Source organism: Schistocerca piceifrons, chromosome 3 (genome assembly GCF_021461385.2).
Source record: "Schistocerca piceifrons isolate TAMUIC-IGC-003096 chromosome 3, iqSchPice1.1, whole genome shotgun sequence".
NCBI classification, from domain to species: domain Eukaryota; kingdom Metazoa; phylum Arthropoda; class Insecta; order Orthoptera; family Acrididae; genus Schistocerca; species Schistocerca piceifrons.
The window spans coordinates 101217889-101362067 of NC_060140.1; the positions used below are offsets into that span (position 1 = coordinate 101217889).

General features: G+C 43.4%; 1 protein-coding gene across 1 annotated transcript; it reads right to left on the reverse strand.

Moving 5' to 3' along the window:
- Window positions 1–3182: 3182 nt before the first annotated feature.
- On the reverse strand, window positions 3183–115081 carry LOC124788422. The gene is made up of 3 exons (XM_047255689.1): window positions 114686–115081; window positions 113622–114507; window positions 3183–3355 (listed from the first exon to the last, which is right to left on the reverse strand). Exons 1-3 carry the CDS (start codon window positions 115079–115081, stop codon window positions 3183–3185), a joined length of 1455 nt encoding a protein of 484 aa, XP_047111645.1.
- Between the last annotated feature and the right edge of the window lie 29098 nt (window positions 115082–144179).

The window sequence follows — 144179 nt, forward strand, 5'->3', positions numbered from 1 at the left end:
TAGACACGTAAAGCTTATCGATTTTTTCGGAATTGTCAGTGTAGTGCACCTTACTACTTTCACATTATGTTTTTTTTTTTTTGCCTACTAAATGTTTACGAAGTCTGAAGTAAATCTGTTATCCTAACGTCATGGCCTTCCCTTGTGAGTGTTACTTGCTGTAAGGTATCGCATTTGTGGCGGCGCGAATTTATTTTTAAAGGGGCTTCATTTCATGTGTTACGTCAGGCATGTACCATTACTAAGAGCCCATAGTTTCATTTATTGCCCTGTTAGGTGTTTATATTGTGGTGGTCAATCCACCCTAATCAGGCAATTGCTGTTGAGTGGGAGAGCCGGGTCACACAAGCAACATTCACAGTTTACAACAACAACACTTTTATTAAACTTTTCTTTAGGATATAAAATTTCATCTTTAAAGTTTTTGGTGATAAGGTAAGTTAGCAAAGAATCCTTACAAGCACGGGCAAGCGCCCTATTCAAACAACAACATTAATCTTTAAACAGGCATTAAGTGATTCGCAAGTTAATTAAATTCTGAACACAGTAAAGCTCGCAAAAGGAGACTACAATAATGAGATAAAGTTTAACCAATCATGGATATCACAGATTTTTAAAAAAATAAAATACAAACAGATACACCCCTTCGGGACAGATTTTCAAAACAGTTGACGTCACATAGGCACAGGCAAATTCAAGTAGCAGAAAGGTTGGGGGGGGGGGGGGCACTGGACCCAGACCAGAGGCGGCTAGACTCAGAACCCACAGAAAGTGGGCGAGCTGGACAGTGTGCTGCACACAGTACACTATAGCACACTGGAAAAAAAGATCAAAGATCTTAGAGCCGGTGTTACTACACAATTTCAGAAGAAGGGGGAGGGGGGGGGGGAGAAAACGGCGGCAAACATTGATTCCTCAGAATGAGATTTTCACTCTGCAGCGGAGTGTGCGCTGATATGAAACTTCCTGGCAGATAAAAACTGTGTGCCCGACCGAGACTCGAACTCGGGACCTTTGCCTTTCGCGGGCAAGTGCTCTTTCAGGAGTGCTAGTTCTGCAAGTTTCGCAGGAGAGCTTCTGTAAAGTTTGGAGGGTGGGAGACGAGGTACTGGAAGAAGTAAAGCTGTGAGTACCGGGCGTGAGTCGTGCTTTGGTAGCTCAGTTGGTAGAGCACTTGCCCGCGAAAGTCAAAGGTCCCGGGTTCGAGTCTCGGTCGGGCACACAGTTTTAATCTGCCAGGAAGTTTCATTGATTCCTCAGATGTAAAATAACTACGATGTGTAAAATAATAGCCTATTTCACGAGCATTGAAATAAAATTGTCAAGGGTCAATCAATAACTAATACCCTTGACGTAACCTTAAAGGACGACGGCAAACAGCATAATACCAAGTCAGCTTAGAAATTTAAACTACACTAGTAGGTTAACATATGCTCACTGAAACTGGGGAGCTCATTTAAATTACCCCTTAACTGGGTACTGATAAACTTATACAGTCAAGGAAGTCTACCATTTCACAGGTTACGAGTGAACAAGTAATGCATTTAGATAACACAGGATGTACAGATTCAGTGTTAAGCCTGTACTTTGAACCAACTATAACAACGTCCACACAGCTCAGTGTGCCAGGAGAAATATTACAGTTTCACCATACTGGCTTATGCCCTCCGTCTCTCCGAGCAGCAATGGTAGCAATTAATACACCTCGCTTACTCGGACTGTATCGCATCACAAAGTCCAGATAAACCAAATCTCTTATGAAATCCTTTACAGATCCAAACCAGGGCCGCACCGATTCGGGTAATGTGGCCGAGTCCAGTTCTCACACAACAAGCCAGGTTCGGTCTTCCAAACGTGCCAAACACACCACAACCTCTGCGTCGTGCCCCGGCCTGCTCAAGCACGCTCCCCCTGATTCTCCAGCGCCGCGCGGCTCTCCGGCTGTCCCTCTCTAGCGCCACACGCCCGTCGCGGCCAAAAGCCACGTCAAACGGCCGAGCCCAAAGATCACACGGTGCTGACCCGATCGATCAATCGAAACGACCCGGCATGGCTCATGCATTACCATGTTTTTTTTAATATTTTGTAAGGGTTCTACATGCTGAGGGAATTAGATTAGGAAATGAGGCACTTAAAGTAGTAAAGGAGTTTTGCTTTTTGGGTGGCAAAATAACTGATGATGGTCGAAGTAGAGAGGATATAAAATGTAGACTGGCAATGGCAAGGAAAGCGTTTCTCAAGAAGAGAAATTTGTTAACATCGAGTATAGATTTAAGTGTCAGGAAATCGTTTCTGAAAGTATTTGTATGGAGTGTAGCCATGTATGGAAGTGAGACATGGACGATAAATAGTTTGGACAAGAAGAGAATAGAAGCTTTTGAAATGTGGTGCTACAGAAGAATGCTGAAGATTAGGTGGGTAGATCACATAACTAATGAGGAGGTATTGAATAGGATTGGGGAGAAGAGAAGTTTGTGGCACAACTTGTCTAGAAGAAGGGATCGGTTGGCTGGATATGCTCTGAGGCATTTAGGGATCACTAGTTTAGTATTGGAGGGCAGCATGGAGGGTAAAAATCGTAGAGGGATACCAAGAGATGAATACATTAAGCAGATCCAGAAGGATGTAGGTTGCGGTAGGTACTGGGAGATGAAGAAGCTTGCACAGGATAGAGTAGCATAGAGAGCTGCATCAAACCAGTCTCAGGACTGAAGAGCACAACAGCAACAACAAGGGTTCGACCTGTTAATCTTAATTATTAACGTTTAGACATGTCAGATTCTACGACTCCCTTGTTAATTCTTTCTTTTCCAGTGAACACCCTGTTACACAATAATTTAATTGAGTCGAACTCTTGAGTTGGCGTATAACAAGGTCGTAGTTAAATTATCGTAACAGTGTACACAGTGTGGAAACGAAAGGGAGACGCTGAGGTAATGAAGGAGCTGGTGCTGGCAAAGCCCAAATTTCAAGTCGCCTCACAAACTATTCCCGGAAATTTCACGGACAGACACAGCGCAGCGCTGTCGCCCTGTCCTTTCAACGAAAAAGACAGAGAGAGAGGAAGAGAGAGAGAGAGAGATGGAGAGAGAGAGAGAGAGAGAGAGAGAGAGAGAGAGAGCAGGTCACGCGTACCGAAACCGGAGGCAGCAGGACTAGAGCCACAATTACGGACGACGACGTCACGTGCAGCGCACGTGCTGCCCGCGGGCGGCAGAGGCGCCGGCGCCTTTTTGCAGGCGTCGCGACGCCCGCCTCTCCTCTCGACGCGTCGTCGCCTCGCCTCGCCTCGCCTCGCCTCGCCTCGGCGCCGGAGACAAACTGCGCGCGCGACCGCCCCCGCCTATCTCGTAATCTGTTTAATTGAGACCGTTTAGCAGCCGGCTACGGCGACGACTTGCGCCGCTGCACTGCGAGCGCGAATTAATATCCCAGCTTCCCCCCCCCCCTCCAAACTCCCCCCCCCCACAACCTAACCCGCCACTCTCCCTCTCCCTCCCCCCCCCCCCTCCCACCACTTCGCCGCCTTCCGCTTCCTCACTGTGCAACACCCGCTCCGTTTGTAAATTATTACCAGCCGTAAATTATTTTCCGTAGCAGCCTTACGCGTGGCCGCGCCGGACCAGTAACGGGATTATTCACTAACTGCATTATGCGCAAAACAAGCTGGCGAGCCGTTGACTCTGCGCTCACACATCGCCGGGAATACGTCGCTCGAGCGCGCCGCTTGCGCTTCCAATACCGAGATCGGGGATAACAGAATCGAGGGGGAACTGGCCTCCGCTCGCTCCGAGGATGGCTTTGAAATATACTGCGTTATCAAATAACAGTGAATGGATTCTTTTTTCATCGTGGCATAATATATCAAATACGCTGTTCTCGTTTCCCTGTCGAAATGGATATTTTAAGAGATAATGGAATCTGAATACGATAGAATCAAACAAAGCAGTCCATTTACTTTTTTCCTACTACAGCCACAACTTAAAAGCACAGGGAAAGCTTGATACCTTCTATGAAGACAGACTGCGTCCCTGGCACGAAATTGCCGGCTGTGGTGGCCGAGCGGTTCTAGGCGCTACGGTCGCAGGTTCGAATCCTGCCTCGGGCATGGATGTGTGTGATGTCCTTAGGTTACTTAGGTTTCAGTAGTTCTAAGTTCTAGGGGACTTATGAGCTCAGCAGTTGAGTCCCATAGCGCTCAGAGCCAAATGAACCATTTTTTTGGCACGAAATTGCACTTGGAGAATGTAACATGTGGAGTTCCACAAGGATCGGTGGCAGAGCCACTCTTGTTCTTAAACTACTTAAATGGTTTACTGTTGGCAGAAGTCTGCTAATCATCGTTCCAAACTCAGTCTTATCAGATTTAACTTAGATGATAACAGACTCATATTTGGCGATTTCGAACAAACGATAATGACCTGTTGTTACGGGAGTGGTCAAACATGAAACGAGGCACATCGCGTAAACTTTACCTGAGTACCGCCGCGCGGTGTTAGCCGTGCGGTCTTGGGCGCTGCAGTCATGGACTGTGCGGCTGGTCCCGGCGGTGGTTCGAGTCCTCCCCCGGGCATGGGTGTGTGTGTTTGTCCTTAAGATAATTTAGGTTAAGTAGCGTGTAAGCTTAGGGACTAATGACCTTAGCAGTTAAGCCCCATAATATTTCACACACATTCGAACATTTTTAGAACCTGAGTACCATTTGGAACGAAAGTTAAAGTGGAATCAACACATGTGAATTATCAACTGGCTAAAACCGTCACCTGGTCATCTAGTTCCAGTTGCACCTCGCCCATCTAACAGCTTGCACGGAAACAAATTTGATTTTCAGTATTTCACATAATAATTGACAGAAATCAGAAATTTAAAACGTTGCCATAACCTGAGGAAATCTGATATAACTTGCGGCAACAGTGCGGTAAGTGCAGGGTTATTCAAATTGACATAGACACTTTCGAGTAATTTTAAGAAATGTTTATACTCAGGTAAGAGATTATTTCTGCTCCAAAGGTTACCGATTTCGAGCTGACACGCCCTCTATCTTGCCACACACCTTGCTGTTAATCGTAATTATTCACATAGTACGGAGCCAAAAGACACAAATTGCTTTTGTACAGCAGAGTATACAGCGTGCAACAAGTACCGTCACTGAACTTAGCCTATGTATGAAAAAAAATAATGAAAATCATGTAGTGAAGAGTTGTAGACATACCATCCCGTGACAGCATACTTCGAATAAGCAAGTTGTTAGAATCAACTTATTAACAAGTATACGCCTACATTAAAGGTTTATAATAAAACTGACAAACTGCAGGGACGGATTCCTGGCTGGAAATGAAATGGAGGAAAAAAAAGTTCGTATGAACATGTGTCTGGAAATGCAACGTTGCCACGGTAGATGGCGTTGACGAATGACAGGTCCTCTACGTGCCGTGTGGTTCTTGTGTTTTGCACGCTGTGTGATGCCGTTGAGGTCACTTTGAACATCGGCTGTGACGTGGATGCGATGCAAATCTGCACTGTTCTCTAGGACTATTTTCACTCGTCAGCGGAGTGAGCGCTGATATGAAACTTCCTGGCAGATTAAAACTGTGTGCCGGACCGAGACTCGAACTCTGGACCCCTGTCTGTGAAAGGCAAAGGTCCGAGTCTTGGTCCGGCACACAGTTTTAATCTGTCAGGAAGTTTCACGATTTGAAATCTTTGCACGGGCACCGACCGCTTCCGGACACATGTTCGTAGGACCTCCCTTCCTTCATTTCCCGTCAGGAATCCATCCATGCAGTTTATCGGTTTTATTAGTGTTCAACGTGTATAGAAAGAGCGACCCAAAAATGTTGTTTTGTTTTCGTGGTCACCAACTACATGACTGCCAGATTAACGGAAAGAAAGCATTTTGCGTCGTTCATGCCGTAATAGAAAGAGGACAGTAGTAATAGCATTTGTCAGCTGGATAGTGCTCCACTGCAGCTCCACGACGATGCTCGTGAATTCTTGCATACTGAGCTGCTAAGACAGTGGATCGTTTGCGAATCAGCAGTAAATCTCCAGCTGCTGGTATGGCCCCACATACTGCGGATCTGATAGAGTGTGTTTCTTTACCGGAGGAATTACATCAAAGACACTGTTTTCACTCCGCCACGTCCCACAACATCGCTCACTTGAGAGGACGCATGACGGCAGCTGTGACTGACATCGATTCGGGCTCTTTAGGTAGGTAATGGACTATAGGTCTGATATGTGCCGTGTGAGTAACGGTACATACACTGGATGTTTGCGAACATAGCACAAAGAACTCCTTGAGGTTATGTTTCCATACATACATATAGGCTATTACATGAATACAAACAATTTTTACAAACAATGAGTCATTTTGAATCAACCTGTTTTACGGTTGCAAACTGTGTACACGTCTTGAGGTAGTTTAACTCACTGTGCACAAATTACCCGTATTGTATTCACACAGTATTTGAGAATGAGAGCACCTAACTACTTGCTACAAATTTTACACGTGATTCACAATCTCTCTTAAAACTTTTTCTCGTGGAAACCACCCACAAAACAAAGAAAGCAAATTAGTTTATCGCTTTCTACATTTTCCTCGATCACAGTAAATCAACATCAGGCAAGACGTTTTAATTTATTACTTCTTTACTACTAATTGTATTCGCAACAGCCGGCCGCGGTGGCCGTGCGGTTCTGGCGCTGCAGTCCGGAACCGCGGGACTGCTACGGTCGCAGGTTCGAATCCTGCCTCGGGCATGGGTGTATGTGATGTCCTTAGGTTCGTTAGGTTTAAGTAGTTCTAAGTTCTAGGGGACTTATGACCTAAGATGTTGAGTCCCATAGTGCTCAGAGCCATTTGAACCATTTTTTATTCGCAACACGTTTTTCAGACAGTGTCCACACACACCACTGAATGTACCAGCAAAGTTATATCTTTGTACATCATAAAGTTTAGAAGATATGGCGTCATGAACATGACATTCACGAAAACCTACGATGCCTTCAACCGTAAAGGTTTAAAGATTGAGAATGCTTAACCTCAAATATTTAACACGTCAACTCATTTGTAAGGAAATGAGACGTTTAGAGCTGTTTTACACATGAGAGCTTAATTTTTTATAGAACTGGTGGTGGGGATGAACCTGTAATAAGAAGCTAATCAAGACGCTCAGTCCAGCACATACTGCACTGAAATGCATCTTTCATTGTGTTACCCTAACGGTAGTAACGTTGTATTACCTTATATATTCTCACTTGCTGTTCTGCTATGGAACTGTATCCTACAGCGTTAAATCTAAAGTAAACAAAATGCTTATTCGGAGAGGCGAGCAGTAAGCAGATTGTGTAAACTAAATAACTGTGGATCTTGAAAAAGACTTTTTAGGGATGTTGGCATGCTTACTGTAACTGTATACGAACAAACAACCTATCATATTACCTGGTAATAGCCTTCACACTATCAGCCCAGGCGTTGCATCCAATTGCCACAATTTTAAAAAAATCACAACCAAGGTTGACAACTAAGACGGCCAGATTAAAAACAAAAGGTCCTGTATGACATAGTGCAAGAGGCTGATTAGGAAACGCTACCAATTCAAAAGAAATTAGAAACATAACTCATTAGTCACTCTCTTTACAAACTATCTGAACACCAAATTTCAAGGACTGGAAAGTTCCGTTAGCTTCATGGAAAGTAACAACGTTCGTTGTATATCTGCGTGACAAGTGGTAATGTGTGGCAAACAGGATATACATAACAAGTATGTTTTTCATGACTGATTAGTGCATATAATGAGGCTTAATACATAATACAGGGTGACAATTATTGAACTATATAAAAAAACGTAAATTAGTTATAAACTAGGGCGTGCACACGCTTTATTCAACAAGTAAACGTCACTAAAGATATTCAAATTTATGTTATGACATGTTCGAAATATCCATCATTGGCGATGACATGGTGCAGACGAATAGTTAAATTCCGCATGACCCGCTGAAGCGTCGGAACATCGATGCTGTCGATGACTTCCTGAGTGGCTGTTTTCTGCTTAGCAATGGTTTTGGGATTACTGCTGTATACCTTGTCCTTCATATAAGCCCACAAAAAGGAGTCGCTTGCGTTCAGATCCGGAGAATATGGCGGCCTATTCGAGGCCCATGCCAGTGGCCTCTGGGTACGTTGTATGAACTCTCCGTTACCAGTGGGCATCAATCACTTCATGCGTAAATAAAATAGAAACTTTGTAAATGATTGATGTTTACAGCTTGTGAACAACCATTTTACTGAAGGAAAAACGGAAGCTTAGAGATTAACGTCCCGTCGACATCGAGGTCGTTAGAGATGGGGCACAAACTTGGAATGTTTCAAAGAGAGGGAAGGAAATTGGTAATACTCTTTCAAAGCAACTATCCCGGCATTCGCCTGGAGTGGTATAGGGAAATAACGGAGAATCTAAATCTAGATGGCCGGGCCCTGATTTAAATAGTCCTACTCCAGAATGCGAGTCTGATGTGCTAACTATTGCAACACCTTGATCGATTATTTTACTGAAAACAAATTTACATTTGTGTAGTTAAGCTGACATAAACATAAATAGGTGAAATTTTCATAAAGTAGATCGCATATATGTTTACTTTGGTGATATTTACGTGTGAACTTATATAAAGCAGTTTGAATATTTTGTTGAATGTCTGTGTAAATGATTAAAATATTTGGTGTACATTTAGGTAGATTGTCTCTGTTGTTGTCGTTTGCACCTGGCGGGAAAACTAGTTGCGAAAAGAGTCTGGGGTTAGTCAGTGTAAGCTGTCGGATTTGTCGGAGTTTTGCAGCTGATGTGGGCAGTTAAAATTTATGTGAAATTTGTATTATTAATCATGACTAGTCATTTGAGAAATTAAAAATACTGAAGATATAGTGAAGGAACTACATTTCTTTGTAGTTAGTAAACCACTGAACTTAACATACCTGAAAACAGTACCGTTTCTTCAGATAAGCAACACCTACGGACGTGGTCATATCCATGAGAAGAGACAAAATGACAAAAATTCGTACAGTGAATAAGTCGTTGGATAGACATTTTAGACAGAGAAATGTTTGCAGGAGGCAGAAACTTTTTTCGCAGTAACAGATTCCTTTCTAATTGGCTTGATTAAATTTAGGTGGAATAAACGTGAACAACATTAGGCAGTTTACTGACATTTAATTTTTAACACATTTGACGGACTGAGTATCCACGATTTGCGTTCTTTGTGTTAATGACTACATTTAACTCGTTCCACACTCTTAAGGGTCATCATTGATGGAGTCTACGGAAGATGACTCTACGAATTTCAAGATGTTCGAAATTCTGAGAGAAGTAGGGATAAGTATGGAGAGAGACATGTAACATGCAATATGTACAAGAGCCAGGAAGTAATAATAAGAGTGGACAACTAAGAACGAAGTGCTCAGATTAAGAGGGATGTAAGACAGGGATGTAGTCTTTCGTCCCTACTGTTCTATCCGTACATCGAGGAAGCAACGATGGAAATAAAAGAAAAGTTCAGGAGTGGAATAAAAATTCTAGGTGAAACGATATCCGGTGCGCTGATGACATTGCTACTCTCAGTGAAAGTGAAGCAGAATTACATGAACTGCTGAAAGAAATGAACAGTCCAATGAGTCTGGGGTTAGTCAGTGTAAGCTGTCGGATTTGTCAGAGTTTTGCAGCCGATGTAGCCAGTTAAAATTTATGTGAAATTTGTATTATTAATCATGACTAGTCATTTGAGAAATTAAAAATACGGAAGATATAGTGAAGGAACTACATTTCTTTGTAGTTAGTAAACCACTAAACTTAACATACATGAAAACAGTACCGTTTCTTCACATAAGCAACACCTACGGACGTGGTCATATCCATGAGAAGAGACAAAATGACAAAAATTCGTACAGTGAATAAGTCGTTGGATAGACATTTTAGACAGAGAAATGTTTGCAGGAGGCAGAAACATTTTTCGCAGTGACAGATTCCTTTCTAATTGGCTTGATTAAATTTAGGTGGAATAAACATGAACAACATTAGGCAATTTACTGACATTTAATTTTTAACACATTTGACGGACTGAGTATCCACGATTTGCGTTCTTTGTGTTAATGACTACATTTAACTCGTTCCACACTCTTAAGGGTCATCATTGATGGAGTCTACGGAAGGTGACTCTATGAATTTATAGGTAGACAATTTCTTCTCTTCAGCTGTATTTGACGGTGTTAGTTATACAGCGTAAGGGAAAGAGGCATGCATGCAGCAACTGATGTGGACGCCTGTAGCTGCCAGTATGCAAGAAAACCTGACAGGTTACTTGCGTCAGAACAGTCAGGTACCTGCCACGGAATACCTCAAGTACTGGCGCACGAGTTTCGGGAGTCTATACCCCGGGTTCGAATGAGGCTGTACGGGTTTAGGAATCTAGACAGGTTCGTGAATCCTGTGACGGCGCTTAAGGATGGAGCTAGTTTCACATAAGTGGTAAAAGAGCTGTAACCAATAAATACAAGTTAAAGAAAATAAAATAAAAATACAGGACAAATGAGAGTAGGAATCGTTCTCTGGAGGTTCCGTGCAAATTTTGTTATGTATATATGGGATGGTAATAATAATAATTTCGTGTGGCTCAATGGTGTGGTGCATGTCTTTTTATTGGACACCGGAAGCTTGCAAGCCCGTAACATATCCCAGTTATCCAACTGGGGACGGGAGCCCATAGTTTGAAGTACGAGGTAATGCGCTGCATTTTTTTCTCAGCCGGAAACAATGCTACGAATGCGAAACGTTGCGTATGTGTTATCTGAAGCCTCCTGAGTGAGCGAGCGCTGACAGATAGCCTAGCTGAAGACAGTTTCAAAGTGGCGTCTGTAGGTGATGCACGTTACAAGCAACGTACCGTTACTGAATTTCTCACAGCAAAGAAAGAAAATGTGGGCAATATTCACAAACGCTTGTGCAAAGTCTATAGAGCTTCTGCTGTCGACAGAAGTACAGTTAGTAGCTGGGCACGGAGGGTGAGGTCATCAGAAGGCGGTTCGCCGGAGCTCCACGATTTGCAGCGGTCGGGGAGACCATCCACGGCTGTCACACCTGGCAGCCCTGACATAGACCCTTCGGACTTCCACTTGCTTGGGCCATTGAAGGATGCCATTCGTGGAAGAAATTTTTAGGACGATCAGGAGGTGGTTCACACAGTGAACCATTGGTTCCGCCACCATGACAAGGATTGGTACAGACAGGGCATACACGCCCTTGTTTCGCTCTGGAGGAAGGCCATACAACGGGATGAAAATTAGGTGGAAAAATAGGGTGTGTAGCTAAAACACCATTCTTTCATGTGTGTAATTCTCATTATGTTACATACAGAATTGTTGAAGAAAAAAATGCCGTGCATTACTCATTACTTTGTGGGCAACCCTCGTAGAATCCAAACTACGGTTTCTTTCCAGCGAGTTCTCACATCTTTGAGATGTGAACGCTAGGTTAAAGCGAAGACTAAAAAATGTTCGTTCCTGTGACCGAACAATTTGCAGGGACCTGCTCTATTAATAGACCACAAGGTCCGACATCTATGGAGATGGTCCATCCATAGGTTCTGATGAGTGAATTTGCAAGTGTAAAAATATATGAGATAATGGCCGTATCTTTGACTGCATTGACTTACAAGCTTAAATTTTTCGCCAAGTGGCTTAGACCCTAGTATGTGACATATATTTGAACTTGGTGCCTGTACCCGTTCATGAGAGAAAAGGGGCTTAACAGTCGCAAAGAGACACACGCAGACAGACAACAGTGATCATATACTGTGAAATCGGGGATTTCCAGGATCAGGGAAATGAAATGGAAGGACGAGGGACGAGGCCCCTTTAATTACTCGTTCATGAGAGAAAAGGGGCTTAACAGTCGCACAGAGACACACCCACACAGACAGACAACAAAGTGATCATATAATGTGAAATCGAGGATTTCCAGGATCAGGGAAATGATATGGAACAACGAGGCCTCTTTAATTAACAAAATTTACCCTTGAACAAAGACAATATTTATTTTTATATACTTTCTCTGATAACAAGTTTCTTTTGAAAAACAGGTAGAAGAATTGAAGTTAATTTGCCATTATGGGAGTTCAGAGTAAGACAGCCGTTAAATTACAATAATAATAATCTCAAACAAATTCAAGAAATAAGACCTCAACAATATTGGTATTTTCAAAATTTTGAAATTAAACACGCAAAACCAGAGAGGCCATCGAAATGCTTAAAAGACCCTAAGAACATGAATAGAGAGGATGGACTCAGGCTTGCTCCATCTTCGCTGCCAGCAATCAGAGACCAACGGACTGCTTTGTAAACCCGAGGCGCGAGCACTACCGGCGAGTAACTGCCGCCGCGCGGCCGACGTCCAGCAGCTGGTAAACAGCAGCCAACTTCTCATTCGACGGTGACCACTCATCATTCCACATAACACGAGAGCCAATAGACAACAGAGGTTACGCTCTCCCTCCATCGCAATAACCTATTAAAATAAATTTCCCTCTCCTTCTTCCGTAAGTGACCAATAAAACGATGTATCTTTTTAAAATTATGACGTAACGGCATACGCAGTGAACAGTAACAACAAAATATCAGGGACACTGCATAGTTACAACGCACCAGTAGACCCAGAAGAAGACCGGTGCAACCGTGGGCGAAACGTTGGTTTTTCTCCTGCAGCAGTACTTTTATACATTACGACGCGGTACCACACCCAGAAAACTTTTATGTTGACAGTTCCAGATATATTTCTTGAAGCGAATTCAACTCCAAGATATTAGAGGGGACTTCAAAAGATAAATATTAACAAAGATAACACAGCAATTAGCCAAAGGCTTACAGCAAAAAATTTACGAGAATACAATATGCTTTAAACATTAAAGAGAAAATTTCCTGTGGGAAGCCAGTTAATCAAAGGGCTCCTGGCTGACAACAAAGATTTGTTTACAGTGCCAGTCACATAACATAAGACACTGAGCTTGAGCACAGCCAGCCAGGACGTGCAACTGTAACCTAATAGGAAGCCGCGCATGGAAATGCTAGAGAGCGGTGCACAGGCCGCAAGTAAAAGCCAGGCCCACGGGGCAAAAAGCCACCGACGCGGAACACTCCCCCAGCAACTTAGTAAATGCTGATAACAATCAAGGGAAATAAGTGTCTGACTAGATTACATTACGAATAAAATTGAGAATAGTGAACTGCAGAAAGGGAGCTGTTATTTCCTTGAAGAAAAAGAGACTGGTGAGCCGTAATGTAACGCCGTCGCCCTCCGTTTCTGGTGGTGGCGCCGCTGTGGCAATGGCAGCTTTGGTATCTCCCTCTGGTGGGAAAGGGGAAAGGTTGCCTGTTCACGTGCATTAAGGCGCGCTATGAGCTCGCCAGAATGTCTGGGTCAGTCTCTCGTCCCCAGCTTGCTAGTCTGTCTCTCGTCCGCATTTGTGAGGCAGTTAGTGTCTGTTGTCGTCCGGAGTGCTAGTATGTCTTTCGTTTGGATCAACCATTAAAGCCCGCAAAATGAGAGTCTTTCCACTCCGCCAGTAAGAGAACTCAGCGAGTGGTCGCCCAGTCGGGGCTTAGTTCCTGCATCTGAGTCTGCGCGTTAGGCCGCCAGTCTGTTCGAGTTTGCTCAGGCAATGGTCATTGGCGGTTGGATCGATCGGTTGGTCGGTCGCGCACTGAGACACATGATGACTTGTCCGTCTGGAGCGTCGGCGCATGTGAGTTCGCCACGTGAGCCCAGTGGGCCGCGCCGTATATCGAGAGGTAGTGGCTTCGCGGTCGTCACGAGAGCAACAGGAGTCAAACCACGATATCAGTCTGGCCGGTGCGAGCTGCGACACCGTGAGACAGGAGATCGGCGCACCTTCTTGCGTCCGTTGAAGCGGCTGGCAGCGGACGGTTCGGGAGAGTGATTTGGGGGTGTTGCGCCAGGTCTTCTCGAGAAATCGCAGTATATTAGATGTTTGGTGATATGTTGTTTCATTTACTCTTGTTAAATTCTACTTGCTTTCTTGGTGAAGTCACCAGCCGTTTCGCTTTGGGGTCGTCCCACCATTTTTCTCCGTTTGCCCACCCGCGGGAAAGTGGTTGTTTATAAATTTGGTGGTCCGTTTTTCCCTTGTGGAGTAGGGGCGGGTTAGAGCAACCTGCGGTTCGGGTTGTTCGGTAATCTCCCTACCAATCTACCGTACGTTAGTAGCTGCCTCTGTCATGTTTGTCGGATTTGGTGTGTTAACGAAGTTATTGCTTGGAGTGTAGCAGCCTAATACCTGAAATATGTTTTGAGCTTTGGAAACTTTGATATTATTGCCTATGATCTTGAGAGGCGGTATCTGCGTACTGTAGAGCATCTTAACTATTGTTTGGCCAACCTTGTAGAATTTGATATAAGATTGCATTTCATGGGCTTTTATTTAAATGACCGTTTTAGTATTTAAAGTTGCCACCCTTTCACCGTAAGTCTTTTCTTAGAAGTTAAAATCAAGTTGCACCTTCGGCGGCAAGGTTAATATTTTAATTTTTTGTGTTTTGTACCATTTGCATCCCTCCTACGGGGGGTGCATAGTTTGTGTGCTTGTGTAAATTGTTATAACTCTTAAAGTTATCTGGTGTGTTGCAGATTTGCACCAGTGTAGTCTTTCAGAGGCTGTTGTGAGCGGTCGTAACTACGGCCGTGTCAGAAGGGAGCGGCAAGGTTCTCTGCCCGAAAGCTCATACAGTCAAAACTTCTTACTGCATCTGAATAAATTGTAACTTGATAAAGCTTTTTACATTGTTGACTGGAATACTCTCTTTCAAATTCTAAAGGTGGCAGGGATAAAATACAGGGAGCGAAAGGCTATTTACAATTTGTACAGAAACCAGTTGGCAGTTATAAGAGTCGAGGGACATGAAAGGGAAGCAGTGGTTGGGAAGGGAGTAAGACAGGGTTGTAGCCACTCCCCGATGCTATTCAATCTGTATATTGAGCAAGCAGTAAAGGAAATAAAAGAAAAATTCGGAGTAGTTATTAAAATCCATGGAGAAGAAATAAAAGCTTTGAGATTCGCCGATGACATTGTAATTCTGTCAGAGACAGCAAAGGACTTGGAAGAGCAGTTGAACGGAATGGATGGTGTCTTGAAGGGAGGATATAAGATGAACATCAACAAAAGCAAAACGAGGATAATGGAATGTAGTCGAATTAAGTCGGGTGATGTTGAGGGTATTAGATTAGGAAATGAGACACTTTTAGTAGTAAAGGAGTTTTGCTATTTGGGGAGCAAAATAACTGATGATGGTCGAAGTAGAGAGGATATAAAATGTAGACTGGCAATGGCAACGAAAGCGTTTCTCAAGAAGAGAAATTTGTTAACATCGAGTATAGATTTAAGTGTCAGGAAGTCGTTTCTAAAAGTATTTTTATGGAGTGTAGCCATGTATGGAAGTGAAACATGGACGGTAAATAGTTTGGACAAGAAGAGAATAGAAGCTTTCGAAATGTGGTGCTACAGAAGAATGCTGAAGATTAGATGGGTAGACCACATAACTAATGAGGAAGTATTGAATAGGATTGGGGAGAAGAAAAGTTTGTGGCACAACTTGACCAGAAGAAGGGATCGGTTGGTAGGACATGTTCTGAGGCATCAAGGATCACCAATTTAGTATTGGAGGGCAGCGTGGAGGGTAAAAATCGTAGGGGGAGACCAAGAGATGAATACACTATGCAGATTCAGAAGGATGTAGGTTGCAGTAGGTACTGGGATATGAAGAAGCTTGCACAGGATAGAGTAGCATGGAGAGCTGCATCAAACCAGTCTCAGGACTGAAGACCACAACAACAACAACAACATTTAGAGGATGCCTTCTGATAATAATTTTAAATCTCTTTCTTTTAAAAAATGCTTTTAGGCACTATTAAAGTGAATAAAATTCCAATTTGTTAAAAGAAATTTGCTTATGATTTCATCAGTTACTCCCTGGCAACTACTTCCATGCTTACATAGTGTGATTAAATGTGTTAATGTTCTTGATGAATAGCTAGTAAATAAAATAAATTTCTTAAGAACATTCTTTGGAAATTAATCACGGTTCAACTGGTACACCTGCCTGATATCGTGTAGGGTTCCCGCGAGCACGCAGGAGTCCGCAACACGACGTGGCATGGATTCGACTAATGTCTGAAGTAGTGCTGCAGATAATCGACACCATGAATCCTGCAGGTTTGTCCATAAATCCGTGAGAGTAAGAGGAGTTAGTGATCTTTTCTGAACAGCACTTCGAAACGCATCCCAGATATGCTCAGTAACGGTCATGTCTGTGTAGTTTGGTGGCCAGAGGAAGAGTTTAAACTCAGAAGAGTTTTTCTGAAGCCACTATGTAGTAATTCTAGACGTGTGGGGTGTCGCACTGTCCTGCTGGAATTGCCCAAGTCCGTCGGAATGCGCAATGGAAATGAATGTATGCAGGTGATCAGACAGGATGCTCCTGTACGTGTCACCTGTCAGAGTCGTATCTAGACATATCAGGGGTCCCATATCACTCCAACTGCACATGTTCCACACCGTTACAGAACCTCCACCAGCCTGTTCAGCCCCAGCTGACATGCAGGGTCCATGGATTTTTGAGGTTGTCACCATACCCGTACACGACCACCCGCCGATATAACTTGAAACGATACCCGTCCGACCAGACAACAGGCATCCCGTCATCAACAGTCCAGTGTCGGTGTTGGGCCCAGGCGAGGCGTAAAGCTTTGTGTCATGCAGACATCAAGGGTACACGAGTGGGCCTTCAGCTCCGAAAGCCCATATCAATGATGTTCCGTTGAATGCTTCACACGCTGACTCTTGCTGATGGCCCAGAACTGAAATCTGCAGCAGTTTGCGGAAGGGTTGCACTTACGTCACGTTGAACGATTCTCTTCAGTCGTCGTTGGTCCCGGTCTTGCAGGATCTTTTTCCGGCCTCAGGGACGTCGGAGATTTGATGATTTGCGGGATTCCTGATATTCACAGGACACTCGTGAAATGGTCGTACGGAAAAAATTCCACTTCATCGCTACCTCGGAGATGCTGTGTCTCATAGTTCGTGCGCCGACTATAACATCACATTCAAACTGACTTAAATCTCGATAACCTGTCATTGTAGCAGCATTAACCGATCTGACAACTGTGCCACACACTTGTTCTTTTATATAGGCGTTGCCGACAGCAGCGCCGTTTTCTGCCTGTTTGTATATCTCTGTTCTTGAAAAGGCATTGCCTATAACCGTTTCTTTGGAAGAGACGGTTATTTAGCTCTAAACGAGATGTACAGAATTACTCTGAAGAATAAATCTCCGGACAGTTTTGCAGGATCCGTCGTATATGACTGTTATCTACTATATCTATCTTTGTATTAGCCTATCGTGAATTCCCTCAAATCTAGTTACTTTAGAAACATATCTTCCAAAGTCCTGCATTATGTTATGGGCAATTCATATGAGGACACAAGGCAGTAGTTTGGGAAAGTCCGGGCAGGAAGTTCCACATTATTTTCATGTTTGGGTTCTGAATGCAAAAAGTCTGATTAACTTTAAAAGCGGTTGTAAATTATGTAAAGCAGTGGCTAAATTTAGTCACGTTTAATATGTGACAGTCAAACATCAATTAAATGAATTAACAGCCGATATCATGCTGTAACAACAACAACACTGTACTATTGTACATATAATAGTTTTTTTCTTCTGATTTTCGATAAATTAGTGTAATCGATGTTCCGATTTCATTTCTTTTTTTTTTTTTTTTGTTTCATGCCATTATGTTAAAGAAACTGTAAACAATTTTCAATGTGAATATTAATGTTTATGTAAAATTTCAAGCAATATTGTAATAGAATTGAAGTGTAACAAACATTGAATCTATTGTAACATGTTTAAAATTGTAACTGTGCATCTGGTCCATACGTAGGCAATTTATTAGGATATGTAGAATGCAAAACCTCTGGTGAATACCCTGTCTGTAAGGGAGCGGTAAAAGGTGGATGGCAGGCGAGCGCGGAAAAAATGCACATGGGCACTGCACGGCATAACGGGCTCAGCAGTAGTAGTCGGAGTTGGGCATTGGTCTGAGCAACACGTTCTGGATCGAGGAGGCTCTCCTGGAAGACGTGGTTTCATTGAGCCTCGGATATGCCGTTCCGACGCCTATACAGCATGGCAAAATTCCATAGGCACTAAATGGAAAAGTATTGCGACGCTAAGAAGAAGTAAAGTGCCGATACGTCAAGAGTCATTGCTGTGGTTGTATGTGTGCTCTGTGCCTCGCCATATCGCCGCCCGCCAACTGCCGCATCGATACGAACAGGTTGAATCTTTTAGTACTGTATTCGTGTGGATCAGTGTTACTTTTGTTCCATACTGTTCATTAACAACTTAAATTTTACCAGAACTGTCCTATCATTTAATTATCCTCACAACTAACCTAGCCAGGGTCCTTTCCAAATGTTGTGCAATCCGAGTGTCCCGAAATGAAGAATTAAAGTTTATGTTAATAATAATTACCTGCAGACCTAGCTATGTTAGAATGATGTTTAAAGAATTTTTTTTGTTAATGAACTAATAGACGAATAACAAAGGTCTGACAAAATTGGAAGATAATTTTGATATTGATTTAGTAATGAAGCTTAATTATTTCGAGGCAGATAAATGAGCAGGAAATAAGACAAAAAGAGTAGTAAATCATATATTGGAAATCTTGAGGGCATAATGATTTCAGAAATTAATTGTTTTAATACAGTGATCATAACAGTTTCAGGCCCCCCCCCCTTTTTTATTCATTTGCATTCTGAAGTGTTCTAAACTGATTTGACCAGCAAAGTCAAAGCCAAAATAGAAACCAAAATTTATCAGTGTTTTACCTTTATCATAATTGGCATTGTGTGTGTGTTTCGAAAGTGCTATTTCTAGGGTAACCTATGCCCGATTTTAATCAGATCAATAGACAGTACGAAGTTTTGTAGTAAACATTATAGTGTAATGTTATGTATTTATGGTTTATCCATATTAGTACAGAAAGTGAAATTATCAGTTCAGTAGATTTTCTGGTTCTAAAATTTACCATATTATGCTGTGTTACTACGTGTTGTTTTGCTTGAACGTACATCAACTTGTACGCGGAAGAAACTCAGTTAATGCCTAATTAGGCTGGCGACCGTATTATTAACAAATTGGTAGCATCTTCTGTGTTGTTTCTTGTCCGTCCTGACGTGTAGTTGCATTTCGGACTTGCTTGACGTATTATTGTTATTACAGAGTGGGTGTAAGTCTGATTTGCCTCCATTCAGGTATACGCCGTCAATTTCTATACAAAAATCCTTTCTCATAAGGTGAAGCCCGTCAACTTACCATAGTACAGGCTTTAAGGAGTATCGTGTGCCCCGAAAGCGCAGCGTTACAATGCAAGCCAAGTATATAAATTAAAATGATTCGAAGTAAGCAATTATTGATATGTTCATAATGTTAATGAAACGGCAGTAGTAACATATGTGTTTGGAGCTGCCTTGAGAACAATCAGATGTATGTTGCTATCTTGTTTTACCAGTCTCCGTAACGCTGTAAATCATAATTGAAAGTGATCAGCTGCAAAGAAGTGGCTATTTCACATAACGCTTAATATTGCACTAAATCTTTTCAATACATTTCTTTTTATACTTTATGAACCAGATGGTTTTAAGTAAGTTTGCTTCTGTAAAATTTTCTTCCATTGATTAGTTAGAATTATTGGGCCTCTAATCTGAAGTTGCGCAAAATTTATCATTCTTTCTGATATTCTATGGAAATTTTCTTTTGAGACATGACGTGGAAAAATGTGGGAAGTTCGGATCCTGGTATATTTACATCTAAGAAAGTCTGGAGTTTATTTTGTAGTCTGGCATATTTACATCTAAGAAAGTCTGGAATTTATTTTGTAAACTGCGACGAGTACCTTTTTACAACTGTTTGGTTTAACAATCTAGTCTCCATTACTGTTCATTCATTAATGTATGGTTCTGAAAGTATTAAGACTACGAGGTACTTGATAATATTGGCCAGTATTCACATAACAGTGTTTGTTAACATCTGCAACTGTTTATGTGTATGTATGGGTTAATAATTCTACACGATGAAAACTGAAAACTAGATCCGTCTTCCGTAGTGTGTGTTTCTGTAATAAAACAATGGCATTGTCATAGTTGGATACAATCGTATCATTGTCTATAATAAGCGCACTTGAGTGGGGGCTACTAAGATTGTGTTCTTAGTGCTATAATTTTGAGAAGTGTAAGCAGCATCTTAAGTCAGCAGTTTCATTCCATAACGGAAAAAGATAACTACTGTGGTAAATAAAGTGCAGTCCATAAAGATGAGCCAGGCTACATATGTTATAACAGTATAAGGATTCCGAACTACCATGTCAAAACTTCGAGGATGATTTCCTCGCAAACAATAATACGCCTATGTAATTCTTTTCTCCAGTCACTTAAATTGTAAGTTTGGAGACTTATTCAAACTGGTCTTTGTAAAATGAAAGCATCAATAATTTTTTTGAGTGTGCTGGTTTGCCAATTATTAAAAGGAAACGTAACAGATGTAATAGTCTTCTCGTTGACTGTTGTCATTGCTGCGACCCATCAACTCGTCTCTGAATTCTGGTTACATGATGCGTGATGTCCATCCATCCAGTCCTGAATGTTGTTTTAGTCCTCAGTTCTTCTAGGTGCTTCCTTTGATGTCCTCTATCAACATTCTTCTTGGTTTTCCTTTACGTCTTTGATCTTCTGTTCTTCGATTCATTACGGCTTTTTCTATCTACTCTCCAGCTCCCATGACATGCCCAAAGTACCTTAATTTCATCTGCAGTTTTGGTTTACAAAGATATTTTTGTTTTATTTTTCCAGGGCTCTCTATTTTTCTCTTCCTGAGTCCAGTAAATCCTCAGGATCGATCTCCACACCAACATTTGAAAAGACTCGAACCATTTTTTGTTTATCGTTCACAACTCACATCCCTACAAAATTATGCGAAAGATTTTTAAGGTGTCACCCATTTTTATTTTGGTCAATACCGACAGTTCCCTTTGGTTCAGCAACTTCCTTCATTTAATGGTAGTGTCCAAATTACACCCTTCTCTTTAATTCTTCAGTTCAGGAGTTTGCTATCGTATATCCTAAAAATATATAAGTATTTATCTCGTGCTTCCTCAATGCTTTCTCCATCCGTCACCAGTTCGTCAATCCATCATGTCTTGTTGCACAAGATTTTTTCTTCAAATATAACTTCATATCGACTTTTTATCTTTCTTTTCGTATTTCTTCCAGCACCCTTTAATGTCCTTGTCTAAAAGATCGTGTTAAGTATGCTGGTTCTGTAATTCCCATCAAAAGCCTGTAATAAATCGTTTAGTTATAAAAAAAGTAACCCAGATCGCTGTCACGCACCTGTGCGACGGTGTTAGAAGCGGAATAGCTGATTCGAAAACGACTGCATTGTTGTTTGGAATGCTTCTGTGGAGACTTTCAGACTTGACGTCTCCTGTAGGTGTTATCCGAATGTTGAGGCTTATGTCAGAAAAAAGACTGAAGCGGGACTATCCTTCTACGGATAACGATGAAAGAACAACCAGCACAATTCGAGATTTGTTCGCATTGCTACCAGTAAGAGGGTTTTACATGTGTCCTCAGATAAGTTAGGGAGAGGTACGCTTGTTGCAACATGGAAAAAACCAAAGCCTTCTTTTTCGAAGAAGAATAAGCACTGCCCCACCAGGTTCTGTATAAGTGGCTTGTCTCCTTAATGACCAATTAGGCACTTGAAAGCAGTTAGCTGGTAACGCTGTATACAGGACCCAATTCTTGGGGCGCGATGTCCGTCTATCGCCACTAATTGGATTCACTCCTTAAAATGGCATCGCTAGCCACCATATGTTGTAATAGCGTTGCAAGGAGCGTCCAGCTCAAATAGCAAAGCACTTAAAAAAAGACTGCTTTCAACTAATACCTACCAATCGTCGCACAGAACTCTAGAACTGAAATACAGCGCCAAGATTCGCAACCGACTTGGAACTTTGCATTGTTCCTGACCACAAAAGCTTTTCCCTTTATTCGCATTTCGTAAAAAGAGCTATTTTGCGTAGTCAACAGCAGCGTTGACAGCTAAAATCATGTATGATATGTGGCCGCCATGAAACAAAGTTCGGTGTGGAACATCCAAGGATGTATCTATGATTTCTGTACCAAATCAGTTTGCTAGTTTTTATAATAACTATAGTAACCATGCAAGCTCACACTAAAATTTCTGCCTGTTTTATCTTATATTTCACATTTAATTAACAAATATTTGCACTAGTATGAAAAAGTAAGTGTTCAACCGAAAACGAAACATGCTTTAGTTTGGGTTCTGCAGAAATGTACAGACACTCGATCCTGTGCTGACCTTACAAGACGAGTTGAAGAAAGCCAATCTTACTTTTATAGCATTCGTAGATTCTGGGGAACTTTTCACAGTGTTAATTGGTTTATACTATTTGAAATTCTGAAGGTAACAGGGATAAAATACATAGAGCGAAAGGTTAACTTGTACGGAGACTAGACTGCAGTATTAGTCGAACGACATGGAAAAGAAGCAGTAATTCTGAGGCGAGTGAGACAGGATTGTAGGGTATCTCCAACGCTGAACAAGCAATAAAGGAAACCAAAAAGACCGTTGGAAAGTAAATTACAATTTCAGGAAGCATTACTAAAATCTTTGAGATTTGTTGACTACCTTGTAATTCTGCCAGAGACGGCAAAGGACTTGGAAGAACGGTTGAAACAGATGGATGATGTCCTGAAAACAGATTGAGAGACGAACGTCAACAAAATTAAAACGACGGTAATGGAACGAAGTCGAATTAAGTGTTGAGGGCACTACATTAGGAAATGACATGTTAAAGGTATTAGAGGTCTTTTGGTGTTCGGGAAGTAAAATAACTGATGATGGCCGAAGCCGAAAGTCTATGGAATGCAGACTGACGACAGCACGAAAAACATTTCAGAAAGAGAGGAATTCCTCAGTGTCAAACACAAGTTTACGTGTTACGAAATCTTTTCTATAGGTATTTGTTTGGAGTGTAGCCTTGTACGGAACTGAAACGTGGACGATAAACAATTCTGACAAGATTATAATAGAAGCTTTTAAAATGTGGTCCGGCAGAAGATTGCTGAAGATTAAATGGGTAGATCGAATAACTTATGGAGAGGTACTCATACGAATAGGCGACAAAAGAAACTTGAAGGTATCGGTTTATACATGTCGTGTAATGACCCTCTCAAGAATGCCACGTGCCGTGACGAGCGCATGGGTGGAAACAAAGGAGGAGTCTAGAAGTAATTAATGGATACGAAATCAGGTGACAGATTCAAGACCTTTTCATAGGGAAAAAACCGCTACTGTATTCATGATTTGCGTATCAGTTTTATTTCGACTTGTATAAAAATTTAGCCAGGAATTAAAGTGTAAAAATATTTACATCAAGGAAATAAACTTTATAATAATGATTCTCCGAAGGCAATGGAAATCAGTGCGTTATAGACACATAACGCGTATCAACAGGAAATGTGGCCTGTAAATGAAAAAATGTGTCATGATGACCTCTCCATTGGCAAAAGATTCCTGAATAGTCCACCATTCGGGTCGCCGGGAAGGGACTGCCAAGGGAGAGGTAACAATGAGAAAAAGATCAAATAACCAACGAAAGAATAACGTTCTACGAGTCGGCGTGTGGATTGTCAGAAGCTTGAATGTGATAGGGAGCTAGAAAAAGTGAAAAGGGAAATGCACAGGCTCAACCTAGATATAGTAGGAGTCCGTGTAGTGAAATGAAAAAAAGACAAGGATTTCTGGTCCGATGAATATAGGGTAATATCAACAGCAGCAGAAAATGGTATAATGGGAGTAGGATTCATTTTGAATGGGAAGGTAGGGCAGAGAGTGTGTTACTGTGAACAGTTCAATGACAGGGTTGTTCTTATCAGAATCGACAGCAAACCAACACCGACAACGATACTCAAAACTTCCGGGCTCGTAGATTGAGGTCGATGTATAAAACTCTCCCCTGACGTTTCGTCTTCGACTGCGGGAGACATCCTCCCAGGTAAAGCGGCGGGCCTGTCAGTCCAGAAGTTTTAAGTGAAGACAATACCGGCCGTGAGAGCCTACATTGTATGACCAACGACGATAGTTCAAGTATAATTGACGACGTTGCAAGCTGAAGAGGTAGAGGAAGTATATAAGGATACTGCAAGGGTAATACAATACGCAAAGGGAGATGAAAATTTAATAGTCATGGGGGACTATAAAGCAGTTCTAGGGGAAGGAGTAGAAGAAAGGGTTACAGGAGACAAGGAACGAGATAGAAGAAAGACTAATTAGTTCAGTAATACATTTCAGCTAATAATAGCGAATACGCTGTTCAGGAATCACAAGAGGAGTAAGTATTCTTGGAAAGGGCCACGTGATACGGAAAGATTTCAGATAGATTACATCGTGGTCAGACAGAGATTCCAAAATCAGATTCTGGATTTTAAAGTATACCCGGGAGCAGATATAGACTCAGGTCAAAATGTAGTGGTGATGAAGAGTAGATTGAAGTTTAAGAGACTAGTTTGGAAGAATCATACGCAAAGAAGTGGAATACGGAAGTACTAAGGAATACCCTTGAAGTTCTCTAATGCTACAGATACAGCAATAAGGAATAGCTCAGTAGGCAGTATGGTAGAAGAGGAATGGACATCCTCAAAAAGGCAAATCATAAAAGCTGGAAAGAAAAACATAGCTACAAAAAAGGTAACGCATAGAAACAATGGATAACAGAAGAAATAATTCAGTTTATCGATGAAAGCAGGAAGTACAAAAATGTCTGGGGGAATTTAGGAGTACAGAAATACATATGGCTTAGTAATGAAATAAATAGCAAGTGCAGGGGAGCTAAGACGAAATGACTGCATCAAAAATGTGAAGAAATAGAGAATGAAATGATTGTCGGAATGACTGACTCAGCATATACGAAAGTCAAAATAACCTTCGGTTAAATTAAAAGCAATGGTGGAAACATTATTAGTGCAACGGGTACTCCACTGTTTAATGCAGGGAAGAGAGCGGGTAGGTGGAAAGAGTACATTGAAGGCCTCTATAAGGTGGAAGATTTGTCTGATGTGACACAAGAAGAAACAAGAGTCGATTTAGAAGAAACAGCGAATCCAGTATTATAATTATAATTGAAAAGAGCTTTGGAGGACTTAAGAACAAATAAGGCAGAAGGGACAGATAACATTCTATCAGAACTTCTAAAATCGTTTGGAGGAAGTGGCAACAAAACGACTATTCACATTCGTGTGTGGAATGTATGAGTCTGGCGACATACCATCTGACTGTAGGAAAAATATCATCCACACAATTCCGAAGGCTGCAAGAGTTGAGAAGTGCGACAAATATCGAACAATCAGCTGAACATCCAATACATCCAAATTACTGACAAGGATAATACACAGAAGAATGGAAAACAAAACTGAGGACGTGTTACATGACGATCATTTCGACTTTAGGAAATCCAAAGACACCAGAGAGACAATTTTGGCGTTGCGGTTGATAATGGAAGTAAGACCAAAGAAAAATTAAGGCATTTTCATAAGATTTGTTGACCTGGAAAAATCATTCAACAATGTAAAATGGTGCAAGATGTTCGAAATTCTGAGAGAAGTAGGGATAAGTATGGAGAGAGACATGTAACATGCAATATGTACAAGTGCCAGGAAGTAATAATAATTGTGCTCAGATTAAGAGGGATGTAAGACAGGGATGTAGTCTTTCGTCCCTACTGTTCTATCCGTATATCGAGGAAGCAACGATGGAAATAAAAGAAAAGTTCAGGAGTGGAATAAAAATTCTAGGTGAAACGATATCAGTGATACGGTGCGCTGATGACGTTGCTACTCTCAGTGAAAGTGTGGCAGAATTACATGAACTGCTGAAAGAAATGAACAGTCCAATGAGTACAGAATATGGATTGAGAGTAAATCGAAGAAAGACGAAAATAATGAAAAGTAGCAGAGATGTGAACAGCGAGACAACATCAGGGTCGATGGTCACAAAGTAGATGAAGTTAAGGAATTCTGCTGCTTAGGCAACAAAATAACCAATGACGGACGGAGCAAGGAGGACATCGAAAGCAGACTAGCACCGGCAACAAGGGCATTCCTGGGCAAGATAAATCTATTAGTATCAAACATTGGCCATAATTTGATTAAGAAACTTTCGAGAATGTACGCCTGGAGCACATCTTTATATGTTAGTGAAACATAGAATGTGGGAAAACCAGAACAGAAGAGAAGGGGCGTAGTCCACATCTTCCCCGCGGCCTGATACTGGGGAGAATATTAATACGAGATCTCTGTGATCTGATTATGTCGGCCGCTAGCATAGTACGTGATGTGCATAATTCATATTACTTGATAGTTCCAATATAAGCCAATAAATGGCAACTCTATTCTAATTTTAGATTTTCATGAGTGGCAACTACGTCAGGATGTGTTCATGCAAAACAGTGGTAAGTGCCTAAAACTTGGCTCCTATTTTAGGAACGTGTTCGCTGAGCGTGTTTGGAAAATGTTTTGCAGGAACAATTCGTACAAATCCAAGGATATTATGGTTAACTGCGACTTAGATAAAGCTCCTAAATATTTTTCCCATTTCATTCTGTGATTGGTACAGCACCCAATGTGTGTGATATGAAGAAACAAGCAGTCTTGGTTGCACCGTTTAAATTTTTTATTACTTCCCATTGACGCGTTTCACCCTTATTTTGGCATCTTCGGCTAGGCCTACGGAATTTAATAGCAGTGTCGTGACCTCATTTTGTATTTCTTTCGTTGGCCAGTCCGAAGCTGTCTAAATAAAGGTGAAAAGCGTCATTGGAACGTAATGAAAAAAGTTAACACTACAACCAAGACTGCCTATTCATACTCCTTAATACTTTCCTGTACTCAAGTGCGCTCCAGAAGTTCTTGTTAATCATGTAAATGTTAATTATCATTTAAGCAAGTAAATAATGTTTACCTATGCCCTTTAATATAGTTCACGTGTGGTGGAAGAAATGTTAACGGACATCCTTCACACTGTATACGAATTGTAGTGAGGCGACAATATAATTAATTTTATATAGTGCTGAATAATAGATCAATTTTCATGGTTTATTATTTCAGAAATTGGCAGTGCAAAACTTAGTGTCAACTGAAACGCTTCAGACCTTTTAAATTATAATTTTTGAGGGGTTTCACTGCAGTTGTTTCGTTAACTCACCCAGTAAATAAACAGTTGTAAGTCAATGTTAAGTATACCCAGCTTTCAGGTAAACAGTTTTAAGCACACACCGGTATATTTCGAAGAACAAAATTTTGGATAGAATTTACGATATTAAAAAGGTGTCGATACTCTCAAAATATTTGAAAACAGTGACTTATTTGAACAAAATTTCGCAACGGATGTACATGAAACATCTCGTTTCTGAGACTTTATTGAAACTTCACTGCGCCATTTCCCAAAATAACATCTTGTTGCTTTCCTTAAATAGTTTGTGTTTGATAAATAAAGTAGACTGATTGAGAAAGCAGGCTTTCTCGGCGATGAAGCTTTGCTGGGTAATCTAGCGAGTAACGACGTCGTCTTCTAACAAACTTCCTTAACGCCCCCCTCAGATGAAGTGTTGCAAGAGGCCGCTGCTACTCGGCTGATAACACGAGAAAATTTCATCGGAAAAACTGTGGGCTGAACTTTTATAGCACGATGAATCCTGAATAAGAGCATTATGTGGAAATCAATCGAAGGCTGCAAACAAGGAAGAAAGATACCATATGTACAATTCAAATTTGAAATTTCTTACCCTCGTAGATGATCGGGGCAGCAAATAATAATATTTGATAGCACTTACACACGTAGTTCTATATACCGAAAACTAGTTCTATATTTACACTCCGCAAACCATCTCTCGGTGAATGGCTGAGGGTACTTCAAGCACCTTCGTAGATTATTCCATAATTCCAGTCGTGAATTTTGGGCGGGAATATCGACTGTCTGTCGATATCTGAGCACATTACAACAGTATGTAATGAGAGACTACCTCCAAAAAACTACGTCTGCCATATTTTTTTGGGTACAACTCAGGACGTATTGTCACATTTTTTGGGTAAAACTCAGGACAAAATTTTGAAATTACTTGAAGGTCTAACCAGTTTATTGAAACATTAAATTTTATTTATTCAGTCCTGTTTTGCATTAGACTTGATTCTTTCGGAAGTGGTTTGTTTATTTTAATTGCATCATAAAATTCACAACAAGAAAGTTCTGAACTGATTTTAACATTCAGCAGACGTGTAACACCTGATACCGAAAGTCTATCACTTTCTGCATACCAAATGTTCCCCATAATTAAAGAAAAAGACACTCTCTCAACCGCAGCAGATGTCCCCGGCAAAGACATCGCAAACTCAGTCGTTTTAGAAATATTGCAACTAGAAATACCACCTTCTGAAACAACATAAAAATTGCTGTTATGTTTGCTGAAGCAGTAGAACTTATAGCGCTCCTATGCTTACCTGTTTACACATGGGACTTTAATATCACCCTTAATGGGCAACAAAAAATTAGTGCCGAGAGTGCAATAAACGCGTTCATTGATACTGTCGCTATACACTTTCACAAATTCCTGTCACCGTGAACACACACGTTATTTTGCCCATTGCTAAACAATCAGACAAGAAATGATTAGAGATAAAATTACCAAAAACGTTGAGGCAAGTTACTGCACATATGTCAACGACACAAACGCGTTGTCCTTGCAGTCTTGTTGTTAAAAGTTGTGGGGTAGAGTTGTTAGTTACGCATCCCCGTCGACGTCAGTAAGTGCTGTAAATGCTCCACGATCGGCTGAGAGGAATGACCTCAACAAAACGTTTAAACGCGGATATCGAACATATAGGTCTAAAATTAAAACAAAATCCTCGCCAGTCATAAAATTCTCAAAGCCCGGACATTTTTGCAACCCCGGAGAGCACTAAAACACGAGAACAGTCCGGGCTGAACCCACACGTATGGTAAACCTTAAAATAACGGGTGTACCAATAAAAATGAACAGCGTAATTTTTGAATGGAAGAAATAAGTTATTTTAATGCTGAAACCGTTCTGTATCAGTACACAGGGCATTGATTACTTCGATTCCAAACTGCTATCACTATTTAATATATTACATCGATAGGAATTACAGAGAATGTAACAAAAAAAATTCTAAATATAGTTCGTTGCGCAAGTGCAGCAAATTGGAAGCCGGCGCATGCTACAGTAGTTCTGGAATTGTAGAGACACAAATATATATATTTTTTTCACGTCTCATTTTTAGCGATGGGGCAGCTGTTCACCTAAGGGTCACAGTTGATTGGCACTAAACTCGAAATCGCAGTACAGAAAAGACTGTAACATCTCGTATGCTTTCCGGCTTCCATCGTCTGTAGTAATTACAATAATAAAGTTATTAGTAAATGTCAAGTAATAATCCAGCGATTAACCTCGGCCTGAGATAACGTTAGCCACAGATGACGTAGAGTGCACATCGCCGCCTACCTCATTAATTTTTATGAATTTCTCGTTTCCGTAGAGCAATTACCAAATATCAGTCTCGAGTCACCTGTCTTGATTAACAGTGTGCAGAAAGCGACTATATAAGGAGAGCTCTCCTTTAGCAGAAACTACACGTCAATGAATGTCGGTATATTTTTTGCGAGTGTACAGAAGAAAATATAAATAGAGGCATGCTTAAAATATTATTCTTATTTGATGAATAGAGCTAATGTGTTCGAAACTGTGGCCCCAGATCCAGAGCACCTTCTACAGTGAAATAATTGTTTTATAAGATACTCTTCACAAGTGCAGTCTTATCTCTTCAATAGAGCACGAACCACAGTTACATTATATTAAGAAGTGCGATTTTATAACCCTTTATGAGCAACGTTAGCATGGCTCACCGAAAGTTAACGTTTTGTCCGGTGTCGCTACAAAAATTTTACGACCCATTTATTTTCAATGGGCCAACTTGGCTGGTTGGTTGATTTGGTAGAGGAGAACGAACAGCGAGGTCATCGTCCCATCATGTGTAAGTTGTAAGATTCCGAAATCGTATGTGCAACGTCGTACAACTATATCCAGTTCAAAAATAAATTAATATTAAAAGTTTATTTGATTAATAGCATCACTTTAAAGAAAATGTTTAACTCTTGCAAGTGGGCCTTGTTAGGAGACCTTGTTCCTAATATAGCCCGTAACCACATCTTGTTTATATTAACATTCTGGGGCATGTAAATGACTGGAAAACCGTTTGAATACACTACAAGAGTTGTAATGTAATTTTATTTTAGAAACAAGTGGAATAAGATGATGCATATACTTTTATAATTGTTTTTACAAACGCTTCATACAGAACTGTTGATACTTACTGCTTATTAACTCTTCAGATTATTGAATTTAATAAGCAATCAAAATTGTTCTGACAGCAGTAAGTTACCTTATCGTAACAGGAACAGTAATTCTAATCATTAGATTTTCAATGAACACATAAATAATGATTCTTGAAGCTGGTTTGGCTCATTGTGATCGTTTTTTACAGGTTCGGCACGGGAAATTTCGCACTTTGTCTTTTGGTGTCAACCCTACACGATCTTCATGTGCATATTTCATACTTTTTGCAATGTCTCTTGCCGAATATCCTGTCTTCACAACACACATGACAAAACCAGCCAACCTGTTGCAAAGCTTTCTTAGAAGCAGAGCTGCTGCTTGCTTCAACCGAGTCTTTATTTTTGCATTTTTTCTTCTGAATATTCCTTACTGACAGTGAATTTTTTTGCAACGTGTATCTTTCTTAGACCCAGTACTTTCGTTGGTACCATTTTTCTTTTGATTCTCCGTGAACATACGACTTGCGCCTTGTAATTTAATGCCTTCTTCCGTGGTGTTTGGTTTCTTTCTTCGGCTTTGGGGTTTGAAATATTTCCTTCAAAGAACAATCGAGATATTCAGGTGAGTCACTGTCTTCGAGACTGAAGTCACTTGAACTATCATTTACTGAATATTCCTCACTCTCTTATGAAATTGAATCAATGGACTGGCGTCTCTTTTGTCGGGAAGCCTTTGTGACTGATTGTGTCTCTGGCGGTTTCCCTGTTCAAGGGCCATTGTCATGTCCTCTTCTGGGCCAGGACGCTCTGATAGACCAGAGGGAGCAAATGCAGTGTCTGGAATAGCTTCTGGGTCAAAAGGACAAATCCCTGTTGCAGGGAACCCAGAAATGACATTTACTGGGGATGCCGCTTTTGGCCACTCCTTGCTGAAGATTTTTCCAAACACACGTCTGTTCATTGCTCTGTTTTCTTCCTTTTCATGTGTAGACCATTACAGCTGAACTTCGTCATCACAGTAAGACCCAAGCGGCTTGAATACTGATTTATCCGTGGGTTGCAGCTCGTGTGTTGTGTTGTTGGGCAAGCAGTAAAATTTGATATTGTGCTCTTCAGCAACGTCGCATATTTCAGGGTCCAAATGTGACGATGCTCCATCAAATACCAAAATAAAATCTTTTTCAGGCTTGTATTTGGCAAAATGATGTAGCTATTTGATGAATGTCGCAGTATTCATTGAGCCCTTATCTGTCATTTCTACTGCTGTCCCAGGTGGCAAAGAGTCTTCCAATTCTGGCTTGCGTCGCGTCGCTCTTCCTTGAAAAGAATCATGGGGGGAATAACATGTCCAATTGCATTCCCACATGAGACAATGGTAACATTTTCCTCATCTTTTGGGGCAACAAAGAGCAAGCGTTTCTCGCCTTTCTTCGCTAATACTTCAGGAGACTTGTGAAATGAGAGGCAATCCAAACCGTTTTCCTGGGGGGGGGGGGGGGGGGATGAGCTGACTTTTCTATATCATCTCATTCGACATCAGAACATCAGACCGGTCGACGTGCGTTTATCGCGCCTCTCAAGACAGAGGACGGCAGTGTTCTGACGGTACAGGAGGACATATTGAATGCTCCAGATTAATTTCTCTGTTGGGCTGTACGAGGTAATCGTTCCTGTCGATACGTCATCCTGTTTGTTTCGATTGTGGATCGTAGACCTACCAGTGCTCATAACACTGCGTTTTTAGGAACTTTTCAGTGTGATGATGTCTATGACCTTATTGTCAGATCGCCTTCACGCAAGTCGCCAGCATTGTCTGCTTAATGAGTGCATGTTCGACCTTCGCTCTGTACTATGTTTGCATCGCTTTTGAAGGATTTGTTGAGACGAGCGCTTGTGCCAGACCCGTTTGAAGTTGGCAAAATTATGTTCACTCTTAAAAGTTCTGATCAGGCAGCAACTGATAAATTTCGCCCGATTACCTTAATAAATTTTGATTACAAGACTGGTGAAGACCGCGAATGGCAGGCTCTCTACGTTGGTGGAGAAAGTTGCTGCCGATCGTCAAAGAACTATTCTGACCCCGGTACTGAATGTGCAGCGTAATATCGGTGGCCGCTGTTACTTCTGTTCCTGATGCTCTGGTATTTTTGGATTTTGCCAAAGTGTTTAACAGGGTCAGCCATGACTTCCCGTTGCAGGTACTGGAAGCTGTTGGATTCGCAATTGAACCGCACAGGATGTTGTATAATTTGTTTACGGTTATCCATGAGTCGGTTGCTGCCAATGGCAAACTGACATCCCATATTACCATTCGTAGCCGGCCGTTGTGGACGAGCGGTTCTAGGCGCGTCAGTCCGGATCCGCGCTGCTGCTACGGTCGTAATGCCTCGGGCATGGATGCGTGCGCTGTCCTTAGGTTAGTTAGGGTTAAGTAGTTGTAAGTCTAAGGGACTGATGACCTCAGATGTTAAGTCTCATAGTGCTCAGAGCCATTTTTTTAACATTCGTAGAGGTTTTCCTCTGGGAAGTCCACTTTTAATGTCACTGTTTTTATCAGTTAAACCCCTTCTTCGAAGAATATCCAAGGATGGATACTCTTGCGCGAGACTATCTTGATGCGCGCATACACGTATGATGCGTTCTCTCGCTGAGATACCATTGCTGAAGGCTAAGCTGGACGTCTTTTACCTTGTATCTGGCATCCGCATCAACGATGACAGGTGTCGATTGATGAAACTGCGAGGTTTCGATAATGCTGGGCGACGGTGGTCGATAGACATGTATCTTTGGCAGTCACAGTTGACCGTTCTCCATTCCAGATGGCTACACGTAATTGGAAGTTGGTTGATGAGAAGATACAGGGAGCAATCGTGGAACATGAACGACGTTCCGTTAACCTGCTTTAGGAAGTTCTGATCCTGATACCTGCGTCTTGTGTAAAGCATGTTGCATCCCTCACACCTTTCCCCTTCCCGATGACGGCTAGGAAACTAATCCCGCTGTCTGATTGTTTTTTTTTATGGAAGTATCATATTTTTCGATTACGATACGAAGTGGTTGCGCAAACGCGTTCTCTCGGGTGTTTGGGCTTTCCCGATATTCAAAGGAAAGCGTCTGTGTTACTTGTTCGGCACACCATGCTCACTATCTCTCACGCAATCCACACATTCACGTCTCGGTTATTTTACTGTTTGTGACCGCGCAGTCTTGATCCGCCTGTCGATGCTGGTCGAATGAATTTCCAGTCAAAACGTGCCCGTGAATTTTATGTTTCTGTCATTTATTTGCTGGCTGATATTCGGCAGAGGCAGCATTTCAGTACCACATTTTGGTTAAGACCCGAGAGAGGGATTGACCGTGTGGCGCTGATTGAACGGGATTCACGCAAACTTCTTGAATGATAGTGTGGTTTCATCTTAGCCTTCATCTTCGTCATAGTGGCGATTGTGCCCTCGTGATGTCAAGTGGTACACAATCTGTTATCCGCCAATGAGCGCCTGTTTTGTATTGGACTCAGTATCACGGATCAGTGTAGTCGCTGTCCTACCACAACGTAGATTTACCTGTCATGACCACGAAACGAACTACCACTGGCTTAGAAACCAATTGGCGTTTCTAATTCGATCCGTTGAGACTTTTCGGTTGATATCCTGTAGCGTCCAGACTCATCTACTTTCCGACAGCAAAGTCGAATACCATCGCATGGTATGTTCACACTGCAGATGGAGGGGGCATAGGGACCCACTCGCCTTCCACCAATATATGGCCACTGCATACTGGAAGTGTTTGCGCCTTCCACGGTATAGCGACTTACTCGCCAATATGTTCAACCTTGAAGTTCGTCGTCAATGTATTGCTTGAGTTAACCGATCGTGGTATTCTCGTCTTGATCCCATTCAGGAATATTGTTACGCATATAAATTATAGAGTGCAGCTATCAGTCGTCCTTTTTAGATTTTATTATGCAAATCCGGATTTCTGCTAGTAACTAGCCGTTCCCAATGCGCTATTTTTTATTCTCAGTGCATGTAAGTCACTGTTGTTCGGGCGTCAGTCACAGTTCTTTGAATTTTTTATTCTCAATACATGTAAGTCCCTGTTGTTCGGGCGTCGGACAGAGTTCTTTGAATGAGAATAAAAAATAGCGCATTGAGAATGGCTAGTTAGTAGCCGAAATCCGGATTTGCATAATAAAATCTAAAAAGGACGACTGATTGCTTCACTCTATAATTTATAAATCACATACAGTCGCCGAGTGCATCCATTTTGCGAATGGAAGGTAACCTGATATTGTTACGCAGTTTATTTTTGTGCCCTTGTTTGCCTCGTTTTTCTTCCTTAATTAATAAATAGAAAATAAGTAAAAAATTATTACAGGCAACGACTAGAAGAGAATTTTTTTTCTTTTTCAAGTCGCGGAATCAAATATATTAAGAAACTAAAAAGCTAAAAATAAATATAAAAATTAATAAAATCCAGTACTATGTGAAGGACCAGCACAGTGACAGGCGAGGGTAGGGGGGGTGGGAGGGGGGGGGACGCCGGCAAGTATTTTCTGAATTATGAAAAAAGGAGGTAGCATAAAAAAGTGGTAAACCACGTGCCTGAAAATCAAAACGTCGCGGAGTCGAATCTCGGTCGAACCTAGTCTTCATCTCTCAACGATTTGAGGGCTTACCAGAAAGAAGTGGTTCGTTTCCACGTTCAACCATCAGTCCTTTTCCCACAAGTGGATAATTGGAGTAGGTCAGGAAAAGTTACAGAAGTGGCGAACAAAAGGAAGGCTTGCACTAAACCATGGGGCCACTTGTAATAATAATTATTATCATTTGTATGTACGTAATAACGTTCCTAGGTAAACCTTACAGTGTGGGTCCTTCTCACACTTGCATACCTTTTTTTTCTGCTGAATGTACTTTCTGTGTTCCATTTTGTAGTTGTACATGCCCAACAAATAATCTCTGTTTCTTTACAATCCCCTCTTCAATAAAAAAGCTTTGATTCTTTAAATTTACTCTTCGCATCTTTCTTACTTAGCATAAATTTCTGTCGACTCCTGTTCGCAACCCATACTTCCACTTTCCTTCTTACATTTGAGGTCACACAATCACTAGTATCGCGAGAGCAGGTACTGCCTGCAGGGGAACAGTGACTGTTGGAACTAAGTTTGTAGGACAGCCAGAAGTCGCAATCAGTATTTTTTATAAACCAGATTCGCCAAATTACACAAGAACATGGTCGGAAACTGTGGAAGTTAAAGTTCAAAGTAGTTGGTAGAGTCGGTAACTAAGTTTTTAAATCACTATAAGCGCAGCATCATTGGAGCCAGGTTACTCCTGAGGACCATCGGATACTGCTTCACTGTCTTACATACAAATTCCCCCCCCCCCCCCCCCCCCCCCCCCCCGAGGCTATTAGGACATGTTTCTTGGCTGTATCTGTAACAAACCGATCGTCCACTGTCAACGGGTTGCTCGATTTTGTGAAACTCGTCGCACAGTATCATCACGGTCCAAGGAGGAATTATAGTCTTGTGTTGATATACCACGGCAGCTGTGAAGGAGGAGAGCGATGATTCATAACTACCTCCAGAGTTTCAGAAAACGACTGCTTCAAAATTACAAAGCATGGAGGAAAATGACACTTATCAGTGGAGGGGGGCATCTCTCCAGCTTTCGATTCGTAAAATGGGTCGTGGGCAGGCGTATCAGTACATGTGGATGAACCGTCCACTCTGTGTTGTTGCATGATATTAATTCATCACTGCAGACAAGCAACGTAATGACCAGATTTTCAAAGCAGGCTACTGCCATTCCTCTGCTAGCAATTCATGTTAGCGACTTCAAAAAATTACAGTTGCAAACGGTGCCCGTATTGACCATCTGTAATGTGAGTTAAAGATGTGGATATGTTTTCTCTATTACTTGATGTTATTGCGTAGTCTGAAATCCCAGAGCTACTTATAACTAACCCAGTAGTTTCTGAACAGTGCGACAGGACTCCTTAAATTTTTGTCGAGTGTTGTGATATTTATCTTTTTGGATTAGAGCACACCGTCATCTTCAACATAAATCAAAATCATGGTATCTCAAAATCAGAAGATTATGATTTAGTATTAGTTTCTAAATGTATCTGGCGTTCTCCATTGATCGGCCAGAAATTATCATAGTGCGTACGTTATCCTTTCTACTACTACACACCTTAAAAAAGGTTCTCATCACCTCGGTTCCGAAACTTCCGCAACCTGTACAGAAAATTAGAATAGAGATCAATATAAACATCATTTCCGCCGTTTTTATTGCTAGTGAAAACTACACATTGCGTTTTGTACCACCATGCAGCGAGACCTCCAGAGGTGGTGGTCCAGATTGCTGTACACACTAGTACCTTTAATACCCAGTACCACGTCCTCTTGCATTGATTCGTCGTGGTATACTATCCAAAAGTTCATAAAGGCACTGTTGGTCCAGATTGTCCCACTCCTCAACGGCGATTTGGCGCAGAGCTCTCAGAGTGGTTGGTAGGTCACGTCGCCCTTTTTCAATCGATCTCAGGTATGTTCGATAGGAGTCATGTCTGGAGAATACACTGGCCACTCTAGTCAAGCGATGTCGTTGTCCAGAAGGAATTCATTCGCAAGATTTGCACGATGGCGGCGTGAATTGTCGTCCATGAAGACGAATGCCTCGCCGAGATGCTGCCGATATGGTTCCACTATCGGTCGGAGGATGGCATTAACGTATCGTACAGCCGTTACAGCGCCTTCCATAATCACCAGCGGTGTACGCCAGCTCCATATAATGCCACCCCAAAACAGCAGGGAACCTACACCTTGCTGCACTCGCTGGACAGTGTGTCTAAGGCGTTCAGCCTGACCGTGTTGCCTCCAAACACGTCTCCGACAATTTTCTAGTTGAAGGCACAGGCGACACTCATAGGTGAAGAGAACGTGATCCCAATCCTCAGCGGTCCATTTTGTTGGTCCCATCTGTTCCGCGCTGCATGGTGTCGTGGTTGCAAAGATGGACCTCGCCCTGGATGTCGGGCGTGAAGTTGCGCATCATGCAGCCTATTGCACACAGTCTGAGTCGTAACACGACGTCCTGTGGTTGCACGAAAGACTTTAATCAACATGGTGGCGATGGCGTCAGTGTTCCTCCGACCCATAATCCGTAAGTAGCGGTCAGCCACTGAAGTAGTAGCCCTTGGGCGGCCTGAGTGAGGCATTTCATCGACACTCCCTGTCTCTCTGTATCTCCTCCATGTCCGAACAACATGGCTTTCGTTCATTCGAAGACGCCTGGATGCTTTCCTTGTTGAGAGCCCAGCCCGGCACAAACTAACAATACGGGCGCGGTCGTACCGCAGTATCGACCGTCTTGGCATCGTTGAACTACAGACAATACGAGCCGTGTACCACCTTCCTGGTGGAATGACTGGAACTGATCTGCTGTTGTTGCTCATGCATGGTTGTTTACATCTTTGGGCGGGCTTAGTGACATCTCTGAACAGTCAAAGGGACTGTGTCTGTGATACTATATCCACAGCCAACGTCTATCTTCAGGAGCGCAGGGAACGGGGGTGATGCAAAACTTTTTTTTGATGTGTGTATTTATATTTTTATCACACCTGTTCATAGCTGATGTAAACCATACCCGTGATGAATTCATTTAATATTTTTACCTTACGTAATTTAATTTTAATATTTAATAACGTATTCTCACTTCCAGTGTATTTAAAATGATTACATAGTAATAATTATATTTATTTCAGATAGAAAGTTTGAAGCAAACTATGTGATTTCATTCTTCATATTGAAACAGATTCTCTCCACCTAAGAGTTACTTTTCTCCTCTCTTGCTTACCATAAAACTCAGATTAATGCAAAGCTGATTAGACTTGTGTATACTCAATTAGATAACGTCTTAACTCTTTATATCCACATTCACAAAACGTTTATTACGTCTACTCAAGAAGCTACTGTAAATAAACTTAAAATGTCAGTTGCACGCCTCGTTTAGTTTCTCCATTGAGTAACTAAACACAATTCTTATGTCACACTTTTCGAGTCTCGGGTCACCTACAGCTGCAATCATAAGCATTATGTTTACAAGAAAGTGTGCCTAGTTTGTATAAGCGCAGTCCCCTTATGTTCCGATAGACGAACTATATTTCGTGTTTTATTACTCGTGTGTACTTGCTGTTTAATCTGGGATTTTTTTTTCAGGTGAGGTGTTGTTGCTGTTACAGAACTTCTAACCACCACTTCTTCTAAATGGTATGTACATGAATATGGGTGTTTAACAAGTGAATTTAGAACGATGCCTAGTACACTTTTTACTGTCTCCGAATATCTCTAAAAATCCAGTTATTTTACTTTTTCGTCCTTGTATGTCTGAATATCTGTAAAGACAATAACTCGAAGGTTTCAGACATAGTGCATATCTTAGTCAGGTTCTATACAAATAATATTTAAACTCTCAAAGCACTCGTCAAAACAACAGCTATAAATTGGAGAATTTAACTCAGTGAAGAAAGATAGAGGCATTAATTCTCAGAAGATTCTGTGGCAAAAGTTAGTACTATTACTGGTGCGCCGATGAGAAATCAGAAACGACTTACGACACTTTTCAGCGATTTTAATAAAAAGTTTGCAGTAATTTATGTAATGACATTTTGTGACGGCACTTCTTTTTTCTCAGGCTACTTCAATATTGCGTGAAGACGTAGGCTGTGCACCAACTTTTTGTAATCAAACAGAGGTCTCTTCCTCCTGTATACTGATGCATTGATTATCTCTTTGCGAAAACTTGGAGTAATCCTTTCTTGTTATTCGTAGTGCTGTTCTGCAGACTAACTCGATTTTTTCCCTCTGCGTTATTTTACATTGATTTAAAATTAACTATTTGTAATTTATTGATATTAATCGTTATTACGTAACTATGTCTACTTGTTCCCTTTCATATTGAAGAGTTGAGCAAATGGCTTCACTGATAAACTCTACGGAGATATTTTATATCCTTATTGCAGCTATACATCACAACCTTTTGCTGCAACTTGACACATCAAAGGAAGACGAGTATAGTGATTTAATGCTTTTTAATGATGGACTTGGAAGTTTTCGGAAACAAACCCAAAAATGTGCTGAAGCTGGAAGACAAGGCACCAAGAGTCGCGCTATTGCTGTGTGAACAGCGCATATTGGGACTCCGATGGTAGGCTCCGACATTGTAACGAACCAGTATACTGCTTACATTTTTCAACAAAAGTTGTTCACTTAAACATAAGCACGTACAAACATTTGAAACAGTTTTCCCATATCCATTCCGATACCGTAGAATTAGCACACACACACACACACACACACACACACACACACACACACACACACAGGATGTCCCACAAAGGGGTTTACACTGTTTCAACTTTAACAACTCGACCAAAAACAATAAAAATTATGAATTTTTAAGTCATATGTGTGGCCACGACATCAGCGAATATGTTTTACCGTTGGAGATGTTTAAAACGTCCTCCGTCGTTAACAATACAACTTCTGCAACGCTGCGGTACAGATCGGCACGGGTGTGTTGCGGTTGCCGTTGGAAAGGGTTCAGAGGCAGTCAGAATCACATCTCTCATGTCATACAGCATACGCGGCTTTCGTCCCCACAGAAAGAAATCTAACGGCTTTAGATCGGGAGATCTGGGTTGAAACTCAACACTTCTTAGTCAGTCTATCTACCTCTCAACAAATGTTTCATCCAGGAATCACCGCACATGACGATGATAAATGACGCTGGGTCCCTTGTTGAAGGGGGGAGAAAAAAATGGCTCTGAGCACTATGGGACTTAACATATGTGGTCATCAGTCCCCTAGAACTTAGAACTACTTAAACCTAACTAACCTAAAGACATCACACACATCCATGCCCGAGGCAGGATTCGAACCTGCGACCGTAGCAGTTGCGCGGTTCCGGACTGCGCGCCTAGAACCGCTAGACCACCGCGGCCGGCGAAGGGGGGAGAAAAAACGAAAAAGTTCATCTCAGTACAAATGGTGAAAAGCTCGTACAATTCTTTCCTGCAACATGGTAAGGTATTTTACACGTGTCACTGTTCTTAAAAAAAGTGTATCCCTAGAAGTCTTTGACAAACATTCCACATCACACTGATAACCCAGGAAGATTAAAAGCTCGTTCTTGCGTAACATGGGGATTATCTCTTGCCTAGTACACACGTTAATGGCGATTATTGGTTCGATTAAATTTAAACGTAGCGTCATCAGACCTAACAACGACAGTCAGCTGCTCACTATCGCAAATCCATTAGCAAAATTCGAGGCGCCTACCCGGATCATTCTCATGTATGGAGTGTAACAAAGCTGGGAATGTAGTGTTTCCTCTTTCCTTGCTATAAATGCGATGAGCACTTGATTTGTGTACACCAGATACACGCTCAGCTTGCGGTACGGCCTTCTTTTCGGATTTTATGAAAGCTTGTACAACTGAGTCCACCCTCTTTCGTCCACTCCTGATTTTTGCCTATCACAACGTTCCCTCTTCAGATCAAGCAAACTTCGTTCCCTCTCAAATTTGTAGCTTAATTTCGTTATTATTAAGCGTGATGGTTGCAAAGTATTAAACTGTGCCCTCCATCGCCCCCGCATTTATTTCATGTTTTCGGGTCTCCCATAACACTTTAAAACCCTCTTGCATTTCAGCAGGGGCACGTTTCCAACGATCTTCTCATTTACATATAGTTACTGGCAGGGGCGGTTCAAGAAGTCGGTCAATGGGGGTGGGGGCTATTGGGGGGGGGGGGGGGGGGTTCGGAGGATGAAATATCGCTTAACAGAAGGAGAGTTGGGGTTCTCCACCGACAAACTAGCAAAATTTGGTGTTGCTTAAAGTAGTTTTTGGTATCTGGTTTGGAGTTCCGGGTAAAAACGTGTCTACAGAATGTGTGTGCCCGGGAGAATAATTCGATATGACTGACCAAGATGTCCGGCGATTTCGAAGTTTTTGTCTCAACAATTTAAGTGTTGGTAGGCATACTCGGCATATTTAGTTTTCTTGATTATTGTAAGTGGTACTTGTACATTACTATACGTCCAGTGTATATTAATAAATAATAAGACGCCAATTTTAATTTGAATGATATTTATTGGTTTAGATAGTAAACAGTTTCCTGCTCTTATTCTTTTGTTAAAATGTGTTTGAAATACATTGCAACCTATATTGTTACATAATTATAAAAAAATGATCGAATCTGTTCAAGTAATATATTTGCTGATTTCTGAAGTCGTTTTATCCTGTGTAATATGATTGTATTGTATGTTAACCGGAGACCTAGAAACGACGGAGAGGCTCCGTCCCCGCCGCAGCCGCAGTGGTCCAAAACCCCACGACGACTGCCGCAGTCCACTTCACCCCTCCGCCGCCCCACACCGAACCCAGGGTTATTGTGCGGTTCGGCCCCCGGTGAACGCCCTCAGGGAAAGTCTCACACCAGACGAGTGTGACCCCTATGTTTGCGTGGTAGAGTAATGATGATGTACGCGTACGTGGAGAACTTGTTTGCGCAGCAATCGCCGACGTAGTGTAACTGAGGTGGAATAAGGGGAACCAGCCCGCATTTTCCGAGGCAGATGGAAAACCGCCTAAAAACCATCCACAGACTGGCCGGCTCACCGGAGCTCGCCACAAATCCGCCGGGCGGATTCACGCCGGGGACCAGGCGCTCCTTCCCGCCCGGAATACCGTGCGTTAGACCGAACGGCCAACCGGGCTGGCCATGTGTAATATGATACTTAATTGGGGGGGGGGGCTACTATAGCCCCCATAGCTTCTCTCCTTTGCCACCGCCCCTGGGTTCTGGCTGCTGAGAATAAAGCAAAGAAAAACAAATGAGTGGCTACGCGCTAGTAATGAGAGCTCCGTATAATCCCAACTGAATCGGGTTATCGTTACCACCTAATCTGTTATTAAAGTTCAAAGAGTTTAAATCCCTTTGTGGGACACCTTGTTGTTTTACCTACAACAGTTATGGCTAGTCGTGCATCTGTGGCATATGAAGTACGTGCGGAGGAAAAAGTTTTATCTTAATAGCGAAGGACTGTCTTCTTGCTGCATATAAAGACGGGGCCTGACAAGAGAGCTTCCAGTAGCCTTGCGTTTCGGTTTTGACAGATTTTTGTCGAATATTTCTGCGCAAATGTTGCAGTACGAACATTAGCCATCTCTGTAACAACGTACTTGTCTTCGAACGAGCTTTCGCATGCCGTTCAAAAAGCTGTGCCGTCCATTACAACAAAGGTAAAAATGCATATACGTTTCCAGATGTAGGTTGATGCAGTTGATGAAAAGGGGGGAGACCATGTACACAGGCACTATTACTCACACTCTCACATGACAGACGTGTTCAGCTGTTTTACGAGTATCTCCCGAATCCCGCAGAGCTGACATCACACGCAGACCTCGCGAGCACTGCCAGATTAAAGGTGGGGATGAATGGGAAGAGTTCAAAAATGGCTCTGAGCACTATGGGACTCAACTGCTGAGGTCATTAGTCCCCTAGAACTTAGAACTAGTTAAACCTAACTAACCTAAGGACATCACAAACATCCATGCCCGAGGCAGGATTCGAACCTGCGACCGTAGCGGTCTTGCGGTTCCAGACTGCAGCGCCTTTAACCGCACGGCCACTTCGGCCGGCGAATGGGAAGGGGTTGCAGGGGTGTGGGTGGCGGGGGTGGAGGACTGCGCATTTGCATTATCACCTCAATAACACCCTGAGAGTAAATATTAATTACCGGAATGAAGAATTAATAATATAATTTCCATCGGCTTTGCAGTAATTTTAAATCATAAATAATTTAATCAAGCCGCATTCCATATTAAATTTTGATAATAATAAATACATTAACACACTTTGGTTTCAAATATTTCATAAAGGATTCCGTTTTATTAATAGGATGGAATACATTATCATAAGCATTTCTGCCGGCAACTTGTCTGCCGTGCATTTCGGAGGAAAACTTCAAACCGTCTATTGAACTAAAGTTCGTCGCTTACTGCTTTGCAATTGTAATGACAGGGTCGAACGAATACCTTCATAAACTCTTCTTGTCCCCTTTCAATGGCATAAAGCATTTGCTTGAGGTATATAGGCTAACAGTATTGGATAAAGAATGACTTTGTCAAATGTCAGTTGCAAAATTGTAATATACGCGCCATCAATAAGTAATGCAACTCTTTTTCCTCGGCCAATTTCGGTTGAAAAAACGCTGAATTGTTGCGGAGCATCGAGGAATATTTTCCCTTCAGCCTCTATAGTTTCATGAAGTTCCAATAAGTGGCGGTGCTTTACATAACCTTGTAAATGGCTTCTGTAACCGTGTTGCGTTCCAAGCAGAAATGTGTCGTTAAGTTCCTTTTGGTGGAAAACTACAACATCGCGGATATTCAGAGATCCTTTCATAATGTCTACGGAGACTTGGCTGTGAACAAAAGCATGATGAGTTGTCAGGCAAGGTGTCTGTCGTCATGCGACGTGTCGGGTCAAAATGGCTCTGAGCACTATGGGACTTAACTGCTGAGGTCATCAGTCCCCTAGAACTTGGAACTACTTAAACCTAACTAACCTAAGGACATCACACACATCCATGCCCAAGGCAGGCTTCGAACCTGCGACCGTAGCGGTCGCGCGGTTCCAGATTGTAGCGCCTAGAACCGCTCGGCCAATACGGCCGGCCGACGTGTCGGGGTTTCAAAAATGGTTCAAATGGCTCTGAGCACTATGGGACTCAACTTCTGAGGTCATTAGTCCCCTAGAACTCAGAACTAGTTAAACCTAACTAACCTAAGGACATCACACACATCCATGCCCAAGGCAGGATTCGAACCTGCGACCTTAGCGGTCTTGCGGTTCCAGACTGCAGCGCCTTTAACCGCACGGCCACTTCGGCCGGCTTGTCGGGGTTTTAATTTCTCGCATGTCTATTCGCCGTTGTCACTGCAGGCTGCAAATTAAAACTCACCTACCTCAATGTCCCTTAACTCGGCAACGTAGATACTTACAAGATGGTGTAAAAGCAAAGTTGATAAAAAAAAACACCGCATAGTATCCAGTTACTGAGGCTGCGTAACTCTAGTTATGAAAGAAAGAAAGTTCTGTAGAAATACTGTCATCCAATTTTATCGGGCAGTAAGAAAATGGATTGGCTCTGGAAAATAATGTCTGAAATTTCCACACAATAATGTTTATTTGTCCTTGATAACCAAAGAAAAGGTACTATTCAGTCCACATTTAAAATATTGGCTATTTCCTTCCAGTTCACGATTCATACACACATTTCACACGCACAGCAGCCAGAAATCCGTCCAAACCCGACCCAAATTAAACAATTTTTTCACAGTCATTAATTTCACGACTAATATGAGTCATTACGTTCGGTCCTTCTTGTGGATTTCTATAAAACGAACTGCTCGCCAAAAATGCTCAGTAGTTAAATACTGAAACATGCCATGCAGATACAATGGAGGCCAATATTTCACACCCAAATATCTGTCCAACAGATTTATTCAAAATATCTGAAATTTCGCCAAGCAGTCCTCAACAACAACTGCAATCGACTTAGGTCACCAATAACTGAAACACTAAGTAATTCTTCGTCTTACACATTTATTTACTGGCACTAGTAACATGACCGTCCGCTTTCTAAGCTAGCAAGCGACTTCCTTCTTTCAGCCTCTCTCCCCGTATAACTATCAGGTAACGAGCAAGAACCGTCAAAATTCTGATAGGCTGACTGTACTGACTGCCAATCAGAACAATCACTCGTGATGATATTCGCGCCAAAACTGGTGTGCACCAATCCTTATACACAGACCTATTTGCGACAATCTGACCTACAAATGTTATAGAAATATTTAATAAATGAAAACGAAAAGACAATAATTATGGAAATATTCTTTAGATACTGATTTTACTCCAGCTGACTTTTTGGCTGCCCTGTTACAATAGCAATCACACTTAGACATACGTCATCAGCAAAGTGGGTAAATCCCCTAGGATCATTTTACCACAACAGTCTTGTGTAGCTCTTGCACGTTACTTAAGACGGTATATAATGCAACATTGAAATTTGACAAATATCCCACACACATACTCTCATTTACTCAAAGGCTCACATCACAAATAATAAAATAAATATATTTACACCCGAAAGTAAGGATAAGGATTGGAAATGAAATGTCAGAAGGAAGCAGCATTGGACGGGGTGTTAGACTAGGTTGTTGCCTTACCCCACTGTTGTTTAACGTATACCTTGAAGAGATTATTACGAAAAGCTTAGATGGGAGTAGAGGAATATGTATTGGTGGAAAGAGAATAGAATGTATAAGATTTGATGATGACATGGTATTAGTGGCAGAAAGTGAGCGGACAGTGAATAACATGCTCAAAGATCTGAATGAAGCTTGTGTGGAATATGAGGTGCAAATAAACACAGCAAAAACAAAGAGCATGGCCATCAGTACAAGACGCAGACTGTCCAATATTAAAATAGGACAATCTACCATTAGCCAAGTAAGTGAATTTAAATATCTTGGAAGCACAATAACTGAAGACTTGAGATGTCCCCAGGAGGTGAAAACTCGAATTACCATAACGAAGGAGGTATTCAACAGAAAGAGGAGACTTTTATGTGGCAAATTAGACAAAGGACTAAGGAAAAGGCTTGGCAAATGTTTTGTCTGGAGTGTGGCACTATATGGGGCAGAAACATGGACGCTGAGACGAGAGGATGAAGAAAAGGTTAGAAGCATTAGAGATGTGGATGTGGAGGAGAATGGAGAGAATAAGCTGGATGGAAAGAATGAGTGATGAAAGAGTATTGGAAAGGTTTGGTGAGAGAAGATGTCTGCTGAAGGTTGTAAGAGAAAGGAAAAAGAACTGGTTGGGACATTCACTGAGAAGGGAGTGCTTGCTAGTGGATGCTTTGGAATGATTGGTTTGTGGGAGAATACTGAGACGAAGAAGGAGATACAAGATGATAGACGACATAAAGGGAAGAGGAAATTATGCAGACATGAAGAGGATGGCAGAAGACCGGACAGCCTGGAGAACAACCATGTGAAAACCTGCCTTTTGGCAGAACACTGATGATGATGATGATGGTGAGTTGTTCTTTCTGAAGTTATTCTAGATTTCATACTATGAAAATTGTAAGGTATTTGAAGTTCTTACATTAAATTAGAATTAAATAATTCTATATCCTTATACTTAAGGTGAGTATTTCAAAACCAAAAACAAGTCATAAATGTTTCCAATTGAATTTCCTTTCTTAAGCGTAGTTTTCTAAATTTATAGTAAATTTTTCTATCTCCGGAAATGTGCCCGCTAGAAAGCTCAGATTCTTACAGCACCTTTCTATTAATGACAAAGTGGAGTATACAAATTTTGAAAGTGACTGAACAAACACTACTCTCCTTTATTTAGATTCTTATAGGTGGTGAGCGTATGCATTCAGTAAGAGACATTTAATAACTTTCCCACAGCAGGCAATGTGTCCCCCGGGTAGGCCGCTAGATGTCAGCACCCTAAGTTGCATACAGCAAGCTATCCTAAAGTAAACGTTCGCTCGGAACGACTTGAGACGCTATACTCATCGCAACAAGTCGCGTGAAACTGTCCGATCTCCCACACACTGGCCTGCCGCACGCAGCTGTCACCCTTGCAACGTTTGAACGTGCGGACACCCTCACCTCACGGCTCAACTGGATGTCTCTGTTGGTAGTGCTGACACTTCTCCACTAGTTGTGGTACTGAAAGATGTGTGCCAGCTGGTTTCCACGCTGCCTAACAAAAGACCATTAAGAGCAATGTAGGACCACGTGCGTGGCATTGCTTGCATGTCACGAGGCTGATCATGAGAGCTTTTTTGTCGAAGATTGCCACAGGAGATGAAACGTGGACTCATCACTTCTAACCGCAAACAAAACAGCAATCCACGGAATGACCCCAAACCACCTCTCTTCCGAAGAAATATTTCAAAGCCGCACCCTCAGCTGGTAAAGTCAAGACGACGGCGTTCTGTGATTCTAAAGAGGTTATTCTTATTGATATGCTTCATCATGGTGCAACGAGCAACTCTGAAGGGTATTGCGCTACCCTCGGAAAATTGAAGAAACAGTGTATATCGCCACAAAAATGCAAACGTAATTCGCCATCTACGAGACAACGTAGGGTCTCACGCAAGTCTGAGCGTCCGAAAGGAGATCGAAAACCTTCATTCGACCATTCTTCCTCATCCACTCTAAAGCCCGGATCTCACGCTTTCCGACTTGGATTTGTTTGGCCCAACAATGAGTGCTCTCCGCTGGAAGCAGCAAGTGAATAACAGGGAGGTCACTGCTGCCAGCAGACATTGGCACCTACGTTGATCAGTAGAGTGATACGATGCGAGCATACAGTCGCTCCCATTAAAGTGGCATAAGGCCGTCGCATTGAATGGAGGTTATGTAGAAAAATATTGTTTTGTAGCCACGAGAGTGGGGGGTTGAATGGTGTACTGGAATTCTGACTAAAACCAGAATACTTTCAGAAAAAAAGTGTTGCATTACATATTGAACGCACCCCCCCCCCCCCTCCTACTATAGTCAAATAGCCACTTCTGGACAAACATACAATGTACACTACTGGCCATTAAAATTGCTACATCAAGAAGAAATGCAGATGATAAACGGGTATTCATTGGACCAATATTATACTAGAACTGACATGTGATTACATTTTCCCGCAATTTGGGCGCATAAATCCTGAGAAATCAGTACCCACAACAGACACCTCTGGCCGTAAAAGCGGCCTTGATACGCCTGGGCATTGAGTCAAACACAGCTTAGATAGCGTGCAGCATCAACACGATACCACAGTTCAAGAGTAGTGACTGGCGTATTTTGACGAGCCAGTTGCGCGGCCACCATTGACCAGACGTTTTCAGTTGGTGAGAGATCTGGAGAATGTGCTGGCCAGGGCAGCAGTCGAACATTTTCTGTATCCAGAAAGGCCCGTACAGGACCTGCAACATGCGATCGTGCATTACCCTACTGAAATGTAGGGTTTCGCAGGGATCGAATGAAGGGTAGAGCCACGGGTCGTAACACATCTGAAATGTAACGTCCACTGTTCAACGTGCCGTCAATGAGAACAAGAGGTGACCGAGACGTGTAACCAATGACACCCCATACCATCGCGACGGGTGATACGCCAGTATGGCGATGACGAATACACGCTTCCAATGTGCGTTCACCGCGATGTCGCCAAACACGGATGCGACCATCACGATGCTGTAAACAGAACCTAGATTCATCCGAAAAAATGACGTTTTGCCATTCGTGCACCCAGGTTCGTCGTTGAGTACACCATCGCAGGCGCTCCTGTCTGTGATGCAGTGTCAAGGGAACCGCAGCCACGGTCTCCGAGCTGATAGTCCATGCTGCTGCAAACGTCGTCGAACTGTTCGTGCAGATAGTTGTTGTCTCGCAAACGTCCCCATCTGTTGACTCAGGGATCGAGACGTGGCTGCACAGTCCGTTACAGCCATGAGGATAAGATAGCTGTCATCTCGACTGCTAGTGATACGAGGCCGTTGCGATCCGGCACGGCGTTCCGTATTACCCTCCTGGACCCACCGATTCCATATTCTGCTAACAGTCATTGGATCTCGACCAACGCAAGCAGCAATGTCGCGATACGATAAACCGCAATCGCGACTGGCTACAATCCGACCTTTATCAAAGTCGGAAACGTGATGGTACGAATTTCTCTTCCTTACACGAGGCATCACAAGAACGTTTCACTAGACAACGCCGATCAACTGCTGTTTGTGTATGAGAAATCGGTTGGTAACTTTCCTCATGTCAGCACGTTGTAGGTGTCGCCACCAGCACCAACCTTGTGTGAATGCTCTGAAAAGCTTATCATTTGCATATCAGAGCATCTTCTTCGTGTCGGTTAAATTTCGCGTCTGTAGCACGTCATCATCGTGGTGTAGCAATTGTAATGGCCAGTAGGGTAAACTAACAGAAATATGTAATTAAGGAGACAATTTAGGTAATATCCTGAAAAACGTAATACCATTCTGTAAACTAATTAACAAGTTGCTGTATTGCATCCAGAATGTGACAGTAACACGTGGAGAATAATTTTTGGTAAGTGCGAAATATCTGTGATCTTCATGTACATTGGTTGCTCAAAAACTACGTGCAATATCCACATAATATAGTGAAAGGCCACATTTTACATCTCTGATATCATTTTCTTTGACAGTATGATGAGTTGTAGGTTCCAGCTGCTTGAGACATCTTAGAGCAAGCTAAATGTTTTACCAATACAGATCAGATTGGTTAGATAGTTTCGGTAATTTTGTAGACAAGTAAAGATAGTTACCTAAAATTCTTTGTAGTCAACAAAATTTTGCGCATTCCTGGCTGTAGGCCATTACTCTCTACGAGGCTCTAGGCTATAACCTCAGAACCATTTCAGAGACGTCTATCTTCCTGTTATTGTGACAAAACCCACAGGAAGCAATAGTATCTGCCTCACGCTATGATGGATCCTATACCACTCATTTGGAGGGTAGACGGTTCACCTTGCGGGCCGCCTTGAAAGGATTTACATCGCTTAGGAACCTGCACTTGAAGGTTCGTGTACCGTGGAATTTAAATACCTTCCACCTCCACGATCCTGAATGACTTCAACGCTTTGCCGTGGCATGTGTCACCTGTGAATGGCACTTACCTAAGTACTGCACATCCTTGACTCGATGCTTGGAATGTGCCAAACCTGCCATTTGGTATACGTTTATTCAATACGTCAATGAAGCTGCTGCGTGGTGCCAGCACACTACCGATTATATCTACGCCCTTCTCCGCCACTTAGACGCTCAGCTATCCACGCATGAAACCACGAGGGAATGCAGCACAAATTGTGACACTGAATGCAAGGGGTGATGGTGAGCACCAGACGTCAAGATTCGGAGGGGCAGTAACACCCGACATCCATCATATCGCATCAGATGGGAAACAACGAGGAAAAATTCCATCACCAAGATCTAAACCTATCGCGCCCAGGGCGTCACTGACCAGGACTCAATCGTCAATACCTTTGTAGAGCGCTACCGTACATTGGGCCAGAAGGACACACTGGATAGTTATTTTTGGAAACAAGTAATTTGGAGTGATGAATCTCGCTATAACTTGCAGCAGGTCGATAGAAAGGTTTGAGTGAACGTAACCTGGCATCATTTGCAGTGCCAACCAACTAGTACGGAGAAGGTGATGTTACAGTATTAGGGTATTTTTCGTGGTTGGAGTGTGGTCCCCTCATTGCGCTTAAGGAAACGGTAAATGAGGATGATATGAACAAATTTTACAACATTTAGTGTTGTCAGCAGTAGATGAAGAGTTCGGAGACGTTGACTGACTGAACCAGATTGACAGTACACCCTGCAATAAAGCAACGTATGTGAGGCAGTTGTTTGTAGACAGTAACATTTAGGATGAGCTAGAACATCGACTTCTTTCCCGACCGCAGTGTCGAGCATCACTAGATTCCCTGGTTTCGCTCGCTGAGAAAGAACGGTCTGCCATTCCTCCAGAGACATTCACATAACTCATCGAAAGCGTCCTGAGCAATCGACATGAAGGCCGCCGGTGGACGCTTCCTATATTTGTGTCCATCAATAGGTGTCAAGATGTTTGTGATCAGGTAGTGTTACTCAGAACAACTTTAAGGCCCAAACGAAGCGAGGTCACACTTGGGGAGTCAAGTTAAAAGGGGCACACCTGTATCGGCGTACAGGGAGTATCATAACTTGTAGCGAACATTGACGCAGGTGAATGTATACGATAAAAACTGGACTAAACTCCTCCCGCACAGGCCATGAAGGCCCGATTGTACATACTGGCCGCCGTGTCATCCTCAGCCCACAGGTGTCACTGGATGCGAATGTGAAGGGGTATGTGGTCACCACACAGCTCTCCTGGCCGTATGTCAGTTTCCGAGACCGGAGCCGCTACTTCTCAATCGAGTAGCTCCTCAGTTTTCCTCACAAGGGCTGAGTGCACCCCGCTTGCCAACAGCGCTCGGCAGACCTGATGGTCACCCATCCAAGTGCTAGCCCAGCCCGAGAGCGCTTAACTTCGGTGATGTGACGGGAACCGGTGTTACCACTGCGGCAAGGCCGCTGGTTGAATGTATACGATAAGAGAACCAAAAACGGTCCAATAAACGTGGTCTGCAACGAGCTCTTTGGGACATAAATGCGAGTATGTTGTTAGCTACTGCTGACTTCAGATACAATGATGGTCCTAGTCAGTGTAAATGTATTTGAAATGTTATCTTTCCGATTCAGTTCCCATGTAAATGAAATTCACCCATGGCCCCGGGGGGTATGGATGAAAGGTATCTTTCAGAACTTAAGCTGATACAGACATACCTTAATGCAATACTTTTTCGAGATATAAAAATAATTATTATTGTTATAATTATTATTATAGTATACAGTATCCAAGGTTAGTATTTTATTTTAAATCCTAAATGAATTTCAATGTTATTGTTCTGCCTAAGAGAAATTATCAGTACATCCACTAAATAATTGTAGGAATTATACATGACTTTATTTAAAGAACACTACTCTGTCATTTCGCCCACAGAACTACTTCTGTTTTCAGTTGCACACATATACATTTTGAATAGGTTTATCAGTTTTAAATTAGTTTCAAGAAAATATTTTAGAATTTAAATAGTTACTAGTGAGCTATGCTCACATGGAACATAAGTCAGGCAGTTAATTGTGTATAAAAGTACATTTTTTTCCCGTTCCACCTTTTCCGATGGAAAGTGAAATAATTTGTAAATTGCAGAATTACAAAGAACTATTTTTAAACAAAAAAATTAACAGATACTTTATGTTTGCAATTCTTGCACCCAATTGAACAGTTAGGACATTTTATTTGAAACTGCAACAAGATAATAAGACTACTTACTTCTACCTCCACGGAAAGAGTTAAAGATAGTAGAAGCTAGATTAAATGATATTAATTGTTTGTTCTTTGAGCACTTCGCTCTGGAACAAGATTTTGAAATTTATTTATCTTACGGAGGAGTCTCTTTGTAGAACTTACTCCAAAGGAACTGATTTAAAAGAAACAATCCATTTTAAATTTTAGATTTTAGATTTTTTTGGAGGTCTTACCGAAAGGCAGCTAATGTCTTTGGGAGAGGAGCCGACGCAAATACGTTGCTTATGAGAAAAAATCTTTGTGGGCCACCTCTGTTTATATTTACTGTGAACAGCTATTCGTATGAACTCAAACTGAATGAAGTGAAGCACGCACCACTAGGTTGTGTCAGGTTACTCCGCTCTAAAAACAAAGAAATTTGGGTTGAACTACGTTGCGAAAAAGAAGTGACATCTCGAGTACCGCAAAACAAATTTTCCCACTTGCGGCATAGGAGGAGGATGCGAGTAAGCGTGCAGCTTTATTTTCCAAGACCAAAATTTTTCTTTCTCCTTTTCGCTGCTACACATACGCACCCAGAGTACCGTGTAAACATCGGACATACGCACACCTCGCGCAGATGTTTACCTCTCCTCTATTATTTTTTCCATCGGTCGACAAAGTAGGCCGCTGCGTCCCTTCCGCGAACCCGGGTTTCTGGAGGCCTCTGCCGCAGCCTCGTGTCCCCGGTGCTGCCGAGCGCTCGTCACGTCCGCTATAGGGCGCCTGCTGGCGCTCACTCAGAAGAATAAACAGCGGGGCCGGCCTGTCGGGACGCCGAAGACACACAGCGGCCGCCCGAAGCGCGGGGCCTTATCGAAGAGTGGTCCGTCAGTCCGGCCGCGCGCAATGGCTGCCGCCAGATCTCTCGCTTGTTATTGCAGACGCCAGCGCCGGGCCGGCACGCCGATGCTTCAGCCCGGCGGACGTCGCTCCCAATAAAAACATGGAATGGGCGGTGCCTTGATTACTTTGTACGAGGTTCTGACGCAGGGCGGAGGCCCGAGCCGGCGAGATTAAACTAGCGCAAACAATTGGGGGAAGAAGGAGCGGAGAGGGAGAGAGAGCGAGAGAGATGAAGATGGCGTGGGCTCACAGGAAGGCAGGCTGAGGTGTGTGTTCATTCATAACAGTCCTCCGGGGGTCTCAGTCGGCTGAGGAGGCAGGAGGGAATACCCTTTCCTTCCCGCCCCCACTCCACCCTACGGCCCGTACTCTATTGGCCACCGTCAGCACTTTTGGAAGGAGGTGCTTCATCTCAATCTCCCATTCCTCTTCGCTGGTGAAAGCAAAATGGTAAGCGGAGGAATGCGATCTGGATTATACCTAGTGACCGATTCCTTAGGTTGCCAAGAGCAAAATTAGTTCTACGTTTGTAGTGCGCCCCAGATGGTGCTCGAAAGACCAAACCTACCAAATGGCAGTCTCTCTTTTGCCTCACTGAGGAAGAGAAAAACGTACCTTAATTATAGGATATATACACTGAAGAGCGAAAGGAACTGGTACACCTGCCCAGTATCGTGTAGGGTTCCAGCGAGCACGCAGAAGTGCCGCATCACGATGTGTCATGGACTCGAATAATGTCTGAAGTCGTGCTGGAGGGTGATGACACAATGAATTCTAAAGGGCTGTCCATAAGTCCGTAAGGGTACGAAGGGTTAAGGATCTCTTCTGAACAGTACGTTGCAAGGCATCCCAGACATGCTCAATAATGTTCATGTCTGGGGAGTTTGGTGGCCAGCGGAAGTGTTTAAGCTCACAAGAGCGTTCCTGCAACCACTATGTAGCAATTCGGGACGTGTGGGAAGTCCTTCTGGAATTCCCAAGTCCGTCGGAATGCACAATGCACAATAGACATGAATGAATGCAGGTGATGAGACAGGATGCTTACATACGTGTCACCTGTCAGAGTCGTGTCTAGACTCATCAGGGATCCCACATCACTCTAACTGGACACGCCTCACACCATTACAGAGTCTACATCTACATCAATACTCCGCAAGCCACCTGACGGTGTTGGCAGGGGGTACTTTGAGTACCTCTATCGGTTCTCCCTTCTATTCCAGTCTCGTATTGTTCGTGGAAAGAAGGATTGTCGGTATGCTTCTGTGTGGGCCTAATCTCTCTGATTTTATCCTCATGGTCTCTTCGCGAGATATACGTAGGAGGGAGCAATATACTGCTTGACTCCTCGGTGAAGGTATGTTGTCGAAACTTCAACAAAATCCCGTACCGAGCTACTGAGCGTCTCTCTGGCAGAGTCTTTCACTGGAGTTTATCTACCATTTCCGTAACGCTTTCGCGATTACTAAATGATCCTGTGATGAAGCGCACTGCTCTCCGTTGGATCTTCTCTATCTCTTCTATCAACCGTATCTGGTACGGATCTCACACTGGTGAGCAGTATTCAAGCAGTGGGCGAACAAGTGTACTGTAACCTACTTCCTTTGTTTTCGGACTGCATTTCCTTAGGATTCTTCCAATGAATCTCAGTCACGCATCTGCTTTACCGACAACTAATTTTGTATGGTCATTCCATTTTAAATCACTCCTAATGCCCATCCCCAGACAATTTATTTAATTAACTGCTTCCAGTTGCTGACCTGCTATATTGTAGCTAAATGATGAACGATCTTTCTTTCTATGTATTCGCAGCACATTAGACTTGTCTACATTGAGATTCAATTGCCATTCCTTGCACCATGCGTCAATTCGCTGCAGATCCTCCTGCATTTCAGTACAATTTTCCATTGTTACAACCTCTCGATATACTACAGCATCATCCGCAAAAAGCCTCAGTGAACTTCCGATGTTATCCACAACGTCATTTATGTATATTGCGAACAGCGACGGTTCTACGTTACTCCCCTGCGGCACACCTGAAATCACTCTTACTTCGGAAGACTTCTCTCCATTGAGAATGACATGCTGCGTTCTGTTACCTAGGAACTCTTCATTCCAATCACACAATTGGTCTGATGGTCCATATGCTCTTACTTTGTTCATTAAACGACTGTGGGGAACTGTGTCAAACGCCTTGCGGAAGTCAAGAAACGGTATGTACCTGGAAACCCGTGTCTATGGTCTTCTGAGTCTCTTGGACGAATAGCGCGAGCTGGGTTTCACACGATCATCTTTTTCGAAACCCATGCTGATTCCTACAGAGTAGATTTCTAGTCTCCAGAAAAGTCATTATACTCGAACATAATAAATGTTCCAAAATTCTACAACTGATCGACGTTAGTGATATAGCTCTATTGTTGTAGTAAACAGCGTTTCATGTGCTTCGGACTGAGACTAAGGAAAGCACTGGGGGAAACAGAGAATACGATAGATGCACAGATTCCGTAACTATGGATGTACAAGGTGGCCTGATAAGGCGCAAAAATCGAGCACTGATCAAAAAAATCAATCTGTAAGGACAGCTTCGCCGGAAACAAAAGCACATTCCGCGTGACAGTCACCCTTACAGCAGTCAGTGTAAGTGGATTTGTAAAATAGGTCTCGATCTGCAGACAACTGGCGGTGGTCTGAGATGGAGTTATCATGCCACGTGGAACACAGGAGATTGTGTTCTCATGTAATCGACAACTGCGTGTGCGTTGTGGAAGAGGGACGGTACCTATTACTTATGCCCTATCGCTAGCTGGAGATCTTTTGGTGATTGTAAGTTCAACCTGCGAAATGGAAAAGCGACCCACTTAGTCGGCATGATTTTTTTTTTCACTTTGTGCTGCTCCTCTTCCCACCGCAGCACTGTTGTTATACCTGGTGTTAGAACTATGCGTGCGATACGTGGAAGTAATCTCACAGCGATGCTGCTAGGTAGCGAAGTCCGTCACCTGGCGCTCCAATCACATGTTTCATCAATATATAATAGGCACACAGAGATAAGGATTGCAGAGTGAAGGTTCAGCCACTCCGTTGATTACCTTACATTAAAAGTAGCAGAATGCGAAAAAGGCATGGATGTCAGTGCAGCTCCCTGAAGCTTAGCTATTTGAACCTTCTGTACGTAGAACTCACACCATGGAGTTAAAGAGCTTGATTGAATTTCCTCATCTTGAGAAATCAAAAGGAGTTATCTCCTTTACATCGTAAAAACTTTCTAAAGCCAAGATGGCACGAATATTTTTTTATTCACAAAAACGATTACGGCTGACTTTGCTGCCATCTTCAGGTCTTTAAAAATTTTTATCAAATATTTTTGTTGTAAAACGTGTCATAACAACTTGAGGGGAGGTGCAACTAAAACATTTTTGTTACAAAACGTGTTCATTTTGAGTTGGAACCTCACCCTAGAGTGAAATGTACGAGTTTTATTTCAAAAATTTTTGAAGACCTGAAGAAGACACTGAAGTCTGTCGAAACTAGTTGTCGCAAATAAAGATATATTTATATAATCTCTCTTTTAGGAAGTTTTTATCGAGCTAAACTACATTTGAAGAAGTAACCTTAAACCAGCAAGTACATGTGTCAAAACATCACTCGATATTCGCGTTTGTGAAAGAGTTGCCTGTCATTATTTATAATGTGTAACACTTAGAAAAACAAATGAATCTCTGTATTAGAAAGATGGCAGTTACGGTGATGTGTAACATAAACAGTGAACTGAAAGTGAACTGTAAGATGTCCACCTGGTTGCCAGAGCAGAAAAAGCAGTTTACTTAGAAGCAGTGTATTAGAAGTTACCTGTAAGTACCTTTCCATTTCATAAAGAAACGTTAAGGAACTATTTTTAAATCTATAACATAGATGTGAAACCATAACCTACGTGTAAAAAGGACGAATCATGTAATATTTCAGGACACCACTGAACGCGTCTGGGAGCATAAATAGAAATAAAAAATTTCGATGTGCAGCATGCAAAAAAGGCATTTTCTTTGAAACAACTGCAAACTATTAGAGATACTTGCTGAAAAATTTAATTTGTAAATTTTAATATTTTCCTCGCAAATTTTTCCTATTTTAGTTTATTATCTGATGTACTATTATCTGAGGTTTTATATCTATTTGCATCATCTCTAGCCGGAATAACTTTGTACACGTAATTGAAGACAGTATTTCTGTTGAAATAATGTGCAACAGTGTGCAGCAGCGACATCTAGCGTTGCCAGTATGCAGGCAAGTCGCTCATCACTGTACGGCTTCATAACTTGTTTTCTCAAATTGTCAATATGTATGCTGCATTGCTGCTAACGGTACTGGCGACGCTAGTATGGCTACCCCACACATTTATATAAAGACACGATATATTTTGTATACTGCATCTACGCAGGTACGGGAATGTTTCCCTGTTGCTTAAATTGATTTCTGATTCTGTATTTGTTTAATTTTGATATATTTATACAATAGGCTACCTCGTTATGTATGGTTCATGGGTCTAAGACTTTTATGTATGTTTCGTGTATCTAAAAGACCAAGTTGCTGAGGTCATCGGTCCCTAGCCTCATGCACTACTTAATCTAACTTCAGCTGACGCACGCGAAGGACAACACATACACCCACGCCCAAGAGAGAACTCAAACCTCCGACGGGGGGAGCCGCGCGAATCATGGCAAGGCGCCCCAGACCGCATGGCCACCCCAAGCGGCAGACTCAAATTACAATCAACACTTCCTTGTCCGCTGGAGAACGCTACTGTGACTATGTGGCAGTTCGTGTATTCTAAAATGTTTCGGACATGCAGTTTGTCATCGTTCACTACACTTCACGATTTTTCGTCCAGACTTCTGCCACTCAATCTCAGCTCAGCCAATTGGAGATTGACAAAGAGTTTCCCTATCTCGTGAAATTTTAACCTACGGTGTGTATTCTGATTATATGTTGAAATCGTGGTGACAAATTGATCACACTACCCAGCGTGCACAGCGGCTGCTTAAAGTCAAAAACCAGGAAATGGATGAAGAACAGAGCCCGGTGGTGAAATCTCTAGAATTTCGGCCATTTGTGGCAACATTTCCTTCGAGATAGCGAGAAACCTCCATGAAGTGCAGATTAAAGTGATTTACCGCCCATCATTTAAGATTGCAGACCACATAGATTCCGTGAAGGTCCACTTGTTATTGAGGAAGACCGGAATATACCAAACACTATGTCAATGCGTTATGACTTTCGTAGGCCAGACCACGCGCGCTGTGCAAGAATGCTGCACAAAATATCAGAGTTGTACTCACCTTTTGCAACCAGACAAATCTGCAGGAGTTCAACATTGTTTCTCCACCGGATATTCAATCCTGTGTGATAAAACAATAATTTTGGCAACACACACACCTTTTTGCCACTCCGTTACTAAAAAATCTCTGGAAATACAATTGGCGTAAAATATGATGGACTCTGATAGTGAACACTAGTGAAACCTCCTGATTTCCACAATTTGCTCGAAATCAAGATGACAGCCTATTTCAGTGATGGTAATGCCCGCTTCACCACAGTCTTAACATACGTGCAGAATTTACACAAAACGCTAATAAACTTCGGGACATATGAAGTTTTTGTCAGTATTCGATGGTTCTCTTGAGGATGACTTGCAAATTCCCTGCAGAAACACCGTAGAGGGTAGTGGAAGATGGCTGATTGCAGGACTGAAACTTCTTCAGATGTATTTTATCGTTTTTTTTTTTTCTTTTTTGAGCTGCTCCGCCTCTAGGTCCTTAAACACAAGCCGCGCCTGTAAGAGAGAGTGGTTAACGTTGTACCCTCCTTGCCATCCACGAAACAGTTGGAGATTCTGCGCAGCCCGCGACAGTGGAACGGCACGGTTGGATGCGCTGCCTGCAGCCGGTTGGCAGCCGTGCTGGCTGGGATGCCCGCGGGCTGACCGCGCGCCTAGGCCGCCGCCGCAGACCGCGCCGGGGATTCCCCGGCACGCTTGCTATGCCGCCCACCGCCCTGAGCAGTAGGTATCTGCTCTTGATGCGGGCTGGCTAGATGTGCCGGCTGGCTACCATGACCTCGGCAGAGCCGTCCGCCTTGCTGTGCTGATTTTACGCGCAAGCATTTGCTGTCCCGATTACTGCCGACTGACAGACAGCCTGAGGGTGGATCTCCTTCACCCCTTTCAGCCCTCAGCATTAGCAAAACTGTGTGCTGTTAATCGATCGTTCATTTCTCCAGTAACTATGGAAGCCTGGCAGCACTAGTATAACTGAGTCTGTGGTTCACATTTCCTACCCCATTACCGAGAAAGAGATAAGCTGTGAGCGAACACCTCCAACAGCAGTCCACGCGTAATCATATTTCCAGGCAAATTGACCTGATCGATGGAATAAATTTTAATTCCCCTAGGAGAGGAACTGGCCGCTTCGGTCCGATGTAGTTAGGCTAGAAGTAAGAGGCGGTTACGTGTCCATCACATCACGTTGCGTCAGTGCAGTGGTGTGTTTGTGCAAGTGCGGTAACAGGAGTCGACGTGTAGACGTGATAGAATGACACAAGCATATTAGTCTTTGCAAATACGCTAACGGCCACTCCACTGATGTATCGGCATAGATAGTCCAGCGTACCTACAAGAAATGTTGGGCTACACCACTTACCACCATGTCACACAGCAGTAGTCGTAAAAAGATCCCAACATACCGGGACCGCAGACGAATATGACGTTTTGTCAGTGACAGCTGATTTCAGTCACAACAGGAATTGTTCAGTGAAGATAATGCTCACAGCTCGTAAATATTTGAAAAACGTCAAGACTTTAAACATGGCTGAAACAGCAACTGTTGAAATTCTTCACGGTAAATGATAACAGCCAAACAGTTACAGAATACAGATTTATTAAAACCCTAAATATACCTTCGTCAGAAGTAAAATACACTAAAATCACATCCTGCAGTGGAGATACATAAAAAAATCGTCCCAAAGGCGTCGTCATCAGTTAAATGGAGATGTGATTTTAGTGTACTTTACTTCTGATGAAGGTATATTTATATATACCGAAGCCGTGATCAAGGATTTTAATAAATCTTTATCCTGCAACTGTTTGGCTGTTATCATTTACCGTGAAGTTTGAAAAACGTCATGATCCGCCGGCAAGGGCTGCTTATAAAATTTCGTTAATATACAACCAGTTTTGGACCACACACCATCATCAGCCATCATAGTAATGACAACAGCTTAAAGACGATATAAAATCAATGGTTCCAAAAATTAAAAATGGTTCAAATGGCTCTGAGTACTATGGGACTTAACATCTGAGGTCATCAGTCCCCTAGAACTTAGAACTACCTAAACCTAACTAACACACATATCCACGCTCGAGGCGACCGTAGCAGTCTCCAAAAAATAAAAATCCGTAATTCGTCACTGTTGTTAAACAGCAGGGGGGAGCGTTAGACCTAGTGCATAGTGTACCTAGGAAGTAATATTTGAAAAACGTCATTTGTTCGGTACTTCGTTTTAGAGACTGACTTTAGAATCACATGAAGCAACGCACACTGCCGACCACCATAAGCAGTTTCCGTTTTTCTAAACTACTTTTGTTGTTATTAGACATGAAATTGTGTTCTCTGTAGCACTGTAAATACTTCAGATTGTTCATATTTAAGTGCTGTATGATATGTTAAAGCTACGGAGAATATATCGTTAGATCATAAGGTACAGAATTTTATGGTAAGTAGAATGTTATATTTTAGAACTATTTATATAACTTGTGGACTTCATCCGTCACGCAGCCTCTTGTATCTTGAACCAGGAGCTCTTTGCCATGGGACATGTGATACAGTTGTTATTTAATGTCTCCACATTTTCGCCCCTCTTGAAAATACGATTAGCGTTCAATATGTAATGCAACACGTTTTTTTCCCTGCTCATTCGGCTGAAAAAATGCGACATTCGTTGATGGACATTTTGGAATTTTCCTGCTTCACCTCCTACAGTTTCATCAAGATCCAGTAGGTGGAGGCGCTAACAGTAGCCTTCGAAAGGGCGTCTGTAACTGTCCCAAACAAAGAGCTGTCACTGAGTTTCTTTTGGTGGAAAACCAGATCCCCGTAGATAGTCTTAAGTGCTTGCAAAATGTCTACGGAGAGTTGGCAGTGAACAAAAGCACGGTGAGTCGTAGGGCGCGGCGAGTGTCAGCATCCAAACAAGGTGGTGCACAAGTGTCCTACCTCCTGCCTGCGGGCCGGCCGCACTCGGCCGTGACTCCTGCAATGTTGGAACGTGCAGACACTCTCATTCCAGGTAATCGGTCGGTGAAAGCGAACTACTTCTTCTTCATAACAACGCAAAGCCTCATACAAGGCAGCGAATACGAGACGATCTCAAAAAACGTCAATGGAATGATGTTCATGCACACTACAACGTGGATCTCGCACCTTCCGATTTCCATCTGTTTGGTCCAGTGAAGGATACACTCAGCGGAAAGTGGATGATGGGAAGGTTATAGATGCAGCGAGACGTTGTCTCCGATATCGAGCAGTACAGCTGTACCATGCGGGGATACAGGCCACCTACCAGTAAGGTGGCGTAAGGCCGTCTTAAAGAGTGGGTAATAATATGATGTGTTGGAGTCCTGAATAAAACCAACATTCTTTGAGAAAAGAAATGTGCTGCCTTACTTACTGAAAGCCTCTCAGATTTCTCTCTTACAAGAGGATGGGAGCAAGATTAGAGTTTAATGTCTCGTCGACAACGGGGACATTTGAGATGCAGCTCCAGCCCGTATTATGAAAGGATATAAAACGAAATCCGCTGTGCCCTTTGAAATGAACCATTACAGCGGTTGAAAATCTAAGTCTGGGTGCCCGCTCGGAGATTTGAACCGTCATCCTTCCACATCTGAGTACAGTGTGATAGTCACTGCCACGCTGCGCATTGCGAGATGGGACACTCTACAGGCTGCCGACTGCACATCTGTTTTTTCAGCCGGTTTATTGTAACCATATTCTTTATTGTACAGTCAATAGTAAATACTTACTACACAGTCCTCTCCTCCTTATTACATAAAATCAGTTTAGACCGTTACAAGAGAAAAGAAAGATGGAAGATCGCAATTTAATCTCTACAAATCACACAACTGAACAAATTTCAGTGTTGCTACAAAGAAAAAAGTACTTCACGTTCGTCAGTAAATTGATTCAGTTTTCACTAAGATTATTTTAGATACATTTGTCTTGCCGTATTACTTTGCCAGCAGTATCTATAAAATAATCAGCGAAAACATTGATTCTATGGTTTAGTGAACTTCCCCATTGTCGAGATCAAACAGCACGTGTATCCTTAGCGTTTTCTATGTTCTAACCAGTTTTGCAACGGCAGTAGCTGTGAACGATACAGCAACATTTGGTAATGATCGTAGTAAAGTTCATGAATATCCTACAGTTACGCCTTAGAATTGCAAATACGCGCTCTTCTTATTCTCAACCACGACTTAAACCGTTGTTAAAAATCCGTTTCTTGCAGGAGAGGAGAATTCCGCTGTACGGTCTCATGAGACAATTCGACGGAGAAACTGTTCATCCCGCTATAGAGTGAATAATGTAAACTTACTGGAATAGTTTGTCCTTTTGACAGAATTACTAGGACACTTTTTAAATTTTATTCAGCTTACAGTTGTCGAAGATTGTGCTATCACATTCTCTGCCATGGGGACCTAGAGTCTTCTGCATACGACGATTTTCGCTGCGATGTAGCATTGCGTGTACTCAAATCATTTCTGTCGCTGCGAGCTCGCGCGATTATTAGTCGGTCATACGCATCGAGCCTAAATGCCTACCTTTCAGCGAACAGCGTTGTTGCCATAATGCTCAGATGAGACTTTCCATACCAGTATGTTTTTTATATTTATTTCTTTTACGAGGTGTCTAATGAGCAAGCTGCTCGTAAGTGTATATGTATTTGTGTGTGAACGAACGCGGGTCACACTAAAAAGAAAACTGAGGAAATGAAAAATGTTTGTTCAATAAAGCTGATGTCTCACATTCTTTATATTGCAATAACTAGGAACGACAACGTTCGGGATCACCCGTATGCAAATTATGTCCTTGTTGATTTTTGTTTTATAGGCATTAGGCCGTCGTGCTAGACGTATTTCTCGGCATAACGTTTCGTCCTACAATACTGAAGTCGTTATCAGAGGCTATAAATGTTCAGATAACAATAACAAACAAGCTCAGAATCGCGAACTGATTGGACGTGTCCACGCAGCTGTCGGTTCGTGACGTCATAAGACCGATGAATCACGCCGATCAGTGTTATGGAGCCTTTGGTGGGGAAGGGATGGTGCTCTTTGCTTTATTTAGCACTAAGGTCCACAACACGTCTGATTTCAATCCCATTTTTTCTGTAAAGTTATTTTTGTCCTTTGGGATTTCTATGGCCAGCTCTGCACATCCTATCATAGTAATGATTGGATCTTGATAAAAACGCAGTATCTGAGTGACGAATTTGCTACTGCTAGTTCGTTTGTGCTTCCCCAATGACAGACTCTCTTGTACTATATATGTGTGGTGTCTGTTCTGCCGGATATGTGAAATGCTGTGTTTAACTGCCATACTTCGACAGTCGCGCACCATCTTGTACCTTGAAACAAAAGGAGGTCTTTACTTAGGAGCATGTGATACCGCTATTATTTAATGCATTAACGGTTTTACCTCTGTTTAAAATACATAATGTGTTAATGGCCGATCCCTTCTACTTGAAAACTCATTTAATTGTAAATGTGATTGATATCCTCAGTGCAGATGCACAATAGGGTCCGAATCTCATGCGGGAATGTAGGAAACGCTGCAAACAAATGAGGCAAATGGACAGGGATGCAACCTAGAAGCGTATGGTAAGTTGAGCATTTGGGTCGGACAGAAGGTGTGCACAGATAGTCGCTGCGACCAGTTCCGCTTGAGCAGCGACAGCGGTCAGACACGTTCCGCCGCAAGACTTAGATTGCAGCAATTAGCTCTTGTCATGCTATGTATTTATCAGGAAACGTACTTGACGCAGAAGCGTCTGTAACACCATAGGTTAGACACTACATACATTTTATTGATTCATTTTGCTTTCTGTTTTGTTCAACATTCCATTGTTGAGGTTCTGTAAATGTTGCTTGATTGAATCGATAACACAAAATTGTGTACTCCTTTCTTTGTAAATCTTTGATGTCATGGTTTGATTCTATGCAATGTAGTGTATCTAACATTTAAATTCTTTGTCTCATTTGGTGGGAACAAAACTAACTGTCTATAATTGTAATTTCTGTGTGAATAATTTTTTGTAGAAATGTCAATTTATGCAAATGTTCTGTTTTATTTAATATGTTTGGTTGCTGTTATGTAAAATTCTGACCTTCACTTAGGGTTCTGAGTTATTTTGTATGTAAAAGGTGGTGTGGTTCCCCTCGGGAACGGAACTGTGTAGCACGCGCAAAATGTGGTGGGCATGGATAGAAAGGTGGAACCAAGAGTCAGTAGGGGACGAGCTACCAAACTATCAACTGCTCATGTAAAAGTTACGTATTGTGCTGCTTCCGAGAGAGACTTTTCCTGGCGCTTTCCAATGCCTCCGATAGATGGATAAAGAGCTGGAACTATTCTGGAATTGGTATCTATCATCGCCACCAAGAAATGATGGAGTCCAGCAATTCTACCTGCAAATCCACCTACCAACGTACACTAGTCACCACATTGCGCAATCACTGTAATGGAACTGAAGAACTATAGTAATGTACAGTGAAGGATCAGCTCATTGGATGTTTTAGTGTGCTCAAATATGAGGTAATTTATAACTGAATTTATGTACCTCCCTTGATTTTTTCATTATCACAACACCTCTCAGGTTCCTCTCCGTTTGAACTATGATTACCGAGTGTCCTTGATGTGGAAAAAGTGAAAGCTTCAAAGCCAAACAGTTAATTAAATAAGGTTGTTTGATTTTTGGTTAGAAGGGAGTATATATTTACTGGGGATTTAGTAAAATTGTGGGAGGTAGTAAATGTAGCTTTGTGAAAGCCTCCAAGCGATTGAAACAGTCCAATTTAAAGCTTTGTGGACATTAAAAGTTACTTGTTTAATCATTGACTTGAAAGTAGAAGACAATTTGCTGTTACTCTTATAAAGTTTTGCTTAGATAATGATCATAGTTCTGGCTGTTGTTAATGCAAAAAGGTGAGTAAGGTTTTTTTTTTACAATTTTGTAAATATTGTGTCTCACTGCAGTAAAAGTCGTGAAATGCATTTGTGGAAAGCTATATACTCATGTTTGCTAACTGCTTGTCTCTTGTGTATTGGAAGTACATATTAATAATGGTGTAACAGGATGCACAGTATGTCTATTGTGCTTATGCTAGGTAACAAGTAACAGGAAGACCACTATATATGATAACAGTAGCTTCTTTTATTCAAAGGTCAGTGAGAAATAGTTTGCTAGTGAAATGTTTCTTTCCATGTCAGATAGTAAATTAAATGGTAAAAGAAATACTGAACCTATGTCCATTTTATGATTCTACGGTGAATGTCAATAGTAATATTATTGAGACCATTCAGTTTGACCAAGCCTTGAAGGCAAAAGTGCATATCATTTTCCGTTACCATTATGCAAATAGCCATGTTCTCCTATAACTGTTAGCACTTTCTTTAACGTAAACATCTGCTACTGACAGAGTTCATTGCGCTCTCATGTGATAAAGTATAGGCTGAGTCTGTCCATTAAAGTTACTCATATCTATTTTCTTGAACAAGAATGTTATTCTTATGCCTAATTAGGCTGGCGACCGTTTTTGTTATCATTTGGACACTGTGGATAGGCAAAATATTGTTTGTTACTGTTTAAATATTTACGTAATTCTGACTTTCACTTCCGATAAGCCACCTCCGTTAGGTAAATTGCGGTGAACACAACAAAATTCCTTTCAGAGGGTAACACTGCTCTGTTGCTTTATACCATAAGTGCTTTAACAAGATAGTCCCATTTTAAGATCTGCTTCCAACTTTAAGGTTATGGTATAACAGAAGATGCGGTAGTGTTATACGTCCGTGTCCGTCCTTTCGTGGTTTTTTGTTTGGAGGTGTATTTGTCCGCTTTTCTTCGCGTCTATGGCGTCCAGGACGATACCGCTTGAAGAAACAGTCAATTTTGCGTTTTATAAGCTCACCTGTAATGTGCAGTCAACTTCCATCGAAATTCATGACGGTTTGTGGGAACGTTTGGTATTACATCAGATCATGTTCACGCCGCATATTTGGACACTGAACTCTGTCTTCTTTTCAAAATTCATGAACCCCTTCCAATGAGACAGTTTGTTATTTAAACAAGGCAGTCAGATTTCATCTCGCCATAGTGACGAGTCAGTTAGTGTTATATCTCTGGCCTCTGTTGATGGTGAATTGGTGAATAAACCAACGTGCGGTTTTCCAACTGGGCGCCGGAATAAATGATCAATAACTTAAGGCTGTGTTACTTAAATCTGTTAGTGGTAAGGTCATTTGCTGGAAACGCTGATCGAGTCAACACCGCCTTCAATACTATAGCGGTACAGGTTCCGTCGAGATGTACGTTAAACAGGACATTCCGCACATCTTCAGACTTGTAGTTATCGGGTCCATGTTACTTGCACTGGTCAAGTGGGGACATGTTTTTACATAATGGGTGTAGTCGCCAACATTTCAGTTGTCCGAAGTGAGTTTTCGTTCTCAAAAATTCTCTTCAACAGCGATATAAATTGACGGTAGCAGATTTCGTTACTAATTCTGGTGGGAATCCACAGTCAGATTTGAGTAGTTTATCCACAGGCAATTTTCCCCCGTTATACCCGAAGACGGATTCTGCGCCACCTGATCTCCATGCCGTTGCTGAGGTGCTGCAACGTAAGTCAAACCGTACCCAGGATGCCGATGTTTCCAATGTGGAACCCCCGTGTTAGCCCGCCCTGCGTCACGTGACTCTTTTGCTGATACAAATTGCGTAGTAGCCTCCTGTGGAGGCTATGGGGGCTGCGGATTCGAACGTTCTTTCGGGCTCTGGGGTGGATCTTACGGAGTTGCGTCAGTGATCCAGTGTGAATGCTACGTCCCCCTGCTAAAATTTTTCACCTACACGGGAATACAAACACTACTGGCCATTAAAATTGCTACACCAAGAAGAAATGCAGGTGATAAACGGGTATTCATTGGACAAATATATTATACTACAACAGACATGTGATTACATTTTCACGCAATTTGGGTGCATAGATCCTGAGAAATCAGTACCCAGTACAACCACTTCTGACCGTAATAACGGCCTTGATACGCCTGGGCATTGAGTCAAAGAGAGCTTGGATGCCGTATACAGGTACAGCTACCCATGCAGCTTCAACACCATACCGCAGTTCATCAAGAGTAGTGACTGGCGTATTGTGACAAGCCAGTTGCTCGGCCACCATTGACCAGGCGTTTACAGTTGGTGAGAGATCTGGAGAATGTGCTGGACAGGGCAGCAGTCGAACATTTTCTATATCCAAAAAGGGCCGTACAGGACTTGCAACATGCGATCGTGCATTATCCTGCTGAAATGTGGGGGTTTCCCGCGATCGAATGAAGGGTAGAGCCACGGGTCGTAACACATCTGAAATGTAACGTCCACTGTTCAAAGTGCCGTCAATACGAACAAGTGGTGACCGAGACGTGTAACCAATGACGCCCCATACCATCACGCTGGGTGATGCTCCAGTATGGCGATGACGAATAAACGCTTCCAATGTGTGTTCACCGCGATGTCGCCAAACACGGATGCGACCATCATGCTGGTGTAAACAGAACCTGGATTCATCCGAAAAAATGACATTTTGCCATTCATGCACCTAGGTTTGTCGTTAAGTATATCATCGCAGGCACTCCTGTCTGTGATGCAGCGTCAAGGGTAACCGCAGCCACGGTCTCCGAGCTGATGGTCCATGCTGCTGCAAACGTCGTTGAACTTTTCGTGCAGATGGTTGTTGTCTTGCAAACGTCCCCATCTGTTGACTCGTGGATCGAGACGTGGCTGCACGACCCGTTACAGCCATGCGGATAAGATGGCTGCCGTCTGGACTGCTAGTGATACGAGGCCGTTGGGATCCAGCACGGCGTTCCGTATTACCCTCCTGAACCCACCGGATCCATATTCTGCTAACAGTCATTGGATCTCGACCAAGCGAGCAGCAATGTCGCGATACGATAAACCGCAATCGCGATAGGCTACAATCCGTCCTTTATCAAGATCGGAAACGCGATGGTACGCATTTCTCCTTGTTACACGAGGCATCACAACAACGTTTCGCCAGGCAACGCCGGTCAACTGCTGTTTGTGTAAGAGAAATCGGTTGGAAACTTTCCTCATGTCAGCACGTTGTGGGTGTCACCACCGGCGCCAACCTTGTGTGAATGCTATGAAAGCTAATGATTTGCATATCACAGCATCTTCTTCCTGTCGGCTAAATCTGCGTGTGTAGCACATCATCCTCGTGGTGTAGCAATTTTAATGGCCAGTAGTGTATAATTGATGTAAGAGTACAGGTTGTGCGAACAATGTTGACAACTTATGAACGTATATGTCTGGCCATGACCTGTGCTTGGATAGCCTAATGGTACGGCTAGCGCTGGTGGTAAGTGGTAAATCCGGATTCGAGTCCTGGCCCAACAATAATTCTCATTGTCGTTATTCCATTACACAGCAATATTCGCAACTGCGAATTTAGATAACGTAATTTAGGTCTCGCCCTTTTATCGTGATTCCTTGTTTTTCGGTGTACTTAACATGATTGTGCAACAATTACTCTGAATTTACAGGCACACTGTCCGTAAGTGCATATCGCGCAGACTGTGTCGAGCTCCTTAGCTCTTTACTACAACAGTATTTAGTCAGAACAAATCACTACCGGTTTTCCCCATTTTACTTGCCTATTTGTGGAGTACACAGCTGGTGCGAGATGTTCCAGTCCATAGTAAACAACGCCATTCGAAGCCAGCCTGAATGAGTCGACAACCTGACTCAGACCTGTGCTACCGAAATATATCGACATAGGCACATGTACCTACGCTCTGATCCACAGTCACAGCAAAGAAGACGTTGTATAACAAAATGAGTGTTCATTTTGTCTGTTAATACATTTCAGTTCTCACATTTAACGCGTCCAGTAATCATGCCATTCATCACCTGTTAAGAACACAATTCAATTCTGATAACCCGTACGTTTTCACCCTGTACATTTACGTACGTAGATGAGTCTGTAATACTGCGACCGCAGCGTTAGCCAGCCTGCTAGTTGAAAGCACGGAAATTATTACTGTAATCTCAACAAAAACAAAAATTTGGCTGTCGAGGTACCTTGGAGTAGAAACAAAGGAAAAGAACCGATAAATAAAGCGAAATGTGCGGTGGCAGCCACAGCCGCAGGCGCAGACAGACCCCACGGCGGTGCAGCAGTGCAGGTTGGGTTGCCTACCGCGACGGCGCGGCGCTGGCTTGTCAGGGCCAGCTGTGGTAATTGCGGCGGTTATTTACGGGCGTCGCGGTCACGTGCCGCCGCGCCACAGTTGGCCCCACTGCGCGCTGTACGCCCAGCGTCCCCGTGACAGCGCTCCCGTAAGCGACCGACACATTCCCTCTCGCTGGGGCGAATTTCAGCGGACACGACATTCATTTTCCTCTCAGTCCATCTACGTTAAGCTACCGACGCGTTGCGAAACGAGGAAGGTACTTGCAGCTGCAGCAATTGTGTTCTGAATAGAAGTCTACACACAGACGCAACAGTGACACGAAAGATGACACGCTCTTGCGATCTAGGTATGTTTTTCGCTCTACACGGAAACAGGAAAGTTTATTTACTTTGCCTACAGTCTCACTATCGTAACCTATGGTTATACATTCTGGGGCACAAGGGAATCTTCGGGAGTGTTCTGCCCAATTCGATTTTCTTCACGCATATAGGGTTTTTAAGTCATTGCCGGGCTTACATTTTCTGAAGCTGTGGGACAAAACTGTCAAAAAAAATTAGTTTAAAGATAAGAAGACCTCTGAGCGCTGTCAAGTACTGACAGGCGACAGTCACCTTTCGCAGTCCACCTTTCTTATAATTTTCTGGATTTATCATATGTCTTTCTCTGCTTGTGTTTCCTCATACTTTTTCCATGCCAAGATGAAGATCATGCTGGGCACAAGCTTGAGTATGCCTTCCGCTGAGGCGACAAAAGTCATTTGATGCCTCCAATTAGCATATCGGACTTCATTTCGCCCGGTGCAGTGATGAAACTGCACGTGTCATGAGCTCAACAATTCGTTGGAAGTGCCCTGCAAAAATAAAGAGCCTTCAGTAGTCGAGAAAGTGTTTCATGTTCGCGGTGTTGTGCGTCAACTGCCATCTCGATTACGTCCCTTAAATGTTCGATGGTATTCATGTCGGACGATCTGTTAGCACTGACATCTCTACGCATAAGCCGCTGCTCTCGGTCGTTACGTGATCGCCGTCGGTCTCTGTGTTGTCCACGGTGAGAGAATTCCCTGACGATTTACGAAATGGAATGTCCCATGCGTCTACCTCCAGCTACCGTTCCGCGTTCAAAGTCTGTTTATTGCCGTCGAGCGGCCATAATCACGTCTGAAACCTTCTCACATTAATCACCTAATTACAAATGATAGCTTCGCCAATGCAGTGCCGTTTTGTACCTTATGTACGCGATACTACCTCCATCTGTATACCTCCATTTGTATACGTGGATATCGTTATTCCATTACTTTGTTACATTTAGTATTAAGGAGACTATGTACCTGTCACGACATCATCTAAACGTGGATGGTAGCTGAATGGAATAAATGCGGGTTTAACTGGAAACACATGCAATTGGGTGAATTCAGGTACAGTTTCTAGGCTTAGCTCTGAAGCTGAGCTTAACTTTCAAAGAAGACTTGAGGCGCCATTGGAGTAAGGCGTCAGAGCGTTATCTGTGTTGTACTAACAAGCGTCCTTGCGATCGGCTCTTTCAGAAATACGCGTGGTGGATACGTTTGTTCAAGTTTAGATGTTGAACCAATGGAAAACATAGACGACGAGCAAACAGGCGTCGTCCCTTCTGCCTTATAATTAGAAGAGATTCCTGTTAACACCAAGGAATTAGTGTTTTCGATTGCTCAGCTGGCCCCCTTCCAGGTTTTTTCGTCTCTGTACTCAGAGACGAGGCAGATTGCTTTCATATTAGAAGTTAGCGAGTCGTGGAAGAGTAGAGTCGCTTACAATTCGCTATGCTGCTGTGTGGTGAGTATGATGTTCCACTCCTGTATGCACTTAGGCGCTGAGTTCAGTCTGCATATATAAATCGTAGGTACTTCTGGCTTGAAATTTCTCTGGAAGCATATACCCTGAACAGCCCAAGAAGCTGGTGCACTTGCCTAATATCGTGTAGGGCCCCCGCGGAACACGACATGGCAAGGACTCGAGTAATGTCTAAAGCAGTCCTGGAGTGAACTGCCACCGTAAATCCTGCAGGGCTGTCCATAAAACCGTAGGAGTACGAAGGAGTGGGTATCTCTTCTGAGCAGCACGTTGCAAGACGTCCCAGATATGCTCAATAATGTTCATGTCTGGGGAGTTCGGTGGCCATCGGAAGTGTTTAAACTCATACGAGTGTTCCCGGGGCCACTCTGTAGCAATTCTTCACGTGTGGGGTGTCGCATTATCCTGCTGGAATTGCCCAAGTCTGTCGGAATGCACAATGGACATAAATGGATGCAGGAGATCTCACAGGATTCTTACGTACGTGTATCACACTCGTATCTAGACGTATCGGGCGTCCCATGTCACTACAACTGCAGACGCCCCACACCATTGCAGAGCCTCCATCATCTTGAACAGTCGCCTGCTGACACGCTGTGTCCATGGATTCATGGGGTTGTCTCTATACCCGTACACGTCCATCCGCACGATACAATTTGAAACGAGACTCGCCCGACTAGGCAATATCTTTCCAGTTAGTGACAGTCCAATGTCGGTGATTACAAGCCCAAGCGTGGCGTGAAGCTTTGTGTCGTGCAGTCATCAAGAGTAAACTAGTGGGTCTTCGGTTCCGAAAGCCCATATCGATGACGTTTCTCTGAATAAGTCTCACGGTGACGCATGTAGATAGCCCAGCATCGAATTATGTAGCAATCTGCGGAAGGGTTGCACGTCTGTGACGCTGAGCGATTCAGTCGTCGTTGGTCGTTCTCTTGCAGGATCTTTTTCCGGTAGCAGCGATGTCGGAGTTTTGATGTTGGGTCGGATTCCTGATATTCACGATACACTCTTGAAATGGCCGTACGGGAAAATTGCCATCGTATCGCTACCTTGGAGGTGCTGTATCCCATCCCATCGCTCGTGCGGCGACTGTAACACAACGTTGAAGCTCACTTAAATCTTGATAACCTGCCATTGCAGCAGCAGTAACCGAGCTAACAACTGCGCCAGATACTTGTTGTCTTATATAGGATTTACCGACCGCAGCGTCGTATTCTGCCTGTTTACGTACCTCTGTATTTTAATACGCGTGCCTATACCAGTTTCTTTGCCGCTTCAGTGTAGGCTCCTTTGCCACAGTAACTCGTTTAATGAAAGATTAGCTTTGACTCGCATGCTCCCACAATACCGAATGCTACTCTTTACGAATCGATTAAATCTTAAACTTCTTTCCTCGATTTTACGTCTTGAATACCTATTACACGTCTTCCAACTGTCTATACTCGGTGACTGCCGAATTTACTACGAATGATAACACCGGCATCACCGTTAAGTTTCTCTTCTTCTGTCACTAACACCACCGCTATTCATCACGTTTACACATACGCTGCTGAGCCCATTTAATAAAATGTTGGTCCACCTTTTGACCGAATTACAGCTGTGTTACGCGTGATATGGATCCGACAAGCCCTTGATTCCGTTCCACATGTGTGTGTCGCCACCTGTCTGCTAGCCAAGGTCGCAAAATTCATGTAAAGTATTGTCCAGTGGATTGTCGGCGAAGAAGCGGCATCCTATGGCCCTAACAACGTGTTCCATCGTCTTCACTTCAAGTGAATTTGTTATCATTTGGAATATACACTGATGAGCCAGAACAATTTTGACCACGTACCTAATAACCGGTACGTCCAGCTTTGGCATGGATAACGCGGTAAGCTGGCCGAAGTGGCCGAGCGGTTCTAGGCGCTACAGTCTGGTACCGCGCTACCGCTACGGTCGCAGGTTCGAATCCTGTCTCGGGCATGGATGTGTGTGATGTCCTTAGGTTAGTTAGGTTTAAGTAGTTCTAAGTTCTAAGTGACTGAGGCCTCAGCAGTTAAGTCCCATAGTGCTCAGAGCCATTTGAACCATTTTAACGAGGCGACACTCATGGCATGGAGGAAATACGGTCTGCAGAGATTTCCCCCAACATCTGTCTACACGAGTCACCTAATTGCCTTAAATTGCCGGGAATGGGGTCGATGAGCTCTGAGGCCACATCCAGTCAGTGTTCGACGGGGTTCGAATGAGGCAAGTTGGGGGCCTGAAAATTGCTTGGAACTCGCCACACACAATCCTGCGCTTGAACATGGCGCAATATCTTGAAAAATGCCACTGCTGTCGGGAAACATGAACGTCATAAAGGGCTGTGCGTGATATGCTACCAAGGTACCATACGTCTTGGCCGTCATGCCCTGGACCAATTGATTCCCACGTGAATGTTCCCCAGAGAATAATGAAGCTGCCTGCAGATTGTCTCCGTCCTACAGAGCAGGTGTCATTGAACCTTTCCACTGGAAGACAACGGATTCGTGCCCTCCCATCAGCCAGATGAAGGAAGTATCGGGTTGCTTCAGACGACGCAACGCTCAGCCACTGCGTGAACGTCCGGCGCCGATGGACACGTGCCTGTTCCAGTCGGAGTTGCCGATGTCGTGATGTTAACGATGGTATGTGCAGGGATCGTCGTCTGCGGATGTCTATCGTTAGGAGTGTTCGGTGCACTGTGTGTTCGGACAGGAGGAGGAGGAGATTAGTGTTTAACGTCCCGTCGACAACGAGGTCATTAGAGACGGAGAGCAAGCGCGGGCGAGGGAATGATGGGGAAGGAAATCGGCCGTGCCCTTTCAAAGGAACCATCCCGGCATTTGCCTGAAACGATTTAGGGAAATCACGGAAGACCTAAATCAGGATGGCCGGAGACGGGATTGAACCGTCGTCCTCCCGAATGCGAGTCCAGTGTGCTAACCACTGCGCCACCTCGCTCGGTGTTTTCGGACACACTTGCTCTGTGTCCAGTATTAAAGCCTGATGTTAGTCCCGCCAAAGTTAGCCACCTGTCGTGTTTTACCAGTCTGCCCAACCTACGACGTCAGACATTTGTTATGAGGCGTGGCCGCCCTGTCCCACGACGTCTGGACGTGATATCACCTTGGTTTCGCCACTTGTTGAAGACACTCACCACAGCACACTTTGGACACCCGAAAAGCCGTGCAGTTTTCGAAATGCTCATGTCAAGCACTCGGGTCATCACTTTCCGCCCTCGGTCGCACGCCTTCCCCATTTTACACACGGTCAGCACGCTCATTGGTACCATATCCACCCTGTGTGTGTGTGTGTGCGTGTGTGTGTGTGTGTGTGTGTGTGTGTGTCTGTCATTCCTCGGTAGGTGGCGCTGCTGTCACCTGGACTCGTTAATATCGATAATAGATAGATGGTCATAATGTTCTAGCTGATTAGTATAGCTGGTCTCAATTGCCGTGAGAAAGAACCAAGTAAAGTCTCCAATACAGTAATGAACAATAACAATTACAGTGTTTGTTTCGTGAATATTCGTCAGCAGAAATGTTTCATTCAAGGCAAAATATGTTACCAAATGTGACAGTGAAAGAAACTCACATTGAATCTGCAGGAGCCATATGTGAAGAACAGAAATATGAAAATAGATTAGAATTAAAGTGAAATCGTGTGGCGTGAATGGCTGGGAGACTCCGGAGCTCAGGTTCAGCGGTCTAATGGGAGAGATTTTTACTATCCTCCGCACCTGCAAGCACCTTTGCGAAGTATGAGCTACCTGTGTAACTGCAACTGTTAAGTGTAGATGTCTGCAGTGGTGTGTGTGTATGTGTGTGTGTGTGTGTGTGTGTGTGCGTAGTGTAGTGTCATATTCTTGTAGTAGATAATGAGAGAAGGGAGAGAGTGAAACCTGGGGCCGATCCTTAGCCTACTTCACTCGAAGAGCACCAAGATGTCGGCCGAGCTTATCATCCCATTCTACAGACGGATTCCTATCAACATTGTAGGATACCCTCTGTCCGTCAGACACTGCAGGGAGGTCTGGAATTTAATCCAGGATACTGGCGGTAAGACTGATGATCAAGGGCTTTGAGCCACCGCTTCTCCTTCCCTGTGCGGCCAAATACTGCCTGCGAAGATTTCTTCCACTACCACGATTCGAACCGGCTTACCCCTTAGTTGTGCATCACTGCACAGTGGCACCTTACCAACCTCAGCTATAGAGACTGAGACAAATAGTGTTAGAGAGGGATTTAGGAGAAAGCTGTAATCTGTCTAGTATAACAATTTTGTTTTCTTTTTGTGGTAAGTTGTTATTGGACCAAACTGCTGAAGTCATCGGTCCCTAGGCTTACACACTACTTAATCTAACTTAAACTAACTTTCGCTAAGGACAGCACACACATCCATGCCCTAGGGAGGACTCGAACCTCCGATGGAGGGAGCCGCGCGAACTGTGGCAAGGCATCCAAGACCACGCGGCTACCCCGCGCGGCCCCGATAATTATAATTCTAATTTTAAGAACAAGTTGTTTTTTCTGATTGCAGTTATTTGTGAAACTTTACATCGAAATTTGACTCTTAATTCAATGAAGCATGCACTGAATTAAACACATATGTGAGATGGAAGAACTTTCACACTGGTTTGCGGAAAAGCTGACAACAAGCTAAAAATGTTTCTTTGTCTTGACGCTCTGAAACAATGTAGTGCATCTTCTGAATAATATTGAAATTAACAGAATATAGCGATATAGTTCATGTTTTCTTGAAAAGGGTATGACATTTAACTTAACCGACAGTGCTGACAAATACGTAAAAGCTTTCAAAAGTAAAGAACTGTAAGTCGGCATGTCTAGGGTCTATACGGGTTAACACAGTACACTTTGGTGTAAGAAGGCATATCAGAGACTGGAGAGCTAGGTTAAGAGATTAGGAAGTGCCAGAGGCGGACGCAAATGTAATACATAGCGGCCCAACAAAATTACTCCTGTATGCAAGAAATATGAACTGTGGTATACAAATAAAACATGAATACAGATTTCACCGTAATGATGTGTGATGAATACAGGGAGACTAAGACTTGTTCCTAATACTTTGCTCTCTACCAATAATTTAGTTGAATTAAGTGTTATATTTAGCATTAGCATGTTTACTGTGTAAAGAAACGTTAAATGAACACATCGCCAGCGGCAAGGCAGATGACAATCCAGAATGTTGTTGTTATGGTTGTGAAAACACTTTTAATTGGATAGTGACGCATGAATCCGATACTGTTAGGCCGATTGCGTAATAGCGCAGGCACCGACTAACACAGCTGAGGTATTGTTGGACGGCATTCAGGACACAATATTGTAAGAATGGTTCAAATGGCCCTTAGCGTTCGCGCGGTTCCAAATGGAAGCGCCTAGAACCGCTCGGCCAAAATTGTAAGATCATACGTTTTAAATATAAGCACACCTGAGAATGCACGACTCTCAGTATCCAATATGGTGATCATAGCCATTCGTTGTTAATTCATTGGATGTGTAGATAGTAATCGTACGATCAGCATAAGTAGTAAATTTCCATTTTAAATCATTTGTACATAGCTTATGTTAACTCAAGCGTAGCGCGTACAAATAGCTGCCGAGAGCAGCGCTTAGGCGGATTTTTGCAGCGGGTTTTGGATTGCCGTCTTAGCGTTACATACCTTCCTCGAGTGCTGACGTGCGTAGAGTATTTCATTAAACTACGAATTGCGATTGACATAATGCATCGACGAATTACATGAAACTGTATATTTTAGGAATATACTGGGGATAAGTAGTATTACCGGAATTAATACGTCAATGGGGAATCGTAAGCAGTGTTAGAAGCAAGAATGCCAGAACCGTCGTAAGGGGGAACGCTCACGTTTAACTGCCCATCTTTAAGTTGTGGACGTAAGTGAAGCAAGTAATCAATGTATTAGTGATATACAGTGTATTTAGGAATACACACAACACCCATAGCGATATACAGTGTATTTAGGAATACACACAACACCCAGAGGAATATTTTTATTTGAATTTCTTTGACTGTCTTCCAAAATTCGTTGTTACTTCCAGAAAATTCGTGTTTTAATTGGCGACTAGACTATCTGTAGAACAGTTTCTTGTCATACACTTAGAATAATATCAAAACTAGATATAGTTTATATGCTTCATATTGGTTAAAATTATTATTGATTAAAATGAATTAGAAATGGTGTGACAAAAGTTTACTGTTGTTTGCAAGCGTGATAAATTCAACATAACACCAGTGCATAAATCGCAGCCGTCATATAAAGATGAAGTAGTGCAGCATTTTGTTTATCAATCCAGAATTTATTTTTCTGGATATGCTGCTAAAGGGTTCTTCAAAGTGTGCTGTTCTCAGAATGTGAAACCAGTTTGATGAAAACAGAAAAAAGTATTCTGAACAAAATTAACAATAGTAATTGCGTTGTTTCACAGTAATTCCAATTGCAATGAAATACCTACGTACTCGGTCTATGATACGGACGAAAGCCAACAGCTGAGCGCACGGCGACGCGAGAAAATTTCTAACTTTTTCCGCTGCAGATGCTCAGCTGCGGTACAAAAATGAAAGAGCTGGCGGTGTAAGCACAGCGCAGAAAAAGAAACCCTCTGGGTGGAATTCAGCGCGCAAACGTACAGGCGTGGACAGAGGAGAAATTCTCAGCACATTTAGCAGGAGTGGAGCGGTTAGTTCTCGTTAAGTCGAGCTAATTACGGCGAGGGCCACGCATTAGCGGACAGGCGCCGACCAGCAGCAAGAAAGCAGGAGCAGTGGGGCTGGGCGTGCGCGGGGTGTGCGACGCGGGTTGCCGGGCCCGCAGGCGCCATGATTTATCTGCCCTGCAAATCCCCCACTGTGCGGCGCCAGCTGTAGGTAGAGTGGAGCACTTGATACTTCAGGCCAGGGGCTGAAGGCAGTCCAAATTAAGGTTCATTCACGCTGGTGGCAAGCGGTGGACGCACAGCGATGCGATTCTGGCTTGTCACACGTCCTCCGTTCATAGGTACTCTGAACAGTTGCACTGACGGATATGCACCATTGAAACGAGCGTTAGCGTCCAAAATGTGTTGCAGAATAGACACCACAGAAGTACATGTTCAGACTACTTTACTTCGCTCAATCCTTCCTCACTGAGGTTGAAATCTGTGAAAGACGTGGATTTCATTCTCATTAACTATGTGCGCCTTTCATATTTTATTCTTTTTGCAGTTCTTCCATCATTTTACAATCGGAGTGGGATGCCTATATGGCTAGATAATTTTCTATGCCAATATCACGCTTGTCACTTAGACAGATATGGGCGCAGGGTAGTTTTACACTACTGGCCATTAAAATTGCTACACCACGAATGTGGCATGCTACAGACGCGAAATTTAACCGACAGAAAGAAGATGCTGTGATATGCAAATGATTAGCTTTTCAGAGCATTCACACAAGGTTGGCACCGGTGGTGACACCTACAACGTCCTATCATGAGGAAAGTTTCAAACCGATTTCTCATACACAAACAGCAGTTGACCGGCGTTCCCTGATGAAACGTTGTTGTGATGCCTCGTATAAGGAGGAGAAATGCGTACCATCACGTTTCCGACTATGATAGAGGTTGGATTGAAGCCTATCGCGATTGCGGTTTATCGTATCGCGACATTGCTGCTCGCGTTGGTCGAGATCCAATGACTGTTAGCAGAGTATGGAATCGGTGGTTCCGGAGGGTAATACGGAACGCCGTGCTGGATCCCAACGGCCTCGTATCACCAGCAGTCGCGATGAAAGGAATCTCATCCGCATGGCTGTAACGGATCGTGCAGCCACGCCTCGATCCCTGAGTCAACAGATGAGGACATTTGCAAGACAACAACCATCTGCACCAACAGTTCGACGACGTTCGCAGCAGCATGGACTATCTGCTCGGAGACCGTAGCTGCGGTTGCCCTTGACGCTGCATCACAGACAGAAGCGCCTGCGATGGTGTACTCAACGACGAACCTGGGTGCACGAATGGCAAAAAGTCATTTTATCGGATGAATCCAGGTTCTGTTTACAGTGTCATGACGGTCGCATCCGTGTTTGGCGACATCGCGGTGAACGCACATTCGAAGCGTGTAATCGTCATCGCCATACTGGCGTATCACCCAGCGTGATGAGGTATGGGGTGTCATTGGTTACACGTCTCGGACACCTCTTGTTCTCACTGACGGCACGTTGAACAGTGGACGTTACATTTCAGATGTGTTACGACCCGTGGCTCTACCCTTCATTCGATCCCTGCGAAACCCTACATTTCAGCAGGATAAGCTCTACCTGTACCTGTCACGCCGTCCAAGCTCTATTCGACTCAATGCCCAGACGTATCAAGGCCGTTATTACGGCCAGAGGTGGTTGTTCTCAGGATCTATGCGTCCAAATTGCGTGAAAATGTAATCAGATGACAGTTCTAGTTTAATATATTTGTCCAATATTAATCATCCTCATTTCTTCTTGGTGTAGCAATTTTAATGGCAAGTAGAGTAGTTATTTAGTGAATCTAGTTAAGCGGCCTCCCTGATGTGGCCATAATGGATTCCCTTTCCCATGGTTGATAGTTTGTTTAGGGAGCGTGTGGCACCAGTTTGAATGCTATATAGTGTCCAAAATTGTCACCCTTGCTGGTGTCACATATCGAAGTACCACCCCTGAAGCTTAACTTCTCACTCCCTTTTAACGCTGCAGAGTAACCACCCTGGCGAAACTCTGATCGTCTTCTGTCGAATCACGAGCCATTTTCCGTTATTCAGGAGGCTAGCCATAACGGCATCGTGTTTCACGGCAATCAGTTGCCTGTGATTGGCCGGGTTGGAGGCGCGCCAATTCTCGCAACCCTATGCTCCCAGCTATCCTTTGGAGACGTAGGACCTCGGCCAATTTTGTCCTGTTCCTGCTTGCTGATGGATGCTTGAGGTCGCAATGGTATATCAGTAAGCACGGGTGTACTCAGTGCATCCCAACCTAGTTGGTTATAACGCAGTTACAAAACTAGGCATTCGTTAGTGAAAGGGAACTATTTTCTTTCCGTTTCTCATAAATTTTCTTCCGTAAAAAAATTCGATAATTCGTGATTAATGTTGGGATTGGCGTCTCATCTTTGTACGTTACGAGTGAGAGGTCAGCCATGGATCATATCAAGGTGAAGATTCTGGTCCTCATAGTTGCATCTCTTCTTTAATCTTTTTCTTGTGATACGCGTGTGGATTTAAGTTTCTAGACTGTAACTTTCGCGAAATGGACTCACGGTCGTTTGTGCTAGAACACGCTACCACGCGGCGGCCGGTTGGTCTTGCGTACTGCTAATTCCATAGAAACTTCTTAGCCTTGCAGTAATTATATTTTATTCGCTTAAACGAGTATTGTTTTGATGGATGTGCACGTGAGTTCCGTGGTTTTCGATGGGGAGGCCACTTTAGTGATTTTCATTCTGGTATTTATCCCTTACTCCGTATAGCCTCCGGTAGTGGCAAGTGCACGAAGGCAATTCCACTCTCTCGTAAAAAATGGTTGCGTATTTTTTTTAGTCTCAAAAATGAGAGCTCTCGTTGCTATCCCCGCCACTCCTACTATTCTTCGACATTGTGGAGAGGGCAGTCTACTGAGTGAATCTTTCCTTCCTCCCGCAAAATTATGTTCAGTAGTATCTGTATGAGTAGAAATAACATTATTTTATTTGTATTTATGAAAGTTCTATTTTACGCTCTTTTTGTAGTGAAGATGCCATACTAATGTCTATCTGCGTTCATAAATTCAAACTCCTCTCCCACTTAAGAGCAGCTAGAACCCCCTCCCCATTAACCCTTATAATCAGCAAATTAAGTAATAAATAAATGCTTTGCTTAGGCGGTCTCCGTAAGGTCGTGCGGATCTCACGCTTTTGTTTTTGATGTCGAATTTGTTCTCGCAGACCCGTTGCGGCCATTGCACATACGGAACCGCTGATAACTAAATCAAACTCTTCCTTCCCCAAGAGAAAAGCCACGGCTCCCTGCGAATCACGAACAAAACTCCAGTTCATATTGTGAAAGTTGGTTGCCTTATCCTGAATATGTGATAGAAAATTTGAATTAAGTAACTATCGCCTGTTTACTAAATTTTATTTATTGAGGAATCTTTCCCCAATTGAAACAGAAAAGTACTTAAGACAAAGAAGGAAGCTTTTAGCTATTACATTCCAGATAGTAATTTTAATATGTTGTTGACTCTTAATCGTTTTTTCTTTTCCCCCCTTTGTCATCTCAATTGAAATCTAATCGATTGTTCATGGAGACTTCCAAGCGAACTTAATGGAAGCTCGAATACTGCTCTGTAGAATATTTCCGACCGTTATTTAGACTACAGTCGTTATTGACGTTGTATGACTTTTCTGTTGACGGAAGAAACTGACTACATTGGATATAATTGCATGATAATAAATGTTTTTCATAATAAACTGAATTTATAGTGATTACCGTCCCCCTCATGATACTATCCGAATACCATAGAGCCATTAATGTTGGTCCAGGAAATACGTGTGTGAGGTGGATGCCACCTCATCACTTCATGTGTGTTTTCGCAATAATTCCACAAATGTACTCTAATGTGCTGCATGCTGACACAGTGACAAGGTCCCGTATAAGCTCTGCGTTCTTTCTATTTTACGTGTGGACTCCTCGTCTTACATAAAAGCTAGATAATGCACATAGTGATGAAGTTGGCTAGTTGCAAAATTACGAAACGTGTTTATTTCAAAGCAAAACACCAACCCATCCAGAAAAATGGCTTGTATAGCGTCAACAGAAAGAGCTTTGCCACATTCTTCAATCTGTTGTGTTAAGTAATGTGCACGGAAGTGCTTCAAAATCGTTAAAAATCATTTTTATCAGTCTGCAGTTTCAAAATTTGTGGAAACCTAACAATTTAAAAAACACTTCTTCATAAAAAATAGTGAATAATGATGCCAAAATACTTCAGAAACTGGTCATAATTAACAACTGTGTTAACGCAAATGGAAATCACCAAAAATACGAAAGAAAAAGTATTTCATCTATGAAACCCTTTGATTGCACAGATATGTACAAGAAAAATTTAAATCATTTAACCTGGAACTTTGAAACCATGTACCTAGGACTTTAAAAAATGCTATTTTCATTACAACAGGCAACTTTTTCTTGTATTGAAATCACTGTGCTACTGATCTTAAATAATGAATTAATACACTACCTATAAGTGAGATTGTAAACTGACTTGGACTAATCTTTATCTAAATGCACTGAGCTTACAGCTTCAAACAGAGTTTATTCTAACGTTAAGGTAGTGACTGTAAAGTATGGGCTAAAATTGAAATGTATTGCTCGCTTGTCCTGTAATTATTTTCAGTGGATCTGTCCCACATTTCGTGGACTGAAAGAAAGTATGTTTTTGAACTAGTACGTGAGAGACTCTCCTTGTGTGGAAGTTCTCGTACTTGATGGGAAAGTAATCTCGAAACATTTCTTATATTAGTTGCTATGCCCTCCCGTTGCAACAAGTACTGGCTCGTGTGCGTGCTCTTCACTGGCTTTTAATGCATTATGTGACACTAGTGGGCCAATAAAATCACTTCTGCAGCGTGAAACGACCGCTAAACCGCTAACTGGACAGAACAGGTGATTAGGACTGTGGAAAGGGCCAAATAAGGTGTCGGTCAGGTTCACGCAAAATTGTAACTTATTGTAATTTAATAACACCTTTAAACCAAAACGGCACATAGCCGAACCTTTAAAACTACGAGTTTCAAAAAGGCAATTATTTCACGACCGAAGGCCTTCAAACAAGAAATCTTAAAGTAACAAGATAAATCTCAAGTGGTAAAAAACATGCAATTAAAATTGCGAGTAAAATAATTAACATATACATGTACACAGCGAGCCTCAAGGCAAAGATGCAATACAAACGGCTGAAGGCCCACAATAAAATTTTCAAGATTTTAAAATAAATCACCATAACCTTTCAAAGGCAGAAGGCCGCAATGTTTTTTTGAATAAGAATTTAAGTGGCTGAAGACCCACAGTTGATTTTCCAAAATTCAAAATACAATGCAGTAAAAGCAAGAATTTTTAAATCATTGGCTATGATCGATTATAAACAGACAATTAAACACCGATGAGTAGGACAATAAAGAAAACGGCACTCAGAAGCCTCCAGGGAGGTCGGTCTGCCATCGTTCACTTAGGTGAAACAGGTGGTAAGCCCAACTACACTTGATCCGTCGGAACTCAACCAGAGAACAGCCCTGATTTACGTAGGCCAAGGTTTATCAGATACCTTGCCAATGCGGTAGTGTATACATAGGGCAGACCATTCGTGCCATTGAGGACCGATGCCGAGAACGTCAACGGCACACTAGACTGCAACAGCCCAGTAAGTCGGCAATCGCTAAGCATTGCCTGCCAGAGCTCCACAGCATAGATTATGACCAAACCAAAGTCCTGACACAGACTTCCAAATACTGGGACTGTGTCATCAAAGAAGCCATAGAGATCAGAGTAAGGGAGCCACAACTAAATCGTGACAGCGGTTACATCCTTAGCAAGGCGATCACCCGGATTAAAAAGAAAAAGGATATTTCCCAGGGTGTACCGACTTCGGGGGAGGAGGGAAGAATAACGAGAGCGGTGCCGGCAGAACCTCCTGAAAGAGAAGACCTAGGACGCAGCGCCCAGACGGCGGCAGAACGGACGTTGCACCTCGACCGTACCGACTCATAGGAAGCGCCTGAGGGAGGAGCGGGAGGGGGATTGTCCTATATATACCTGGCGCCGGCCCACCGACGGTCAGTACATCAGCGCACCTGATGATGGCAACGCAGTCGATTGCTGGAATATTGTGTCCTATGCACACTCACACCAGACTGTTCACTCGAGATTTATTTCGTCATAAAATACGCCGGGAGAAATCGAAGAATCACACGTAAAAATTTTATAACACCATAAGAATTCGACGTAGGCGGGTGTATAGGTATGCCCTGAACACACATACATGGAATATTTCTGGCCATAAATGAGCTTTAAATTTTGTACCCTTTCCATGTAGTGAAACACCAGTCCATACCGGCTTGTCGCTCCGCAATGTGCAATTAACATGGTTAAAATTAACCTACATGCATTTAGAGCACGCTTGGTGGCGGATGGCCAGAATCTATGAGTCATACATTGGAAACACCAAGGCCAACCGAATAAATAAAGAAGCAGTTGTTGGGTCTAAGGGATATAGAAACTTAGCTCCGTCGGAACACGCATGGTAAGGCCAACGATCCGTCAGACCGCCGTGTCATCCTCAGACGATAGCCGTCACTGGATGCGGATATGAGGGGCATGTACGAGGGGCGTTTGAAGAGTCCGTGCTAAGTCCGAGAGACTGCACCACCGGCGCGTATCGAGGTCATGTTTAGTTAGTGTCATCTTTGGAAGGAACGCACACCAAGTTTCAGCCATATTGGTCTATTTCTTTGTGTTTGGCATTCGTGTGAATGAAGGAAGTCGAGTGATTGTCAAAAAACGGACGAAAAAGAATTTCGTGTGGTGATTAAACATTACTTTGTGAAAGGCAAAACGCCTCAGGAGACTAAAGAGAAGCCCCTGGTAAACATTACGGTGACTCTGCACCTTCGATTAGAACAGTTTATAAGTGGTTTCAAAATTTTCAGAGTGGCCATATGGACACAAGCGATGCTGAACGTTCTGGACGCCCTGTGGAGGTTACGACTCAAGAAATCACTGATAAAATCGATGATATGGTGATGGATGACAGAAGAGTTAAGGTGCGTGAGATTACTAGTGCTGTGGGCATCTCGAATGAACGGGTACATAATATTTTGCATAAACATTTGGTCATGAGAAAGCTATCGGCAAGATGGGTTACGTGATTGTTCATGCTTGACCAAAAGCGGAAGCGTGTGAAATGTTGCAAGGATGGTTTGCAGCTCTTCAGGAGGAATCGGCAGGAATTTAAGCGTCGTTTCGTCACTGTGGATGAAACATGGATACATTACTACTGAGACCAAACAAGAATCTAAACAATGGGTTACCAAGGGAGAATCTGCATCAAAAAAGGCGAATACCATTCCTTCGGCCGGAAAGGTTATGGCGATTGTCTTTTGGGATTCGCAAGGGATAATCCTCATCGACTATCTGGAAAAGAATAAAACTATTACAGGTGCATATTATTCATCGTTATTGGACCGTATGAAAACCGAGCTGCAAGAAAAACGCCGGCGACTGGACTGCAAACAAGTCCTTTTCCATCACGACAATGCACCAGCACACATCTCAGCAATTGTTGTCGCAAAATGTAATGGAAATAGCATTCCAACTCGTTTCACATCTCCCCTGTTCTGCAGACTTGCTCCCTCGGACTAAATGGTTCAAATGGCTCTGAGCACTATGGGACTTAGCATCTGTGGTCATCAGTCCCCTAGAACTTAGAACTACTTAAACCTAACTAACCTAAGGGCATCACACACATCCATGCCCGAGGCAGGATTCGAACCTGCGACCGTAGCAGTCGCGCGGTTCCGGACTGAGCGCCTACAACCGCATGGCCACCGCTGCCGGCCCCCTCGGACTACTATTTCTTCCCAAATTTGAAGAAATGGCTGCCAGGACAAAGATTTTATTCAAACGAGGAGGTGATTGCAGCAACTAATAGCAGACTTGGCCAATTCCTATTATTCGGAAGGGATGAACAAATTAGAACAGCGTTAGACGATGTGTATAAGTCTAAAAGGAGACTATGTCGAAAAAAAATGTTTACCCCAAACACGTAAGTAGATTTTATTTTTGCACAGACTTTTCAAACGCCTCTCTTAGGTAGCACACCGCTCACCTGGCCGTTGTCAGTTTTCGCGACTGGAGCCAGTCAAGTAGCTTCTCAATTGGCCTCACAAGGGTCGAGCGCACACTGCTTGCCAACAGTGCTCGGAAGACTCGGATGGGCACCCATCCAAATCCTAACCATGCCCAACTGCTCTTAACTTGTATCTGACGGTGATCGGCGTTACCACTGCGGCGAGGCCGTTGGCTAGGGGATATAGAATGCCTCCACGAATTAAATCCTTCATCTTCACTCTACGGATTCTAGAAAAACCTCGGACGTGTCACTTCTCAGAACAAATCACACTGCACGAGGTACCTTCAGCCATTCGGATTTACACCAAAAACACCGAGTATTCTCTTTTTGCAAATACTATGCCTCCTCACAAAGAACATCCTATCTGAACTAGCTAAAATGTCGGATCAAGGCAACTTTACTGAAAGCTTTCTGCGCCATTTAAGAGCCAGAAAACCAAACGCACCCATTACTTACGAACTCCAGCTGGAGAGCGAGTAAAAAGCTTTGTTTCCAGCGCGCCTCCACCTGAGGAAGTCGGTAAGGATGAGGGATGGAGGATGGTTCTGCTGTCAATACCTGCACCATGCACCAGGGTGGATCGTTCACTTCCTGCCTCTGATCCTACGGCAAGCAAATGAAAGCTCAGTGTCACTACGATACTCTCTGAACACAGGGTATCGAGCTTCAGAATATGAGTCCTCCCAGTTACACGGCCGGGTATAAATATGGGCAGGGAAGCGGGTAGGTACGAACCGTGTCAAGGGGAAAACAAATGGATGCACATATATGCATTCTTGCTTGCCAGAGGCTGGGCGAATAAAGCTGGCGTGAAGAAAAGAAAAGGAAAGAATAGAAGTAACAAGTCGGTGACAACAAGCTGTGGCCACAAATTGCACAAGTGTTTTAATGAAAGCGGGACATACTAACCCCTTTCTCGGATGAGCCAAAACGTTGTGATAAATAGCGTGCTGCTCCTCCTCTTCGGATTGCAATGTGCACTGATTTCGCGGGCCATGGTTTCCGGATATATGAAGATCCAGAAGCCTACGCGCACTTCACGTAACGCCCGTAAACTACGGGCCAGTGGTTTGTGAGTACAAGTTAGTGTCCTATAGCTTCCCAGATGTGTTCCATCGTGTTCACTTCAAATTAATTTGGCGAGAAAGACATCAGCCTTAGCTATGTCTCAACACACACACACACACAGACACACACACACACACACACACACACCACTATTCTGAACTTGTCGCAATGGCAGCTGTACTGCTGTAGATGCCACTGCCGTCGCGGAAACAACATATACAATGGAAAGCAGATGGTCCAAAATACTGTTCACGTGGTTCACCGCTGTCATACTGACTTCTATTACGGCAACAGGTACAACGGAAGCCCAGCTGCACTTCCACCATGGAGTAACACATCCTCCAACTGCCTTCGCCCGTGACGCGGTGCATGTTCCCCTGCAAGACTGCGTATCCGGAGACTACGATCGTCCTGGTGTCAAAAGAAATATGTTTTGTACGAATAGATGACACATTTCCACTTACCCACGGTCCAGTCTCGATTACCCCGTGCCGACTGCAATCGTAATTGTAGAAGTCCTTAGATCAACATGGGAACACGAAGTAGGTCGTCTGCTGCGAAGATCCAAGTTCGACCACGTGCGCTGACCGCTGTTTTCCGGAACACCTGCACGTGCCCCGGAACTGGACTTTGTCTTCAGATGTGACACAGATCGCCGCCAGTCATTTTTTACAGAGCGGGCAAGCCTCTGACCTCCATGTTCTCCAATGAGACGTAGATGTCCGATACATCGTTGGCTTCTCGTGGTTTCATCTTCCTTCAACCACTTTACATAGATTCTCACGACATTTTATGCTCATATCTTTGCTAGCATCGTCGCTCCACCGATGTACTTTCCTTACGGCGTCACGAGCGCACAGCGCCACCAGGCAGCATTCAGTCCCGTGGTGGGTAGTGATGATAAAGCTCGGGCTCGTCGGTGCTACGATTCATTAACATGTATTAACTGTCTATTTCAATTACGTGAAATCTTTCTGTAGGGCTACTGAGGATGATTTCATTTGCGTGTTTTTCTCTTTCAGTTTTGGTTTAATCGCTATCCTAATGAATAATTATGAGGATATACACCTGATTCTATATTCTTTAGCATACCCTGAATCAATGACTTGTATCACGAAAGTCATTTGTATGGAGTCTGTCAAAACTATGCCAAACATTTTTCTACGAAATGACAGCGTCAAAAAAAATGGTTCAAATGGCTCTGAGCACTATGGGACTCAACTGCTGTGGTCATAAGTCCCCTAGAACTTAGAACTACTTAAACCTAACTAACCTAAGGACATCACACACATCCATGCCCGAGGCAGGATTCGAACCTGCGACCGTAGTGGTCGCGCGGTTCCAGACTGTAGCGCCTTTAACCGCTCGGCCACTCCGGCCGGCAAATGACAACGTCTGTGTTATTAACAAGTATGATGAAATCTTACTTGAGACATGCACGCTTGTCCGAAATAATATTGCAACATATTTGTTAATAATAGACGCGCTGCTGTTTCGTATTTATTCGACAATACCAGACCCTCGACTCTCAATAAATATGTCCTTCCTGGACGGAAATATCCGTAACATACGAGTGTAGGTTGTGTCACACCGAAGACGATATATGGAAGTTTTGTTCAGACCGTTATTCGTTCACGGATAGCCGAAGCGATTAAGGCGAACGCTGACGTAAAGTGGGAAATCTGGGTTCGAGTGTCGATCCAGCACAAATTTTCGTTGTCGTCATTTCAATATACAGTCAACGGTGATTCATGTTTGCAATACTGAATACATTTCCTGTAGTAGCTTATATTCCCAATTCACTGAAACCCAGGATACGAGGTAATTTATATTCATTCTCATTTCCAAAAATTTTCTTCAGTTGCAAACGGTCCATTGCGTCTTAATCACTTGTAAATACGGTTTTGTTACTTTTGCCTGATTAAAAGCTAGAGTGTTTCTCAGCTCTTAGTAATGAATTTGATGAATATTTCATACATTACGAGTAACTGGCACATCTCATTACAGCATGTGTCTCCACGTGAGCTGCCAATGTTTGATTGACAATTTCCAATTTGTTGTATGTATGAACGTTACATGCTACAGCCTAATACAACTGACTTTTCTTGAATTAAAAGGAAGGTATTTGGTCGACTTAGTCAGCTGTCCATACTTACAGCTCTAAAATCATGGGTAGGAGATGACCGTGATGCAAAACTGTGGGTAAAGAACAAGGAAGGCTTCCAAAACCGACATTACATATACGGTGCAAAAGCGACAGCTACGATGAAGGTATAGAAGTACACAAATGACCACTAAGCATTACGAAATTATTGCTTCTTTTTCGCACACGAGGTGTACCATGAGCACTACAGAGCAATAACTGCAGCTGCATTACATGTAGATGGATAACAAATACTACATAAGTGTGCACGCTTTCATGGATGGTTGTCAGTGTTGATTGAATCTTCTGAGTCGTTAGACCGCGTTGTGTTCGTCTTGATACTTTTTCACTGCTCGGCGTTTCGATGCATCTGCTGAGATCATCTTCAGGATTCTATTGGTGCCTGTAGATGGCTGAACGCTATCGAAAGACAGTGTCACGTTCAATAGTAAACGTCTTTTTTCCTTGCACTTTCGGAGAATTGCAGTTACTGCGAAACCTACGTGATGGCTTAGCTAGCTCCCCTCAAGCAACAGCTTGCTTTTGGTTTTTTCTTCTCTAAAAAAAGAAAAGAAAGACTGAAGGAATAAAGAGATTTGCCAGGTGGCAGCCACATGCTACTTTTGTGCGGAGACCACAGTTGTTCCACAACGAAACGCAAACTAATCTCGCAAAGCAAAATGGAGTGGCTAATAAATCACAGTCTCTGCAGCGAACTCGTGAGTTTTTCCGCTTTCAAACGGCGCCGAACGTTTCGAAGTCGATCGGTTCCGCAACGCATGAATTTAAGAGTGTCTGTCTGGGGGAGGAACGGTTTCGGATATCGAGTCTCGCCGGCCGTTACGACTCAGATGCTATCTGTTGGCAAGTGCAAATTAGTCATTACCAGGCAGCAGTAGGTGGGTGGTGGTAGCTAGCAGCCGCGCTTTGCATATCTGCCATCTACACGTTAATACCGGCGCCACCGAATGGGCCCGGAATAGCAGGCTGCCGTGCGCCTCGCCCCTCTTCGTTATATTTACATTGCTACCGACCGATTACACGATGCACCAGCGGAACGGGGCGGTGTCGCAAAGTCGACGAGTGCCAATCGATCCTAAGCCACAAAGCAGATTCCGCTATACGGATAGACGCGGAAGAATACGACTGAAAGCATGGAGATGAACACCATATCGATACCGACTAGCGAGCTACAAAATTGTCAACCTAAATCAGCTTTCCCAAACACAGTTTCAATCTAGCCTCTATGGAAACGAGTTATTCGATAATTAAATTCAATCTCTGGAGTAATAACAACACAAATAAAGCAAACAAAATCGTACAGGAAAGTATGTTGGAAATCGTATGTATTTGTATGTATCGGTTTGCTAAATAAGAAAAAGGGGAAAATATCAGCTACATAAGGTGGCTCTTCCCTATGCTATTAGCCTGTTTAGTGAGTTTCCCTCACTTCACGTCGCAATATTTCGGCTTTACTATTATGATTACTGCCTTGCCTACGTACTATTGACCCTTAAATATAGTTAATGTATTTCGTTACAGAGATATTAATTTTTCGTATACGTGGCTGAACGGGGATCCAAACATATTATAAAAATGTATGTGTGTATACAGGTATGTTCCACATCTCCTGCTAAACCACTATAGAGTACCGATATCAACCAAACTTAGTGCCGACCGCTGTGGCTGAGCGGTTCTAGGCACTTCAGTCCGGAACGGCGCTGCTGCTACGGTCGCAGGTTCGGATCGTGCCTTGGGCATGGATGTGTGTGATGTCCTCAGGTTTAAGTAGTTCTAAGTCTAGGGGACTGATGACCTCAAATTTTAAGTTTCATAGTCCTTAGAGCCATTTGACCATTTGAGCCATTTTTCAACCAAACTTGGTACACATATCACTTATAGTCTGTAAAGCATCGCTGTGGGCGTAAGAACTAATTACCTATCAAATTGATTGAAACTGAGTGAAAAAGAAATGTGGCCCACGTCGCATGAATACCCAAACATAATTCATCCGGTATTTGAGAATGAGAGCACTTGCTGACTGCCGGCCTCCGTAGCCGAGCGGTTCTAGGCGCTTCAGTCTGGAACCGTGCGACCGCTACGGTCGCAGGTTCGAATCCTGCCTCGGGCATGGATGTGTGTGATGTCCTTAGGTTAGTTAGGTTTAATTAGCTCTATGTTCTAGGGGACTGATGACCACAGATATTCCATAGTGCTCAGAGCCATTTGAACCATTTGAACTTGCTGACTTACAACTAAAGTAAATCTTTACTTAATTTTCTTTCGATGTCGACCCCCCAAAAACTGATGAAAGAAGAAAAGGTTATTGCTTACTGCATTTTCGCTGTTCATGCATCAAAACTGCCGCATGATGTTTAAATTTATTACTTCTTTACTGCCAGCTGTATTCTCGACACATTTTGCAGATAGTACTCACACATATCATTGAATGTACTGGCAAAGTGTATATCATGCCACGGCGCATAGGTCAGGAGATATCAAAAAAAGTTTTGCATCAACTCGGTTCCCCGAGTTCCGGAATCTGTACAGAAAATTGGAATAGAGATCAATATAATCAGTTCCGCCCTTTTTAATGCTCATGAAAACTACACGTTGCGTGTTGTACCACCATACAGCGAGACCTTCAGAGGTCAACTATTTGCTGTACATACCTGTACCACTAATACCCTGTAGCACGTCCTCTTCCATTGATGCATGCCTGTATCCGTCGTGCTATGCTATGTTTAAGTTCATCAAGGAACTGATGGTCCAGATTGTCCCACTCCTCAACAGTGATTCTGTAGTGTCGGCAGACTTGCCAACACTACGTACACTAATAGAAAGAGGCGGCCAAGATGCACGCGCTAACTCACGCAGGGTGGCGTGAGGTCTGAAACAGGATACGTAATGAATGCTATAAAGAAAAGTACGTAGCTGCTGGAATACTTAACTTTAATCCATCATTTGTATACAGCGTTCTTGATGATACAAGTGAGACTCTCTCTAGATAAATGCAATGTAATGCTAATGGCGCCTTGCTAGGTCGTAGCCATCGACTTAGCTGAAGGCTATTCTAACTAGCTGCTCTGCAAATGAGCGAGTCTTCGTCCGTGTAGTCGCTAGCAAAGCCGTCCGTACAACTGGGCGAGTGCTAGTCCGTATCTCGAGACCTGCCTTGTGGTGGCGCTCGGTCTGCGATCACTGACAGTGGCGACACGCGGATCCGACATGTACTAATGGACCGCGGCCGATTTAAAACTACCACCTAGTAAGTGTGGTGTCTGGCGGTGACACCACAGATTTGGCGTAGATCCCTCAGAGTAGTTGCTGGGTCACGTCGTCCATAAACAGCCCTTTCCAATCCATCCCAGGCATGTTCGATAGGGTTTATGTCCCGAGAACATGCTGGCCACTCTAGTCGAGCAATGTCGTTATCGTGAAGGAATTCATGGGGGCGCGAATTGTCGTCCATGAAGACGAATGCCTCTCCAATATGCTGTCAATATGGTTCCACTATTGGTCGGACGATGGCATTAACGTATCGTACAGCCGTTACAGCGTCTTCCATGACCACCAGCGGCGTACTTCGGCTCCATATAATGCCACCCCAAAACAGCAAGGAACATCCACCTTGCTCCACTCGCTGGACAGTATGTCTAAGGCGTTCAGCCTGACCGTGTTGCCTCCATACACGTCTCCGACGATTGCCTGGTTGAAAGCATATGCGACACTCATCGGTGAAGAGAATGTCATGCCATTGCTGAGTGGTTCACTCGGCATGTTGTTGGACCCTTCTCTGCCGCGCTGCATGGTGTCGTGGTAGCGAAGATGAGCCTCGCCATGAACGTCGGGAGTGAAGTTGCGCATCATGCAGCCTATTGCGTATAGTGAGTCGTAACACGACGTCCTTTGGCTGCACGAAAAGCATTATTCAACACGGTGGTGTTGCTGTCAGGGTTCCTCCCAGCCATAATCCGTAGGTAGCAGTCGTCCACTGAAATAGTAGCCCTTGAGCGCCCTGAGTGAGGCATGTTCCTGTCTGTCTGTATCTCCTCCATATCCGAACAACATCGCTTTGGTTCACTCCGAGGCGCCTGGACACTTCCTTGTTGACAGCCCATCCTGGCACAAACTGAAAATGCGGACGCGATTGAACCGCGGTATTGATCGTCTAAACGTGGTTGAACTACAGACAACACGATCCGTGTACCTCCTTTCTGGTGGAATGATTGGAAATGATCGGATGTCGGAACCGCTTTGTCTAACAGGTGCTGCTCATGCATGGTTGTTTACATCTTTGGGCAGGTTTAGTGACATCTCTGAACAGTCAAGGGGACTGTGTCTGTGATACAATATCCACAGTCAACGTCTATCATCAGTAGTTCTGGGAACCAGGGTGATGCAAAACTTTTTTGGATGTGTGTGTGTAATGTCTTAAACACAGAGATGCGTAAAAAACGAAACCGCAAGGCAAATTCGCTAAAGATACAGGTGAAACATGTGTACGTATGAAATATATGTGACCTGTGCGTATGTGGGGAAATATGCTGGTAAAAAAATATCATCCTCTACCACTGCATTTATTTCATCCAAATTATATGCTATTTGGAAAGAAATATAGTGGGGGTAAGAACCAGAAATCTCCTATAACAGTGGTGTGACGCCATAGAGGAAGTGGAGTAGGATACGGACAGAGAGAAGGAGAGGATGGACACGTACAGGGGGGATGGAATGTGAGTGCGAGAGAAGTGGTCAGAGAGAATGGGAGAGGAAGAGATGGACGATGGACCAGATAGGGGAGAGGAGGACATAGTAGAGAGAGGAAGTGAAGGAGATGGCGGAGGAGGAGGTGGACAATGGAGACAGGGAAGAAGGACAGAGAAAGAGATGAGGAGGAGATGGACAGAGATGAGGGAGGAGGAAATGGGCATAGTAGGGGTGAGGTGGAGGTGGAGGGCAAGGAGGGGAGGACGATGAGAGGGACAGTGAGGGCAGGAGTAGATGGGCAGAGAGCTTGATACTTACCAGGTTGCCTGCAAAGTCCGAGGTCACTGATAGCAATTCCAGATGGGGATATCAGTAGTTAGAAATTCTTAAAAGTAAATCTATCAATTTATCCAATTAAATCAATTTTTCTCGACCAATAAACACCATGAGTAGCTTGCATGGATGGAGGATCATTAATTGGAGGGGGCAAAGTAATCTCTGCATTCACCATATTTTATAAGTCAGGAAGTGGACATGATGGCGAAATTCCTTAAAGTTACAGGACTACTACATTTAAAATTTAAATTGCAGCGACGCCGTTGCAAGAAACTTTACTTGCTCCCACATTTGAAGAACTGGAGCCGTAAGAGGTGTATCAGCAAAGGGAGTAGAAGACCATGACATCCCACCGGGCCGAGGCTGCAGCAAAGGTTCCGCCTGCAACGTCTGTCATGTTGGCTACGGTAACGTGTTTGTTAACTGTGAAGGCACACTACAGTGCGGTTTCCAAGTTTATAAACAGTGTGGAGAGTCGCTCTCCAGTCCCACTCGGTTCGCCCGCCCGGTTAGCCGTGCGGTCTAACGCACGGCTTTCTGGAGTGGGACGGAGCGCCTGGCCCCCGGCACAAATCCATCCGGCGGACTTGTGTCGAGGTCCGGTGAGGCGGCCAGTCTGTGGATGGTTTTTAGGCGGTTTTCCATCTGCCTCGGTGAATGCAGCTGGTTCCCCGTATACCGCCTCAGCTATACTATGTCGACTATTGCTGCGCAAACAAGTTATCCACGTACGTGCACACCACCATTACATAGGTGTTACACTCGTCTTGTGTGAGACGTTCCCTGGGAGGTCCACCGGGGGCCGAACCGCACAATAACCCTGGGTTCGGTGTGGGGCAGCGGAGGGGCGAAGTGGACTGCGGTAGTCGTCGTGGGGTTGTGGACCACTGCGGCTGCGGCGGGGATGGAATCTCTCCATCGTTTCTAGGTCCCCGGTTAACTTACAATACAATACAATACCCACTCGGTTGGTGATCCTGAACGACGCATTCACTTCACAGATAACAACACAACGGAATTTACCGCCATTACTATATGCAAGGATTATCTTCCATCTCCTTGGGAGCAGCCTTGTACTAAGATGTCTGGTTTGGTCAGCAAGATTCGTGATAGAATTGCACCATGATTGTGTGGCATCGCGTCTCCATCAATCGTAATGTGGTAAGCTTTGTCAAGACAGTGAACTTTAGAAGTTGAGAAACGACACAAGGCATTAGCTGGTAAAATTGCCTCTCAAGACGAACGTGTTAACGCATTACCCGTCGGAACCTGATGTACACACAGTCTACTACTTTAATTTCTCCCGTTTACTTACTATCTTACCTGTTTAATTTTTCCTCGTCTATTATTAATCGCGCAGCTGATACTATATTACATTACTGATTCTTCTGATGACGACAAAGCATTTATATTAGTACCCACAGAGCAACTGGTAGTTAACAGATATACAGTGTGTTCGGAAATGGCCATTACAAACTTCTAGGAATTGTGAGTGAGTACATAATACTTTTAATAGGAACCCATGATCGGAAATGTACAGTTTCCGTCCTACAGGCGTTTGAAAACATGTTTGTTAGGTAGATTTGCAACAGGGTGGTCATGGTGGAGTAGAGGGTGTGCTTACGTTGGAATGGCTCATGTCATTTGACGTCTGTCCTACATCTCTCGCCAGGTTCGGGCCTCATTCACGAGTCTGTGTGTTGGAACTGGTATGAACGAAGATGTTGATCATCCACAACCTACCAGACGGTGCTGCGAGCAACATCCACTGTACCCACAATTGCTCGTGTACTCGTTGACATATTCTATTCAATATGATGCAATAAGGCCACATTAAATTTGGACGAGATGGCATCTCCTTGGAGTACTACAGCCACGCCTGCTAACGGTGAAGGTAGTCCTTTCTCGAAACCGTTGCGTAATTGTCGCGACAAGGGTCTGCGATGGAACGGGGCGTTATGGATAACGACCTTAATGAAGGTGACTAGCTGCCCTTACATTACCGCGAACGGCCTACAGAAGAATCATGTTGGTGTACTCTACCCGGATCGTATTTGTATTTGCCGGATCGAATCTCGAGCCATGCAACTTTTTTTTATTATTTGTTTTTTGTAATTCAAATGTACACACACACGGCAATCAGTTGCAACAATTATGCATATAATAAGTTGTTGGAAGTCGTTTGTCGTGGAAACATAATACTTGAAATAAAACACAATATCACAAATAATATTCAAGTGGATACAATTTATTTCATACATGCCACAGCAAATTTGTGTTCATGGGGTCTCTATTCTAATTCGAACGTTTGACTTACACTATACGTATTCGTTTCGGAATATCGTTTCTACGTCTTCCGTTAAGAGTTAGCAGCTTTCACTCAGTTAATACTAGGCAGAAATCAAATCTGCATGTGGAATGCACTTCCTTGACTCTTGTGCAGAAAGGAGTGCAGTATTCTGCTGCATCCATTTTCAATAAGCTACCACAAGAACTCAAAAATCTTAGCAGTAGCCCAAACACTTTTAAGTCTAAACTGAAGAGTTTCCTCATGGCTCACTCCTTCTATTCTGTCGAGGAGCTCCTGGAAGAGATAAAAAATTAAGCAAATTCCAGTGTTACATTCTTGATTTTCTTTATTTAAACTAACGACTTGTTTCATTTTATGTGTTTCTACAATCGTGTTATAATTTCATGTATTGACTCGTTCCATGACCATGGAGACTTCTCCTAAATGTGGTCCCACGGAACAATAAATAAATAAATAAAAAAAATAAATAAATAACATTTGTGAAATACAACTTTGTTTGCGGAAACTATAATGACATTCGAAGTCGCCAGTTTTTCCACTACAAACGACTTTCAACAACTTATTATATGCATAATTGTTGCAACAGATTGCCGGGAATTATATATATATATATATATATATATATATATATATATATATGTATATATATATATGTATATATATATGTGTGTGTGTGTGTGTGTGTGTGTGTGTGTGTGTGTGAATTACAAAAAACAAATAATAAAAAAAAGTTACATGGCGCGAGATTCGATCCGGCGACCTTGGGATTACGAACCCTAGCGCTTACCGCTGCGCCACGACACTGTAGAAAATTATTAATCGTAGAGAGTATTTCACTGCAACGGTTTCTTTTAACTGTCGATTTTCTCGACAATGGCTGAAAAGTGCATCTTGGTGCTTTGCCACATCACACCTCTGGCCACGAGCTTTTATTGCGAGCAGTATGAATCGAATCTGAATTTCACAATTGGCGGTTTCCCCTTGTAAGTTGAAAGACTCGCTGGGGTTTCATCTTGCAACGGTCCCTATATATGCGCGTCTTCATTCCTATCTAAAATAATATTTTCAGATACTTGGTAAGAGAGTATTATTTCCAAATTGTTACTGAGTGATGGAAGAAGGGCAAAAAGTGGTCAGAAAATCTTTCATAGTGATTCTGGAAAACCTAGTTACACGTCATTTAAAAAAATTCCCTGCTGCCATTCAAGCTCCAACTCTGAAGAACGCAGTATTCAGACAACTGATGTGCACACAGCTGAGATGCAGGACGATGGACCAAAGGCACAGTGTGAACGACCTGCTGTGACTGTGTAGAAATTGAGTACATTGCCTGTAATATTATGTTAAGAATATTAATGTATTTTGTTCCGTGAGTTGACGAGTTTGCGTCTCAGGTCAAAAATCGACTATTACAGAACCGGCATACCTATGACTAAACACGAGAAAACTGTCTGTTCAAAAAAATATGAGGATTTATAGGCTAGGATCTCTTGTCTCCAACTTCACTTGAAATACGGACAGGCGACCAGTTCCACGTGACGCGTTTTCGAGACCTCCACAGAACAATTCGAAGTGTGCTCAACTCCCTTCGTGAGTCGGCAAGCGGGATGATTTTTTTTAGAAAATCTTAAGTTTCGTCGTATGCACAGCGTTTGATGGGAACAGGGCTGATTGTTGTGTTACTTCTCCTTTTTCTGGGTGGAAAGCTTCAGTTTTGACTGCCTTTGCTCAACGTTTGCAAGCCTACAGGGCTCCTCATGTATGATTTAGCACGAATGGATGCTAGCAACCACGTGCTTACAGCAGGTCTGGTATAATGGTGTTATTGAAAACTTCGGCATGACCAACAGAGGTCCATCGACTGACTTCATGAGCTCTGTCCGGGTGAGACAGCCGAACCATCCCTGGGGTGAGCCCGCATAAAGACTGCTCACGATTCTACGGTGCGTTCTGTCGTATTCTCTTTAGCCTCTTTTATGTCGTCTCGTTGTCTCTATAGAGCTGTACCACGGGAGGCAAGTGGAGGATGTTGGTTGGTGGCTGGTATCCTTGTTCTAGAACACAAACTGGGTTCTTTATTCATAAACAAAGAGCTATTTAACTTAAAGTTCCATATGCTGTGGTAAAAGCTCTCTTCTGTATAGTCCACACAGCCTCAATGCTGTTGAAGTAGAAGTCCGCAATGTTCACTTTAAGGTTACTATGTGCTGCCTGTCTCTGTGCTAGAGGCTGTCTGTGGCTCAGTCTCGGTGACATGCTGGAACTCCACGGCGTACAGACGCGAACTAACTGGCGTAACAGGCTCGAACTAACTGACTAATCTCGAGCGATCTGGCCCCCTGGTCCGCGGCGACTATCTTAAATAATGGCGGCCGAGAGGACGTTGGTGGCGCATTTCCATCGAGTCTTGTTGGTGGCCTCTATCGATACTCTCGTAACCTCTATGCCGCATGGTGTACTGGCGCCAGCGTACGCCAGCACACGTTCATCCGTATCAGTTCGCGCTTCTGGTTTCGCCTCTGGGTTTCTGGTGCATTGACAGTGGAGGTTGTAGTCTCAGGGACACCTTCCTCTAGCAAGGGTCTTAAATATACATTCTTCACCTACTCTCTTTTTTTCCCATTTACTACTTTACCTGTCCACTTAACTTTTAAACGTCTTCGATAGCACCTCTTTTCAAGTGACTCAAGTTACTCCTTTCATTCCCATACAAGGCTGTGCAGAGAAGTCCACTTTAAGGAATTTCTTCATCGTCTCAGTACCAATATCCCATACCAGTAAAACGCCTTTAGAACACGTTGGTTATCTTTCCTTTCTGATGTGTGAGAGTAGTGCTATACGTGTATCTGTTGAGTGCGGGTGACTGCAGTCATAATATGCCCAGTGGAGTATCATATTCGTCTTGTATGCTGAACCTGCCCCACCCAATCACGCTAGGATTCTTAACATTTTTTACGAGTGCAGGTTTTCTCCTGAAAAAGTTTTCTTTCCTTGTGCCAGTCTGCTTCCCATATCATATTTGCTTCGTCCTTTTTGTCTAATCTTATTTTTCTAGAAAGGATAATTCCTTCACTATGTCATTCCTAATCGGATGGATGGATGTTGCCGAAACTGCGGTAGTGGAAGCCATCTTTTCTCTGTTCTAGCCTTTCCCTTCCTATATAAATATATGCCGTCTCCACAAGCTGAAGATGTTTCAGTCAGCTAGTGCACCCGCCATGCGTTGGTTGGTACGATAAACCAAGCTCTTACACCACACACCGTTGGTTGGCTTGCGGAGTATAAATGTAGATGTAGAGGTAGATATTTGTCAGATTACGGAAACTTGTGATAGCGTCTTTTTTTTTTTTCAACCATGGTTACAGCTGTTTTCGAATCTTTGGTGTCTGATTAATGTTTCTGGTTATTTACACGATGTTTTGCCGTCGGACTAAACTTAAAATTTGTCAAGTATAATAGATATAAAATGGATCGCAGAAAATGGAGAGGCAAAGGACCTGCTAATATAGCAGATAACTGATGATGATGATGATGATGATGATAATAGATATCTTCATAAGCTATCGGGCTAAGCTACAAAAATCAGTCTTCCTATAAATGTCACAATAAGATACAAAAACTTGTTGTTTTGTTTTATAAGATCAATATAACATCACTTATGAGAGATGCCTGTTACATTTGTTTAATTTACTGATTCATAGTATGTTGAAGTTATCACGTGGCATATATCTCTCTTTTTGAAGAACATATGATTAATTTTGTCACTTTCATAAATACATTTTTTCCTATAATGTTTTACCTATATTTTTTATATTTTTTATATATATTTCCATAATATTTTATGTGCGAAAGAAAAGGATTGGTTTTCACTTGTATTAATTATTAAAAGTGAAAGTTAATACACTACCAAATTGAGTCATCGAATGTTCTGGATGCTCCAAGAACTTTGTGTCATTTATATACCCCGTAATTCTGGCGCTCATTAGTACTTCGGCAGTGTTTAATTTCAGTTCACAGTACACTTTAGTACGAAGCGTGTTGAAAAAGGAACATATACACCCAATGTTTTTGTGTTAACACTGCCAGTTTACATGTGGTGGTAAATGTTTGTGATATGTTTTCTGAATTACAGGAAGTGGAAATTAAAAGTGGATATGTAAAACTCAACAAATAATCCTTCAGTCATCTATTAAAAAAAGTTTCGTTAACATTGGCTATTCAAGACGACTACTAAATGTTGACGCAAACTGCGAGATAATTAATTTTTAACTGCGATGTAAAGTTTTCCTCTTACCTCATCTGTATAAATATTACATCAGTAGTGTTGGTCACTAATTTGCAAAAAATTAGGACTTCTAATACACACTGATAAATGTTAAAGGGAACTGCGTAAATAGTATATGTGTTTTTGCTCATGACTGGCACTAAAACTAAAAAATGAAATGGGCGATAAAAGATCTCTTTCCAAGATGGTGACAGTCTTTTAACTCTGCAGTACATGTAAATAAAACGGAACGATACTCTTGATTGTGAGGTGAATTTTTCTTATTGTCTAGCCGCGAATCACAGTTTGACAACACAGTGTCCCGTCCATCTGCCTGGAAAATATTTTCGGAAAAATCCCTGCTTTAGACTGCTATCGATGTTCTTTATCTCTTCCCCTTTCCACCGTTTACTTATCTGGTTTTCTTTTATGAACGATTCCGTTGCCACCATCCCCTTCAAAATCCTCGTTCCTCTTTTGACTCCTCTCGTGTCTGGTCCATCACGCGTAGCATACTGCTGTTGATGGCGCAGCTTCCACGGTCCTTACGTCACGGTGTCTGCCGAACGACGTTCGCCATATTGCCGTAAAGCGAATAAGTATCCAATATTCTGTTGTGTCCTTCGTGTCATCCCCACACTGTTGTTTGTGCACTTCCAACTTTACACCTGCCGTTCCCCTTCTCTCTCGGAAGACTTGGGCCGTACGCTCAACCAGCTGCCGCGCACCCATATTTCGCCTCATCTCTTCCCTTCGGGTCCTCCTCGCTCCTTCTTCTCCTCCACGCGCCCGCTGCCTCCCCACCGTTTTCAGCGGTAAATAACCGGTGGCCGGCCGGACTGCTGAAAATGCTGTTCTTTAGGACCACTTCGAAATTTAAAGCGGCGCTAGCCTTCCTACCCTCTCAACTCTCTCTCACACACACGTGCTGCGATGGAAAGGCCATTCGTCCACCAGCTCTCACCCTTTCTCCCTTCATCCCTTCACTCCCCCAACCCTCTCAACCAACTGCCCGCTCTCCGGAAGACATAAAACACGATAACAACGTCCTGGCGACGAGACAGAGATTGCGGACCGAGGCGCGCAGCCTCCACCATGCACTTACGTGCGTGTGTGCGTGCGTGAGGGACGGAACGAGAGCAATGGATGAGGGGGTGTGAGTGGGGGGTGGGAGGCGGGGGGGGGGGGGGGAGAGTGGGCGCAGGGATGGAAAACCGCGACGCAGGCCGCTCGGAAGGCCGTACGTCACTATCGGGCGCAGCAGTGACAGTCATAAATGGATATCCGATGTTGCCGCCACCGGTTAGCTTCTGCGTCAGTTTCAGTTTCGCTTCGCTGTGTAGAAATCAAGTGTGGTCCTCTAATGGACCGTGTAAACTCCAACGCACCGTTTAGTAACAGTAGTTAGGCCCCTACTGCTGCATATGAAATCTATATATCCCAAATTTAGGAACATCCTATCTTACATACTGACTCTTACTATTTTTGTTATTGCGTGTTATTCTACTTCATATATACATCTAAAACTGATTTTTGAAATTAATGGAGATTCCAACTGCAGAAAATGTTGTCCACATTCCTCGAAAAAGACTTTTAACAATGTCTTCGTTCGCTGCATCCCCAAACGAATAAATTACAACATGTGTCATCTGCAGAAAGAATCATTTCTGCTTCATACAACTTAAGTGGAAAGTCATTCACGTGTATAAGAAAGAGGAGTGGACCCAAATTTGAACACAGAGAGACGCTATTCCAGTGATTTCTCCGGAATCATTAATATTTTTCTTCCTATCTCTATTATTCATCATCACTTAATTATACCATTTCCAACGACCTTGCCACGTTGGTAACATGGGTTCCCGCCCGATCACCGAAGGTAAGCATCTTTGAGGCCAGTTAATACTTCGATTAGATTCATTTCGTTCCATAGACCCAAAAAATGAGATGATTCGCGTGGGAGTGGAACATGTCGGGAAGTACAACATAAAAACATAAAACATTTGAATATAATACCCTTATGATTTGTCAGGAGATTGTCGAAAAAGGTGAATACAATGCGCTAAATTGGAAGAGATAATATTTACAGAATTAACGCGCTGTCAGAATGAAACACTGTTATGCACTATTATATATTTATCATATACAAAATATCTAATCTTGACTGTTGTGACCAAGTGAGGTCAAAACTGAAATCTAACAGATATCTTCACTTAAGCTGGCTTAACAGTCTCTGTTAAGATATTCATCTAAGGAGTAGAAAAAGTCCAAACTCTGTTTAAATCGTGTTTTACCTGAAACCAAGTTTTTAATGGTTGCTGGCAATTTATTGCAAATGTGTGTTCCTGAATATCAGACCCCTTTTTAGACCAAGGTAAGTGATTCTAGGTATTTATGAAGATTGTTCTTATCCATAGTATTGATACAACGTATTGAGCTATTGGTTGGAAATATATATGTATTACTTGCAACAAATTTCATTAAGGAATAAATATACTGATAAGCAGTGGTTAGAGTAAAAAGTCCTTTGAACAGTTTTCTACATGATGTTGTTGAATTTACTCGACAAATGATTCTCATCACACGCTTTTGTACCCTAAAAACGTTTCCCCGGTTTGATGAGATGCCCCAGAATATAATGAAATAATAGAACGAAAGTATGAAATGTATGCAAGTTTTTTATGTTTATATATCCTACATCTGACATCATTCTCACGGCAAATACAGACTTGTTTAGACGCTTAAGCAGTTCTGTGCTGTGCCCTTCCAACTGAATTTGTTATCGAGCTGTAATCCCAGAAATTTAACACTGTCAGCCTCTTCGATCTTTATTTCTTCATACGTTATACACATGCTGAAAGGAAATCTGTCACAGGTTCTGAAGTGCATATACTGGGTCTTCTGAAAGTTTAATAACAGTGAATTAGCTTCAAACCAACTATTAATCTCAATGAAAATTGGATTAGCAGCTATTTTTAAATCTGTACTTGACTTGCTGCTTATTGCAATTTTTGTATCACCTGCAAACAAAACAAACTTAGCATTTGGCAATGTAACAGATGATAGGTCATTAATGTATACAAGAAAAAGAAATGGACCCAAGATGGAGCACTCTTTGATTAACTTCATTGGTACATTATCATACCCACTGTAATACTTAGATTTTAAGGATTTTACGATGGATGCTGCTTCTTTGGGAGATGTCAGTGTCATTTCCATTTCACTGAAGTTATTTTTAAAGACTGGTCTCAGTTACTCCATTGCACTGTTCACCAAACCTGATCATCACAAGCTGTCAGTAATGGAAAAGAACTACCTGTTTAAGATGCTTTGCAACTCTACATGTACTTGTTACCAATGTCTCATTTATTTTTAGAGCTATCTGTTGCTCTTCCTTTTTGGCCCCACCTGTCTCTGTCTTCACTATATCTCATACAGTTTTAATTTTGTTGACTGATGTAATTGTCTTTTTCCTCTTAATAAAGCCATGTCGATTTCTGGATTACTTGCTTCAATATTTTGCTGTATTCTTTTTAAAGCATTACAGTTCTAACATCAGAGCAGTTCGCAGATAGTAGATACAGTCTCCTTTTTGTCCAACATGATATCTTTATTCCTTGTGTAATCCATGGTTATTTTTTGACTATTGTGTGATTTGAGTTACCTATAGAGGAAGACAGTTTTCAAAAGTGGAAGTAACTTTATCAATGAATGCGCTGTATTTTCCTTTTGAATCACAAGTATTGTAAACATCTATCCAGTTCATGTCTTTGAGTAATTTCCTGAATTTCTCAATTCTTGACTCATTTATGGCCCTCATTTACTCAGAATTAATAGATTTTTTATCCTGACGAGTTTCAACATTTTACATAAGATGCTGCATGTCATGATCAGATAGTCCATTTACTTTTGGTTTTGTGAGATGACTCTTTTTCCTAGGTTTATTGACAAAGGTATTATCAGTAGTAGTCTCAGAGCATTTACATATCCTAGTAGCAAAGTTCACAGTGGGAACTAAATTGAATGATAGTGTTACTGACTGCAACAATTGTTCACTGACAGATCTTTTCAATAAATCCACATTAAAATCACCGGCAGTCACTATTTCCTTGTCTTTTTACCTTGAAATAGGACAGCAGAGCTTTCAGATTTTTTATGATGAGGATGACTGCCATTGGTTCTCAGGACATGCAAGTCGCAGAACTGGCGTCAAATTGAAGGACTTGCACCAGGCCGTTGTGCCACATGACATGTATTTTTTACTGTGTAATTTTCTTCAGTATATCAGGTGCTGGTATAACCATTATTTCAACAAAAGATAAGCCTCCCTGCATCACTGACAGGGTCGAAACCAGAGATCGTCATACTTCTCTGTTTAAGTCCCAATACTGACACAGTAGGGCGCCATATCCGGACACTTAGCTGGTGAAGAGGGGGGGTGGGGATAAAATGGTCACAAAAAGGAATACAAATTTCACCAAACCACAGGTATTCATAGAAGCTTATTAATTACGCCTGTTGAATGTCTATACGAGAGCGATTCGGAAAGAAAGGTCCGATCGGTCGGAAAATGGAAACCACAGTGAAATTCCCTAAAGATTTGCATAGGTGTGTTGGGCAGTGTCTCCAGAATACTCATCAATCGCGTGACGTCGCTCTTTTCAGTTCTGAGCGCATAGTGAGCACATAAAGGTGCCTAGAAAATGTCTCCCCATTAAGTATGAGTGCTTGTGAGAGATTTCCCCTGATTTCATGCAGCACACATAACGCAATTGTCATGCATTCCCTTCTCCATGACAAACGTCGGCTGCATCCTAAAGGGGCAATGAGGACGTCCCTGCAGTGTTTTAGGTGGGAAGTGTTCGATCAACAGCCGTACAGCCCCGATTTGGCTTCCTCTGATTTTCCTATCTGCTCACATGAATCGCTCGCTATGAGACAAAATTTTGACACAGACAACAGGCTGCAGAACGCAAAGAACTGACAGAAAACAGAGGGGACTGCATCCTATGACGTGGGTATTGGAAATGTGGTACAACGCTACGACAAATGTCTCAGTCGGAGTGGCGACTCTGTAGAGAAGTAGCTGGAAGGTGCAGCTAACTGCTGCAAATGAAACGTGTTTGACATTCGCTGTGGTTTTCATTTCGCGAACGATCAGGCCTTACTTTCCGAATAGCCCTCGTGTTATAAAGTATAACAAGAAATATTTTTGAATGAAAAAGAAAACAATGTATTGGAACTACACGCATTTCTCTGAGGGCTTACATAGTGACTAATTTCCGGTACCTAAGCAGGTAATAGGATGCCATGATTTTTTCTGATTTCCGGGCACATTTTCTAGGCAATTTGATGTCCTAGTATCTGAAGTAATACCTAGCGCCTTTTGTACTCAGGCCAAATATAACATAACAGAGACGGTTTTAAACAATACAACTGAATTAGTTGAAATTGTCACAAAGGGATACAATGCCAGGTGATAGCTTTGTATATAAAACTGTTTATAAATCTGTTTAATCTTTTGTATTATTCGTGGTTTTTTTGAAAGCAGCTAACGCTTACTATGGTAAACACTTTGGCCACTTATCCCTACCGGAAGCCATGAAGACATTAGTAATCCACAGAAATGAAATGAAGTTTGCATGAGACTAGGTCCTCCTGACGGGCAGACTAGTCCCCTAGTGCAATTCTTTTTAATAGACGCCACTTCAACGACTTTCATGTCTCTGAGGGTGAAATGGTGATGAAGGCAACATAACACACAGTCCCCGAGTCTTCCCACTGGTTTGATGCTCCGGCCACGAATCCCTCTCCTCTGTCCTGTGCCAACCTCTACATCTCAGAGTAGCACTTGCAAACATTGTCCTCAATTATTTGCTGGGTATATTCCAATCTCTGTCTTCTTCTACAGTTTTTGCTCTCTAAAACTAGCTCTAGTACCATGGAAGATATTCTGTGATGTCTTAACAGACGTTCTACCATCCTCTCCCTTCTTCTTGTCAATGTATATTCCTTTCCTCGCCGAGTCTGTGGAGAACCTCCTCAGTTTTTACCTTATTGGGCAATCTTATTTTAAACTTTCTTCTGTAGCACAGTATCTCAAATGATTCGATTCTTTTCTGTTTGTGTTTTCTCGCGGTACTGGTTTCACTACCATAAAATTCTCTGCTTCAAACATACAATCTCTGAAATTTCTTCCTCAAATTAAAACCTGTGTTTCATACCAGTGGATTTCTAGTGGCCAGGAATGCTCTTTCTGCCAGTACTAATCTGCTTTTCAGGTCCTCCTTGCTCCATCCGACATGGGTCATTTTGCTGCATAGGTAGCAGAATTCCTTAATTTCATTTATTTCGTAGTCACCAGTCCCGACGTTAAGTTTCGCGCTGTTCCCATTTCTGCTACGTCTATTGCTTTCATCTTTCCTTTAGCCCATATTCTTCACTCATCAGACTGTTCATACCATTCAACACTTCGTGTAATTCTTTTTCACTTTCACTGAGAACATCAGTGTCATCATCGAATCCTTTCACCTTAAATTTTAGTTCCACTCGTGAACCATTGTTTTACATCCGGCATTTCTTCTTCGATGCATTGATTGAACAGCAATGGTGAAATATTACATCTCTGTCTTACAATCTTTTTATTCCGAGCGCTTCGATTTTCGTCTTCCAATCTTGTTGTTGCCTTTCGTTTCTTACATACTGTTTATTACCCTTCTTTCCCTATAGCTTCGTCCTATTTTTCTCAGAATTTCGAACGTCTTGCACCGTTGCACTGTTTGACATTGTTGAACCCTTTTGCCTGGTTGACAAATCCTATGAATATGTCTTGACGTTGTTTTTTTTTTTTTTTTCTTTTTTTTCTTTTTTTGTTCCATTAGCAACCGCAACGTCAGAATTGCCTCTCTGGCGCCTTTACCTTTCCTGAAGCCAAACTGAAAGTCATCTAACACATCCTCAATTTTCATTTCCAGTCTTCAGTATATCATTCTTGTCAGCACCTCGGATGCGTAAATTGTTAAGCTGTTTGTGCGCTAAATCTCGTACTCTTCGGAATTGTGTGGATGATGATTTTCCGAAAGTCTGATGGTATATAACAGATCTCATACAGTCTACACACCAACGTAAATAGTAGTTTTGTTGCCACTTCCCCCAGTGATTTTAGAAATTCTGATTTCTCATTTCTGCATCTCTTGTTTATTTCATTCCTAAGTTACTTGCATTTCTGTATTCTTGAATTTCCCTGATCATTTTTGTAATTCCTTCTTTCATCGATTAAATGAAGTGTTTCTTCTATAACACATGGTTTCTTTGTAGTTATCTTCTTTGTACCTGTGTTTCTCTTACCAGCATAAGTGACAGCCCTTTTTACAGTGTCCATTCTTATTCAACTGAACCTTCTACTGAGCAACTTCTTATTGCAGCATCTATAGTCTCAGAGAACTTCAAGCTCATCTCTTTATTCCCCTTTATTCATTTCCGAATCACACTACTTTGTGCATTGATTCTTCCTGGTCAGTTTCTTAAGCTTTAGCCTACTCTTCGTCACTAATGAATTATGACCTAAGGCTATATCTGCTCGTGTATTGCCTTAAAATCCAGTATCCAATTTCGAAATCTCTGCCTGACAATTATGTAATCTAACGGAAATCTTCCTGTATCTCCCAGCCTTTTCGAAGAATACCTCCTCCTCGTGTGGTTCTTTAACAGCTTTTACTAGCTGAAATTTATTGCAGAACTCAATTAGTCTTTCTCCTCTCTCATTCTACTACCGAGCCTATCGTTGTTGGTGTTGGTTTGCTGTCAGTTCAAATCTGTTGATGAATCGTTCACAGTGACTCTGTCTCAGCCCTACCTTAGTGTTCATAACGAATCCTACGCCTGTCACACGATTTTCTCCTGCTGCTGATATTACCCTACACTCATTTCACCAGAAATCCTTGTCTTCTTTCCAATTCACTTCACTGACACCCACTACATCTAGATTAAGCCTTTGTATTTCCCTGTTCAGAATTTCTAGTATCCCAACCACGTTCAGATTTCTGACACACTACGCCCCGACGCCAAGAACGTTTTCCTTTCGTTGGTATTTCAGTCTCTTTTTCATGGTCACCTCCTCGTTGGCAGTCCCCTCCTAGAGATCTGAATGGGGGGGGGGGGGGGGGCGGGGCGGGGGGGCTAGTCTAGAATCTATCGCCAATAGACAGATTACCATGACACTTTTCCAATTACAATGTCCTGCGGATACATATTACATGCCTTTAATGCAGTGGTTTGCATTGCCTTCTGCATCCTCACTCCGTTGATCATTGCTGATTCTTCCCTCTTTAGGGGAAATTTCCCACCCCAGGACAAAATAGTACGCTGAACCTCTGTATGCTCCTCCACCCACTTTGACCATGCCGTCGACTGAATTAGGGTGACTCCTTTCACCAAGTACGACATGGTCGCGTATACTAACAATGGTCCAATACTGTCAAATGTTTTTCATTTCATCTTTGATCACAATATGAATTCTTAGACGATGACCGGTTTCAGTCCGTAATGACCATCCTTAGATCCTTTTTAGACTATGTCCTAAAGTGATTAGGCCATAATGGCATCGTCAAAACATATAAATATAATCAGCATAGCATCGTCATAAAGATCTAAAATAAAGTGTAGAATAGGCCGCATCGTCCACACAGTCACTGGCTAGCCAGTTGCAATAATGACTGCTTTCAAACACCCTTTCCATACCACACCCTCCGGCGGACGAGTGTGACTGTGCAGACATATGTCGAATGGTTGGAAAAAGCGACGGGCCAAACCTCAACCAGTTGGATTCCTCCCACCAGCGAGCGCGAGATATAAAAGCGATCAAGGCAACTGGAGTAATGTGCAATGTACCGTGTGACACTGGGGCGGTCACAATGAACTTGTTGTTCCAACGTCTCCACAAGCTGGAGACGTTCGACGATCGTGCCAAGCTCTGCTCAAGGCAAATGACACGACAGCTGACCTTAGTGGGGGCGAGTGGACTTAAAATGACCACTTGGCACCAATGCAGGTTGCCAGCCCCACGAAAAGGAGCCTCGCCTCTCCAATCCTGAAGGAGCGTAGATGTCTGAGGCACAGAAGGACTGGAACATTGTGTCTTCACCTTCATGATGCTAAGTGAGGAGCTACTTGACTGAGTGGTAGTAGCCGCAAGTCAGCTAAACCTACAACGGCTAGGGAAGTGGTATGCTCACACCCATCCCTACACATAGCATCCAAATGATGGCAAGGGCATAGGATTACGTGGTGTTCGGTCGGTCCCAATTGGCCCGTTTGTGGGCAGAACGTGGTGCTAAATGCAGTGTTGTGCCATTTCACCCCTATTGTTCAGTGTAGTCTGTTGCTTTGTTTCTGTTTTGAAACCATGAAGATTTGAGTGGACATAGTTACATTTTGAGGACTGGTTGCGGATATATGGGTGCACGAAAGTTTATAGACAGAAGAAACAATAAGTGGATTTTTAGATCTCGCATTGGCCAGTCCCTAAATTGTAGGGGCGTAATAATGTGCGAGATGTAACTTGTGCCACTGTCGCTCAATGTACTGAACAGTCCCCAGTTAAATCGTTCGAAATGAAGGTGCTGAACCTCAAGCAAACACAGTGTACAGACATAACAGAGAAGACCTGAAAACGATAGTATTTAGAACGGTATTTGTGAGCTGCCGGCAGTGCTTTGCTGAAACAATTTCTAAACGTCGTCTCGCTCAAGAATGTAATTTTCTGATGGGATCTACAATCTATCACAGTTTACAGAGCAGAAATGGGCTTTCTCGTCTAGGGAAAGACCCCACTGTATGGATCAGTGATAAAGGAGCGTGCCTCGTGCTTTGATACAACACGTAAAGACGGAAAAACACGTTAGCTGCTCATATAATTTTTTAAGGGGTACTTGGATGGATATTATTATTTTGAATATACTGAACACGTGGTTAGCTCCTCAGTTCTATCACAAGGGAGTCATGGATGACATGTAGTTACACCAGGCCGGAGCTCCAAATCAATACACCAGGACGGCCCGAGCTCCTCGCTGAACAATTTCGAAACCTCTGGATTGGTGGTGTTCGGTGTCACCAGCCACATTGAAATAGCCTTCACGAAGTCCGCTCTATATCACACCAGACACCTCATTATGGGACATATTCAGGTTCCATATGGCTCAACATCGGTACGAGACTAATTACGAATATCAGCACTACTGTGAATGTCTTTCATTGGCCAACTCGTAGTCGTGCTCTGCAGGATGCCAAAGAGGACATGTAAATGAATGGCTCCATGTGTAAAGCTCATACAGATCCACTGTAAATTGCACCCATCCACCCTTGAGGGATGATGGTGTAGCATGCTTGGTTCAGAGTCTGCAGCGTCTGCTGTGGCTAAAAAGTCCCACTCGAGAGTGGCAGTCCCTACTGCAGTTTGGACATGTGAAATTTGAGGGAACAGAAGCCGCTCCGTCTCATCGCTTTGTCCTCTTCGTGATTTGTTCCTGTGTGCGTTCGTCCTCTGAGAGCTTGACGCCGTTGCGCACAGTTACTCGCCACTTGACACGGTCATCTGCAATGCTTTCCCAGCGACTTGGATTGATTCTGGTCTTGGTCAGGTCTCTCTTGCAGACATCCTTGAAACGAAGATGTGGTCGTCCCACTGGCCTAACACCTTCCTGAAGTTCGCCGTACAGCAGCTGTTTCGGTATCCGTTCAGGGTTCATGCGCGTGACATGTCCCAACCATCTTAGACGTCTATGACTCAGGACTGCAAAGATGCTGGTTGTGCTTGCGCGATGAAAGACTTCGGTGTTGGGTACTCTATCTCTCCAAGAGATCTGAATGATCTTCCGGAGACAGCGGAGATGGAAGCTGTTGAGTCGAGATTCATGCCTAGAAAGAGTTGTCCATGTCTCACAGCTATAGAGAAGGGTGCTTATAACACAAGCGTTGTAGACTTTTAATTTAGTTTTTGTGATAATAAGTCCGTTGTTCCATACTCTGTTTTTCAGTCTAGCCATCACAGATGATGCCTTTGCGATTCTGTTAGTAAGTTCAGTGTCCATGGACGAGTTGCTACATATTGTGGATCTCAAGTAGGTAAAGTCATCAACTACCTGGATAGGATTGCCATCAATGCTAATGGATGGAAGGTTGGTAGTGTTCTGCGCCATGATCTTAGTCTTTTGAAGGCTGATAAGTAGACCAAACTTTTCACAGGCATTTGATAATTTGTTGATTATATACTGCAGCTCATCTTCTGTGTTCGCTATTGGAGCTGCATCGTCCGCATATAACAACTCACGGATAACAACTGTATTTACTTTGGTCTTGGCCTTGAGGCGAGCAATGTTGAAAAGATTTCCATCAGACCTCGTATGTAGATACAGTCCCTCCTCACAGTCTTCAAAGGCAAATCTGAGCAGAAGGGAAAAGAAAATCCCAAATAATGTAGGAGCTAACACACACCCCTGTTTCACACCGCTATTAACAGGGAATGCTTCTGATGTTTTACCATTGAAGCAAATTGTTGCTTGTGTTTTCTCATGGAAAGAGACAATTATCTGCAGTAGTTTAGGTGGGCATCCAATCTTCTGCAACAGTTTGAAAAGCCCATTTCTGCTCACTAAATAAAACGCTTTAACAAGGTCAATGAAAGCAATATGAAGTGGCCTCTGCTGCTCACGACATTTCTCTTGTAGCTGTCTTAAGGAGAAGATCATATCTACGGTTGATCGGCCGGGCCTGAAGCCACACTGAGATTCTGGGTAGATTCTGGAAGCTAAGATCTGTAATCGCATTAGGATGACTCCTGTATAAGCTTTTCCAGCTACACTTAGTAATGAAATGCCTCGGTAATTGTTACAGTCACTTCTGTTCCCTTTCTGTTTATATAGAGTAACTATCCTCGAATTCATCGGGACATAACCTTCTTCCCAGCTGGTTGTGATAAGTGAATATAAATGTTTGAGAAGGACAGACTTGTTATACTTAATAACCTCTTCAGGGATCCCATCTTCACCTGGGGCCTTTCCGTTAGCAAGAGAATCTATTTCTCTACTGAGTTCTTCCATAGTAGGCATTGCATCTAGTTCTTCCATAACTGGCATTTGTTTGATGGCGTCACATGCATCCTTGCTAACTTCATTCTCGGCTGCATACAACTCGAGGTAGTGTTCAACCCAGCGATCCATTTGTTTGCCTTCATCAGTAATGACTTCACCCGTCTTGGATTTCAGAGGAGCTGTTTTTCTGACAGTTGGTCCAATTGCTTTCTTAATACCATCGTACATTGCCTTAGCATTCCCAGAGTCGGCCGCTTTCTGAATACCTGCACATAAATTCAGCCAGTAGTTATTTGCGCATCTCCAGGATGTTTGCTGTGCCCTGTTCTTTGCTTTTCGTAGGTCATCTCGAGTTCTTTCATTTGGGTTTCTTTTGTAAGCAAGGAGGGCTTTCCGTTTAGCCTCAGTGACTGATTCCATTTCTTCCAAATTTTGCTCATACCAGTCCTTATTTCTTTCTCCTTTTATTCCATAGGCCAATACTGCTGAGTTGTAGATTGCACCCGAGTGTTTTGCCCATTTCTTATCAACATTCCTTTCTGCTTGCACGTTTCCTGGGAAAGCACTTTCAAAATTACTGGCAAAATCCTGCTTTCTTTGTGTGTCATGAACATGATCTGTGTTGATACGGGGATGACCTCTCGGTTTAGCGTGGTGACATTTCTTAGGAGTGAGCCTCAATGTGCACGACACCAGGGCGTTGTCTGTGTTGCAATCAGCACTATGATAACTTCGTGTCAGTGGCACATTTTTGAGACCAGTACGCCTACCTATGACTAAGTCAAGTTGATGCCAGTGATGAGAGCGCGGGTGTCTCCAAGACACCTTGTGCTGATCCTTAAGCTGGAAATATGTTTGTGATACAGAGTCCATAAAAGCAGCAAACTTCAGGCAGTCTCTGGCCATTTTCATTCATTTTTCCCACCCCATGATGTCCCAGGCAATTCGGCCATATGTCGTTATCTGATCCAACTCTAGCATTAAAGTCCCCTAGAATATACAGTGTCTCGGTGCTAGGTACCTTGGCTATTCTGTCACTGAGTAAGTCATAAAACAGATCCTTCTCTTCCATGCTGTATGATGAGGTAGGTGCGTACACATTTAAGATGCTGACAGTGCCACTTGAGGAGCATATTTTCAAATCAATAATTCGCTCTGTTCCACCGGATGGTGGCACAGTACAGTCCAGGAGGGCGTTTTTAACAGAAAATCCTACGCCATGAAGTCTTGGCTCGTCTTGAGACTTCCCCTGCCAGAAGAATGTGTAATTATCCTCCCTGATAGAGCCCGCGTCTGGAAGCCGCGCCTCCTGCAGTCCCGCGATGTCTACATTCAAACGATGGAGCTCTCTGTCAATTACGGCAGTCTTACGGATGAAATCAACCTCTTGGGCATTGTCAATGTACCTTGGACACATGGTCCTAACATTCCAGGTGGCAATACGAAATAGTGAGTTCTTTATTATTTCATTTTTGTTGTTGGTAGGTATATTATATCAACCCGCTTGTCGAAGATTACTTCTAAGCTTTACGCACCCCGTGAAGCAGGCGGATAGTGGCGGGACAGCACCTTATTGGCTGGGGGCTGCCCAGCTTGAGGCGGTCGGTAGCTGTCCAATGAGATGCAATGATCTCTCTCACCGTCGGAAGTGGCCCCTGGCACTCGAGTCTTACGCCAATCAGACAGAGCTTACAACCAGTAACTGCCTCTTCCCGTGTTGTGCCGAAGTCCTTGGACGTCGCTGAAGTGTCCTCTCCAGGATGCTACAAGCCAGAGCGATAAATATAAAGACACGTGAGTTGCCCAATCATCACGGTCTCCCTCTCGACCTAAATGATAATATCCAGAGGAAAGGCAAGCCAATACGTCTGGTATCACTTCGGTTGCAGGAGCTGCCGAAAGGGGACGTAGTACGCCTTCCAACCGCCTTTGGGGCCCCACTCCAGATTTTCTTTCAGGGTTTTCTCCCTTAGATCCCTCCCGAGACCAACCACAAGGCACTGGTGTGTTAAGGTAATTAGAGAAAGAAAAGGAATGGTAACTGAGGAGCGGGTAGGGAATAGGATATACAGGATATACGATATAAGACGGGTCGTTGTGAGGCACACTTTGTCTGGCTCCTCTGCTGAGACCTGCCCGGCTAGGTTGGACCTGCCAGTAGCTACGCCACCGCCGATATAGCTCTCAGCTTCCTTGAAGCACACAAACTCTCCCGCCCACACGGACAGTGCTACGATAAGGCGGTGTCTCATGGGAGAGGCCTCCACTGTGTACATAGCTTTATGTGTTGTCACACCCCAGGATACGGAGACTTCTCTGACACATTGTAACAAAAAGACTGAAGTGCCATCATGGATCATAAGGTGGTGTGAGCTATACACTGACCTGGTTTCGTAACGATTTTACCATACATTACCTATAAGGCATGCTTAGTATGGAACACGTTGTTTCCCATCAACACAAGGATAAATTGCGTTATATTTACCACCGCTGTTGGAGACAATGAAACGAAAATCCCTTTTAATCGAATGGACACGCCTGTTTTGTTTTGATGCTGGATTAACTGCAAATTGTCCCCCACTGCGTCAGCTTATAGCCACTGTGTATCATGTTATTAGTACCGCTGTGTCATAATCGCGATTATTACAGGGTGGTTATTAAAATAACTGTATTCTGGAGATATCAAAGTTCAACGTAACGGTGGCGGAGCTACTTTGAGAGAATTTCGAACGAGGAATAGCCCATCAGTCAATGCCAACAATGTCGGTTTATTAATTGATTAGCACTGCCGAAGTCGAGGCTGCTCTGAAGGAGATGAAGAGAGGGGAAGCCACTGGCCTTGATGACCTCGCAGCAGACTTTGTGTTCTCAACAATGGAATTCGGCAGGTTGGTTAACAGATCTTTTCAACCAGATCATCAGGTAATGTGGAGTACCAACAGATTGGCAGCGTAGCATCACTGCTGAGTGTTCTAATTACTGTCCAATTACATCACTCAGTCACACGATGGAGAGTTTAAAATGCTTCCTTGACAAAAGGCTTCACGAGATACGCACGATTACAAAAAACCAAGCCGGATTTGTGAAAACCTGTGGCACAACTGTTGCAATCCCTGCGACATAGATTCTGCTGGAAAAATATCGCGAAAAGAATAAGTCACTACTCCTCGCTTTCCTAGAAACCGGAGAGGCGCTTCCGACGGGGTAGCGCATGACCTAATCTGGTTAGCGCATCGAGAACATGGCATTCAAGAGTACCTCGTTAATTGAGTACGGATTATGAACGTTGAACCGCACCGGCTGCTGTGGCCGAGAGGTTTTAGGCGCTTCACTCTGGAACCGCGCTGCTGCTACGGTCGCAGGTTCGAATACTGCCTCGCGCCTGGATGTGTGTGATGTCCTTACGTTAGTTAGTTTTGAGTAGTTCTAAGTTCTAGGGGACTGATGACCTCAGATGTTAAGTAGCCATAGTGCTCAGAGCCATTTGAACCATTTTTTTCGTTGAACCGGGTAGCATCGTCCAAGCGGCTGCCTGAGCATCCAATGACTTCGGCATCGATAGACACTGTCACATCAGATCTGCGCATGCCAATACCACGGACACTTCTCTATGCTCATGGTGTCATGCTGCCTGCGGAGAACAAGATAGATCTCCAGCTCCAAAGAAAAGAGTCGTACGACCGACCTGCTCGATGTGGCCTGCGGCACAACAAAAAGAAAACTCAGTACATGATATCGGATCCACGAAAAGCTGGAACCAGTAGCGCTGACGGAGAAGATCTACCAAGAGTATCAGCATTTAAATATCTCGGTTCTACATTCTCTAGCAATGGCCAGACGAGGAAGTCAACGCAAGGATATAGACAGTCTATGTAAAGTGTCGAATGATAACCTGCGATCGTCGGATTAAGGACCATATGAAGTCATATACCGGACTTCGATTCTCTATGGCACCTTGTGTTGGCCAAATACAGAAGAGTCAAAATGACGACTGGTTTAATGAAGATTAAGATGATTAGATTTGATAACGTTTCTACGATAATGTTCGAAGCCGAAGAAATGAATTAAAATTTGTGCCGAACCTGAAAACAAGCTGGAGATACGAACTGAAGTTTGTGTTGGGGAGGGCATTCGACTTGGGTAGTTCGTGCAGCAATGCTGACCATTGTGTAGCGGAGGTGTAAAGGTCAGCATTTCTGTCTAGTAAACAAGAAGACCAAGGTTAGAGTCCTGGCACAAATTTTAATTCATTTCTTCAGCTTCTATCATTATCGTAGATAGAGCGAGCCGTAGTAAAAACTGCTGTTTTGAAGAGCGCGCCGCAGCGCGTTGTGTGAAGCAGTCGCCCTCCGTTTCTGGCGGTGGCGCCGCTGTGACAATCGCACCTTTGGTGTCCCCCTCTGGTGGGAAAAGGGAAAGGTTGCCTGTTCACGTGCATTTAAGGGGCGCTATGAGCTCGCCAGTGAGTCAGTCTGGGTCAGTCTTTCGTCTTCGGCTTGCTAGTCTGTCTCTCGTCCGCATTTGTTACGCAGTTAGTGTCTGTCTGTCGTTCGGATTGCTAGAATGTTTGTTGTTCGGATCAGCCTTTAAAGCTGGCAAAATCTCCCCTCTCCACCAGAAAGAGAACTCAGCAAGTGGTCGCCCGGTCGGGGCTTAGTTTCTGCATCAGAGTCTGCGCGTTAGGCCGCCAGTCTGCTCGAGTTTGCTCAGGCAATGGTCATTGGCGGTTCGATCGATCGGTTGGTCGGTCGCGCACTGAGACACAAAATGACTTGCCCGTCTTGAGCGTCGGCGCATGTGAGGTCGCCACGTGAGTCCAGCGGGCTGTGGCGTATAGCGAGGGGTAGTGACTTCGCGGTCGACACGAGAGCAAACAGGAGTCAACCCACGACATCAGTCTGGCCGGTGCGAGCTGCGACGCCGTGAGACGGGAGATCGGCGCGCCTTCCTGCGTCAGTTGAAACGGCTGGCAGCGGACGGTTCAGGAGAGCGGTTTGGGGCTGCTGCGCCAGGTCTTCTCGAGAAATCGCAGTTTATTAGAAGTGATTGGTGATATGTTGTTTGATTTACTCTTGGTGAGGTCACTAGCCATTTTGCTTTGGGGTCGTCCCACCATTCTTCTTCGTTTGCCTACCCGCGGGATGGGTTTTTTATAAAAATTGGGTGGTCCGTTTTTCCCTTGTGAAGTAGGGTCAGGTTAGGGCAACATGCGGTACGGGTTGTTTGGTAATCTCACTATCAATCTACCGTACGTTAGTAGCAGCCTCTGTCATGTTTGTCGGATTTGGTGTGTTAACGAATGTATTGCTTGGAGTATAACGGCCTAATACCTGAAATATGTTTTGAACTTTGGAAACTTTGGTATTATTGCCTATGATCTTGAGAGGCGGTACTGTAGAACATCTTAAGTATTGTTTGGACAAACTTGTAGAATTGTATATAAGATTGCATTTCATGGGTTTAATTAAATATTAATTTTGGTATATTAAGTCGCCACCCTTTCGCCGTAAGACTTTTCTTAGAAGTTAAAACCAAGTTGCACTTTCGGTGGCAAGGTCAATATTTTAATTGTTAGTGTTTTGTACCATTTCCATCCCACCTGCGGAGGGTGCATAGTTTCTGTGCTTGTGTAAATTGTTAAAACTCTTAAAGTTATCTGGTGTGTTGCAGATTTGCACCAGTGTAGTCTTTCAGAGGCTGTTGAGAGCGGTCGTAACTACGGCCGTGTCAAAATGGAGCGGCAAGATTCTCTGCCCGAAAGCTCATACGGTCAAAACTTGTTTCTTTCTGCCTCTGAATAAATTGTAACTTTGATATTTAGAGGGTGCTTTCTGATTATAATTTTAAATCTGTGTCTTTTAAAAAATTCTGTTAGGCACTATTAAAGTGAATAAAATTCCCATTTGCTAAACGGATTTTGGTTATGATTTCATCAGATACTCCCTGGCAACTACTTCCGTGGTTACATAGTGTGATTAAATGTGTTAATGTTCTTGAAGAATCGCTAGTAAATAAAATACATGCTTAAGAATACTCTTTGAAAATAAATCACGGTTCAGTGAGACTTATGTGTCTCGGGGAAAATTTAATAATAAGATAACGTTTCGAACGTAACTATCGGGAAAAGTTTTGGGGTCGCACCGATCAAGAAGAATATCAGAGAAACTCATCTGTGACAGTTTGGACTTGTGCAGCACACAGAGGAATATACTACGGCGAAGGCAGCATACACAGTGGAAGTCACGGGAAAGAGACCAAATGGACGACCAACACAGCGATCGGCCGGCGCGCTTAACAATGATCTGGAGGCTGTCAGTCTTCTTACAGGCATTGCCCACGATCGAACAAAATGGATGCCTGATCCACTCTGCGGACTCTGCCACCAGGCGGGAATAGCGCTAAAGATATAGGAGGAGGAGGAGAAGAAGCGATGATTATTTCAGTAGAATCAAGACGACAAGTAGTATTGAGTAATCCCTTTCGTCCACTGAGAAGTAAAACAAGCTTTCAGAAATGTGTTGAAAAGTTTGCTTAGTGTCATTTGTGGGCAGATTCAGTACAGAATAGTAAATTGGCACTGCTCCGAATTCTTGGCGGTTGTCTGTCGTCTTCGCAGTTATTCGCTAGCGTCGTTGCCTGTGCAAACACCGAGCACCGCACAATGGGGCTCAGAATCGATCGCAATCCCCCTCGAGCGCTTGTGATGCCTCAAATTTATTTCCAAACTGCATTCTACGTACCCGAGAAACTCAGAATGGTTTCGCTTTTTCGCTCTCGATATGATAGTTCGTAACTTGTCGCTTATAACACATCTGAACAAATAATATACTGTGTTGAGCGTAAACATCCGACTTTTATTTAACTGTTTAAAAGAATTTGTAGATGAAGATCAGTAGTCCATATGGTCTTTTGCTCTCTGTCTACCGGCAAGTACATTATTTTGTCTGTGTATTACAGACAGAAGATACCGCTTCGTGCATTCACCATGATACGGTTGCTACAATAAACGAGGCGTGTTTCATAAGTGAGTTCCGTTTAGAAATAAAAATCAAACAAGTATTCTTTTTATAGCCATTTTTACGTGAATGTCTGAACTGTAATCTTACCTTCTGTAGAATTCTCACCAATATTAAGGCACTTATCGTATCGTACAACCATCTTTGAACGCCACTCTCGTAGAAATCTGCCGCTTCAGCATAACCTTCGATAATTTAAACATTCTGTAACAGCTGCATGGAGTACACTTCTTGACACTTGATAAAACTCATCACATGACGCCGAAATCGTAAAGCGTGTGTTTTCTATCACTGTTTCATCCTCCTGTACCGAATCGTCTGTAATGACTGAAGGTCGCCCACTTCGTTCTTCATCGTGCACATTCGTGCGGAGACCTTTAAGAGCTGTCACCTATTTCCGTATCGTCCCATCAGTCATAGGTGTCAAGAAGTCTGCATTATGCAGTTGTTACAGAATGTCTGAATTATAGAAAGTTACGTTCAGGCGGTACGATACGTTTCGCGTCTTAATACTGATGGGACTTACGTAAACAGTAGATTAAAGTACAGGCTTTCATGTAAATATAAAATTTCTAAGAAAAGTGTATTTGTTATATTTCAAAAAAATGGTTCTACGCACTATGGGACTTAACATGTCATCAGTCCCCTAGACTTAGAACTACGTAAACTTAACTAACCTAAGGACATCACACACATCCATGCCCGAGGCAGGATTCAAACGTGCTACCGTAGCAGCCGCCTGGTTCCGGACTGAAGCGCCTACAACCGATCGGCCACAGCGGCCGGCTGTTATATTTCAAACTGAAACATAAAAACACCCGTCAATAACATACAGGTTGATCATTTTAACTGAAGACATTGAAATATCTTGAAAACTACGCGTCGGACCAAAAACGTTATAATTTCGGTTTGTTTGTCTCGGATGGGGGCATTAAATGATAGTACACTCCACCGCCTGCCCCACCCCGTGAGAGAGTCGTTGCGGGCAACTTCTAAATCTTCAATGGTAACTCTCGTGTTTTATTGCAGATAACGATACTACGAAAATCTACGTACGTTTTGTCTCAAGCATATTCTTCGATTCACCACAAGTGGTTCTCTAATCGGAGGTATAGAGATGGGTACACAGTCGCAATTTATGACATGCTACTCAGTGGCTCTTGGACATCCGATGCCACGTGGGACCCCACCTTCGTGCTGCAAAGGTAGGACAGGCCAGTATTTCGTAACTTATATTTAGAAGCCACATTCACAATGTTGGACTCCTCCTGTATACCGAGCTGAAAGCAACACTGTGGCTGTGGCTCGGGGCGAACGCTACTCTGCTTTTCCAATTAGAGGAAGTGGTCAAACGTAGTACCGCCAACTCAAGTGCACTTAGTGATCCGTACACAGGACAGAAGCATATCTGCGGGAATGTCAGCACAGGCGTTTCTGACGCGATCAGCCATATCTTCACGACCTGTTGGCAGTTGCTGGTACAACTTATCTTTTAAATATCCCCACAAAAAGAAATCTAGCGACGTCAAATCCGGCGACATGGTGAGCCCATTAATAGGGTCACCTCTGCCGATTAAATGACCAGTGGAAACGCGACTTAATACCTCCCATGCTTCATTTGCGTAATGCGCTAGGCAAACGCCACGCTGAAACCACATACGTTGTGGAACGTCGAGGGCAACATCCTGCAACAGTTACTGTAGTTCCTGTTTCAAAAACGCTCTATAATTGCGTGCATCCTCTATACCGTCGATAAAATAAGGGCCAATGAGTTGGGTCCCTAGGATGCCACAGTATACGTTAACCGACCAAGGACGTTGTTAGTCAGCTTGTCTTAACCAGTGAGGTTTTCCTGCACTCCAGTAATGCATGTCATGCCGGTTAACGCTACCATGGTTTTTTAATGCAGACTCATTCACAAAACATTACCTGGTCATGGTTCACAAAACATTACCTGGTCATGGAAATCGGCGCCATGAAGTTCTTGATGAAGTGACACATGGTATGGATGATACTTACGACGATGCAGTATTGTGACAATAGTACCTGCCGCAGTACCGGAATCGCTGTGCATTTCCGGACGCTTATCCTTGAGTTGTGATGCACTGCTACTAGAACGGCTACTTCATTAGCTTCTCCTGTAGACGTTTGCTTCGTTTACTTTTGCCGGTCTGTACGCTGCCATCAGACACACAGGTGTTCACAACCTTGTAAAAGAACGAACGAGACCGAGCTTTCTCTGGGAAACGCTCGGCATACAACGCAACAGTAGCCTCACTATTTTTTCTACATTCCCCACAAATCAGTATCATTTCAGTTTTTTCTTCTGTGATCGCGACATTCATCGTCCACTTGCACATCTGTACTCCAAATGATATGTAGGTGTCCAAGCAGTAAACACCGTGCACGAACTGTAATGTTTAGTCGCTATCTGTTCTACGTCTGCACGATACGTGAACTCCGGTCGCGGTGTGCTGCCTACGAATGGGATTGCCATTTAGAAATACTGGTCTGTCGTACCGTCGCCACATGAAAGTGGCGTCCACCTTGTGACTGGATATTCAAGGGCCACTGAGAAGCATGTCGTAAATTATGATGAGTACCCATTTGTACTTCTCCGATTACTGCACCATCTGTGTCGAAACGTAGGACGTACTTTAGACAAATATTATGTAGATTTTGTCGTAGAATCGTAATCTGCTCTGGGGGGTTCCTGTTGAAGATTTCAAAGTGCCTCCGGCCACCCATGCAGGGCGTGGGATGGAGGGTCGAATGTGGTATGTTTGGAGATATGTATGTATCACACTTAAGACGCAAAGAAACTGGTACACTTGCCTAATGTCGTGTAGGGCCCCAGCGAGCACGCAGAAGTGCCGCAACACAATATGGCATGGACTTGACTGATGTCGTAAGTAGTGCTGGAGGGAATGGACACCATAAATACTACAGGGCTGTCCATAAATCGGTATACGAGGGGGGTGGAGATCTCTTCTGAGCAGCAACTCGCAAGGCATCCCAGATATACTGAATAATGTTCATGCCTGGGGAGTTTGGTGGCCGGCGGAAGAAGAGTGGTCCTGAAGCCACTCTCTAGCAATTCTGGATGTGCCGGGTGTCGCGTTGTCCTGCTGGCTTTTTCAAGTTCGTCCGAATGCACAATGGACATGAAAGGATGCAAGTGATCACACAGGATGCTTATGTACGTGTCACCTATCAGAGTCGTAACTAGACGTATCAGGGGTCCTATGACACTCCAACTGCACACGCTCCACACCATTACAGAGGCTCCACCAGCTTGAACAGTCCCCTGCTGACATGCAGGGTGCATGGATTCATGGGGCTGTCTGAATACGTCCATTCGCTCGATATAATTTGAAACGAAACTTGTCCGATAAGGCAACACGTTTCCAGCCATCAACGGCCTAACGTCATTGTTGACGGGCCCAGGCGAGGGGTAAAGTTTTGTGTCGTGCCGTTATGAAGCTCATATCGATGATGTTTCAATGAATGCTTCGGACACTGAGGCTTGTTGATGGTGCAGCATTGAAATCTGTAGCAAGTTGAGGATGGGCTGCTCTTCTGTCACGTTCAACGATTCTCTTCAGTCGTCGTTGGTCCCGTTCTTGCAGAATCTATTTCCGGCCGCAGAGATGTCGGAGGTTTAATATTTTACTGGATTCCTGATATCCACAGTACACTCGTGAAATGGTCGTACGGGAAAATCCCCACTTCATCGGTACCTCGGAGATGCTGTGTCTCATCGCTCGTGCACAGACTGTAACACCACGTTCAAACTCAGTTAAATCTTGATAACCTGCCATTGTAGCAGCAGTAGCCTCTCTAACCTGACACTAGTTGTCTTATACAGGCGTTGCTGATCGCAGCGCCTTATTCTGCCGGTTTACATATCTGTGTATTTGAATACGCATGCCTACACCAGTTCCCTCGGCGCAATGCAGTGTGCAGTGTGTAACGAAAATGTATGGCACAAATTGCAGGTGCGGTACAAATTGCAGGACACATTTCTCACAAGTAGACGAAGAAAGTATATGAGCATCGTTCTCCATGTTACAACTCATTTTCTCATCTCATTAATCATGGAATATATACACGAACGGAACGCATCAGCATACCACATGCAAGTCTTTCTCATACGAGATGTTCAGTGTGCCCTCCATGAGCACTGACACAAGCATAAAGCCGCCGTCGAAGTGAATCTCTAATGCGCTGAATATCCCTGGAGTATGCGTGTGGTTCCGCAGCCTTCCATGCTACGGGCACGAACATCTAGTACTGCAGTCCATAACACAACAGCTTTCAAATTCAAATGCTCCCTAAGACGACGATCAATGTCTTCAAACGTTTACCTGTGCGGCGAGCGCTAGCGCCATTGCCATCAGCTAATCCATACATCAGATGGGTATCTGCCATCTCTGCATTTGTGAACACAGCCTTCGCACGAGCCAAGTCTGTGATTAACGCTATGTAGTAACCAGTACATTGCAATGGTAATACTGGTCGCTGAAAGAGGTGATGTTACCTGTAAACAAACAACGACGAACGTCGCATGGCAACAGGGACGAGTAAAACAAACCCTGGTGGCGCACACTCCGTAACCAGACGTCACCAAGAGTGCATGTTCCCATGATACTACCGTTCTGTTTTTGTGTGTTCCCCATGATTAATGAGTTGGAGAGAATGAGCTGTAACGTGGATTTTTTTTTTTTTTTTTTTTTTTTTTTTTTTTTTTTTTTTTTAAAAAAGAGGTGGAGCCCCTCCACGCCCACACCGGCATGATGGCCAACACAAAAGGTCTACTGCCATCTCTGCATAAGGGTTAGTATCCACTAAAGTGAGGTGTCGCAGGATGTGGGTACTGCGAGATGTTTGCGTACGTCTGGTTAAGGTTAACCATTAATACGCGCTCATCTGGAGATAGATTGGTCGAAATCTGATGAAGGGTAGCGGTTTGAAGGGCAGAGGAAAAAAAGTGCCAAAGCAAGAGCCAAGGGAAAAAAACCTCTGCGAAAGTTAGGTCGGGCGGCAAGAGCAGTAGCGGTTGTCTTGCTGCCTGCGATAGGTTGTGCAAGGATAGGCTTTGTTAGTAGCGCGTATCATGCATGTCGATACCTTGACGTTGTGCGTTTGTGCTGCTCGGCGGCTGGCGCTGGGTGCTGGTACAGAGTCCTCGTTCAGCGTCCTGCAACCTGCAACAGTTAGGTTTGTTATCGGTCTCGTGTCCGATAGGTCATATACCGGAGGCACAGTGTGAGGGAGTGTTGGCAGATTGTTCGTGCGTCTGTGGGCGAGCTCGTCGGTGTCCCTGCTGTGGCCTGTTGGTCGGCTCTAATAGCAGCTGGTAGTTGCCAGTCAGTGTTGCTGATATGCAGGGGCTTACCGACGTTTGTCGCTGTTTGCGTATGTTAGTATACCATAGGTGGTTATGCCCTAGCTAGCAGTGTCTTTGGCCGCTTGTGTTTCCACCTGTGGTTGTGGTATGTAACGTAGAAACAAAACAATATTCAGCTGGCGACGAGTGAATTGCCGAAGTGCCATCTTTAGAAGAGACTCGGTATTTGAAGGGGAGGCTCTCCCTTCGGGTAGACCGTTCGCCGGGTGCAAGTCTTTCGATTCGACGCCACTTCGGCGACTTGCGCGTCGATGGGTATGAAATGAAAACGCTTAGGACAACACAACACCCAGTTCCTGAGCGGAGAAAATCTCCAACCCTGCCAGGAATCGAAACCGGCCCTTAGGATTGACATTCGGTCGTGCTGACCACTCAGCTACCGGGGGAGGACTGAAAAGGGCTAATATCAGGGTATTATTACGGGACTCGTAATTCACAATGAAGATTCTGCCTCTAAAACGACGTTGGGATTGACGTTTACAGGAAGTCGTGACCAAAAGCGCCGCTTTTCGTTGGATCTCCTCTACCTCCTCCATTTATCCTACTTGGTGAGGGGTCCACAATTATCAGCAGCACTCAAGAATCAATCGAGCTAGGGATGCGCAAACTATTTCCTAGATGAATTACTTTTCATCAGCGTTCTTCCAATAAATTTGCATTTTCTGCAAGAACTCATTCCACATGGACGGTCCCTGACATATGCTGCTGGATATCTTACAGCTGTTACTGTTTCCAGCTGTAGATCGCCAGTCGTGTGACTGAACAACAATAATCTTTATGCCTGTATACGCGAGAATGAATATTTTTTGTGATCAGACTCAGATGGACGTCGCTGTACGAAGTGTGAATCATCAATAAATACATCTTCCTGCAGATCTCTACTACTGTATGATTTTATTACTATCTTATATACAACAGAACTGTCCGTCAAGAGATTCACTAAGATCCAAACATGGCGCTCCAGGTCGTCGGTATTCAGGGTGTACCACAAATAACAGCGAAAACCGATCCAGGTGAAAAAATACAACAGAACCGAAAGTGGCCCAACTTGTGCTTACGCTCCGTCACTGACTTCAGCATGGAGTATTGTCCTAGGTAGTGGAAGTGTACTCGAAAAGTAAGGTTTTCAATTAAATCTTCGTATAACTGGAGAAAACTACAATCACGGCCTACTTTAACATGGAATACAGTACTGCTTCGGCACTGTAAAATTTACTTGGCACTCGTAACTGCCGCAAGGAATATTCCACGTACTGCCCTCGAATTCGGGCGCAGTGCTGCACTCTACAGTGAGTTGCAGGTACTACCCCGAGCATCTCGTAAGGCTTGACAAGACAGTACATTTCGCTGCTTTGGTTCAAAGGTAAGTCATAGCGAGACTGGCCGGCGCCAAGGGAGCAGGCGCGGAAGGGGGGCAGGAAGTTACCGAAAAAACGTGAGAGACGATGTAAGAATTAATCTGGGGAAGTAGGTGAATTGTCCTGCCTCACGTATTCCTAGATTCTGCCTTCGAGGGGAACTCTTTCCCTTGGCAGAAGAGTGTAAATGGACACTGTAGTCGCAGTGTCATTTCAACCAAGTAGTATACTAAACAAATGCTAACTATCGAACAGGTGTCGCAAGTTTCGTACGTGATTTCACATATGACTCACCATCTCATTTGAGGCGTTTATGTCACATCGCTGCCCACGTTTATTATGTTTTGCTGCTCTGTTCTAATGCACAATGCAGGAACATGTTGTAACGGGGGGCCAGCGAGTACATAGGATCACAAGGCAGACTCAGCGAACGACGCACCAGTTGGTCACATAGCGTGAGAACGGCCGGTCGAGCAACAGCCGCATCGTACGGGAGCAGGCAGTCAGTGTGGATTCACCTATCACGCTAGACGCTAAGAAGTGAATCTCTTACTATTTATATTTACTGTTTAAATATCAGTATAACTGTGCTTATGACATTACTTCCACTGAGAACTTGTTAATAATAATTTCAATATTTCTCAGATTATCAGGAAATGCTAATTACAAAAATTGTTCAAATGGCTCTAATGGGACTTTACATCTTAAGTCATCAGTCCCCTAGATTTAGAACTACGTAAACCTAACTAACCTAAGGACATCACACGCATCCATGCCCGAGGCAGGATTCGAACCTGCGACCGCAGCAGTCTCGTGGTTCCGGATTGAAGCGCTTAGAACCACTCGGTCATAGCGGCCGGCTGCTAATTACAAATTTTAGTTACTGTCAGTGTACATTGATGGAAAGGATGGACCAGTCACAAGTGTGCCTTGAGAGTGCTGGCAGCAGACTGTTAAGATGGCTCAACAATCAGTTTCCAACGAGGTAATACGGGAATCTATGTATAAGATCCGATATGATGTAAAGACGAAAAAGTTCGCTGAAAAATTTAACTCAAGTCAGTCTACGATTGGTGGCAAAGCGCAAACTAATGTGTGAATTGCAGCTCCACGTAAAGACAAAATTAATTGTTAAAGTTGCATCGTAAAACATATTTGTGCGACCTCATGTTGATTCTATGAGAGTGTAGCGATTTTTACCGTGTGTTTTTCGGTGTTTTAGAAATGATTATCATCGAGAAAGGTTTCTATGAATAACGATAGGATGCCTCATAGAATATTTTTCGTGATTTTATTGCTTCTATAAATAGAACTAAAATCCAGTGGCATCCCCGTAATTTCAGTTATCCCATTTTGCCACTTCGGTATGCACTGTTCATTGCATGCGCGTCAGTGCCTGCGCCCGACGGAGAAGTAACCATTTGGGGCGACAGCCACATCCTTAAGAGATGAGAGATAAAAAAGTTGCCTGCAGTTATACTAGGGATAGTGAGCACGGACATTATTTACTTAAATTCACCGCGACTGTTGATCCTGCCACATCTTTTTCGTGTGGAGTGTTATGTTCAGGGACCCTCCATGTAGCCTCTCTTTAATTTTCGTCACGAATGCCTTAAATGAGAGCTCAGTACCTCATCTAAAAGATATCCAAAACAATGTATCCACTGCTTAAAAGTCCATAACTGGCAAACTAATTGACGAAGTTGTCTCATTTTTGGTGAAAGTGTAGCATAAAGTCCAACTTAAAGATATCACTGTAGGTGTTCGTAATGGTCACCATTAACATCCACACACAAACGATGCCGCCGAACTGCAGCACGAACTTCTGACTGCAACGTGTTCAGTTGGATATTTGCACATGAATGTACGATGGATTCTCGAAGTGCATCCAATGTGCGTGGCTTTTGTCGATAAACGACGTCCTTTAGTGTTCCCCACAGGTAAAAGTCCTGAGGAGTAAGGTCTGGGGAACGTGGTGGATACTCCACGGCACCTCAACGGCCTATCCATCTTCCTAGTAGATTTTCGTCGAGACACGCCCTCACGATTTTGGTAGTGCGCTGGGGCACTTTCTTGTTGAAAATAAACTCTTCCGTCCCCATACAAGTCTCGGATGTCAAGTAAAATGGATGTCTGAAGCTTCTGAAGGTACACCTCAGCGGTAACTGTGCCGGTGGAAGATGGTTAGGCCGTAAAGGTGCCATTTCGAACACCTGCAGTGATACTTTTAAGTTGGACTTTAAGCTACACTTTCACCAAAAATAAGACAACTCCGTTAAACAGTGGATACATTTTTTTGGACCCCTATATATATACACTCCTGGAAATTTAAATAAGAACACCGTGAATTCATTGTCCCAGGAAGGGGAAACTTTATTGACACATTCCTGGGGTCAGATACATCACATGATCACACTGACAGAACCACAGGCACATAGACACAGGCAACAGAGCATGCACAATGTCGGCACTACTACAGTGTATATCCACCTTTCGCAGCAATGCAGGCTGCTATTCTCCCATGGAGACGATCGTAGAGATGCTGGATGTAGTCCTGTGGAACGGCTTCCCATGCCATTTCCACCTGGCGCCTCAGTTGGACCAGCGTTCGTGCTGGACGTGCAGACCGCGTGAGACGACGCTTCATCCAGTCCCAAACATGCTCAATGGGGGACAGATCCGGAGATCTTGCTGGCCAGGGTAGTTGACTTACACCTTCTAGAGCACATTGGGTGGCACGGGATACATGCGGACGTGCATTGTCCTGTTGGAACAGCAAGTTCCCTTGCCGGTCTAGGAATGGTAGAACGATGGGTTCGATGACAGTTTGGATGTACCGTGCACTATTCAGTGTCCCCTCGACGATCACCAGTGGTGTACGGCCAGTGTAGGAGATCGCTCCCCACACCATGATGCCAGGTGTTGGCCCTGTGTGCCTTGGTCGTATGCAGTCCTGATTGTGGCGCTCACCTGCACGGCGCCAAACACGCATACGACCATCATTGGCACCAAGGCAGAAGCGACTCTCATCGCTGAAGACGACACGTCTCCATTCGTGCCTCCATTCACACCTGTCGCGACACCACTGGAGGCGGGCTGCACGATGTTGGGGCGTGAGCGGAAGACGGCCTAACGGTGTGCGGGACCGTAGCCCAGCTTCATGGTGACGGTTACGAATGGTCCTCGCCGATACCCCAGGAGCAACAGTGTCCCCAATTTGCTGGGAAGTGGCGGTGCGGTCCCCTACGGCACTGCGTAGGATCCTACGGTCTTGGCGTGCATCCGTGCGTCGCTGCGGTCCGGTCCCAGGTCGACGGGCACGTGCACCTTCCGCCGACCACTGGCGACAACATCGATGTACTGTGGAGACCTCACGCCCCACGTGTTGAGCAATTCGGCGGTACGCCCACCCGGCCTCCCGCATGCCCACTATACCCCCTCGCTCAAAGTCCGTCAACTGCACATTCGGTTCACGTCCACGCTGTCGCGGCATGCTACCAGTGTTAAAGACTGCGATGGAGCTCCGTATGCCACGGCAAACTGGCTGACACTGACGGCGGCGGCGCACAAATGCTGCGCAGCTAGCGCCATTCGACGGCCAACACCGCGGTTCCTGGTGTGTCCGCTGTGCCGTGCGTGTGATCATTGCTTGTACAGCCCTCTCGCAGTGTCCGGAGCAAGTATGGTGGGTCTCACACACCGGTGTCAATATGTTCTTTTTTCCATTTCCAGGAGTATATATATATATATATACCACCGAAATAGTGGTTTTCAAATTCTAGTAGAAAGAGCTGATTTACTGTGCCGACTGCCTCCCATTTGTATATTTATCGAAACATAGAAACAGCTTTAAGGATATTTATGACAGTTCCAGCGACTGCATGACCTTGTCAATGAAGTTCCAACAAAGTGAAGACGATACACTACTTAAAATTCGATTAAAGTAGAGCCAGACAATGAAATTCAGCTATTCTGCCGACAGAATGCGCCACGGCTCCTATAGCTCACTGAAGTAATATTTTTGTATAATGCATTCCTTTTATTAAATCTACCTTACAAATTACAAAATTTCCTAAATCAGTGTAGAAAAATTTCAGAAAGCTAGGTTTGCTGCAGGAGGAGTGGCAGTTCTGCCAGGATCGCAAGGTTACCTCGGTGCGGCTCTGCTTGAGTACTGTACACTTAACATTTCAGGTGATCCCAGGCAGAATATTCCAGAAGACTATAAGGTCACGTGGAAATCAAATTACAGACTCTGCACGAAATTTCCACTTTGGACCCGATCGGCGGGTGATGTGGCTTACTATATCAGCAGCAGATTGTATCTGTGTCACATCATGTATCTACGACGTTTGGAAACCATGGGTGAAATCTGAGTCCAAGTGAATTGGATCTTCATAAAAGAACTTACATTTCCAAGACGTTTATGTTATACTAGGACAATATTCCATTCCGTAGTCAGTGGCTGTTCGTAGCCACATATTCGCAATTACCTCACAAATGGCCTGTTCGTGAACCTGGGGTTATTCGGACACTGGTGCTTCTTTTATCATATATTATCTCCAGTATCAGTTTGCACTATCAGTTACGATACGGCTACAACTTACGTACACAGTGACAAGAAAGAAAAGACCGAACAACACTCTCTATGCATGAAGACAGTTACAAATCTAAAGATTTAGCAGCGAGAGAGCTGTGTTAGTTTTATGTGCTACGAGTCCTCAATCTAATCACAAAGACGTATACCGGATGCCGCGCGGGGTTAGCCGAGTGGTCTAGGGCGTTGCAGTCATGGACTGTGTGGCTGGTCCCGGCGGAGGTTCGAGTCCTCCCTCGGGCATGGGTGTGTGTGTTTGTCCTTAGGATAATTTAGGTTAAGCAGTGTGTAAGCTTAAGGACTGATGACCTTAGCAGTTAAGTCCCATAAGATTTCACACACATTTGAACATTTGTATACTGAATGATGGGTGGATTGTAGGCGAATCGTAAGATGTGTTTGTCAGGCGCGCCAACTACGTTTTTTGCAGTTTAAAGGTTATAGTAGGGCCCTCCTGGATGCATGTGCTTATGTCAGCCTCACAGGCAATTTGAGTGGATGTCCAACAGCTAAAAGATATTAGAAAGGTTTCCGATGTTACAGAGTGGGTGCAGAATAACAAGAGACACAGAAGGCAGCCTAAAGCCATTTGCCCTGGAATAGGAGCAATGCACACGAGAGTGTAATTCAGAAGTATCTCTCTGTAGGCATGGGTACATGGCTATCAAAAGAACTCTTTGTACTGCCCATAGACTTTGGTACACCATTCCGTGCTCATGTGGAACCCGTGCAGTTGGCCACGACAAGTTGTTACTGACATGAAAAAAAGTAGACTACCTCAATTTTTAAGGGCCACTATGTGACACCTGGGTTTGTAAATCCCTCTTCTTCTCCCTTTTGTACCAGTCCAGTATTAGAACTGTCCCGACCTCATCATCTCTTCCTCGTCCTTCCAATTTTTTGTCTATATTGATGCCACTCCACTACAGGCTTCTTTCTGAGTTCCTGCTCCGCTATAGCACGTCCCAAGCCCGCTTGAAAGAAACCTTTGGTCACCTGGCCCGGGTGACTGCATCCCGTGAGGACCCTTGTCAGGTCATGGCGAACAGCGGCAGTGAAGGCGGAAATGGAGACTGTCATAACGGCGGGGTTGGCGGATGAAGCATCCCAGCTTTTAGGGGCAGTACAGAAGCGATAGGAGGAAGGGTCTCACAGACGCAATGAGGACTGTCCCTCCAGGCCCAGGGTTTTTCGAAGGAAAAATTCGTTGGTCCTCCAGGCTGGGGCTTCTGCAACAGGATGTCTCCCTGTATAGGTAAAAAAGTTACTACTACGATTCTCAGAACGAAAGAAACCGATGGATTTCCTGGAAGACGGAAACGGGTTCGAAAAAGAACATTTTGGCTTCAGCAGCAAATTCCAAGCGGTGGTTTCACACGTTGAGAAACGGCTAACAGATATTTTAGTTTTAACAGAGACGAAGAAGAAAAGTAGAAGCAATGAAAATGTTATGAACTACCAACATACACTGCTGGAAATTGAAATAAGAACACCGTGAATTCATTGTCCCAGGAAGGGGAAACATTATTGACACATTCCTGGGGTCAGATACATCACATGATCACACTGACAGAACCACAGGCACATAGACACAGGCAACAGAGCATGCACAATGTCGGCACTAGTTCAGTGTATATCCACCTTTCGCAGCAATGCAGGCTGCTATTCTCCCATGGAGACGATCGTACAGATGCTGGATGTAGTCCTGTGGAACGGCTTGCCATGCCATTTCCACCTGGCGCCTCAGTTGGACCAGCGTTCGTGCTGGACGTGCAGACCGCGTGAGTCGACGCTTCATCCAGTCCCAAACATGCTCAATGGGGGACAGATCCGGAGATCTTGCTGGCCAGGGTAGTTGACTTACACCTTCTAGAGCACGTTGGGTGGCACGGGATACATGCGGACGTGCATTGTCCTGTTGGAACAGCAAGTTCCCTTGCCGGTCTAGGAATGGTAGAACGATGGGTTCGATGACGGTTTGGATGTACCGTGCACTATTCAGTGTCCCCTCGACGATCACCAGTGGTGTACGGCCAGTGTAGGAGATCGCTCCCCACACCATGATGCCGGGTGTTGGCCCTGTGTGCCTCGGTCGTATGCAGTCCTGATTGTGGCGCTCACCTGCACGGCGCCAAACACGCATACGACCATCATTGGCACCAAGGCAGAAGCGACTCTCATCGCTGAAGACGACACGTCTCCATTCGTCCCTCCATTCACGCCTGTCGCGACACCACTGGAGGCGGGCTGCACGATGTTGCGGCGTGAGCGGAAGACGGCCTAACGGTGTGCGGGACCGTAGCCCAGCTTCATGGAGACGGTTGCGAATGGTCCTCGCCGATACCCCGGGAGCAACAGTGTCCCTAATTTGCTGGGAAGTGGCTGTGCGGTCCCCTACGGCACTGCGTAGGATCCTACGGTCTTGGCGTGCATCCGTGCGTCGCTGCGGTCCGGTCCCAGGTCGACGGGCACGTGCACCTTCCGCCGACCACTGGCGACAACATCGATATACTGTGGAGACCTCACGCCCCATGTGTTGAGCAATTAGGCGGTACGTCCACCCGGCCTCCAGCATGCCCACTATACGCCCTCGCTCAAAGTCCGTCAACTGCACATACGGTTCACGTCCACGCTGTCGCGGCATGCTACCAGTGTTAAAGACTGCGATGGAGCTCCGTATGCCACGGCAAACTGGCTGAAACTGACGGCGGCGGTGCACAAATGCTGCGCAGCTAGCGCCATTCGACGGCCAACACCGCGGTTCCTGGTGTGTCCGCTGTGCCGTGCGTGTGATCATTGCTTGTACAGCCCTCTCGCAGTGTCCGGAGCAAGTATGGTGGGTCTGACACACCGGTGTCAATGTGTTCTTTTTTCCATTTCCTGGAGTGTATATTGTTCGGTGTTGACACATACACAGAATCTAAAGCTGGGGTGTCTATTTTGGTAAAAAACAGATAGAAAGGAAGAATAAACAACTTGGAGGAGGTAAATGAGAGGTTCCTGAAATTGGTGATTGAAATGTTTGGTAGTGAAGTGGTTATAGTTGTAACATATGCTCCGTGTGACGGTGTAACCATCTCTGATAAAGGGGAATGTTTTGACTGCATTATGGACGTGACTGGATCAACTTCTCTGCATCAGGAACTGTTTGTTCTGGGGGCAGACTTAAACAGTACACTTGCGTCTCGATTAAATAATAGTATCGTTGCGAAGATTGGTGAAAAAACACAGAGCAACAGTTGGAGCAGATTAACTGAAGTTTGTTGTCAGACGCGATGTCAAATTATGAATATGTCTCTCCACCATAAGGACAGCTGTATGTACACATGGATTCAACCAACTAGGAATTTAACGTCAGTTATAGATTTAGTTATTGCGAAGCAGGATAGAAGGTTGTTCAGAATGTGAGAGTGTTTCGAGGGCCAGAATGTGGAACAGATCATCATATAATATTGGGAAGAGTCATAAACTCAGTAAGATCCACAGATGTAGAGACGGAACAGGACGAAGGACGATGTAAAGTAACGCCACGATTAAATATAGGGCTTCTTCAGTGCTGGAGCATAAGGGACCTATACGACACGAATTTAACATAAACTCAGATAGGATAAAAATGGAACTGCAACATCACCATATGAGGATTTAAAATCATGTTTACTGGCAGCTGCTGAGGAGGCTCTTGGAAGAGAAAGGAAGAAGGAGGGGTGCTGAGCGGCTGAATGAGACCTGAGTCCTTTCCAGCCCAAATTTTATGTTGTACTAGAGTAAAACGTAAATATTATTTTTGACTTGTAAATTCGTCTAGCAACACATTGAAACTGATTCTTCTAATGAGACCACACGAACCTCATACTCATTACACTATTGCTGCTACCATATAGAGATCTAGTTTACACACTAGAATGCAATGACGCCATGTGGAAGCAGTGGCTTTTAGTGAATATTGCAGAAATATCTAATACCTGTAATGGTTCCAAAAGGACCCACTGGTCTGGAAAGGGATAGGAGAAAGGACTGAAGAAAAGAAGACTTCTTTCCAGAAATGGTCAACCTGTAAAAAGAAGGATAAAGATCACTACAATACAATTGAGAGAGAAGTAAAATGGATGGCTATCTGAGCTAAAGAGGTGTCGTGGGAGAGGAAATGTGGTGACAGAGAACATTTGATTGGTATAACAGGGCTCAAAAGCTTAGCGATTTATACAGTAAGTGAGAGCTCATGCTAAAATTAGAAGAGGAGCTAGATTTATTGTCATTTCTGAAGTGAAAATACGTTTAGAAGATCTTTCTACAGATGATATGCAAGAGTTTCGATACGAGTAGAGTGAATTGGTGGTTTATTCTGTGGAAGAGGTGGCTGACAACGAAATTTGTCATTCCCTTCAAAAACAAAAAAACAAAAAAGGAATGACAGCAGGGCCTGGAGGTGTAATGGAATTATTTATGTATGGAGGACATAAAGTAAAATGGACCTAATGTAGTAGCAGAACTAGTAACTGTTTATAATGAAGTGGCTCAAAGAGGTGAAGTGGAACGGAGGATGTCGTACATTATCGCCATATGTAGGAAAGAGAGGAGATAACCTACTAATTGCAGGGAAATACGTGTAATGACTTCTTTGAGTAGCTTGTTCAGTACTACAATAAAAAAGATACTCGAAAAGGTTGCATAGGTTGCTGTATCGCAGGAACATTCGGGTTTTACTGCTGTGGAAAACTGTGTTTCTTGGGCGCTTCTGCGTTTATTGTAGTTTGTCTCGTACATTTCTGATTATAAAAGTGAGACATATACATAACAAAAGCTAAATATCTCAAGAAAATGGCTTCTCAAAGTTGTAGATGGTACATGCAGCAGGACTACTTCATTGCTCTCTTCGAAACAGATAAATGCATTACTTCGCAGCACATTATTACAAAATTGTGATAATAGTAATGATCTTTTGAGAATAATTTAGTTTTGTGACTGAAACAGAATCGAATCGCGTAGTTTTCACCCCTTAGAAAATTTCATTTTACCTCTCAGGAGTAACTACCCCAGGTTGGGAACCACTGCTGTAGACGTAAAGAATGTAGGGGAAGAGTTTTTTTTGTATCTAACAAATAAAGGAGGTCGCTGGGTGTAAGTGTTACTCTAAGATTTAAAAAAAAAGTCCCCTCTCAACTCTCGTATTAGCGTGCTAAATATTTCGCAATGTGACACCACGTAAAATTAAATGCTCTTTATTTTGTTTGCTTTGTCTGCAAGGCAGGAAAAATAATTAAAAGCTGAACTTAAAACTCACTAGATTACATCAGACATGAAAGGGTTCACAGTTCGGCTGGACCTTCGGTTAAAGTATTAGAATTTTCAGACGTCATAAACGAAGTACTGTACACGCAGTTCCTGTCGAAAGAATAAATCCAGTTGTTATTTGTGTTTCATTTAGTGGAAAACGAGCGAGCGCTTCTCTGCAATTGACAGGCCGTTTCCTCTGTACTGCGTTTTTCTTCTCCGTCCCTGGCCTTCCTGGTATTCGTCGTATCCCACATACGTAGGACAACAGAAACGCCCAGCGGAGTGCTTGCGACACATTGGCGCAGTCCGGAAATGAACTCGTCAGCTCCAGACAGCGGCTGTCGCCGCGTTTTACCGCACATTTCCGTCATGTTCCTCTCGTTCACAACTTGACGTCTGTCCTTCACTCGCTCGTCGAACAACTGAGTCTCCTAAATATCAAATGACAGCTGTTTTTTCCAACTTCAATGTCGCAACGGTGGGGATTTTATGCTGCCAGCTATTAAAATTGTAACACAATGAAGATGACATGTAACAGATTTCAAAGTGACCTGAAGTAAAATATATGCTCGTATATACGAATGATTACCATTTCAGCAGAACCGCCCAAAGTTCCGGGCGTTTATAATTAAAAGTGATGGTGAACCGAGTGCTACAGTGCGGGTTGCATACACCACAGGACGCTGAAACATCGTGTGTTTGTTCGTTAATCGGTGGACTCGCTTAGGATGCTAAAAAGAAAAAGGAAAAAAAGATAGTCCCACATTCTGCCATCAGGTAATAATATGGGGCTGCAAGCAGTCAGAATGCGACGTATTTTCGGAAAAAACCTTTCATCCCCTGTTTCAGGCACTTAGGGGTTGGAATTTCTGAAATTTTTCTCTGGAAACTTCACGGATCTATCCTTATTGGTGTGGGCTGGTCTATGACAAGTCACTGAGCGTGTCAGTGTATCGGTTGCACTAGCTGCTATGGGCCATCTCGTGGGGGGCTGAAATTGTAGTCTAGTGCAGCGCAGAACTGCTTCAGTGTAAACTCGTGATGAGTAACGATTGGCAGGTACTTCTTATCATGTTTCAGAACGAAATGTATAATGACTGTGTTCAGCATCACGATGGACGTATCTGTACCTGGAAGCTGTGAGGGGAAGGAACGCTGCCAGACTGCGTTGGTCATCGTCATACGCTCTCAAGTCCTTGATTGGTGGGGTGATGGTCCATTGGTTTCACAACACAATCGCCTCTGGTATGAATAGCCAGTAATTTGGACAGCAAACCATTGGCTGTCCCTGAGTTCCTGTTACGGGGTGACTAGAAACAGTCTGAACCGTTTGTAAGGGTGTTTCAGAGTAGGTTGTGCTGAGAAATAATTGTTAAGAAAAGAAGTCGGTACTTTGGCGAGTTAATTAGCATTGAGGTTAGGCAATCACGCCATTGCGAGTCCAAATTAAAGTGGACCGCCGCATACAATAAGTGTCAGTGGTTCTCATAGTATTTATGGTAGCACACAGGGCTGCTCAGCCTTTGGCTCAGGTTGGATCCGTACTACGCCTTGCCACAGTGTTAACACCGGTTCCCCTCAGATCACCGAAGTTAAGAGTTGTCGGGCTGGGTGCACTCAACCCTTGTGAGGCAAACTGAGGAGATACTTGATTGAGAAGTAGCCGCTCCGGTCTCGCAAACTGACATATGGCGGTGTGTTGACTACATGCCCCTCCATATCCGCATCCAGTGACACCTATGGTCTGAGGATGACACGGTGGCAGGTCGGTACTGTTGTCCCTTCCTGGCCTGTTCGGGAGGAGTTTAGTTTTAGTTTTGGATCCGTACTACAGTCCCATGTTCAATCTTTGATTAGCTCTCTCTTGTTCGGTATTACGAAATCAAACGAAGAACAAGTATGGCAACACAATCTCTAGCGGGCCGCTTGATTTTGTGCGTGCAGTGGCTTCATTGCCTAAATTCAATGCCAGTTAACTCGGAAACGTCGCAATTATTGAGCAGTGCTCTCTCCCAACTATGCACTTAAATGAACTTCGCTATCTGTGTTTGGTTTCCCGCCCTTTTCGCGGTTACGTCGTGGTTCTTCTTCCTTCTACGTGTGGCAGCAGTGATGTGTATCGATATTTGCGCGGTTTACCATCTTTGATTTGGTGCATATGGTTTCCGGCTAGGGGGTCTGGAGGCAGTCGGTCGGTAGTTGCGGACGAGGGAAGTTATCTCCGCGCGGTGCAGTCGGCTGAGGCTGCTGGCAGCCCCTGTGCAGTGTCGGAGCGTGTGTGGAGCTGTCCGATCGCTACGAGCTTCCTAGATCACCGACCCATGACGTCAATGTTGAGTAGTGGTTTCAACTACCCAAGTCACGTCTATTCATCTTGTAGTGGTTCGCTTCGGTGGTTTGCTGTTGGGGAGGTTCTCCAGTGAGCAACACTGAGTGGTTCCACTGCTGAGATTTAGCCACCATGCGGTGCAATTAATTATTTTGGTCGACTATGATTTGAGTGCATCAGTAGAATTTTGTGTCTTGTGGCCGTTAGTGTTCTGGTTACCTGCCCTGGGCACTAACATAGTCTCAGGCAGCGTCCTTTCCTCACCTGTTGTCGCTGTCCAACATGGTGTGTAATTTTGACAGCTAACACATATTCCATTGTGGATTATCACAATTGTAACATTGCCGATTCGAGTTCTCATGTACTGATTGACGGAAAACAAGTCGTTGTTTCGGTCGGTCCGTGGCTGTCCGCTGGTTCGGTTCCGACAGATCAAGTGTAGTTGGGCTTACCACCTGTCTCACCTGAGTGAACGAGGGCAGAAAGACCTCCCTGGAGGCCTTCTGAGTGCCACCGGTGTTTTATTATCTGTTGTCAGTTATTTTAAATTTTAGGCTTGTGGTTATTTGTTTGGTTTCTTAAAATTTTGCAAATTAATTTTTAAATTTATTTTTCAAGCTTAAGCTCTGCATCCTTCTGCCTTTAAAGACTATGGATTATATTTTAAAATTTTGAAGCTTAATTGTGGCCCTCAGTCATTGGTATTGCACCTTGCATATGTTGCTTCTTTAAATTATTTTATTGCTGTCTTAATTGGATTTTTATCTTGTTGATTTTCAAGATTTCTTGTTGTTAAACATGCTGGCCTTCTGCCTTTAAAGGTCTATGGTAATATATTCCGAAGTTTTGAAATTTAATTGTGGCCCTCAGCCATTTGTGTTGCACCTTGCATATGTTGCTATTGGGGTTTTAAATTATTTTATTCCTATCTTAATTGAATTTTCATTTTTTTTTTAGATTTCTTGTTGGCCTTCTGCTTTTAAAGGTCTATGGTAATATATTCTAAAATTTTGGAATTTAATTGTGGCCCTCGGCCATTTGTATTGCACTTTGCGTATGCTTTTTTAATTATTTTATTGCTGTCTTAATTGGATTTTTATCTAGTTAAGATTTCTTGTTGGAGGCCTTCAGTAGTGAAAGAGTTGCGTTCGGTAAAGATTGGGCTGTGCACCGCTTTGGTTGTAAAGGTTATTAAATAACAATAAATGACAATTAGAAGCAGAAACTGACCTCAACCCTTGGCCCTTTCCACAATCCTATTACCTGTTCTGCCCAGCGGGCTTAGCGGGCGTCTCAGTTATCCTATATTTTCTTAATAATTATTCCTCCACAAATCTGTAATTCCCTTACACGCTTTTGAAACTGTTTCTGACCAACCTGTATAAATATAAGCAAACGTCCTGTAAAATCGTATGTTACCATCGCCATGTGGATGACTGGCTGATACTACTACACGGAACACAAACGAAGTTACCATTTTGCACGCCGAGCTCTATAGCTTACATGTAGAAATGAGGGTTACAACGGAAAAAGAGAACTTCCTAGATTTTGCGAAAATGATTGAAGCAGAAAAAATGGATTAAAATTGGTGCTGCTGCCGAGACCCTTGCTTGCTAGGCAGAAATGCTAACCATTACACCACCACTGTACTATGGTTTACATTGCTGCACGAACTATTCAGGTCGAGTTCCCTTCCCAACACAAACTTCAATTCATATCTTCTGCTTATTTTCCCTTACATTGTCACTACTGCCAGGGCTCTCCGGCATTGGAGTTTTGTAATTACGAATTTTAGGCAACAGCATAAGTTCGGAATCTATCGTAAAGAAACCACAAAGGATGTCATAATCCATACTAACTCATTGCACTCAAACATAAAAAAGGCGTAGTTTTCTCCATTCTGAATAGAGATATTCACAATACATTAGAAAGCCATAAGGTAGATAAATAATTGGGGATTTTGTGACACGTAGCTGTAAACAAGGGTTTCAAGTCCCAAATAATACACAGAGTACACGCAGATAAATTAAAGAAAAGTAGATGTCTCACACAATATTAATCTGACTAAGGAAGATGAAATACTAAACAATACCGAATAATCCTGTTTTAAACGGAAGTCTACATCGGTTGCCGTGCTGGGCAAACGTTTGATACACTGATATATCACACAAAGAGCAAAGCGGATCCTTTATCAAGATCTGGGATCAACAAAATTAACTGCGGCGGTTGCCAGAAATTTTATGTAGGTCAGATGGAAGCTAACTTCAACACCAGATTTTAGTAGCGCACTAGGTTGACTGAGGGCAATAATCCCACTGTGGCAACACATTTCAAAGAGACCGCCCACTCTATTTCAGAGCCAACCAGAAACAAACAAATTCTACTAACAAGCTATAAATGCACTCGTGGAAACAGCATGATAAAAGGAAGCAGGACAATGAGCTTAACGAACAAACAGAATTATGTTGCAAAAGGCTTTTATAGAATTTTAGCCGAGTATTTCATGAAATGGATTGGTATAAATGTTACAATTAGTTTTCAGGCAGTCTGTAATTATATATGTCATTGTACAACTGACAAACTCGTCAAGCTTGTGAACGTTTTAAATTTCAATGCTGGATAATGTCTGTTAATAGTTTTGACTTTATTTTATAGAATGACTTACTATACAACGTGAAGTAAGTATGAACATGTGTGTACGGGGTCTAATACATATATAACAATAATTTTAAAACACAAAGGGTGATAACAGTGACAATCTCCCTGGCACACATCGATAGGTGCGATCAGCTGCGATTGGTGACTCTTTGCTAGTATATCTTTGAACGGCTGTTTACTGTACTGAGTTGAATCAACCCTGTGCGAGTAGTGAGGTGACTTTCATGTTATGTACGAATGCAACAATGACAGTAGTTATTTCAAAGCGTTGAGGAGAATAGGATGTTGTTCTCGCCCTTTTTTTTTTTTTTTTTTGAGAATTTAGTTGTACGCTCTCGACAATGTGTAACGGCCGTAGTCAGCTGATCATGGTGTAAATAACTCAAAATCTATAACAGCCAAGGTGGAAATGGAAATTTCCTTCCATAAATTTTTGCTATAGTCTTCTTTATTTGTCAAGATCGCTATGTTAGCAACATTTTTTGATCACTAGTTTCGCAATACGTGTTGTCTATAAAAAATGTAGTAGGGTATACACAGCAGCTCAACAACAAAAATCATATAGGCATAAAACGGGGCAGTGGTAGCTACATCACACAACAGTCAAACCACTCTGTCCCATTAGAATTATACTATATCCTAAAAGTAAAAACGCCAATAGAACTCTCCTCATGTGGACGGATACAGCCCAAAGTCAAAATATAATAAAGAATACCCGTAGTGAGTAAAATTTAAATAAAAATAAAAACATACTACAAGAAAGTCGAGGCACTACATTCTCACATGCCAGATAAGCTATCATAATATGTATACCGCTTGGAGTACGAATGGCATGAACAAGACAGGTATGTGCAGCATCTTGCTTCTTTGTGATATAGTGCCGTGTTGGCTGTGACAGAGTAAATGACGACTGGCTTTGGAGTATAACGGAAGCTAGTGCTGAGACGTACCAGCAGATTGTGGTCTGCACTGCATGACGTCCGTTACTATTAGTGTTGCAGGGTAACATTTTTCTTTAATTTTGGAATTAACGGAAGGGATGTACCATGAAAGTTGTATACACCAAGTAAACATAAAGGCAAAGTTCACGATAATCTATGTGAACGGCACACAGCCTGCTGTAAAGTGTCATAGATGGTTGCCAACGCCATGGGAACATTTTATGAGGTCATGACTTAATGCATTACGTACATTAACAAATTTATGGCGTACAGTATAATATGTAACAGAATTAGCTTTAGGGGAGAGCTAAAAAGCCGACAGCTTACACGATTCTGAAGTAGAATTCGACCTTACTGGTCGGTTTCACCGACAGCGAAGGACGCCACAAGTACCTGCATAATGTAGGATAGCAATATAAAATACATCTCAAGCATAATATTTTTTTAAGAAAAACATGGACCAGTGTAAAATTACATATAAAATATATCCTTTATTTTTTTAATTTAATTTTTCCTCTTTGTTAGTTTTTGTATTTAGAGCTGCGTGTTATCACTGTATGAGTAAACTTGTTGATTTATAGCCATTAGACATCATTTCTGAAAATACGTAGTAGAACTACTTATGAGGAAGCTAAACTTAAGTTACACTTACCGGTCGACTACGTTACACGAGTATAACTGCGATAATACTTGGATTCACATCCTGAATCAGTCGGCACGAGAAGCAGAACACTTAATTCACTTAAGCTTCACATTGTGAATGTCATGTACTCGTGGCTTTAAAAATTTTGAATAAATCAACACCCTTAATTACAAGACGTTATTCTTATTGTCATAAGATCTACGACAGATGCAATCTAAAAATTTAACGTACATTACAAGATTGCTTTCCGATAACATGCTGACGAGTTTTACAAAATCGGAGTGACACT

Bases quoted from the DNA above. Each gene is read 5' to 3' on its own strand.
- LOC124788422 (XM_047255689.1), bottom strand. From the start codon at position 115,081: ATGTGTCCAAGGTACATTGACAATGCCCAAGAGGTTGATTTCATCCGT. The intron at 114,508-114,685 runs GTACCTAGCACC...ACATATTTCCAG, and splicing joins TCAGTGACAGAATAGCCAAG to CTTAAGGATCAGCACAAGGT. The intron at 3,356-113,621 runs GTGAAGATGGGA...TCAATTAAACAG, and splicing joins TGCTAACGGAAAGGCCCCAG to ATTACGAGATAGGCGGGGGC.